The 144,179-nt window shown below is 42.0% G+C and overlaps 1 protein-coding gene across 1 annotated transcript; it reads right to left on the minus strand.

Annotated features, from left to right (window-relative positions):
- Window positions 1-13,331: 13,331 nt before the first annotated feature.
- bahd1 (bromo adjacent homology domain containing 1) lies at window positions 13,332-88,114 on the minus strand. Its single transcript, XM_060828321.1, has 7 exons — window positions 88,059-88,114; window positions 49,764-51,367; window positions 39,619-40,010; window positions 28,320-28,479; window positions 18,336-18,415; window positions 17,048-17,139; window positions 13,332-14,199 (listed from the first exon to the last, which is right to left on the minus strand). Exons 1-7 carry the CDS (start codon window positions 88,112-88,114, stop codon window positions 14,013-14,015), a joined length of 2,571 nt encoding a protein of 856 aa, XP_060684304.1. The 3' UTR covers window positions 13,332-14,012.
- Window positions 88,115-144,179: the final 56,065 nt, after the last annotated feature.

The raw sequence follows: 144,179 nt of genomic DNA on the forward strand, positions 1-144,179 counted from the left end.
CGGTGTAGAGGTCAGTGCGCCAGACTACCACTGCGCCCCCTTTATCCGCTGGCTTGATGGTGAGGTTGGGATTGGAGCAGAGGGATTGGAGGGCTGCGGGTTGTGAGGGTGAGAGGTTGGAGTGGGGGAGGGGGGTAGACAGGTTGAGGCGGTTAATGTCCCAGCAGCAGTTGGAAATGAAGAGGTCGAGGGCAGGTAATAGGCCAGCGCGGGGTGTCCAGGTGGATGCAGTGTGTTGGAGGTAGGCGAAGGGGTCCTCGGAAGGTGGGCGGAAATCCTGATTGTAAAAGTAAGCTCGGAGGCGACGGAAGAATTGTTCGACGTCACGGCGTGTACTAAATTCATTGATGCGTAGACGGAAGAGGATGAAGGTGAGTCCTTTGCTGAGGACTAATCATTCATCCTCAGTGAGGGGGAGGTCTGGGAGATGGTGAAAACTCGGCAGGGCTGGGAGCTGGGATCTGGTGTGGATGTAGAGCTGGGAATGGGGTCAGAGCCAGTAACTGGAGTGGGTGTGATGGTGGGGGGAATGGGGGTGGAGTCATGAGCAGGCGTAGTGTTCCCCTCAGGGTTTGGGGGGTGGGGATAGTGACAGTGGGGTCTGTGGGGGACGTGTCAGCAGAATGCAGGTGAGTGGCGCTGGTGGGGGCGGAAGTGGTGGCAGACACGGCAGTAGGGGTGGTGGAAGTCACTGAGCGTGTGGCATCATCGATGATGTGAGGGACGGAAGTGATGTCACGTGTGATGCATGAGCCATTGTGAGGGATGGAAGTGGTTGTGGGAGTGGCCATGATGGGGGCGGAAGTGACATCATCAATCAGCATGGAGGTGGCAGCTGCATCAACTGCATGGCTAATGGAGTCCAAGTAGTTGCAGAGGCCAGGGGAATCTTCTGGAATGTTTGAGGAGCGCTGGTTATGGAGGTAGGTAGATAAAAGTTTGTTGTACTTGCAGTTTTTGATGTTTGAGATGGAATTGAAATACTGTTTGTTGAGAGTATGAATTCTCCTGAGGATGTAGTACAGAGTGGGTCCTTTGCAATTCTGAGAGAGTGTGGCCCACAGCTGAGGCAGGGCTGACTGTAGAGAGGTTAGGTGCCGGCACATTGCTGCAAGCGTGGAGCGGAGGATCTTGAAGGAGAACTGTTGCTGGTGTTTTTGAATCTGTAGTCTGTACTGTTTGTCCTGTTCAGGTCTGAACTCTGCTGGTTTAAAAGTGGTCCGGAGTCCGTGTGGGATGAGTTGGTTACGGAGGTAGGCACTGAGGAAGCAAATGTGGCTGTGGTAGCGAGTTTGTTTCACGACATGGTTGAAGAGCTTCAGGACAGAGGAAATGACCTGGGATTTGCAGTGGGAGGGGGACTCCCTGAGATTCTTGTAGAGAGAGGAGGAAAACTTCTTCAAGGCAGGCATCCTTGCAAGAGGATTCGCAGTAGGGTTAAAATCAACGAGGTAAAAACAATGACTACAGATGCTGGAGACCAGATTCTGGATCAGTGGTGCTGGAAGAGCACAGCAGTTCAGGCAGCATCCAAGGAGCAGCGAAATCGACGTTTCGGGCAAAAGCCCTTCATAAGGAATAAGGGCAGAAAGCCTGAAGCGTGGAGAGATAAGCAAGAGGAGAGTGGGGGTGGGGAGAAAGTAGCATAGAGTACAATAGGTGAGTGGGGGGGGATGAAGGTGATAGGTCAGGGAGGAGAGGGTGGAGTGGATACACCTCCATCCGCCATGACCAGGGCCTCCAAGCCCTCCATTTTGTCCTCTCCAGACGTCCCCAACAGTACCCTTCCACCGACACTCTCATTCGTTTGGCCGAACTGTTCCTCACCCTTAACAATTTCTCCTTTGAATCCTCCCACTTCCTCCAGACCAAAGGGGTAGCCATGGGCACACGTATGGGACCCAGCTATGCCTGTCTCTTTGTCGGCTATGTAGAACAATTGATCTTCCGTAATTACACCGGCACCACTCCCCACCTCTTCCTCCGCTACATTGATGACTGCATTGGCACCACCTCGTGCTACCGCGAGGAGGTTGAGCAATTCATCAACTTCACCAACACATTCCAGCCTGACCTTAAATTTACCTGGATCATCTCTGACACCTCCCTCCCCTTCCTGGACCTCTCCATCTCCATTAATGACGACCGACTTGACACTGACATTTTTTACAAACCCACCGACTCCCACAGCTATCTGGATTACACCTCTTCCCACCCTACCTCTTGCAAAAATGCCATCCCGTATTCCCAATTCCTCCGCCTCTGCCATATCTGCTCCCAGGAGGACCAGTTCCACCATAGAACACACCAGATTGCCTCCTTCTTTAGAGACTGCAATTTCCCTTCCCACGTGGTTAAAGATGTCCTCCAACGCATCTTGTCCACATCCCGCACCTCTGCCCTCAGACCCCACCCCTCCAACCGTAACAAGGACAGAACGCCCCTGGTGCTCACCTTCCACCCTACCAACCTTCGCATAAACCAAATCATCCGCCGACATTTCCGCCACCTCCAAAAAGACCCCACCACCAGGGATATATTTCCTTCCCCACCCCTTTCCGCCTTCCGCAAAGACCGTTCCCTCTGTGACTACCTGGTCAGGTCCATGCCACCCTACAACCCACCCTCCCATCCTGGCACTTTCCCCTGCCACCACAGGAACTGTAAAACCTGTGCCCACACCTCCTCCCTCACTTCTATCCAAGGCCCTAAAGGAGCCTTCCATATCCATCAAAGTTTTACCTGCACATCCACTAATATCATTTATTGTATCTCTTGCTCCCGATGCGGTCTCCTCTACATTGGGGAGACTGGGCGCCTCCTAGCAGAGCGCTTTAGGGAACATCTCCGGGACACCCGCACCAATTAACCACACCGTCCCGTGGCCCAACATTTCAACTCCCCCTCTCACTCTGCCGAGGACATGGAGGTCCTGGGCCTCCTTCACTGCTGCTCCCTCACCACCAGACGCCTGGAGGAAGAACGCCTCATCTTCCGCCTCGGAACACTTCAACCCCAGGGCATCAATGTGGACTTCAACAGTTTCCTCATTTTCCCTTCCCCCACCTCATCCTAGTTCCAAACTTCCAGCTCAGCACTGTCCCCATGACTTGTCCGGACTTGTTCTACCTGCCTATCTCCTTTTCCACCTATCCACTCCACCCTCTCCTCTCTGACCTATCACCTTCATCCCCTCCCCCACTCACCCATTGTACTCTATGCTACTTTCTCCCCACCCCCACCCTTCTCTAGCTTATCTCTCCACGCTTCAGGCTCTCTGCCTTCATTCCGGCTGAAGGGCTTTTGCCCGAAACGTCGATTTCGCTGCTCCTTGGATGCTGCCTGAACTGCTGTGCTCTTCCAGCACCACTAATCCAGAATCTATAAACTTTAAGAGTCATTGTCACCCCAAGTGCGTGTCTTCATATAAATTGCAAAGGCAATATTCTCAATGCTGTTAATCTCAGACGAGAAAATGCAGTTTCTTCATTGCTGAGGCACTTGCATGTGGTATTTCACTCAAGATTATGCTGACCATTAACAACACCCTTAATCCAATTTAAAGCAACCTGAAAGGTGGGGTGTGGATGAACTTGTGGACCTAGACACCGAGGAAGGACACGTGCAAATTTGTAACCACTGAGTAAACATCTTCAGTAAAGATTGAAAATCTGTAGCCGGTAATGGCAAGTTATCGACACACTGTCTGCAGAAATTAGTATAAATAAAGTCTCACGCACTGAGCAGATCTCTCATGCGTGAGAGAAAAGAAAGCGAGAAAGAAGGAAGTTTCACAGTGGACTGATTCCTCCAAATTTCAGTTGCTCGTTGCAGGATGTTCACACCCAACCTCTTGGTGGCAGCAGATACCACACAGAAATAGCCGGGTTGCTGCTTTTGCGTGACCACCCGAACGGAGCGCTTTGCAGCCAATTAAATTCTCCTTGGAGTGTTGTTAATGTTGCAAATGGGGGAAATGTTTGTGCACCTTGACCAGTGGGATGTCCTCTCAGTACTGCATTGGGAGCTGCAAATTTGGGCTCTAGTTGCCACTCACTTGAATACAAGTAACAACTATTTAAAGGTAGCACTGGGTAAGTCTCGATCGTCAACGAATAAAATCATGTTGACAGAGCGTCCTTGCGTGACCTCGGGATCAAAATGCTTTGTAACCAACGGAGTACGTATGAAGCGCAGTTGCAGATAAAATGTCGGAAGTGTGACAAACAAAGAAGAGCAAGCTCAAAAGAGATTGTGATAATGATCAACTAATCGGTTTTAGTTGAGAAGAACTGCCTACTCATTTCTGGATTCATACTGCGGGTTACTACTCCCACTTCGATGTGCAAATGAAGTCTCAGCTTAACGTTATAGAATCCCTACAGTGTGGAAGCAGGCCATTCGGCCCAACGACTACACACCGACCCTCCTAAGAGCATTCCACTTTCCCCACCCCTCTATCCTATCCCTGTAACCGTGCGTTCCTCACAGCTAATTCACCTGGATACACGTCCCTGGATACCATGGGAATTTTAGCTTGGCCAATCTACCAACATGCACACCTTTGGACTGTGGACCAGAGAAATCCACACAGACACAGGGAGATTATGTAAAATCCACAGTGGAATGGGACCTGAGGCAGCAGTGTAAATCTTAGCATCCCTACAGTATGGAAACAGGCCCTTCAACCCAACAATTCCACACTGACCCGCCGAAGCCACCCACCAGACCCATTCCCCTACCCTATTACTTGACATTTTCCCCTGATTAATGTACCTAACCTACTCATCCCTGAACACTGAGCAATTTAGCATGGCCAGTTCACCTAACCTGCACATCTGTGGACTGTGGAAGGAAACCCACACAGATCTGTTAAGCACAAAGTCACTGTGCCACCCTGACCAAAAAGGCAGTGCCTCCAATAATGCAGCACTATCTCAGTGCTGCCCAAAAAGGACCAGCCTAAATTATGTGCATAATTCTCTGAAATTATTCATGAATCCATAGCCCTCTGATGCAGGGGTCAAAGGGCTACAGTTAGAGCAATTATTATCACCTTCGATCACTCTCCCACAGTTGCTTGTATGTGTTTATACCCTGACCAGTCCACTCCTCAGTCTTCATTGGACACAGACCTACGTAACGAAAGAAATTACTAGTCATTAACATTGCTATTTTGTATCATCCAGTATGTTCTAGAGGGAATGCATGTTATGGCTTACAAAATACTTGAATAGGAAAGATTTGGAGGGATATGGGCCAGGAGTAGGCAGTGGGACTAGCTTAGTTTGGGATTGTGTTTGACCTGGACTGATTGGACCTAGGTGCCTGTTTCCATGTTATATGACTCCCTGTCATCGCTGCTATACACATTTGGTTTCACTCAGTCCATCCACACAGTGAGACATCTATTCAACCACAAGCCTGAATGCATTATACATTTAGTGGCCTTACACAGGTCTTGTGATTGTTCTAATCCTGAGAGTCCATTGGACTTACTCCCAATATTCGGAATTAGTTCAAGTTTCCAAGAATTGAGGGACATTCTCCACAGCACTGTCCATAACAGCTCTGGAGTAAAAACTCAAAGGCAGAGGTTAAGCCTTTGTTTGTTTGAAAAATATTGGATGTGATTAGTGGGGAGGAAAAGCCTGGTTGTCAGTCATGATTCATCCAGTGGATAACAAAGAGCTTCCCAATTATTTATTTGTCCTGTGTATTTTGTTACAAAATACAGTAAAGTGTTGTTTGGTATTGCCACTTTCCAATGCCATCACAAAACACAGAAAAATAAACTAAAAGATAGAATATAAAGGCAGAACAAAAAAGAAATAAAGAAAGAGTGTTTCAACTTTACAGTCCTTCTTGTTAAATGACCTGGCATGGGCCACCAGTCCAGTGGCCAGGCATCAGTCCCCTTCTCAACATTACCACCATTGGAACAAAAGTCACCACTCTTTGGCACCATATCACCTCCACCAACGCCCTCGCCATTATGTGTCCTCGATGGACCTCCTCAATGCAGATGCTATTGATGCCCCTGGCATGGGTTCCACACTGGCCCAAACTCAACTCTACCGCCACCATGAGTTTGCTTCAGGCGCACCTCACCAGTGTAGCCACTACTGATGCCGTCGTAATGGACTCAAATTCACCTCTGCCGCCGCAGCAGCCCTGGAAGCAGATGCTGCTGGGAACCTAAACGCGCTTCCAATGCCACTGATACGAGTCCATGCTGCTGGGCATGCTCACTGCTGGCAATGCTGTCACCGTGACCGATCTCTCCAATAAGAGGTAAGTTTAAAAAAAAAGGGTTGAGACAAAGAAAGATAAAAACGAAAAGAAAAGCAGGCAAGCCTTACCTCAGAAGCACTACTCCACTGCCATTTTACCAGAAATGATGGAAAACAAGCAAGTGGGAGAATGGATGTGCCCGGTGACCAGTCAGAGAGTCATACAGCATAGACACAGGCCCTTCGACCCAACCATAACCACACTGACCAACAAACAGCAAACTATACTAATCCCATTTACCTGCACTGGAGTGGTGCTCACCACACAACATTCAAGCAGCCAGGACAAGGCAGTCTCTTAATGGGGCCATCCACTCCTTAAACACCCACTTTCTAAAACAGTGAGTGTGCAACACCTACAAGATACATTGCGACAACCTGCTGAGGCATCTTGGTCAGCATCTCCCAAACCCCATGGCTGTGAAAGACGAGGGCATCAAAACTGTGGCAATGCTACCACGCACAAGTTCCCTTACACTCCCATACAAGCCCAAGTCCTATATATAATGCTTTTTCTTGTCACTGGATCAAAGTTTTGCAACTCGTTGCACAACAGAGCAGCAGAAACACCTTCACCACAGACTGCAATAGTTCAAGATATTATCACTTTCTCAAGGGCATTTAAAGGACAATAATATCAGCCTTGTCAACCACACCCAAATGAGAATGGTTTTGTGAAAATCAATCACGAGCCAACTGCCATGACAATTACCTAACAGATTCACCATTAGGTTTGTCCAACATCATCAGATCCTTCCCTCTCCTCCCCATCCATCCCCTTCCCTTTCTTCAGTCTCAAACTTTTCTAACAGGAATTCATTACTGTAAAAGCAACAGTGCTGCAAAAGATACACTTCACTGTGTACAAACACCAAAACAGATTCCCCCAAATTTGTACATGTTGAATCAAAAAGACACAGCCGCCTTACATCCTGGCAAGTTTGGTTTGTTCTGTGTCTCCGCTTGCTTTGTCCCACAATTGGCATTATACTATCAGCCAGCTAGACCCAAAGCACTCAAATTTCTTCCTTAAACCTCCAGTTCAGCTTCTCCTTTAGATGCTCCTCATCCTAATCTATCATTACATGGCTCAGTGTCAATTTACTTCAGCTACTGTACAGCAGTTTGGAGCATCTTGTTTTGTCAAAGGTGCTACATAATCTGTATTCTTTGCAAGAAATGGTTTAACGCTTCAACAGGGAGTGAACTTTCAGCTTTTCTGACAAGTTTGACATTTGCAACCCACTTGTCTTCATGATACTGACCGACCCACAACAGAACTGGAACGTAATGTTCTTCCTCCGGAACTTGTGAATGAACGAAATGCTACAATTAGGGCTGCGAACTCTAGCTAATAAGTTCCAGGAGGTTGGATTGCATGATTCCTACATTAGAAGTGAAGCTACCTTTATGCCATTAAAATTAATAACTGAAAGTTGCAAGTTTAAAATAATCTTCCCATCTTGTAACAAAATGACAGAAGACACTTAAAAAGCTTGCACCTTCAAGAACAGCCAAAGAGTTCTTAAAAGGCACTGTCACAGCAATTTTCACACAGAAAGGTCCCATAAATAACAATGGGCTAATTCTTTTTGAGATATTGGTTGAGGGATAATTATTTATCAAAACATCAGGGAGAAGTCTTGTTTTGGTTCAAAATAGTGCCACAGATTTTTTTTTCAACCTGTACCTGCAAAAGCAGATGATGGCTCAATTCAAACTTGTAACCGAAGACCAGCACCTCCAATAGTGCTGAACTCACTCCATTCTGAAAAGAAGCTACACCACTACCCGAGTGCATAGACCAACAGCAATCTCTCCTGCCCTGTAAAGATCTGCTGTTCAACATCACGTGAAGCAAAACCTTAGAACAAGGAATTACCTCGAATTATTCAAATTCCAATGTGTCCATTTCAGCATCAACCTCTGAGCCAAACACACATCCTTCCATTATTCCTGGTTTGATATACATTGGGTCTTTGAATAGGAAGAGTATGAAGGCAGTTGAATCAAGGCAGATGCTGCATGATATACTACAGATGGCCTTTGACTTAAACCAATCAGTTCCTTCTGATCAGCCATTTAGTTTTGTAGAGGATCCCAGAATAAATAACCATTTGATTCCCCGTATCTTTGAACTATCCAATTAGCCCTGCTCACTTTATTTTAAAAAAAAACTTGTAGCCCAGCAACTAAACCAAAAGATTATACGATTAGCAGCAGAACTAGGCCCAGCAAGTCTGCTCCATCATTCAATCATGGCTAGTATGTTTCTTAACTCCATTCTCTGCCTTCATCCCATAAGCCTTGATCCATTTTATAATCAAGAACCTATCTATCGCTATCTTAAAACACTCAATGACTTAACCTCCACAGCCTTCTGCAGCAATGAATTCCACAGATTAACCAACCTCATCTCAGCTCTAAAGGGTCACCCCTTCACTTTGAGGCTTTGCCCTCAGGTCCTAGTCTTTCCTACTAGTGGAAATATCTTCTCCACATCCATTCTAACCAGGCCTCTCAGTAAGCTCCAATCAGATCCTCCCTCATCCTTCTAAACTCCACTAAGTTCAGACCAGAGTCCTCAATCGACCCTGGTATGTTAAGCCCATCATCGTTGGGCCCATTCTCATAAAATTCCTCTGGACCCCCTCCAATGTCAGCACATCCTTCCTTAGATCTGGGGCACGAAACTGCTCACCATATTTCACAAGTGGTCTGACCAAAGTCTTATGCATCCTCAACAATACATCTTTGCTCATAATGGTGTAGCCTTCTTGAAAGGAGTACTTACATTTCATTTGCTTACCTAACTGCCGAATTAACTTATTTCCAAGTAACCAGTACACTTTTTTTTTAAAAGCCACCATTGAATATGTTTCAGTTACTCTTTCAGACAGGACTTTTCAGATCACAATTTGATTACTTTTTTTTTCACATCACCTCTTATCAATTGCCATACATTTGTCTCCTCTGATTATTGAGCTTGAGTAATTATTCCTCAGTCTACTAAAACCATTCATAATAGACAATATCTTTAAAATCACCTCAGCCTATTCTGCTACAGAGTTGTAGTCACTCCTCATTACTAAGCATTTTAATCCCTAGCTCATTTGTCCCTATCTGCTCCAAAGCTTTGACATCTTTTCCAAGGCATGATGCCCAGAATTATTCAATATACTCCAACCTGGTGCCTAACTTAACATAAAAGGTTCAGCGTAAGTCAAGTAACTTCTAGCCCTTTTTAATATCTCTCTCAAATTACACAAGTGCCTTTAAAGATTTGTGCACACAATCCATAGGCCTCTCTGCTCATACACTTTCTTTAAAATCATAATTTGGTTTATCCTGTCCCTCCTCATTGGCGCTAGCAACAATAGAAGTTACTTCACAATTCACTTATCTGCTCAGTTTACTAGTCACTTCATTATTTGATAAAATTTTGCAATGGCACAAATTTAAGTTAAGCCATGTTATGTTCTAGCCCATAATATCAAAAAAAAAGGGTTATGGTCCAAAACCAGTCCCAGGGAACACCACTGCATTTTTGCCTCTGCTCCAAAAAAAACCTTCCACACATTTTTTTCCTGTCTTTTAACCAGTCTTGTATATACAAAGCCACAGCCCTTTTAACACATGGGCTTAAATTTTGTTAACACATTGTTATGCAGTACTTAAAATACCTTTTGGAAGTGTAGATAAACATTAACTGTGCTAACATCGCCAGCTTTTTGTTATTCCAAAGAACTCAATGAAGTTAATTGCACGATTGGCCTTATTAACGGTTTTTTTCATTACCAATTAGTTTTATCTTGGATTAATTGATCTAAGTTTCCTTTTGCTCAAGTTGACTGACGGCATCTGTCTCACAGAGGGATATAATCTTAGCAATCTCCAAATATGCAAGACCAAAGAGTTGGAAAGTCTAAGTCTGAGCCTCCACATCTTCCATACTTCCTTCCCCACCCTTTGACTGTTTTCTAAAGAAAACTGTTTTAAGTTTTGGGCTCACTTATTTCAGCCGTTCTCTAATCTAGTCTCATACTTACCTCTTTTTCAGTTCTGTCTGCATTGTGCTCAATCTGACATTTCTAATAAGCTTCCATTTCACTTTTGTCAGAAGAAGCTGCAGCTTTATCCGCTATTTCTTGCCCCCACATTAGAATGTGCCGAATATATCCCAACTTTTGCTTCTGTAAAAGGTTTCCCATTGCTCATTTACTATTTTACTTGTCAATCTTCGATTCTAGGAGAAAGTGAGGACTGCAGATGCTGGAGATCAGATTCCTGAAGAAGGGCTTATGCCCAAAACGTCAATTCTCCTGCTCCTTTGCTGCCTGACCTGCTGCGCTTTTCCAGCAATCTTTGATTCTAATCCACCTTAGGCCCACCTTTAGCTCATTGAAATTAGCTCTCCTCCAGCTCAGTATTTTCAAAATTTGATTTTTGTCCTTTTGCATAATTATTTTAATGATACTGAATAATACACAACTACCCAGTGAAAATGCTCCACTCCCTATTTCGTTCCCTAGAACCTGAGGAATATGCTGATATACTGTCAAAGTACAAGAAAATTCTTCTGTATTTCAAAAACTCCCTCTTTTCGCTCATCTATATTGGGTTAGTTTTCCATTACCTTGTATCTTTTGTCAATTTCTTCTCAAATATGCTTCTCCCCACCATCTGTTTTCCATCATGATGGTCTTTTGCACCCACCCACCTAGTAAAGGTACTTCTGTTGTTCCTTAAATCAATGGAAAATTGATATTTCCAGTAAAGGATCCCATTCAATGTTAAAATTGCTTCTTTAACGTTTTCATCCTATCCAAATTTTCTTAAATAACTTGCATCCAAAAGTACAAATTCTTCATTTATTTGAACCCCACTTATTACTACTTCATACTCCTATATGATTATTTGCACCAATCGTATTTTCACTCTCCCTGAACACATTCAAACCAGTCTTTGTCTACGTCCTACTCCTAGCCGATCCTCACCACCACCTACTTTAATCTGCTCTTTTCTTCATTACCCTCCCAATCCTGTTGTCACGTTTCAAATATTTTTTCAGGGGCCCTTTCCAAATTAATTTCAATTATACTTTAAAGAAACTGTCGTCTGCAAGGACATTGGTCCCAAGCACAGAAGTATTGCGAATTTGGAGATCTGAAATAAAGGCAGAAGTTCTAAAAAAAAAACTAAGCCGATCTGGGAGCACGTAGGGAGAGATAGTATCAAGCATGCTGTGGTGGAACCTGTCTATCTTGAATAGAACATATTCCAATGCCTAAGGAATCTAAACTCATTCCCCCCCCTACTTTATTTATCTAGCCACATACTATTCTGTTTTATTCCATTTCTATTCCCAACAGCCACATAGAACTGGGATTAATCTATAGATGAGCAAATGTGAAGTCCCGCGCTTTCATTTCCTACCAAGCTCCAGATGGTCTGATTCCAAGACCAGCACCTCTCTCTCTTTCAGACATCACTGGTTCTTCAACCCTCAAAGTGTTCTGCACCCAGTGATGCCCGATTAGTAGGGAGGCAACTTAGTGCAGCACTCAGATTGGCAGATTCAGAAACACACACTCTTACTAACAAATCCCTACAAGAACTGCCTTTTCACACTTTATTGCAAGCACACATACGCTTTCAGCCGACACCAACCTCCATCTGTCATTTGACCATTGGATGCAAACATAAGCTGCACATCTCTAGTCTGATCACTCATTATTAAAAACCTGTTAGAATGAAACACTTCCCTTGCTTCCCCCAGCTGACCGAGGGCCATTTGCTTACTAAACCTCCGTACTCTGTAGTTGAGGTTACCCTTTTTGCAACATAATATCTGGAAAATTCTCAGGCTCTCTCTATACAGCCCTTACCCAGGGTACATGCAAGTGTCCTGAAATTCTCAAATAACACAGCAGTGTAAGCAATAGATCACCTAAGTCATTCATTAAGTTATTTACTTTTTACAGGTTTAAATTACATAACACATCCCCTTCCTCCCCTCTAAATTGAAGTCACCATTCCATTTGGTATATTTCCTCCAATTGTGTTCACAATTCTCCTGTTCTAAGATTGCAAATCATACAATATTTTTCTTCCCTCCGGTGTACAGCAGCAGCATCTAGGAAGTAGAACCTGAAACCATTTCATGAAAATATTTTCAGAAAAATGACTAGGTGATATTCAGAGAGCAGACTTTAATGTGAGTGGTCAACTTTCTCTTCGTCATCCATTCCCCCTTTGTTTTGATCAGTTCCATACTAGTCTTCCGGTTCCAGCAAAGATTAACCCACCTTTCCTCTATTTTGAATTTAGTCAGGTTTTTGACCAGCGTTTTGCACGTTATTTTGAATCTTCAAATGTCAGTTCTAGTTCATTCATACTTGTCACCAAGTCGTTTTCAAGCCTCACTCCAGCCATAATCCAGAGAGTGATAGCCCAGTACACGATGAAGGGAGTGCTGCATTGTTAGATTCTCCATCTTACAGGGGAGATGCAAAGTAGAGGCTCTATCTGCACTCTCAGTTGGAAAGGAAAGATCCCCCACACTAGGAAGAGCAGCAGGGGCTGTTTTATTTGCATTTATTGCTCAACGAACAGATCATACTTGACCACCATCACATTGCAGTTGGTGACATTTTACTGTGCTGCTGTTTCCAGTATTACAGCACCAACTGAAAATTCATTGGCTGTAATATATTGAAAGATATTATATAAGTGCAGGACCTTCCCAGGTTTTCTAATATACGCTACCAATGCTAAGTTAATGTTTGGTGGTCAGAGTCTTACCTGTGATAATGACCGTTTTTGATTCATTAAAAAAAAGACTGCTGGGCTTTTCTAGTAAATCATAGACAGGATCTTGAGTTGTGGTGTTGAATAATGGGAGAAACGGCAGAAGTAAATTCCAATGGTATTGGCAGAAACATCTTTAATTCTATGTGGCCATCAGGCCTAACACTTCAAAACATTATTAAAACTTTTCAAGTGAAAACATCAGGATATCAGTAGAGAATGAACTTTGTTTTTTAAAAAACACAGTCTCTTCAAACATATCAAACTTAAATCATATATTAAATTTTCTTTCTCAAAACTCAATACAATTTTTATGAAATTTAATTCCAACAAGTAATTATCTTTGAAATAATATTAAAAACAAAAAAAAAGAGGGAAGAGAAAACGAATTTGGAATGTTATCCCAATTCAGACGTAAACATTTTAAGTGCTGGCATTGTCTGCCAAAATGGAAAATCGGGCTAGGGTTATTTAAGAAAGAGATCAGTTTGGAATACAAGTGCAATTTTTTTTTTGTTACTGTTTATAATTTTTAAAATTCGCAAAATGGGTCATCACTCGCTTGGGAGCAGGACCCGTTATTAGTGGTGATGGAGAACGAGCATGAGAAAAGTGGCTCGAGCGTCATGCTGACATTATCAAATTGATTAGTGCAGAAACCAGCGCTATTTTCCAGGAGCCAGTTTTCAGATTGGTCACTGTCCTTTGGTATGCAGTCAGTGTGATTGAACAGATCTTAAAAATTTCTCTAATTTATGTACATAAGGCAAAAGGAAGTGTGTGTCCGTTGTCCACCAGGAAAGTTGTGTGGAATCATAACTCCAGTCAATATCCATCATATGCATTCTTCTGATATCATATTGGTTCTTTTCTAAGCCTGAGTTCCCATGGAATTCGGGAAGTCCTATACTATTGCGGGTTTTTAAGAGTTCGGCCGTGGCGGAAGTCGTACACGTGTCTGCAAATAAAAACCAGATCTGGGTCCGTGTTTTCAGGGACTTTGCGGTGAGGAGGAGTGGAGTACTCTTCGGAGGGAGGGACCACTAGTCTGTGATCGGGAGCCCCCTCCTCTCGCCATTTTGCCAAGGCACAGAACCTGCAGAAGAGCATGGGAGAAACAGGAATTAAAATGAAGAAAGAAGTACATCAGATGGGCACATTTACGTTAGTATTCACTAACATCTCTCACAGATGTTCCCGATAACATTAACACTCTTCAGCACTGTCAGAGAACTAAATGTAAACCATTTCCATTCAGTCTATCTTAAGGAGGTTGGAATGCAAAGAGGGGAAGTTAAATTTCAGCAGGGCAGAGCCTTGGTCACACCCCATCCTAGGGGTTTGGGACACAAAAACGCAGGAAGGATAGTAACCTTTGAATAAGTGCTGAATTCATTCACCAAATTCATACCAGCACCTGGAAAGTTATTTAGGTCAGACTGCAATAATTTGGTTTTAGAACACAGAGGTAATCTGATTGAGATACTTAAAATGATACTTTCCCATGAAGACGCTGAGAACTAGGAGACAATTTTAAAATTAGGAACGAACCATTCACAGGCTTAAAAACCAAGCAGGACTTTTCACACAAATTGCCTGCCACAAAATATTGAATGGTAATGATGGGTAATAGATGGAATTTGAATTCAATAAAAATCTGGAATTAGGATTCTAATGATCATGCAACTGTTGTCAATTGCTGGAAAAACCCACCTGCTTCATTAATGTGGAGAAAGTGAGGACTGCAGATGCTGGAGATCAGAGCTGAAAATGTGTTGCTGGAAAAGCGCAGCAGGTCAGGCAGCATCCAAGGAGCAGGAAAATTGACATTTCGGGCATGAACCCTTCTTCAAGAATGAGGAGTGTGTGCCCAGCAGGCTAAGATAAAAGGGAGGGAGGAGGGACTTGGGGGAGGGGCGTTGGAAGTGCGGTAGGTGGAAGGAGATTAAGGTGAGGGCAATAGGCCGGAATGGAGGTGGGGGTGGAGAGGTCAGGAAAAAGATTGCAGGTTAGGGAGGTGGTGCTGAGTTCGAGGGTTGGGACTGAGACAAGGTGGGGGGAGGGGAAATGAGGAAACTGGAGAAACCGACCAAACTCTCACAGCTGCCTAGACTACACCTCCTCCCACCCTGCCCCCTGTAAAAACGCCATCCCATATTCCCAATTTCTTCGTCTCCGCCGCATCTGTTCCCAGGAGGACCAGTTCCAATACTGTACAACCCAAATGGCCTCCTTCTTCAAAGACCGCAATTCCCCCCCAGACGTAATCGACGATGCTTTCAATCGCATCTCCTCCACTTCCCGCTCCTCCGCCCCTCCAATCGCCACCAGGAAAGAACCCTACTGGTCCTCACCTACCAGCCCACCAACCTCCATATACATCGTATTATCTGTCGTCATTTCCGCCAACTCCAAAAGGACTCCACCACCAGGGATATATTTCCCTCCCCTCCCCTATCAGCATTCCGAAAAGACCACTCCCTCTGTGACTCCCTCATCAGGTCCACACCCCTCACCAACCCAACCTCCACTCCCGGCACCTTCCCCTGCAACCACAAGAAATGCAAAACTTGCGCCCACACCTCCCCCTTTACTTCCCTCCAAGGCCCCATGGGATCCTTCCATATCCACCACATATTCAACTGCTGCTTCCGCTGCACCCGATGTGGCCTCCTCTACATTGGGGAAGACAGGCCGCCTACTTGCGGAACGTTTCAGGGAATACCTCTGGGACACCCGGACCAACCAACCCAACCACCCATGTGGATCAAGACTTCAACTCCCTCTCCCACTCCGCCAAGGACATGCAGGTCCTTGGACTCCTCCATCGCCAGACCATAGCAACACGACGACTGGAGGAAGAGCGCCTCATCTCCTGCCTAGGAACCCTCCAACCACAAGGGATGAACTCAGATTTCTCCAGTTTCTTCATTTCCCCTCCCCCCACCTTGTCTCAGTCCCAACCCTCAAATCAGCACCACCTTCCTAACCTGCAATCTTCTTCCTGACCTCACCACCCACACCCCACTCCAGCCTATCACCCTCACCTTAACCTCCTTCCACCTATCGCATTTCCAACACCCTTCCCCCAAGTCCCTCCCCCCTACCTTTTATCTTAGCCTGCTGGGCACACTTTCCTCATTCCTGAAGAAGGGCTCATGTCCGAAATGTCGATTATCCTGTTCCTTGGATGCTGCCTGACCTGCTGCGCTTTTCCAGCAACACATTTTCAGCTCTGCGTCATTAATGTCCGTAAGGGAGGGAAACCTGCCATCTTTACCTGGTCTCACTGGCATGTGATTCCAGACTCTCAGCAATGCGATTGACTCCTAATGCACATAGGGCAGTTAGGGATGGGGCAATAAATGTTGACCTAGCCAGCGAAGCCCCCAATCTATGAATGAAATTTTTAAAAACTAGAGCTTTCAAGACTCAGATCGATTAGATTGGATGTTGTTGGGATTTTAGTTGAAATACAGATCAACCATGATATCACTGAATAGTGGAGCAAGCCCAAAGGCCAGAATAGATTCCGCAAGCAAAACTGTACTTAGAAACCTGTAAATAAAGTAAAATCATCAGTCTTGAGTACCCTTTGCTCATCTATTTCCAACTGCTCATCAACTTCTTACAACAGATTATTTGCATTAGTTTTCATTTGCTGTCCTTTTTATTACTTTGTTTCAGTTTTTGTTTGTACTGGTTCTTCCCTCATGTTAATTGAACATCCCCCTTCAATACATCCAAGGCCATTCATTCGTGCTGGGCAGTACCACATTCTAAGCTCTGGATAATAATTCTGAGCTCTCCTACAATCCCATTTGAATTTACTAGTGATATTCTACATACAATGCCTCTAGATTTTGACACTCATCTAGCTTCAACAGTGTCCCATTTCCATGTATTTTTCTCGCACCAGAGCCGGAAAGCCTAGAATTACTCACCGGCAGTACTCAGAGAAGGTCAAAACATAGCATTTCTCTTCAATGCAGGCTACGCTATTCTCATCCTGATGTCGAGAAGCGAAGATCTCATTCTGTAGGAGAAAAGTAGAGACAGAACTTTAAAAACCTGCACGACACAAAAGCACTAGTCTCTTTAGTCTTCTCCATCTCATTAGTACTCCAGTCCATTCAGCAGCATAGTGATTCTAAGATACCCATGCGTATGCTTAACCCTGGATCATACTAACTTGAATTGAAACAAGATGAAAATGCAGAGAGGGAGGAGACGGAGAGGTGAGTATCATTTAAAGAAAGGTAAATAAAGAAAGTCTTCCTCATGTTGACCAAAATCAGACAGTATATTTTACAGAAGGCCCTCTGATCTGAAGAATTTATCCATCATGCTTTAACTTGCATCTGTGCCTGGATTCATCAACAGCATGCAATATCCACAGCTGATAAATTCTCTCCTCCTTGGAAGCCCCAGCCTTGGTTCCAAATGACATTATCCTTTAGATCACCATATCGTAAAATGTTTTGGCAAAATGAGACTGTAACTTTCCCAAGGGAACCACCTCACACTAAGCTGCAGGCAAAGTAAAACGTATTGCTAACTTTGATAGGTAACCGTTTCTTACTCCTCCACCAAAAGCGTAAGTTCAAATAAGTGCTCTATTATTAGTGATGCCAACCTCCAAGATGGGCATGGAACTACTGCTCTATCTCCTTGCTCCGATTTAGATTCGTTGGCACCACCTTACAGCATGGTATTTTTCCTGCGCCAATGAAGATCAACATGTCAATTATTGCACTGTACTTTCTGGGGTTCAGCTCCATTCAAAAATGGTTGTTGCGTTGATCAACAAGAGTGCAAAATTCATAAGCGCGCTTTACACATTTGAATTTTCTCATTTGCATCATCAAACCAAGACTAAACATACATACTTGTGACTTCTACCCCATTGTTTCATTACAAATTTTAAAAAGTCACAATAGTTTGAAAATAAGAAACACCAATGATGACTAAAAGCCAAAACATTGCTGAATCGAGTGTATGTATATACACACAAACACACACACACATATATATATATAGATATGCACACGCAAGAAACAGGGGCTGGTGAAAGGCTAATATAGCAAGAGGCAGAGGGCAGGATGAGATAGGAGGAGCAGGAGCAGGGCAGGAGGCCAGTACAGGGCAGCAAAGGCACAGAGCAAGAGGCAGAGACAGAGGATTTAGAAGTGAACGCCTACAGACTGTGTAGGGAAGGTTGTGGATGCTCACCTCACAGTGAATGCTTGGATTTCTGCCTCCCTGGATGTGCTCAGGCCTGTAGTACCAGTAAAGGCTCATCATAAGTTCCCCTACAGGAAGAAAGCAATACTTTAATGAGTGTGGGCTCATGTGAAGGCCCTAATAACCACTCAAACTTGCAAAATGCTCTTAGCAACTTTAGTTGCCTTCAGAGAATCACTAGGTTTCTCTGTGACCAACTAGATTGGTCTGGCTGGAAACACTGATGCGTTTGTTACTAGTTTGTGTTAGTGAACTAGTGATCCAAATAACACAAGTGTTATTCCCAAGGCAACTTGAGAATTTGAATTTAGGGATTTTATTTAAAACGATTACTATCAGCAAAACTGATCATGAAATTTCAGATTACTATAAAACCCAGAATGCTAACACATCCTTTAGATTTGAAAACCTGCTAACATTACTTGCCTGGCCTGTATGTGACCTCAGATCTATATCAATTTTTAAACTTCCTTTAATGTTGCCTGACAAATCATGATTTTGTACCAAATCACTAAACTACAGAGACAGCCCAACACCACTACTTTAGGGCAACTATACAAAAGGATTAATAAATGTTGGTCTTTCCAATATGAACATTCAGGGTATAGACATAAGCAGGAAAACAAAATGCAATCCATGTCAACCAGAGGACATGCTAATCAAGGCATAAAAAGCATCCACACCATCCCTGAAACAGAATATATGAAATCTTGAAGGTATATTGAATGCTATTACATACTGCACTTGTCTGCCAGCAAATTCCAGAGACCAGCAATAAAATGGTACAATGTAAGGCTTACATGACATGGAGGGATATATGGACAGAGGTGGTGACAAGGTCACTCAGACGTTACAGAGAAACAAGGATGTCAGTGATGCTGATAGGAGGCTCACAACCACATCTGATGCAGGACGCTTGGAGACCGATAACAGCCACCTTCAGCTTAAGATCAAATTGTTAAATTTAAAAATAAAATCTGAAATACATTTAACTCGGGTGGTTTGTGTTAATCACTTCCAATTCCTAATGCTTTAACTTGGTGACCTGCTCTGCTGCTATCATTTATTCGGATTGTATGCAACTTTTATAAGCGGCTCAGTTTTCTTCCCAGTTGCAGCCCTGGAGTATCAAATTCCTGATACTCAGGACACTATTAACATAGAAACCGAAGCAAGAGTAGGCCATTCAGCCTTTAAAGCCTATGCCACCATTCAGAAAGATGCTGGCTGATCATCTTCAACATCACTTTTCTGCACTATTCCCGATTTCTTTGAAATTTTTAATATTTATACATTACTCATCTCAGTCTTGAATATACTCCATAACAGAGTCGCTACAGCCCTTAAGACAAAGCATTCCAAAGATTCACAACCATCTGAAGCAAAGAAATCCCTCCTTATCTCAACCCTAAATAGCTTGCCCTTTATTTTGAGACTGTGGGTTCCCTGATCTAGACTCTTCTCTCTCCTTCTCTCCCCCTACTGTCTGCTTTCTGTTAAGCAATTTTTAAACTCTTTCCAGTGCTCCCAATGCTTTGTGCTCAAAATTTGTTTGTTAATTTCCTGCGAGAGCGCTTATCAAAAACCTTCTGAAATCATTTAAATAGACCACATGCACTGGTTCCCCCCAACCTAATCTACTAGGTTCAAAGACTTGTTAAAACATGACTTCCCTTTCATAGATCCAGAGTGACCCCTTCAGTTTTTTTTAAAAATATATGCAAGTACCTGTTCTTGCATCCTTTATTACAAACTCTATTTTCCTGATGTGAGGCTAACAGATTGGTTTTTCTCAGTTTTCTCCCTCCCTCCTTTCTTGAAGAGTGGAGTTAAATTTGCCACTTTCCAATCTGCAGGGAGTCATTCCAGAGTCTACAGAATTTTAAAAGATGACCATCAATGCTTTGGTCATCTAAAAAGACAGTTTTTAACACTCTAGGACATGGATCAGGAAAAGGCCAAGGGTTTTCTTTACGTCCAACTAGTTTTCCTTGCAACTTTTTATTTTTGAAAAGTAGTTTTAATACATGTTTTCCAATTCCCTTTTTATGCAGTGGTCAATGGTTAGGAAGGAAGTCTGACATTGTAGGAGAATATAAACTGATTGGTCAAATGGGCAGATCAGTGGCATATGAAATTTAATCCTGAAAGAGGTGACAGGTGGAAGAAGTGACAAGTAAAATATAAGGGAGTATTCACCCAATGAATGGCAGGACATTAGGAAGCTCAAGAGGAACAGTGGGATCTTGAGGTACTTATCCACAGATCCCTGAAAGCAGCTGGACAGGTTAGTAGGGCAGTTAAGGCAGCATACGCGATACTTGCCTTTATGACTTAGAGCAAGATTATAAGAGCACGGAGATTATGTTGAAGCTGTATGGAACTTTGATTATACTACAGCTGGATATTGTGCGCAGTTCTGGTCACTGCCCTACAAGAAAGATTATGCTAGAGGGGATGCAGAGAAGATTCAGTAAGAAGTTGCCCAGGATGGAGTGGTTTAGCTATGAAGAGGGGCTGGGTAATCTAGAGTTGTTTTCTTTCAAGCAAAGACCAAGAAGTGACTTGATTGAGGTGTAAAAGATTGTGAGGGGCATGAACAGGGTTAATAGGAAGCATTGTGCCCCATAGAAGAAGAAGAATCCTTACAGTGTGGAAATAGGTCGTATGGCCTAGCAAGTCCACACCAACCCTCCGAAGAGTAACCAACCCAAACCCATTCCCTTATTCCTCTAAATTTCCCTTGATGAATGCGCCTAATACTAAGGGCAATTTAGCGTGGCCAATCCACCTGACCTGCACATGTTTGGATTGTGGGAGGAAAACGGAGCACCCTGAGGAAACCCACGCAGATACTGGGAGAAACTACGCAAACTCCACACAGATAGTCACCAGAGGCTGGAATCAAACCCGGGCCCCGAGCATTGCGAGGGTGCAGTGCTAACCACTGAGCCACTGTGTCACCCTTTTGAAACTATTTCTTAATTTTCACTGGAAACCCCATTCCCATCTTCCGGAACAATGGCGTTTTACTTCGAAGAAGAAGAATCCCTACAGTGTGGAAACAGGCCATTTGGCCCAGTAAGTCCACAGGGTCAACAGCAAGTATTGTGCCCCTTGTTGAAAGTCAACAGCAAAGGGCATTGTCTGAGTGTGAAAGGCAAATTATTTAGAGGGGTTTGGGAGGGGGGATGGGGTAATTGAGGAAAGAAACCTCACAACCTTTAAAAAGTATGACCCATTCATTCATATAGATAAGGTACACATTAGCCTCAGGATTCTTACTGAGACCAAGTTAAAGCTTGAACTCTACAATCAACCAGATTGTTTGAGAAAGGGTTTTGACCATAGAGTAAGTGCACAGTGACATCCTATCCACAAAGATATATCTCTTGCCAAGTAGACATCATGTTTGCACAAAGGGACCACTTGGAAAGCAAGTCAATCAACTATTCCCATGTAGATGGGTGCTCTTGTATAAGCTAAGCTTACAGTCAACTTAATTAAAGCTGTATTAACAACCAGCATTTGAAACAAGTTTCAAGGTCTTTCGCAGAAGTGCTGTCAAGTGGTCCTTCAGTGGCTGGTATTAAGACAGGTGACTGAAAGCTTGGTTTTAGGAGCAAATTTCAAGGATACAAGATATCCCTGGGAGGTCTAGGGAGATGACTTCAGAATTTCAGGCTGAGACAGCTAAATAAATTCAGAGATTCTGCAAGTCTTAGAAAAGGTTAAAGTAAAAGGAAAGGGTGAGATGGTGCCGAAGTTTGAACACAAGGATAAGATTTTAATTTTAGTCATTGCTGAAGCTACAGCATTGCAGACTAGACAATACAGAATGCAGTAAACCATCAACTCAACACTGCTAAGCAGCAATTAGATTTGTGGTGAATTTTAAACACAATAGATTAGAGGAAGGTGATGGGTTTAATCACTAAAGTGGCCTCAGATCACTGGCACACTTTGATGGTAACTGTGGTGAGACATGTTGAAAAGAGAAAGGGATATTACAAAGGGCAATGGCTTTTGGAAATCCAAAAGTGGTTAATTTTTTATTTTCAAGAACGCAATGTGCAATAGACACGGTTGAAACATAGCCTCTTTTTGTATAAAATGTGGGGACCGGAATGCCATTTGATAAAGTTGGAAAGTAAAAGTCCATTTGGACAGCTCAGGTCAATTATTTAGTCACAGAGCAAACATCATGTACTCAATAAAACCCATAGAAAAGGGTTACTCACTTACATGACTGTATAAAGATGCTAACACTGAATCAATGGAGATTTTGGAACGTAACAAATTATTAATTAACAAACTAAATACAAGACAAGGTTGTGATCACTCATCATTATATGGTTCATGTTAGATATCCACTCCACTACTTATAATCCAGTTCATCTTTTGAGAAACACATTCAATACATGATAGATGTCCTTGTGAAAAATATACTGAATATTTCCAATTTACTCTGTTGATTTGGACAGTAACACTAATTACATTTGCTTTGTATTAGTTCCAAAATCATGCCAGACATGTATAAATTGTTTGTACATTTCATATGGTTTAGCAAACATATCCTTTATCTTTACATCCATCTTATGTTTTGACAAATACTCAATTAACTTCAGATGCAATCCTACGATTGACTTCAGGAGCTTTTTTAGTGACATATTCAGGAGAGGCTGCAAGTAGGAACACATGCTCAAGAAAGATCAAGAGAAAATAGCTCATACAGCCGGGTGTGACACTGTTGTAAAGAAATACTCTCCTTGACCTTCATTCATCATAAACCCAAGGTATGTCTGAAAGATGGACTGGAAAGTCTCTAGAAATTTTGAAAACCTCCATCAGACCTGTTTCCAAACTTTTCTCTTTCCTGGGAGAATGGCCTTAGCTTCTTTGATCTCTCCACCTAACTGAAGTCCCTGATCCTCGGAACCAATCCAGTAAGTTTTCTCTACACCTACTCCAAAGCCTTCAGAGCTTTCCCATACTGCAGCACCCAGAATTGTACACGCTGCACTTGAGGGTGAAAGCGTTTTAGAAAAAAATTATAATAACTTTGCTTTTGTATTCTGCCTCTTTTATAAACTCCAGGCTTCAGTGTGTCTTTTCAGTCATGGAGATATTGGGTAGATCATTTAGGAATGAGATGAGGAAACATTCCTTCACTCAAAGAGTAGCGAACCTGTGGAATTCTTGGCCACAGAAAGCTGTGGAGGCCATCTCACTGAAAATATTTAAGAGAGAGATAGATTTTTAAAAACAATTTTAAAGGCATCATGGGTATGGGAAGGAAGTAGGAATATGGTATCAAGTTAGAGGATCAGTCATAATCATGTTGAATTGTGGAGCAGGTCCAAAGTTGTAGGATGCAGTTGTGCAAAGTTGTTTTTTGTGCAGGAAGAAGGTACCCCAGAGGTCAGTACTATATCCACTACTTTTGTTGATACATATTAATGAATTAAACTTATGTACACAATACAGTTCCAACATGTACACATGACAGGTCTACTCCTGCTCAGTGTTTGTTTCTAATCACTTCCACACCTGCTCTTCACCTTCATAACCTGGAGTGCAAGAGAACGGGGAGACAGAATGTAGATATAAAACAAACAGTTGTATATACTACACGATATGGTCTGAGCTCTTTTGGGGTGCACGTGTATATGCACACGCATACAAAAAACACAACTTATCTACAAAATATATCCTGACACGCTTACGTGGATTAAATTCCACCTGTAATTTGTCTTTCCAATAAACCAACCTCTCTGCCTTCGCGAAGTGTATCACTACCCTCTTCACAGTTCAAACTAATTGTAAATTGTGTCATGTGTAGATGTTGAAACTGTATTGTGTACAAAAGTTTAATTCATTAATGTCTATAAACAAAAGTAGTGGATATAGTACTGACCTCTGGGGTACCTTCTTCCTACACAAAAATAATTACGCACAACTGCATCCTGCCACCAAGCTAACTTAGCTTCCAAAAGGTTACCTTAAACAGTTAAGTTTTTAGGTTCTCTCCAGAAATGATGCCTGACCTACCGTGTAATTTTAGGATTTATTTTGCATCCATGCTATCACTCTCCCCTTTATTACGAGAGTTTCAACTTTGTGAGCAATCCTATTGCATGGCACTTTAGCTAAGCAAGCACATCAACTACATTACCCTCATCAACCCTTGTTATTCTACTAAAAACTCAAGTTGGTTAAACATGATTTGTCTGTTTGACCATTTCACAGCGCAGCATTGTCCCTCTATACTGGCATAGGGATTTTTAGCATGCATTAGGTGCTGCAGTCTCTAGAGTGAAACTTGAACCCATGACCTTCTGACTCAGAGGTAAGAATGCTATTCACAGAGCCACAGATGGCAGTGCAGTGAATTAGATTTTCCTAGCAGCAAGTTCACTCAATAGAATGAAACCTGCATATTAGGAGCTGACAACACTAATGTTCAACCAAACCAGACAAGGAAAATTAGCATTTGATGTCCGAGACCTGTGCTGAGGTGGAAGGGTGCATTAAATCACTTGCTGTTTCACCAGGTACAAGTTACAATTCCAGATAGCTAAGCAGCAAAAAACATAAAGGGCCTCGATCAACATATTTAAGTTTTGTAATGGAAAATTGTCCCTGTTGGTTCAATCTGAAAATACATGGGTGGGGTACTTAACCCTCTGCGCAAACAAGGTGCAGCAATAGAAGTGGACAAGATTTCACCCAGGGGGCTAGATTGATCCGCATTTAGCCTGCACATCAAAAGGACTTGATATTTATCATCCAGGTACTTGCCAACGAAACAGAAGTTGAAGCACAGAATAATCAGTCCACTGCACCCGCTGAAGTTAACTAATCCCATTCCCATTTGTTCTTTGCCCAGAAGCATGCAACTTTCTCCTTTCCATTTATTTATACAATGGATTTTTAAATGCTTAAGTACTTATTATAAACAAGCTTACCAAGAAACCCATAAGAGCAAAAACCTTGAGCTTTTGATAGCAATTGGGGAGGAGAAAGGGAAAAGGAAAGCTGGACAGCATGTCGGGAGAATGAAGATAGAGAGATGGTTAGGCAGTCACTGCTCCTACCGATGATAACAGCAGCATGACACATCAGGTAGTGGTGGTGGGTTAGGGTTAAGGTCAGATTTGGAGGTAAATCCCCAGCATCCTCTGACTGACAAACTTGTTGACAGCAGAGGTCAAAGCTCACCTGCTGCCACACTAAGCCAATTAAGAATATGGGATCTCATTTCTGACTACCACAGAGCTAACCAAACAAATTCCACATGTCAGGACAGGAGGTAACAAATCCATTTGAAGCAGCACTGAAGAAAGGAGTGGCCAGCTGCATCAAAGCAGCTGTTTAGATTTACAAGTGAAGGTAACTTTGGGGAGGTGGAAGAGGAGAGATGGCAAAAGACCGACCATCAGATAACGACTGGGTCCCCAAAAGGTTGAAAGTCATAGAAGTCTTTAAAATAATAAAGGCGTTTGATAGTACTGACAGAGAAGATTTTCCATCAGTAGGGAGAAAACTACATACTACAATTAATGATGATAATAAATCCAATGAAGAATTTAGGGAAACATCTTTCACCAAGGAAAGATCAAAATGTTTACTTTGCTACCACATGGAATAACTGAAGTGAATATCTAGGTGCTATAGCTACACAAGCACAAGGGGGAAAGGAACACAAAAATATGTACTAATTTAAATGGATTAGAATACTTATGTGTTGCATACACAAGTCAATTGAATGGTCTGTTCCTGTGCTGTAAACTCTATACAACTCCACCTCAGGCTGGGTCCATAGGCTTTTCCATCTACTGGATCCTGACAAAGATCTGAGTGATTTATAAGATCCTTTATAATGAATACTTAACATTACCAATTGAACAGCAGAGAGTACCACTTAACATCATAGGGGCCAGATGTGTCAAATATTTACGACTAAGCAACTGCTGATTTCTTTGCTGTTTGTGGCTCAAGGGAACTGAACTAACCTCAGCACATTAAAATCCAGAGAGATGAGAATTTTAAAAAAATAACGAGCTGTTACAACTTGGAATGCACTGCTTGAAAGGTTAATAGAAGCAGACGTGTTACAAACCTTCAGGAAAGGTTTGGTATACATGTGAAGCAAAAAAGGAAATATTTGCTGACCTACAGTAAAGAGTAGGGGAGTAGAACAGACTAAATAGCTGTTTCAAAGTGCTGGGACAGGCACAGTAGGCCTTCGGAGTCATATCATTTTATGATAACAGTTCAACACACCACCTTTAAACTGACATAACTAAAATCCTGGAATCTGGTCAACCTGCATTTCATTACTGCATATCTCCAGATGACCGATGAGAAACCGGAATCTGGATTTCAGTCATGCACACGTTGGGATTAGGCTCATAATGCCAGGTTTCTGGAATCAGAGCTGAAACTGTATTCCCATCTCTAGCTTTCAGGTGTTGGCAAAATAAAAAGAACTGGATGTTGAAGGCTTATGAGGGCACACAGTGTAAGGGAGGGGATGGACTTAAAAGAATATGGAGGAGAGACAACAAAATTGCTGATAAATGTGGTTTAATCATGCAGGAACCAAAAGCTCCACAACATGCTCGACACTGACAGCACTCAAACAAAAGGGGGGAGAAATAGGACGTGGAGGCAGAGGTGTCATTTCCTTCATGCTCTCCTTAATGCTCAAACTAGATTATCATCAATCACTGTGATACTCCACAGGCCATCTGCTTCACACAACTCCCCTGACATCTTATTACAAGTACAATAACCCTCCCAAGCAATAAACGTCACTTCACAGCCCCCAAGCCACCATTAACTGACTGAAGTATTGGAGAAACATCAATTATGGAAAGTTCTCAACTGTCCCCTCATAAGCAATACAAAAGGCCATGTCTTAGGTTTGCAATAACCAAAACTGTGGGCTATAAAAGCAGAGGCCCACTCTTACTGGCCTCTAGGCCAGATACCGAAGCAATATCTTGCAGATGGAAATGCCAAACTGATACCTAAAGATGACAACCACCTCCCTCCTCACCTCCCACCCACCCACCACTACCACAGAACAACCCCCAATGTTATTTTACATTCCCCCTCCACAAAACCATATTATTTTACAATAGCATAGGTTTCCTTTTGGTGGGGGAGAAGTCAGGAAAACCTGGAAAGTAAATGGGTTATCAGACCACAATTCCACTGTAATAAAGGAACACTTCACCCCTACATAGCAGACCACGCGCTAGTAGATTCCCACAGGCATGGCCCTTCATAAAATACAAATTTCAGAGATGCCAATTTAAGGACTTCTCAGCACAGATCCATTTCCAGTACAAGTCCATTAGTTCTAAGTAAAAAGGGAATTTAGTAGACTAGGGAAGTTTAATGGGCTTTTCATGAAATTTATACAAATGGAAACATGCGTGATAAAATGTTGCTGGTTCATCGATGAAAAAATTACCACGGGTGATTTGGTGATGGGGAAATAAACCTTCCAGTTGAGAGAGAATTTCTGAATATAAAAGAAAAGGTAAAAAAAAAGGGGAAGTTGGGCCAAGGGGAGAGCACATTGGTCAGAATATCTGCTCATTATTTTTACAGGGAGAAAATACACATACAAATAAATTTTTGCTAAGCAATGCTTTTATTTTTTTTTAAATGCTGCGTTAGCCTGAGTGTATGCTGGAACTCTTACCTTCCAGCCTCCATCCCAATGCCAAACAAACAGTTTTATAGTTTGTCTCTCCTTTGCGTTCCCCCATCCCAGCACCAATTACAGACAGGATCTCTCCCATACTAGGACTAGCAGACTAGACAGGATATTAGAAACAAATCTATTTAGCTAACATCTGGAATAGCTATGTGCTGTGTGAATTCCAACGTCTTAAAAGCAGCACTATGTATTCCTTGCAGGTCTTGTTTTGCATTTCATTGAATCAACTGGCTAACCTGATGCAGGGTCCTCCCAGAGCGCAGAAACCTTGGCAACATAAGGGATGGACTTCTTTCTGGGTCCTGACTTCAATAAAACAGTGTCCCGAACCTTGATCACTTCACCATCCCTTTCAACTGCAGGATAGCATTTACGAATCAGGAGCTCCACTTCTCCCTGAAAAGGAAAATGGATTGGAGAAGAAATGTTAAAAATAAATATGAACATAGCCAACTGAATCCTTCAAGCCTCCCTCCTCAGAATCTGATGTACTTTAAATTCCACTTCAGAATCTTGAACAAAATTTAGGATGGCTGTTCCACTTATGCTGAGAGAGTACTGTAATGCCAGCTATGCTACATTACAAATGCAACGTTAGAATGAGGTCCTATATGTCATTTTCAATACATAAAAAACTCCCATGACTTAATTCAAAAGGGCATAATTCTCTCATCCCCTAATATTTAAACTCTCATTCATCAAAATAAATCTGATCATATTTCACCATCTGTGGGATCTTGCTCTGCACATGGGCAAATTTGTTTTCAAATATTACTACCAATGTTACTACACTCAAACGTTTATTGATTTTGAAGTGCTCTGGGCCATTCTGAGGTTATGAAATGTTGTATAGAAATGCATGTAGTTTCACAATGTCTTCCTTCCATATGCACTCCAATATATTATATCATAGAACCCCTACAATGTGGAAAACAGGCTCTTCAGCCCAACGAGTACACACTGACCGTTCAAAAAGTTACGCACCCAGACCTATTCCCCTACCCCATATTTACCTCTGACTAATGCACCTGACCTACACATCCCTGAACACTCTGGGCAATTTAGCATGACCAATATACCTATCCTGCACGTCTTTGGATGGTGGGAGGAAACCAGAGCACCCAGAGGAAATCCATGCAGACACTGGGAGAATGTGCAAACTCCACACAGACAGCCACCCGAGGCTGGAATTGAACCCAGGTCCCCGCCGCTGTGAGGCTGCAGTGCTAACCACTGAACCACAATGCTGCCCATTATTGGAGTCTGAACTAATACCAATAAAATACTGCGTAATAGTTCCTCTTCTGATGGAACACAAGCTAACAAACGTAACACATGTAGAATATATCACAATGTTGATATCTCAGCAATTAAACTTTTAGGATCAGAGAGAATGGCAGAGGGTGCATGGGGTGGGGAGGGGGGTGGTGAGGGGACAGAGAGGGAACAGTGAGGGGGGAGAATGCACTCTAAGGCTAAAGGCAAACATTTGATCATGAAGACAGTGATGGCCAGACGTGAGCCCACTTAGACAAATGAGTAAAGTGGGCAAGTCGGACTTGTTACAATTTAGGAACATGGTAGCAGGATCCTAAACAAAATCCTTGCAGCTTAAGTCACTGTTTTAATTGAAAGTATTAAATGCACCTTGCTGCTAAAGTTCAGCACCAGCAGTCTGGTTGAGAGAAGTTAATGCAACATACTCCAAACTCAATTTGTGCTTGGTGGGCCATGAGTCAATACCATACTGGACAGAAGCATTAAGTCAGTCAGCTATATATATAAATTTCCAGATGGAATGGAGTAAACAGCTACAACTTCACTTTCAGACAACAACACAGACATGGGTTTCCAGACTAAGTTTTACTTGCATTTCGCTTTGAGGCTCAGTCAAGAAGAAAGTGCAATGTAAGCACTAATTAAAAAACTGGAGTCAATACAATCTCAATATTACCTACAACACATTGCAGCCAAACCAAACAGAAGGCAAACAGGGAGAAAGAACTTAAAAAACCTCTCGCAACATATCTCTCTTTTCAGTAATGTTCAAGAATAATGCTGTCAAGTGACTGTTTGAACTGAAAAATAGTTAAATTGAAAAATTGGCTGCAGAATATGATTTACTAGAGAGGTAGAAGGGATTAGTCTAAAATTCTGAATGGAATTGTATGTAGAGGTAGGCATAAAAGAATTGGCACCAATTTGAAGACAACAGCTAGAATTGCTCCGATTTTGGACTGCATCCAAATTTCCAGCATATATCCACTTAGCAATCCCACTTTAGGTTTATTTTTCAACTTTGAAGAACGACAGACATTATGATTTTTACATACCACCAAAAGGAATTTTTTTTTAGTAAAACACCTGCTGTACCTGTTGATAGTCCCAATACTTTTATTGCAATAGACAAGCTTTGAAGGCCCTGTTTATGCAGGACGGTCAGATGATATTTTCAGCATTTCTAACACTTGGCCTCAGCTCTGAAGCCACAACACAGTTTCCTTATATTCTGTTACTCCTCTCCAGGAAAATGGGCTATTCTTCATGTGGTGACATTATTTGACCACCTAATCAGGCTATGGAAGTGGAATGCAATCTTCTCTTCACCCAGCATCCACGTGCTTATGACATAACACAAAACAAGCCCATGCTGGCGGCTCTGCCTCGCACATGTCTCTTTTCCATGCCACACTCCAAACATTCCTGTTATTCATCTCATCTACTTCATGTATGGAGTTTCATATTTTCATCGCACTCAGGCTAGTTTTTCCTCAGATCCCTATTCACAGTGTTAGTGACGGTCTTGATGTGATAGAAATCAGGTAGATACAGTACAGATTACTAGGATGAGGACCTGGAGTTCCGCTTCATTTTTCTCTTGAGGGTTTTAAGGCCAAACACAACCCCACCCCGATCAGATCTGAAAATCTGTGACAAGCACAAATCTATATTGTTTGACTCTAGTTTGACTCAACTGGCAACTCTGCTTCAAGAACTGAACCACCAATAACCAAAGCCAACATTCCAAAGGTATTATGAAGGACTGTTATAGTGATGGCACAATGGTCAGCACTGCTGCCTCTCAGTGCCAGGGACCCGGGTTCGATTCCTGCCTCAGGCAATTTGTGGAGGTTGCACATTCTCCCAGTGTCTGCTTGGACTTCCTCTGGATGCTCCAGTTTCCTCCCACAATCCAAAGGTGTGCTGGTTAGGTGAACTGGCTTTGCTAAATTGCCCACAGTGTTCAGGGATGTGTAGGTTAGTTGCATTAGTCAGGGGTAAATGTAGAGGAATGAGTCTGGGTGGGTTAGTGGAGGGTTGGTGTGGATTTGTTGGGCCTAATGGCCTGTTTCCACACTGTAGGGATTCTATGATCTATGATACATTTCTTGTTGATTTTAAAGCATGGTCTTGTCTTTTTGTTGGGGAACAAGTAGAGTTCATGCCACTATTCGCAGATTAGGGCATTCTCCAGGTATCTTCGTCATTATTGTGCCATCAACAAACACCGACAGAACAGATCGATTGTTCTAGTCATTACATAATTATCTGCAGGAGCTTGCTGTATACAAATTTGCTGTTGCATTTCCTCCATTATCATTGCGACTACACTTAAAACCCTAATGTAACAATAAGGTGGAAGGAAGTTATTTTGCAATGATACTGAAGAATCTTAAACACAAGGAAGATGCAGTCACTTTTGTTGTTACACAATGAGTAATCCAAAAGTCTTACCTCATAATATGAAAACAATATATTGCAAATGATGGAAACCTGATCTACAAGGTTAACTATATCTGTCTCCACAAATGCTGCCTGGCTGAGTTTTTCCAGTATGTCCACATCATGAATGCTTGATGCAATTTGGATTAAGTTTGGTTAATTAACATCTTTTAAGGAAGGAAAGACAACATCCTTGTCCTGTCTGACCTATTCATGACTCCAATCCTACAACGTGACTGACAGTATTTAAGAGTAAATCTGAAATGAACCAGCAAACCTCTCAGTTGTACCAAATCTCTACACTCAGTAGGTGACAGCAACAGCACACTATCACTACTTCAGGAATGAGAGAGATGGGCAATGAGAACATGCTGAGAATCATCTTTGTCAAAATAAATCAGATTCCTGAGGAGCTTGGAGGCAATTTCTTGTGAGCTCTTATCAACACACGGGAATATTCAGATTTGACCACTCACAGCACACGGCATTTTATGTCATTCCAAGGAAGAAAATCTACAAGCATTAATTTAGAGCCTGTTGAAAGATAAGAAACTATTGATGATAATTACAGTCTATATATAGTATATGACACATACCAGGTAGAACAAAACAGTCATGCATAGATACACCTAGCTAATAGCTACATATTTATTAATATGTTAATTCATAGTTTGTAAAGGAATGGCAGCTATAATCAAGGTTAAAACTTTAACCTGAAGGCATCATTGGGATGCTCATCTCAAGCTTTCCAGCTCCTTTATCGTTTTCAATTCAACATGGGTGGTGAACAGCAAATATCGTACTATACTTAATGGCTACAGCCTGCAAAGCATTTTTCAAACTTCAGCAATTTTTAGCCACTTGGGTAATAAGTGTCAAATCCAGAGAGGCTCTCATTAAAAATTAAACTGGATATTGCTTCTTTGATTGGAATATATTCATATCTGTGCATGACAATTTCACTTCTTGCCTTCTCTTTCCCCCATCCAGTGGAAATCCAATCGCAACTGATTTTGCACCTCTAGTCATTCAAATACAACAAACAAATGAAACTGGTTGCTTTTTTAATGTTTAAACAAATCACTATTTGCAGAACATGGGCTTTGCTGACAAGGCTACAGTTATTAGCCAATCTTGGTGACCAAAGATGATAGGTCACTTTCTTCAACTATTACAGTCCTAGCAGCAACAGAGTCCCATGACTGTGTGAAGAGAGAGTTCCAGGCACTCTGACCTAATGGCTATGAAGAAAGGACAATACTTACTTAAGTCAAGATGGTGTAAAACCTAGTAGGTTGTTGTTTATTTTTCTTGGGTGAAATTTTTCTTCAAATGGGTACAAAATCCAGAGTTAAAGAACTTGAAAAATAAACCTGGTATATATTTCATGACTGCAGAGTTTACTGAAGTTGGTATATTAACAGCTTGCAATTCTTCTGAAACCTTTACCAATAATTCCATTCCTTTCTAGCCACCATCTTATGGTACACAAGTCTGTTTATAAACCCTTTTAACCTATTTAATCAAGAACCAAGCTCCGAATTTTGCAAGCTCAATAATACAAAGACCATATATCTCCAACTCTGGAGCACAGCCCCTCTGATCCTGATCTAGCCAATCTGCTGCCTCAACTGATTCATGATTTTCTTACCTCCAATCAAGATTACTTCAACATTTGCCTTGCTGGCTTTTTACTTTCACTGTGTAAACCGAAGATCATCTGAAACTCTGCTTTGTATATCCTAATCTATACGAAGTTGTGTTCCTCCATGACGGAGATGATCACCGTACTTCAGCCTCATGAACAGCTAATCTAGAACACCAAATTTTTAAATTCTCACCCTCATGTTGAAATTTTTCCACAGGTTCACACACACACACACAACTTCTAGCTCTAAAATCTAACTTTGCCTTGCCATTTGACCCTCCAAGACACCTGTAGCTCTCAATATCATGACACTTGCTCATCCTCTACTCCCTTTGCAGCCATCCAGATCTGAAGCTCCAAACTTCACTCCCCAAGACTCTCCACCTCATTTCTAAGATGGCCTTGAAAAGTTATCATTTAGGCCAAGATTTTAGTCACCCATCTCAATAGCTCCAAGTAATTACACTTTCAAAGTATTTCATAGCTATAAAGCACTCTATGACCTCCTAACATCATGAAAAGGTACTACAGAAATGCAAGCTTGTTATTTATTATAGGTATTCTTGCTGGCCAACAAATCTGATATTTAAGTCAGTGGTACGGATTGAATTGATTTTGTTACCAAGTTTTCCAAGACAGTTAACAAGCAAAATTTGAAACTCAAATACAGAAATATTAGCACAGGATGATTTGCCCAAACAGTTAAGTTTGATAAAGTGTCTCAAAAAAGTAAAAAAGGGATAGAGGTGAGAGAGAATTCAAAAATTTCGGTCCAAGATAGCTGGAGATTATAGCTGCCCAGTGTGTGGCAATAAAGTCAGAATCACACTTGGGACTAGAATTTGCTGAGTGCAAAGATTTTAGGATTACAGGGCTACAGGAAGCTCCAGATATAGGGAGGACTGAAGTTATAATGAGATTTGAACATGTGGATAACAACTTTAAAATGGAGGTCTTGAGGGACCCAAAACCAATACAGGTCAGCGACAAGTGATCACAGTGTCAATAGAATTTGGAAGAATTCAGGTTCTGCACCTAAAAAAGTTCAATGTCTGGAATTCTGCGGTGAGTAACTCACTTCCAGTCTCCCCCAAAGGCTGTCCACCATCCAAAAGGCACAAGTTATGAGTCTGATGGAATACTATCCATAACATCAGCTCCAAAATCACACAAGAACCTCAACACTATTCAAGACAAAGCAGACCTTTTCATCAGCACCTTCAACATTCACTTCCGCTACCACTGGCACACAGTTACAGTGTGTACCATCTACAAGACATACTCCAATAACTCAATCCAGGCTCCTTCAACAGCACCTTCCAAACTGATGAGTCCTAGCACCAAGGAAGAGAATGTTGCTGTTCCTTCACCACAGCTAAATCAAAATCCTGGAATCCATTCTATCTGCAACGTGGGTGTGCTGCACGAGGTGGGCTGCGATAGTTGAAAAATAAAACCAACTCACCACCAGGTCCTCAAGAATAGTTTAGAATGGGCAGTAAATGCAGGTCTGGCCACTGACATGCCAAATCTCATGAAAGAATTTTAAAAAGCAGTGGCAATGGCAGCATCGGAATAGTTGCAATTATTAAGGCAAAGTTTAGGTCAGAAATTCTAAAGTAAAAAAGCTAATGTGGGGCAGAGATGGGCAATATTATGGATGTAAAAGTAGGTGCTCATGGTGATAAAGTGGACATGTTGCTTGATGCTGGTGTGTTAATAAGAACAGCAAGGTTATGAACAATCTGCTTCATTCTCAGACAGTGACAAAAGGTGAGGGATGGAGTAGATTGCCTCAGAATGGATGTTATGGCATCAACTAAAGACAACTGCTTTGGTCTTTGCAACATGTAACTGAAGAAAATTTTGTCTCATCAGGACTTAATGTCAGACAAGTGCTTAATGAATCAGTGGAATGAAATGGCCGAGAGAGATGATGAGGAAGAATTAAGTGTTGTCAGTGTACAATGGAAACTTGTGCTCTGTTTTTAGATGATGGAATTGAGCAGCAATATCATATTGACAAATAGAGGAACAAGGGAATACATACTTAAGGGAGGGGAAGCAGATTCCAGAAATCAGGAAGAGAAGCCATTACGTTTAATTGTCTGTTGATAACTGACGTGGTAGGAATGGAACCAGGCAATGACCACCCAACCCAACAGGAAAATTGAGGAGAAGCACTCAAGGAGGATGTGTGGTCAACCATTAAAAGCTTTATCACTGCCACAATCCTTTGGATGTCATTCATTATGGTTTAATGCTGTGATATGGCAGAACCCAATATCAAGTTTTAAACAGGGTTAGAGTTGCAAACAAGATAAGTCACTGATTGAGGAAATGTCAACCCATTGAAGGATTTGAAGTGAAAGGAAGTTTGGCGATCAAAGTACATGAAGGATGGGTTTACTGCAGAGCAGGAATGAAGACAGCAGGAAAGCAAATGAAGAGAACAACCAATTAGAAATATCAACTAACATGGGAGCCAGAAAGTAATGTTGAATGATTAGCAGATTGATATACAAAACAACAGACAGATCTCACAAAGAAGAAGAGCTCAAAAGGGCAGAAGGAAGAAATTTGAGAAAGATGCAAGGTCATGTTAGGATAGACGTGATGTCTGGCTTGGTGCGCTAAAGGAAAAAAGTCAGTTAAGCACAGATTAGGACAGATCTTAAGGTGGGTCTTAAAGCAAGATTTAACTAGGGAATTCCAGAGCTAAGAACCAAGGAACTAAAGGCAAGATTGCTAAGGGTGAACTAATATAAAAAGACCGGGGTGGGGGTGGGGGGGGGGGGGGTGGAGAGCGTCTGCACAGGAGTCCAGAACTGAAAGAGCAGTGTAATCTCAGTAGGTTGTGGATGGTGACAGAAATCATCACACAGCAGGCAGAAGGCTGCTAGTCATTTGGGAAATGCAATGGGTCAAACTACACGTGACAATATTTAACATTATTGGACAATATTTTAACTTCATGTTCAGTATTATGCGCAGTGTTACAATAGTCTCCTACAAATATGAACAGGCTGGGGTTCTTTTCACTAGGGATGACCTGATAAGAAAGAACACCCTGTACTATACTGACCTGATCTGACAATACCAAAAAAGGGACTGTACAGTTCGCTGAACTATGTGCCTATTGAACAGGGCTGTTGTCAAAATCATTTGGATGAAGTGAGCTCAAAATCAATTTCATGGCGATGACAAACCCTGTCATACAGCATGGAAACAGACCCTTCAGTCCAACTTAACCATGTTGACCGAGTGTCCCTAAACTAGTCTCATTTGGCCCATACCCCTCTACACCTTTCCTATTCAGGTACCTGTCCAAATGGCTTTTAAATGCTGTAACTACCTGCATCTACCATTTTCTTTGCCAGTTCATTCCATACATACACCATCCTGTGTGTAAAAGTTGCCCCTCGAGCCCCTTCTAAGCTTTTCTCCTCTCATCTTATAATTATGCCTCCAGTTTTGTACTCCCCTACCCTAGGGAAAACAGCTTTGCTACTTCATTTTGTCAGTAATTCCTTTTGGAAAATGTTAGCCTCATGATTAATAGTCAAAGCTGCTTTCAAAATGGAAATGGAAGAAATGATAAAGTCTAATTGCATAACCGAATTGACTGGACGCCCAAACAAGACCAAATATCAGTTCTTAAGTTTTAGATTTGAGGATAACTAAGAAAAAATATTAAAGGTGGAAGATCCAAACCTAGGCAAACAAATCATTTAAAAAATTTAAAATGGATCACAGGGTGAAATCTTATGATTTATTTGGCTCAGTACAAGTCACGTGGAATTTGTTGGAGGGGTTTCTGCAGTGAGGCCAAGTGAGTTTACTTACTGAATCTTACCAAACGTTCCACATTAATTGCCATTCCCACTCCTTTGGCATGTATTCGTGGGATTTCCATCCTATTTTTATACATGCAGTTCCTGAAGTGACTCACTGCTTACCAGATATTCCAAAATTGACTGGTATCCTTCATGCAGATACCATTATTAAAAAGGTCAGTGTGTGCCTGGACAAACACAATCACTCTGGAGCTGCCCTGTATGGTTATTTGCCCTGGGTATGATGGTAAGTTCAAATCGACACCCGACTTTTCAGTCAGGATCCTGGAGCTCCTACTGGACAGGGTGTTGCACAGGTGGTAAAAGTGGCTTGCCTTTATTAGTCATGACACGGATTATAAAAGTTGGCAAGTCATGTTGCAACTGTAGAAGACTTCAGTTGGACCACATTTGAACAATTGTGTGCAGTTCTGGCCATCACACCATAGGAAGAATGTGGACACTTTGGAAATGGTGCAAAAGATGTTTACTACCATGTTGCCAAGATTGCAGTATATTAGCTCTATGGAGAGGTTGGACAAACTTGGATTGTTCTCGCTACAGCATCGGAGGTTGAGTGGCCACATGATACAAGAATATATAATTATGAAAGACATGGATAGGATGGATAGTCAATGTCTTTTTCCCAGGGTGGAAATGTCAAATACTAGGAGACATAGGTTTAAGGTAGAGGAGGAACATTTAAAGAAAACATGCAAGGCAATTTCTTTTTTTAAACACAGAGGTGCCTGGAAAATGCTGTCAGCCAACACTACGTTGAGATTGAATTTTAGTTCAACAGTTAATCATCAATTTTACCATACAGGGATTTGGAATCAGAAGTGACCTGCTGCTCGCGTGGGTAGGCACCTGGCTGGGGTTTTTGGGACTATGGCTGCAGGGCCTCCTACCTGGAGTAGTTCATGTTTTCATTTGGTCAACCTGCACACAGATAGGTTATCTGACTGGTAAAAGGGTCACAAAGTGTCACCTGTGGTGTACTGCATGGATAACCACAGAAGACCTACACAAAGAAAATTCAACTTACACACATTCTAAGTGCTGCAAATGGCATTCCACAACTGTGAACACTAGGCCGACCCTCCAGGTCAACAGGAGAGTGCAGTTTTTCTGAATGCTACTGGAGGTCTGTATTGTGATAAACAAGCTCTGGATCATGGTAGACATCGTTCAACCTGTCAATCCTGTTCCAATATTCAATCAGCTGATCTACCTACTTGAGACCCTTTCACACCTATGTTTTTTTTCAAAATTGTAATCAATATCTTCAATTTTTCACCCAACCCTCAAAACGTTCTTTGAAGAATTTCAGATTTCTACTACATTGTTTGACTGGTGCTAATTTGTTTCTATTTTGAGGTGATGTTGTTGGAGGGATAAGTATTGGACAGGTTAGTAGAAAAGACTGCCCCTATTCCTTCTCAAAATAATACTTCTGAATCTTCCACATCCTCCTGAGCGCGCAGCTGGAGCCTGAGTTTATGTCTCATCAAAAACACAGCAGATCAGACAATGCAGGAATTCAAGAACCACACTGGAGTTATCAGCCTAGATTTTGAACAGCAGCATGGAAACTCCATGTCCTGACCAGCATTTAGCCCTCAAATGTCACCTGAAAGCTGATCAACTGGAACTGGTGAGCACAGAATACCAAGGGCAATGATGTTATAGTGGGACTGTATACAAGATTCTGGTTAGGCCACAACTGGAGTACTGCCTGCAGTTCAGATCGCCATATTATAAAAAGGGTGTGGCCACACTGAAGGTTTGCAGAGGAGACTTACCAGGATTCTGCCTAGGTTTACAAAGTGGATTTTTAAAAAACTTTTTTAAAGTGGATTTTTATCTTGTAAAAATGTTGAGAGGGGGTTGAAGAGGAATGTTTTTACCCAGAAGGTAGTGGGAGGCTAGAACTCACTGCCTTAAAGACTGAATGAATCAGAAACTCAAAATTTAAGCAGCATGGAACAAAATTCTCTTTTGTCTGTCACAGACACCTTTAGACAAATGACCTCATTCTGCACTGTAAATGGAGTATTATCACATAGCTGCTTGCAAAAGATTGCTGGGCACAAATTACAGCTGCATTTCCTATGTTACAAATGATTAAGGTTTGAAGTAACTAACTGTAAAGGGTTTATGTATGTTGAGACAAAGACACTATAATCGCTGCACATTTTTCTTCAAGATACTATGAATGGTTATTGCAAGATGTATTTGACATTTTGAAGTACTAAGGTTACTTTTTGCTTTCAAAGAGCGATTCAAGTTTCTTGATTAGAAAAAGCATGTGCAATATTTACTTACCACAACATAGACAGGTTTGTCATAGGGCTCCCCTACAGGGAGCCAACCGTTCGTGGCTCTTCGTCTGCTGATTCTCTGTTGCTTGCTCTCCACATGTCCTGCACCCACTTTACTTTGCTGAGCTGGCGAACTGGCTGTGCTGCGGAGGTTGGATTTAGAGCTATTGGGAGGTTTGGAGCTCTGAGGACACTCCTTACTCAGTTTCAGCACAGACAAGGTTTGAGGTCGAGATGTTGTTGGTGTGTCCAAACCAGGGCGCTGCAGATGAGGAACAGGCTCAGCAGCAGGAGGGGCTGTGGGGACAGGGCAGCCTGAGACAGGATTTGCTGGAGACACTGGATGACCTGTAACTGGGATGGTTACACTGAGCGGTTTCAAGGACCTATACACATCTGGAAAGGAAAAGGGACAAAAAGGATTAACTACCGATTCTCTCCTACCCGACTTTACTTCACCTATGCAACAGCAAATGATATGACTGCTTCTGTTTGCCCATGTTTCTAATTCTATCTTCACAATAGCACTGCCTGCTAAAGAAATGTTACATACCAACCCTCAATGTTATCTGTCACACCCTATATTCATAGAACTCAATTATACCGTTTTTAAACCTGTAATCTCAAGTTAGTTGCAAAAGGCAGACAGAACATTGTTACATAAAGACTTAATACTGCATTACAATGTTTATCACCCCTGTACTGTAAGATTAATATCTGGTAGGAGAACGCAAACCTCTTGACATCAGAAAAAAAATGTAGGAAATCAAACATACAACACAGATTTCAAGAGACAAAATCGTGCTTGACCAATTTCACAATCACTTCAATAGGTAACAAAGTAGATGCTGGTAATGTATTGGATTTCCAAGTATTTCAATGAAATTCCACATACCAAGAACAGGAGAAGATACATAATGGGAAACAAAGGTGGCAGAACGCATACTGAATCCGTCTTCATAAAAAGGATGTCCTAAGCATGTTGGAGAACACAGGGTCTGGAAGGAGATGGTGGAGCTAAAGGAAATCGGTACATGTAGGGGAAATGGATGGAATTAAAGGCTGAAAAATCCCAGAACGCTTTAATGAAGTGGGCCTAGAAAAAGAAGTTGCATGGTGGTCATCTTTCAAGATTTCATAGTCTCTGGAGCTGTTCCTATAGTTAACATTAGCTACCCTGTAAATCTACTTAGTAAAGGAAGTAAACTGAAATAGGGAATTGTAGACCCTTAGCCTGACATCCATAGTCAGTAAATGTCAGACTCCAGTATAAAAGGTGGAAAAACTATACTTGGAAAACAGTGACAGGATCAGACAGAATCGGCAGGGATTTATGCAAGGAAAGTTTGCAGATGACAAAACTAGGTGGAAGTGAGGAGAATGGTGAGGATGCAGCAAAGATTCTTGAAGAAGATCAGGGGAGGATCACACGGAGCAAAATTTGATAGATGGAATGTTAACTAGAAATACAGATGTATCTATTTTGGTATCAAAATAACAAAAACATATTCCTTTTTAAAAAGGGGGACGAGAGCGAGCCAGAGAAGTTTTGAAAAGGACTTGGATGTCCTTCTTAGTGAGTCACAAAGTTAACTGTTTGCTATACCCACATGTTGGCCTTCATTTCAGGAAGATGGGAATTAGGAGTAAAGATAGTTGCAGTAAACTATATAGACTAGGCAGAAGTGGGTACTGTAGATGCTGGAAATCAAAGTCTAGATTAGAATGGTACTGGAAAAGCACAGCAGGTCAGGCAGCATCCGAGGAGCAGGAAAATCGATGTCTCGGGCAAAAGTCTTTCCTGATGAAGGGCTTTTGCCCAAGACGTCAATTTTCCTGCTCCTTGGATGCTGCCTGACCTGCTGTGCTTTTCCAGCACCACTCTAATCTAGACTGCAACTACATAGAACCTTGTTGAGACCCCATCCAAAGTAACGTGCGCAGTTTTGGACTCCTCACCTCTGGAAAAGTATACTTATCATTGAAGGAATTCAATAAAAGTTCACCAAATTAATTTCTGTGGTGCAGACATTACGCTGCAAAGAAAGATTAAACAGACTGGACTTTTATTCTCTGGAGGTTTGAAGGAAGAGTGAATGATCGCATTCAAAAAGATGCAAAATTCTTCCAGGGCTCAACTGGGTAGATGCAGGAAAGATACATCCCCTTGCAAAAGGTGTGGATTATTTGCTTCTAGAATCAGAATAAACATCTGGTTTTTTAGTTCCGAGATGAGGAATTTCTTCAGAGGTGGAAAATCTTTTGAACTGTGCCCCAGAGAGTTATAAAGACTCAAATCATGCAGTATGCTCAAGACTAAGATCAACAGATTTTCAGATGAGAAAAATGTTGTTGAAATGGACATCGGTGATCTCACTGAATGGCAGAGTAGATTTTACGTGCTGAATGGCCTATTCCTGGTCTGATGATCCTATATACCAGATAGATAACACCATTAAAGTATGCTTTGACTGAATGGGAATTAGACCGCAGAAGTTCAGTTCTGGTCACCAATTGTCAGGAGATTACATAGCGGCATCAACCAGAATGCAAATCAAACTAACAAGGATAATACTAGTACAGGAAGGGGATATCAAGCAAGAAAGGTAGAGCACATTTCTGAAGAAAAAGAAGTTAGGCACAAGGCTTAAATGAAGCCCAAAGGGTTAGACTATCACTTTTTCAGCCATGCATTCATTTGCATTATCTTTTCTATATTTAGTAGCACATAGCAGGTTTTAATCCAGAGATTACCACCTCTAGAACCCTGTTGTGCCACCAGAATGAGTTTAACAATAGGAATCAGTTTCCAGGAACCGAACTGGCTCCTCATTAGAACACAGTGGAACACAAAGTTTCAAAGACTTGCATTTATACACCATGTTTCATAACCTCAGCAAGCGACAAAGCATTGCAAAGCCAATGAAACAATTCAAATGTTGTAATGTCAGGAATTCAATGCTCATCACCACTTTCTCAAGGGCAATTAGACAGATAACAAATGCAAGCATATCCAATGACACACATCCCATTTTTTAAAAACTTGTCTCAAAAATAGTGAAGATAAATGAATAAACCCGTCTCTTTTTGGAATGTAGTTTGAGGGATTATTGTTGGCTAGGGCAGCAGAAAGAAGTAGGGGCTTTCTTCAAATGCTAAGACACTATTACATTAATCTGAACACATCTCAAATTCTCAGACAGAATCTCTGAACTAGACAACTTCCTCTTGGACAAAGGGTCAGTGGGTGTTATAAACAAGACAATGGGGGTTACAATATTGACAAAGGCATCAAACAGCGTGATAAGGAAGGATGATATCTTAAAAAGTTCTTCCAACTTGATCATATGTAAGAATCTAAACACAAAAGCACTTTGCTGAGGTATATACAGACCTCTAAACTAATAAGGCAGAAATAAAAAGCAGAGAGCAATGGCCTTACAGTATTTTCTATTAATCCAGAAACTCAGCCAATAAATGTTCAGTTGTCCCAGGTTTGAATCCTACCACAACAGATAATGGAACTGGAATTCAATTTTTTTTAAAAATCGGAATTAAGAATCTAGTGATGACCACAAAACCGACCGTCGATCGGAACAGGCTATTTGGCTCACTACTGTATTAGAATCCCTACAGTGAGAAAACAGGATATTTGGCCCAACAAGTCCACACCGACCCTCTGAAGAGTAACCCCCCCCCCAGAACCATTTCCCTACTCTATTACTCTACATTTACCCTTGACTAGTGCACATAACCTACATATCTTTGAAAACTATGGACAATTTAGTATGGCCAATTCACCTAACCTGCACATCTTTGGATTGTGGGAGGAAACGCAAGCACTCTGAGGAAACCCACGCGCACACAGTAAAAATGTGCAAACTCCACACAGACAGACAGTCACCAGAGGCTGGAATTGAACCTGGGTCCTTGGTGCTGGGAGGCAGCAGTGCTAACCACTGAGCCACCATGTACTTTCGGGAAGGGATCTTCCATCCTCAGCTGGTTTGGCCAACATAAGACTCTAGACCCACAGCAATGTGGTTGACTCTCACTGCCCTCGGAAATGGCCTAACTGGCTATAGCATTGTATCAATTGCTATGAAGTCTCAACAAAATAACAAAACTGGACAGATTACCTGACATCAACCTAGACACCAGAAACGACAACAGCAAATACAGTCCTGTCAACCCTGCCAAAACTGCGACAGCTTTCTCAAACTAGTGAAGCAACAGTCTGACACAGTCACGCTCTCAGAATCAGACTTAACAATATCTCAGACACCACCTTTGCCATCCCTGGATATGTCCTGTCCCACTGGAACAGTCAGGAGGAATTGTTCTTGGAGTCATCAACTTTGACACTTGACCCCATGAAGTCTCAGAGCTTCAAGTTAAACATGGACAATGAAACTTTTTGCTGATCATCACAAAATGCCCTCCCTAGGCTAATGAATCAGTACTGAAAATGTATTGCTGGAAAAGCGCAGCAGGTCAGGTAGCATCCAAGTAGCAGGAGAATCGACGTTTCGGGCATGAGCCCTTCTTCGGCTCAGTCCCAAACGTCGATTCTCCTGCTCCTTGGATACTGCCTGACCTGCTGCGCTTTTCCAGCAACACATTTTCAGCTCTGATCTCCAGCATCTGCAGTCCTCACTTTCTCCTAATGAATCAGTACTCTTTCATGTTGAACTATACTTGGAGGAAGCACTGAGGCTGGGAAGAAGGGTGCAAAACATACTGGGAGGGGGATTTCAACTTCTACCATCAAAAGTCTCTTGACAGCAGCACTCGGACCCAACCAGCTCTATCACAAAAGAATATTGCTACTAGACTGAGTCTGCAGGTGTTGAGGGAACCAACGAGGGAAAAAACATACTTTACCTCATCTTTACCAATCCGCCAGCTGTAGAAGATCTGTCCATGACATTATCAGTAAGAGTGACCATTGCACAGTCCTTGCGGAGCCAAAGGCATGCCTTCACATTGAGAATACCTTCCATTGTGTTGTGTGGCGCTATCACAGCGTTAAATGAGACAGACTTCAAACAGATCTAGCAACTCAACACGGGCATCCAAGAGGCGCTAGGGCAATCACAGCAGTAGATTTGAACTTCGACATAAAACTACATTGCCTGACATTTCTCCCATTCAACCACTTCCCCATCAAGCTAGGGGATCAAACCTGATTCAATAGAGAGTGCAGGTGCAGCACCAGATAAACCAAAGATGAGATGTTAAACTGGTCAAGCTCCCAAACAGGACTACATGCATGCCAATTAGCATAAGCAACAAGTGATGCAGCCAAGTCATGCCAAAAATGGATCAGATCTAAGCTCTATAGTCCTGCCATATTCGGTCGTGAATAGTGGTGGACAATTAAACAACTGGTTGGAGGAGGCGGCTCCACAAATATAGTCATCCTAAAACAGTGGAGCATCTTAATACACTAGCTCAAAAGGCAAGGCTGAAGCATTTGCAGCAGTGTCAAGTGGATGATCCATTTCTGCCTCCTCTAGTAGACCCTAGCATCACAGACACCAGTCTTTAGCTAATTCGATTCACTCCACATGATCAATGGCTGGAGGCATTGGATATTGCAAACGCAAAGGGCTCGGACAATATTCCAGCAATAGCATTGCAGACTTATGCTGCTCCCCAACCACCCTGTTACAGTATAGCTACAACACTGGCATTTTCCCCAACAATATGGAAAATTGCCCAGCTATGCCGTATATACAAGAAGCTGAACAAATCCAATAAATTACCGACCAATGACTGCCCCATCAGTCTACTCTCGATTGTAAGTGAACTGATGGAAGGTTTCATTAACAGGACTATCAAGCAGCACCTGCACAGCAATACCTTGGGTCCTGCTGGGGCCACTCAGCTCCTGACCTCATAATAACCTTGGTTCAAACAGGGTCAAAAGTGGTGAATTCCAGAGGAGGGGAGAATGACAGATCTTGACATGCAGGCCACATTCAACCGGGTATGACATCAAGGAGTCCTAGCAAAACAGGAATCAATGGGAATAGGGAGCAAACATTCTGCTGTTTGTCCTTGTACTTGGCACATAGGAGGATGGTCAAACATACTGGGGAAGACAGTCATCTAAGCTCCAGGATATCACCGCAGGAGTTCCTCAGGGTTGTATCCTATGTCCAATCATTTTAAGCTGCTTCAAATGACCTTCCCTCCATCAAAAGGTTTTCTGATGATTGCTCAAAGTTCAGTACCATGCACGATTCCTTAGATATTGAAACAGTCCATGCTCGAATGCAGCAAGATTGGACAATGCCCATGCTTGGGCTGACGAGCAGCAAGTAACATTCACACCATACAAATGACAGGCAATGACAATCAACCCTCAACATTCAAATGGTGTTTCTATCACCAAATCCCCCATTATCAACTTCCTGAGTGTTTACATTGACCAGAAGCTCACTGAACTCGCCACATCAACATAATGTCCACAATAGCAGGTCAGAGGATAGGAATACTGCAAAGTCACCTCCTGACTGCCCAAAGTCTGCCCACAATCTACAAAAGGCACAAGTCAGGAGTGTGATGGAATACTCCTCACTTGCTTGGATGGTTGCAGCTCCAACAGTCAAGAAGCTTCACACCATCCAGTACAAAGCAGCCTGCTTGATAAGCACTACATCCACAAGCATCCTCTCCCTCCATCACCAATGTTCAGTAGCAGCAGTGTGTACTATCTAGAAGATGCATGTGAAAATTCAAAGATCCTGAGACAGCACCTTCTTAAAGCATGAAGTCACTCACTATCCTTACTTGGAAATAGATTACTGCTTCTTGATTGTCACTGGGTCAAATCCTGGAATTCCATCCCAACAGCACTGTGGGTCAATCTATAGCTTGTAGACTGAAGTGATTCAAGAAGGAAACTCACCACAATCTTCAAAAATAACTGAGGATGGGCAATTAACAGAGGCCAGCCAAAAACACATATGTCCACACAACTGAACAGAAAAAAAAGATATAAGGAAATCTTAGACGTAAATTCATGCTGCAATTTAAAATAAAACATTTATGTTAAGTGTTTCTCAGGTGTTATGCAATGCCTGCTAGTAATATAGCTGGGGATTACCTCCTTGATCGGGGGTAAGTCCAGCCAAGCAGTGTGTTTAGAATATTGGATCAATGGGTATTCATTACACTCACTGAGAATGGCTGCTCATCTGTTGCCTCAATTAAGCTTATTTGAGTAAATTAAGACCTTTCATCAATAGTTCACATACTTTGCCTAATTTGGTTAGATGATTTAAACAAAGGGAGAGTAACAGGGATGGAAACATACAAAGCAGGAACAACAAAGCATAATGAGTCATATCCAATGTAAAAGTCTGACCCAAGAGTATCCTCCCTGCTAACTTGCTGTACTGGTGTACCTTTAGTCCTCAGAAGCGCTGCAAAGTCACAGCGGCAAATTGCAATATATAGCCTTTTCATTCCTCAATATAGTTAAAATCAGCTACTGCTTCAAAAGATGACCTCTGCTTTTACTGCCCACAAACATATTGGTAATACTTCAGTAACATATAAATCAGATCAAGTTAAAAACAGTAATATGTGCAGCTAAATACAACATATCATTAGAGGACACTCAGTTCCTGTAATTTTACTCAAAAATATTAGTTACCACCACGCAGTCCTTGGGCTTTCAACAAAACATCAATTGCTGAGCATAAAAATCTCAAAAGGGATACAAAATTATTCTTCTCAGTAATTTTCAAGTTGAGGCTGATAACACAATTAGCAATTATATAGTGCCTTTAATATGGGATGCTTGGTCACAGAAACATTGACAGTGAACTGAAGGAAATATAAGGACAGATCACAAAGTTTGATCATAGTTGTCTTAAAACAAGATCTTAAAAGCAGAAATGGCAGAAAGACAGGCACGATTAGGAAGGGAATTCCACAGCAGAGGTAATAGTTGGCTAATGCAGATTTCTTTGAGGTTTGTAAGACTGGAAGAGGCTACAGAGAGGGAGGAACAATATCACGAAGTGGTCTGAACACCAGCATGACAATTTTAAAATTCAATGCATTAGTTGACCAAAGTGCCAATATCATGTGAGTGACTAATTGTCAGGTTCAGTTTGAGACAGTGGTTAGGACCAGGAGAAATCATGGATTGTTAGGATATTGGCAACACAAACACAATGCATTTAGTCTTCAAAGCAGCTGAGGAAATTGAGGCTCATCTCAATGACAATAAGCAACCTAAAGCACGAGTGAGGGCTGGTGGAGAGATGGAGGTGGATGCTGTCAGAATACATGTAGAACCTTACTTCACATCGTCATAGCTTTATTTCCAAATCATTATAATTTTTAGTGCTAATCATATACACTGATCCATCACCATAAACTTCCATAATCTATTACAATATATCATGCAATATATTAGCATTGCACTCCAAATAATTTTGAAACTAATGGTCAAAATAAATTAACTGCAGACATATATAATACAATTAGTATTGCCCTAGTTTTACAGACAATCTGTATTTTATACAAGCTATGACTCAGTGGCTTTTACCAAGAGACCAAATATTGTGTTTGAGCCCCACTCCAGAGGCAGAGCACAAAATCTAGTTTAACATGCTGTTGCAAAGCTCATGAAGTCCTGAACTGACAGAGGTACTGCCTTTCAGATGAGATGTAAAATTGAGATCCTACTTACCCAAGATATCATGGTTCAAGTTGATTAACAGCAGTCTATATGAAACTTAAGTTTCACCCCAGTGTCCCAACCAACAATAAGCACTGAATGAGCCATCATTTAAACAGATTATGTTATTTATCACATTGCTACTTGTGGGATTGCTGTGCACAAATTGGCTGCCATATTCCTTATATCACAACAGTGACTATACTTCAAAAGCATATGACCATAAAGCATCTTCTGATAATAGGTTGCGAAAGGTGCGACATATACAAATCTTTTCTTTAAGATGGTGATGCTCACTAAAATAATTGAGGGGACCAATGTGATATTAGAAAATGTTTTGAATTAGAGGCCAGCAGAATTTAAGATACTTACAGATTCATTGAGAGTTATTTTTTTTTAAATGCTCTTTTGGCCCGTAAAACAGGGATTAAATTCAGGATTAACTGTAGCAGTACAGCAATCATATAGCTAAAGTGTTTTAGTGAATTATTCAGTCTGTCTACTTATTGCCCACTCACCTTCTCCCTCATGCTTGCTGTTTCCCTCTCCTGAAGTCTTGTTCCAAGGGATGGACAGGAGGCCAGAGTGGGGCACAAGCAGGAAAAATAACTGAAAAGGTCCCAGACTACCACTGCTTTAAACAGTGAAAAATTCAAACAAATATTTCCATCACCCTGTCAGCCTAATGAACTATAGTTGCACAAAATATGTTCTTTTCCACATTTTGTTAAGTTACCCCTTCCTCCTGGTACAGAATGCTTGCTAGTAGCAGGGAACTGAGCACATGAAGTGATGCTCCATCCCTGCACCACTTTACCTTTATGGTTTCCTTCCAATCCCAGACTGAGGAGGACACTGTACAAGATTTTTCTCCAGAATTAAATAAAACTTGCAGTACAGAAACAGGCCATTCAGATCAACCAGCCAATAGCAGTACTTAGGCTTCGCTCAAGCTTCCTCACCTTCTCATTCTCATGATCACACCCACACAAAAATCCAGCAACAGCTTTAAACAACATCAGGGAAGTTTTCTTTCAAACATGTAGTACGTTATTAGGATCTAAAGCAGACAGCCAAATGTGCACTACGTAGATTCAATTATGACTTTCAAAAAAAGGAATTGCGTCATTTAAATTTCATTAATTGCACATAGGACACACTGGGACTGGCAGGAGTTGTTCTTGCAGAGTGTCAGTCGTAACACAACAGATCCAATGATCTTGTGCTTAAACTGTTCTACAGTTCTTACCTAGCTTCCTCTTGAACATATCCAGACTATTCTTCTCCATTACTCATTGGATAACAAGTTTTTAGTTCTCACTATTCACTGGCCATGTAACCTCTCAATTTTATAAACTCTCTCATGTTTAGGGCCCTAGTTTTAGTGTGCCTATATTAAACTCAGTCATTACTGAAGGCTAGTCTTATCTACATTCTTACCCACTTACCTGCTTTTGCCCCCAGTTCGTGGAGACAGCTTGTCTGGTCAGAGATTGAAGTCCGCCTGACCACATCCCTGTTTAAGGATGGATGGAGCACTCTGCAAAGATCATAGCCATTCATGCCCATACAGTGCACGGTTGTTGTATTCCCCATGCAAAGGCTGGCCGCACAAGGAGCATGCGAATACAGCATACCCGACGGCGGAGCACTCTGCGAAATGAGCAGATTTCCTTCATCATCAGGTGGCGTGCAGCAGGAGAAAGCAGTTGAGCACATGGGACAGCCATGTGTAGAACTACAGCCAATGGGCACCAGGTCACTTCGATCGTAGTGTAGATAGAGGTCATCCACTGGAGAATCAAGGCAGACTTCAGGAGGCAGAAATTCATAGTGGTCCGGATCAGATGCAAAGTTGTCCAATGTTAATGAAGTGTGCGATTGAAATGGAGCCACTGGTTGTGTAAATTCAGCACCAGAAGCACTGTTCTCCTCCAGAGTCTGGTACTTGGGCCGAATCATGGCTTGGCTTCCCATGAGCATTGATAACCGATGGAAATATCCATTGGTCTTGTCCACATAAGGGCAGGGAACATCTGCATTAACAGGCAATATAGAATGCTGCCCAATGTTGGCTGACTCCTCTTTGTGCTGCCCTTCATTACCCCCTGAGTCAGTGCCAGAGCCAAGTTTGGCCGCAGTATCACTCCTGAAGTCCTTCCTTTTGGCTCGTGGACAGCGGCGCCCAGCCAGTGGGTGCGAGCAGGTTGGTCGTGTCCTACCCATTACCTTGCCTGGTTTATTCTCTCCATCTGTACGGCTGCGCCGCCCAGCTGAAACGTCCCTGGTGTTGCTCAACTTGAGGAATGCAGCAGCGTTGAGACTGGCCATGCGCTTCTTGCCTGGTAGCTCAGCAAGCCCACTCTCCCATTCACCCATGGCAGGTGTTGGCTCACTCTCTGCACAGGTGAAAACATCACCATCGAACGAACCACTTGAGCTACCTATCCGTCTTTTTGCTGGGTAGCCAGTCCTACAGTCTCCCCGGTTTTCAGTGCACTCCATGCCACAACTGGGACCTTTTCGGCACCGTCTGTTGGATGACGGGCAGTCTTCGCGCTCCAGCAGCAGATTGTTAACTGCCTCAGCATTCAGACTAGCCAGCCTTCGTGGGCGTGACTCAGCAGTATGTGAGGCCACAGAATCCATCTTGGCATTCTCTTTGCCAGTATCTTCATTCCTCTCTGCCTGGAGTGTCTCCCCTTGAAGTGGGTCCTGGTCACTCTGGTAATCCCATTGCTCAACAATAGCTTGTGCAGAGCTCACCCCATCAACTGGTGTTTCTTCTATCTGCTGAACAACCCCTGGGGAAGAGTAATTGCCTGGCTGCGCATGCATGCGCTTCCGGAGCGGGTACATCTTGCGATGCTTGGGATGGTACTCCTGTTTGCTCTCAGCATCGGCCACTCTTTCTTCATAGTCCCTGCTGCCTCTGACACCATTGTGTCCCAGCATCATCTTACCCATAGTTGTGCTGTTTAACCTGGTTATGTTACAATCAGTGCAGTTCATTTCATACGATATCAAGAGGCAGGACATTTCATAATTGCACCTGTAAAAACAAAAGCAAAATGGAAGCTTTACTCACTTGACAAGACTCATTTTTTAAAAAATCAAATATAGCACCACCCCAAACAACAGCAATGCAAAATGGATAGGTTGTATTATTTCCCCAAATTTATGACGTGCCACCAAGAATTCGATGCGATGGCCTTCTCACATAATTCTAAGGTTTGCATCCCTTCCCCTAAAAGTATTTGCTCCATTTTTGGAGTTCAAATGATTAGGCCAGGCATTCTCCCAAATAAAGAGGGAATCAGGCTAACGAGTTCTTGAAATGGCTCCCTCATGGCTGTCACTGGCAACGATAAAGAGTTTCTTTTTTAAAATATACTCAAATAATGTTCATGAAGTCAAGTGCTGCTACCAGTAATGGAGAGCATCAACAACACCTCATGCCTATTATTGCCTGTGAAATACATCACACACTACCCCACCTGACCACTGCCCTCAAAATGATCTAAGGCGGCACTGTGACTCAGTGGTTAGCACAGCTGCCTCACAGCACCAGGGACCCAGTTTTGATTCCAGCATCGGGCTACTGTCTGTGTGGAGTTTGCACATTCTCACAGTGTCTGCGTAGATTTCCTCTGGGTCCTCTGGTTTCCTCCCACAATCCAAACATGTGCAGATTAGGTGAATTGGCCATGCTAAATTGTTCAGGAATGTGTAGGTTAGGTATATTATTCAGGGGCAATGTAGAGTAATAAGGTAGGGGAATGGGTCTGGGTGGGACAGTCTTTGGAGGGTTGGTGTGGACTTGTTGGGCCCAATTGCCCATTTCCAAACAGTAGCGATTCGATGAAATACTGTTTCTCTGCACAGTGGTTTTACCATACATCATGAGAAGATAACGCAATCAGGTTTGCCTCCACAACCTTGATCAAAAGCAACTGCTCTCCTGCCATTACCAGAATGTGCAAAGTTCTGAGCATCAGGAAAGCCACAGGAGATCTAAACCTCATTAAAGCAGTCAGGAGCAGTTGACTGCAGGATATATTCTGATGGAACATGAAAATATGACCTGTTAAAAATAATTACTCTTAGAAAAATTTACACACCTTCCCGAATCTTCTTAAATTCAACACATTGCCACAATCCCCATAGTATTCAAACAGAAGAGGGTGATTCAATTTTTTATTAAAGTCATTTCCTGGATATAGGTATTACCGATAATGGCTACATTTATTCCTCCTAACTATTGGCATGTTGCAATGATTTAATTGAACTGAATGGCTAGTTCAGTCTAAGAGGGCAGTCAAGAGTAAATCAGAACAGCTATGGGACTGAAGTCATGTACTTCAGACCATGTAAGGGTGACAGGGTTCTTTCCTTAAAGTCTATTACTACATGGGACAGGAGTTTCATGACAATCCACGAGCTTCATGGTCAATTTTATGCTACACTATCGAGCAATTAAGCTTGCAATGGGCCAGGGAGACTGCTGTAGAAAGCAATAAGAAAACCAAAATTATATCACTCTCTGGTGGTGGTAGTGAGCAGGGAGGGAAGGGAAAACAAGAGCAAGCTTTAACTTCATGGTACCAAAGACAGACCGGCAGAATCTTTCTCCTGAGAAACGTTAAGCTAAACTAGACACTTCTAGGATTTATTTAAAATAATATAGTGAGGTCGAATAAATCACCACCACAACACTCAATAGGTTCTTCCCATAACATGTATGGCGTTTTTTTTGAGCCACAGGTGAATTTTTAAGCAGACATAAGCAATGGCAACAATTAGAAATCAACTGGAGTCATTATAAACATATTGGTACAAAACAGCAAAGATTTGGATATGCTTTGTAGAAAGGAAATACACTGAAGTGCTGTGAGACAGTATTAAATACCTGCATTGACACATCGACTGATCATGAGCTGTATTGCATTCTACCTCTAATTCTCTTGTGGTATAGTGCAGTGGTACGAGCCAGGAGAACCTGGATTCAAGTCCACCTGCTCCAGGGATGTGTAATAATATCTGTACAGATTGATTTTAAAATACTTTAAAATTATGCATCTGGTTTGTCATCAGTTCTTGGGACAGTTTTAATTCTTGGCGCAGTCACCAGCTGAGGGGTTTACACGTCACATGCAAACCAACCTGGGAACTGGTAAGGTCTGCATGCAGAGGATGGATGTGCTTTGTGTTGGATTGGGTGGAGAGAACAAAATGTATACAGACTAAATGTAATCGCAGTGGTCTTATCACAGTCAGATTGCAAGAATACCACTGGAAAATCTATGCAATATTTAGAAATAATTTCATTTGCTCGGACAGAATTTGGGGGTAAAAGCAGCAATGAGCAGGCAGATGTCGAACAATGCCAGATTAACAAAAATCAAAACTGTGGTTCTGTTATTGCAAAGTTTATCTAATGCAGTCTATTAAAAAACCTTCATGATTTTGAACAGGATTAATTTTATTTGTGAACCTTCTTTCTTCTATCAATCATAACTCAATTAGACTCTTCACAAAACCAAAATCCTCCACTGCTGCTATCAATTTGGGAAATCCTGCAACACCGTACAATCATGAGTAGGCCATTTTGTCACTCAAGCCTCTTCCACCAAATGGTCTTAACGCCACAAACTCACATTTGCCTCACATGCCTTAATACTTATAGGTTTTAAAAATCCTCAGTTTTTATATTAATATGTCCCAGGGGCTGGAAAATAAAATTACACTCAACATTCAAAGTGTAACCCAAAGATCTATCCAGTATAGCTAAAACTTAGTTTTATCACATCTCCCCACCACCCCCCTCACCCCCCACCATGAATTCCCGAGATAAAGGAGGCCAGCATTCAATTAACCTTTTTGATCATTCACTTTACTTGACGACATTTTAGATAATCCATGTATCTGGCCCCCAGGTTTCTCATTTTTGACCGTACGAAAACAATTTTGATCTGTCCTTTTTAAGCCCAATATAAAAGGCCTCACATTTGGCTGCAATGAAATCCATTCACTATAATTTTTTCCATTCACTTATTCTACTAACATCTCGAATCCAGTAGAGAGATAATCAGTGTTTTTTAGAGGCCTTGTTTGCTGCTGGTTTCACCAAGTCTGAGATAGTTCAGAATTGTATGGAGACAAAATGCACATCTCAGCAGGCCAACATTCTAATTTTGATGATCCATACAGTTTCAGATCTTGTGAAATTCAGAGTTCTATAACAGAAAAAAGCTCACATAAAAATATCTCCAATCTGCAAATAATATAAGTAGAATAACAAAGTTCTAAAAAACAAGGAAATAATCAATACTCTCAATTAATTCATACTGTTCAAGTTCCACTCCAAAGGCTTCAGTCAAAGAATCCAGAATCTTTCAGACAAAAATTTAAATATCCTGGAGAAAGAGTAAGAGAGTTCTCCCAGCTGTCCATGCTAATATTTAACTCTCAAAATCATCATAAAAGCATCATCACACAGCTTATTTAGTCAGTATCACATCACAGGGAGTGAGTGATATGATAGAATAGTGGCATACAAATCAGTTTGTACAAACTCACTGCAAGATCAATTCATCAAGCCCCGCTCTCCTACCCTTTTATCACTCTTCAAATTCTCTTCAGGTGCCAACCAGTATTTACCCTGGACTAGTCAAATTTGCAGGTTTCTATGAGATCGCCCCTCATTCTTCTAAACTCCAGTGAATATAGTTCTAACCGACTCAGTTTCTCTTCCTACATTAGTTCTAATTACTGGGAAAGCAGTCTAGTAAATGTTTATTGCATTCTCTCCCAGCAAGGGATAAGGAGAGCAAAACTACCCACAATATTCCAAGGCCCTGAATAATTGCAGAAAAACATCCTTGCTCCAATACTCGAATCCTCTTGTAATGAAGATCAACGTACCATTCATCGTCTTCACTGACTGCTGCACCAGCGTGCTTACTTTCAAATGAGTGGTGTACAAGGACACCCAGGTCTTGATGCGCCTCCCACTTTGCAAACTCAAAGCACAATTCAGATAAAAATCTGTCTTAGCTACTAAAGTGGATACCCTGAGTTATCCAAATAATACTTCATCTGCCAAGCATTTGCCCACTCACTCAACTTGACCAAATCACACTGAAGCATCTCTGCTCAAAGTTCTTCCTACTCAGATTTAGAGATATTTAATTTAGTTCCCTCATCTAAATCATCAATATATACATTGTGAATCAAAGACGTCCTGTAGTACCCTAGTCAGTGCTAACACTGGGAAAATGACCAGTTTATTCTTACTTTACTTTGCCAACCAGTGGTCTATCTATATAAATACAGGGAACCTCGATTATCCAAATACCAATTATCTGAAAATCGGATTATCTGAAGATGATCTCGAGGTCCCGATAGAAACATTACAAAGACATGCTTCCAACAGTGATCGCGTCTTTTGTTAGTGATTAAACAGGCACCGTCTCCCGCCCTCTCTCCACACTTTTCCTGGAGTTCTACACAGGGGGGTACCCTAAACCCCCCCACTCCCCAGATAATCTCTCCAACATTATCCTGTACAAGGCAAACGTGGAACCTGTCAAAAAATTTGCAGTAAGAAGTTATACATGTGGCTGTGTCTGTGTGCTTTTCGGAAACTTACACCATAAAGGTAGCAGCAGCAGTCTTGTTGTCGGTGTGCAGTCTGGGTGCCCCAGATGGTGGGGGGGGGGGGAGAGAGAGAAGAGAGAGAGAGAGAAGAAGCTGTGTTGGGGGCGGGGGCTCACACGCTTTATGCTGGGTGGCAAGGGAGAGGTTGGACTAGAGGTGGTGTCTCGCACGCTAGTCTCCTGAACAGACAGCAGACTTTAAAACTTTGAGCCCCAGAGGAAAGGCATTTAAATCAATTTTCCGAATAATCGATTATCCGAACGAAATAGTGCCCGGTCACCTCGTTCGGATAATCGAGTTTCCACTGTACACTGCCCCCAATCCCATGCACTTGACTTTTATATGTTAATTTAAGAGCATTTTGCAGCATCCGTCTCTGCTTTGGTGCACCATGAAGTTTATCACCATGCAATGACATGAAAGTAGTGGTAACGACAAATGGCTCCACCACTGACCCATTCCCTGTTCAGGCTATCTTCATCCAACACTTCTCTACCTACCTCGCTGCAATGCCTCACCTCACCACACCACTAACAAGCTCCCCAACAGAGTGGAGCTAACTTACAGAACCAGCAGTAAATTATTCAACCTCCATGGTCTTCAAATCAAAACCAAAATGTCACCCCAACCAGTGTCAGCGTCATTGAGCTGCAGAATGCAGATGATGCTTGCACATGTGTAATCTCAGATGTACTCCAGACCATCATCAGCATCTTTACAGAGGCAAATAACAGCCTGGGTCTCACAATGAGCATCCACAACATGAAGGCCCTCCACCAATCTGGCCTGGTATTGTGGAATGAAGTCCTAATCACCAAGATCCACAGGGAGGACTCCGAACATTGACCACTTCCAATACCTCGAGTGTGTCCTGTTGACCAAAGCAACTATTGCTGAAGAGATCGACTACCACCTCCAGTGTGCCTTAGGGTAAAGGTGTCCGAGAACAACAACATCAGATCAGACACCAAGCTCATCGTTGACAGAGCTTTAGTGGTTTCTAGCCTCCTTTACGGCTCTGACATGTGGAATGTCTACAGCAGATACCTCAAGGCACCGATAAAAGTCCACCAACACTGCATACAAAAGATCCTGCAAATTTACTGAGAAGAAAGGCACATCAAAACCAGGCCAACATCAAGGCACTGATTACCCATGATCGGCTGTGATAGGCTATACACATAATCCACATGACTGACATGCAACTCTCCAATTAAGTGCTCTACTCCAAGTTCCGAAACGGCAGGTAAGTGCTTCAGTGATACCCTTAAGGCCTCACTGGTGAAGTGCAGCATCCCCACAGACAACTGGGAATCATTGGCCAAGACACATCCAAAATGGAGGACTACCACTTGGTAAGGCATCGAGCACCTCAAGACTTGATGTCAGGAAAAAGCAGAAGCCAGAGGAAAACAGCATTACGAGCACATTGCCACAACAACACCCCATCCACCTCTTCCCATGACCACATTCTGCCCCAAGGGTAAAGAGCCTCCGGAAGCCACATCTGTCTGTACAGCCACCTATAGACTCAGCCTGAGTGAGGAAGAGAGTCATCCTCAACTGTGAAAGACAGCCAATGAACAAACGTTAATCTAGCTTACTCTTGAACTTCCTTGAGTTACTCTATCTAGAAATATTACATTCCAAACAGAGTAAAAAAGTTTATCCTGAATTTTGCCTTCAATTTATATCTCTCAATATTTAAAAAAAGCCAAAGTATTTGAATATAGCACACATTTTACCAAGAATAAAAAGCTAAAGAGCAAGAATATTTCTCTGAAAAGAAATACGTCTGCATGGATTAAAGGAACAAAGGGATCAGCAATATAAATACACAGATCATAAAAAGTAGTGAAACAAGTTGACTAAAAAGAATGAACAAACATAAGAAAATAACTGTGTTCCTTTCTAGAAGGATAGAACTGAGTAAGACTAAGTCATGTTCAACCTGTATAGCAGATTGGTTAGAAACTACTTGAACAGTGCAAACAGTTCCCTTTCTATAATGATGATGCAAAGGTACTGAAGAGAATATAAAAATGATCTTAGAAAGATAGCAGAATCCAGCAGTTATACCAAGAATTATTTCACAGGCTAGGATTTTTTCCCTCCTATAAAAGCGGGGGGCTGAGATCTTGATGATAGTTAAAGGTTTTGACAAGATGGCCACAACGATGGCAGATGAAACCCAAATAAAAAGCAATAATTAAAATTTAGTTAGTTGTACAAACACAAAATTAAAGTTAAATTTATCCAGAGATCAATGAGAAGAATAGGGAATTCACTCCCAAAAGGAGGAAGGGAGGTAAAGTAGACAAGCTTTTGACGAAGAAAGCAATATGATCAAGGAAGTTAGAAAAAAGGTAGTTTGTATGAAGCATAACCACCAGTACAGAAGCTGAGCTAAATAGTGTCACCTTGTATTCGTAAATTGTCAACTCACATCATTATTGACACCATAAACTCTATAGTTACACAGGAAATACATATTACCTGTTGAAACAGTAATTGCATTAAGTCTCACAAGTAACCTTTACCTTGCTGATTAAATAAATAATGCTGTACCACTAAGCAATGGCTCAATCAACTCTTATCCTGAATAAATCAGACAGCTGGACAGCAGTGCCACATTCTGTAGCAGTCATTTTTATTTATCCAAAACGGAATCAGAAAACCAATTAGCTGTATTCAGAACTTGACAATGACCAAATTAAAATTGTCAATATGCAAATCCAGCAGGTTTACACAATGAGGTTCTCCAGAGATCCAGATTCTTACTTGGAGCACAGGGGAAGACAGCAATAGAGCTCAACACTAAACCTTCATTGCATCTATGCTTCACTGTTGGTCAAATCAAGGTGGCTCACAAGAGAACAGCAGCTATCACCACCTCTTTTTCAAAATCAGAGTCAAGATGAACAATAACTTGAATTTACAGTGCAGTAGCAAAACATCTCCATTAGCACCACAACAGTATTAACAACATTCAATAGTGAACTGTTTAGAGAGATATTAGAACAGGACAGTCAAACTAAAAGACTTGGTCAAAGAGCTAAGTTTTAAGGAAATCTTAAAAAAAGACAAGAGAAGAAAGATGTGAAGAGGTTTAACAAGATAATTCTAGAGCTTTGGATCAAGACAAACAAAGGCACAATTGTCAATGGCACAAGAAAATCAGGGGTGCACAAGAGGTTAAAAGTTTAGAGACAATTAGGTGACAGGGCCATTGATGATTTCAACAAATGGTCCCAATGCAGGTCAGCAGGCACAAGAGTGACAGATGAACAGGACATGGTGCAAGTTAGGATATGGGCCAAGTCTTGAATCCCTGCAGTTGATAACCAAAATTGGCAATTCACATTATACCACAGAAATGAATAATGCCTGCATGGATAATCAATGATGACTGCAGCACTGTGAGTATAATGTTTTGAAAAAACAAAGAAGGGGAAGAGTTCTTGAGATATGTTCAGGAGTATTGTCTTGATGTTTCCAAAGTCAAAGCAAGTAAGCTTTGCTGACTCTGGGTTCTGGAGTTGAAAAATGTGGTGCTGGAAAAACACAGCAGGCCAGGCATCATCCGAGGAGCAGGAGTATCAACATTTCGGACGTAAGCCCTTCTCCAGGAATGAAGGCTTATGCCCGAAACGTCGATTCTCCTGCTCCTCGGATGCTGCCTGGCCTGCTAGGTTTTTCCAGCACCACATTTTTCAACTCTGGTACTCCAGCATCTGCAGTCCTCACTTTCTCCTACCTGACTTTGGGTTCTGGGCATGGATTTGCCAAATTGATCAAGTGTCAGTATGGGGAAGTTTAGGGAATAATGATCGTTGAATCAGAAGGTTTAGGTTACCTATGGAAAAGGATAGGGAGCAATATAGAGTACAAATACTTAATTGGAGGACATTCATTTTCATATGGTGAGAACTGAGCTGTCTGATTAACTGAAATCACGCATGATGTTCAGGTCTGCCACCCTGGTAGTGAAACTGTTCCTTTCTTTGAACGGAAAGTTGATCTTCAATCCCCACCCCCATAAAACTAATAAAATGGGTTGCCTTTCTGGAGATGATTCAGTGTGGGGGGGGGGGGAAATTTGGGTGTCTCGGTACATATAGCAAAACTTAGTCTGCAGGTGTAGAAATGAATTAGGACGATAAATGAAACGTTGATATTTGTTGCAAAGGGAATCAAATATAAACCTATGGCAGTATTTCTTCACTAGTAAAAGGCCCAAGTTCAACCACATTAGGAGTCCTGACTGCAGTGCTGGTCTCCTTACTTAAATTCAGAGCAGGTTCACTTGTCTGATTTCTAGGGTGAAAGGTTTATTTTGGGAGGAAACATCGTAAGCATGACCTGCTCAGCCACTGGGGTTTAAAGTACAAAAACTGATAGGGGAAGTAATGGCCTAGTGGTATTACTGCTAAACTACTAATTCAGAAACTCAGCTAATGACAAAAACAGTTGTGGTGAATGGTTGCTTTCTGAACCAAAAAGGTATATTAATAGGAATTACCTGGATTGGCAATACAACCAATTAAGGGGACTATAACTGCTCATAGTGTTTCAACTATGATCTGAATTGTGACTTTCTAATTTTAGAAAAAAAAAACTTTCCTATTTTTATATTACCTGCCTTTTGAAATACAGACCTATTTGACTTTCTGACTTTACCTGCTGAGTTTGTATGGTAGCTATTTGGAGATTTATGGACCAAAAGTGGCTTCTATTAGCTAATGGTATAAAGACATGGGGACAATGTGCATGCACACATGAGAATGAGCACACGCGTGTATATATATTACACATGTAGGAGTGGCAATAACCTAGAGCTTGCCGCCTACAGGGGTGTGAAAGTGGGGACAGTCAATAATTTTAAAAGAAATTCAGTAGTACTCAAAGGCAACAGAATATAATAAGGGAAAGGGACTGTGCCATTATGATTCTTTGACCATATACAAGTGTGGCCGTTAAATCCAACAGAAGTTGAAAACCAAAAAAAAGGCGTAGTTTGCTTTCCTCTGACAGTTGTACCTTATATAAGTACTGTCAAAATGCAATTATGGTTTTGCATTTCTGAGGGAATCCGAAGTGGAATCTTCTCAAATGTGGAGCTTCGTTCTTTCATGAAATGGAGGAGCCAGTGTTAGACCGGGGTGGACACCAAGTTAAAAATCACACAACACCAGGTTATAGTCCAACAGGCTTATTTGGAAGCACTAACTTTCTGAGCGCTGCTCCTTCATCATCTTACACTCCATAGCCACCTGGTGAAGCCCCGAAAGCTAGTGCTTTCAAATAAACCTGTTAGACTATAACCTTGTGTTGAGATTTTTAACTTCTTTCATAAAGAAAGGGCAGAGTGGTCGTCTGCATGGAACTGCCTGGAAAATATAGCCCAATGAACTGACACACTGACTTAGTTCAATTCCCATAACAAAGGTATAATAACAGATCATCTGTCACATCAGCCTTCCTCTTTTCACACGTAAGAACAATCTAGGTTAGATTAGAGAATTACATTATAATATCATGACATCTAATATTATGAATTTCATTCAACTAGTTTCATATATTTGCACACTGAAAAGAACAGTTCTCTGACCACTGCAGCAATGGACGCATACAAGAAATGTAAATGTTTCTTTCATGAGCACAGGAAGGCATAAAGCACATCATAATAAACTAAATAATTTTGGGGAATGACTACTCCAATGTAAAAAAAAATGTGGCAAGACACTCTCCAAAACAGCAATGCAAATAACAACCAGCTAATAGTTTTGTGAACTTGATTGAAGATTACATGTAGATGACAGCTATTCATATCTCACCTGCAGGTAGACAAAACTCAAGTTTAACAATCCAAAGGCTGCAGCTCAGCACCGTGATCCTGCAGTGGTACAAAGCAATATTGCTGGTCTGAATTAAATGCCTCTAGAGTGGAACGTCAACACTGGAGTTCCTAACTAGATGAAGGGATTGTTTGCATTGCATGGTGACAGCAAGGCAGCAAAAACTGAAATACAGAACTAGTGTTTGGAGGTTGGGACTGCATGGTCAAAAGGAAAACCACTCCTTAAGAAAGGATTTTGAATTCTTTCCAATTGTTCTTTTGAAAAAGCGAATCAGAAAGAACACATTATTAAAAGGGTATTGGGAACAAGAACACAAAGGTTCTGAAAAATTCTAGTCTGAAATTTAGCTATAGCCCATTTGTATCATAATATCCCGCAGAAGTATCCATGTCCCAACACTGAATCATTGTATTCCATACATTATTTAAAATAGATCTAGGAACAGGCCATTCAACGCTTCAAGTATGCTCTGCCATTAAAAATAATCATGGCTAAGTCCCTTTCTCAAGATCATATTTCCACCTTTTTCCCTTAAAGGCTTCTTAAATGCCTTTGAAATTTAAGATTTGGAGATGCCGGTGTTGGACTGGGGTGTACAAAGTTAAAAATCACACAACACCAAGTTACAGTCCAACAGGTTTAATTAGAAGCACTAGCTTTCGGAGCGACGCTCCTTCATCAGGTGATAGTGGAGGGCTCGATCGTAACACAGAATTTATAGCAAAAATTGATGTAACTGAAATTATACATTGAAAAATTGATTCTCTGTTAAGCCTTTCATCTGTTAGAATACAGTGATAGTTTTACTTCTTTCATGTATAAATCACAAAACCCTTCTTTTTAAAAGTTGCATTCTCAAGTTAGCTGTTAACAATGATGATAGCTAGACAATATGTTGAAGGTGTTAGCCCTCTGTGTTCTCTGTCTATGAACTGATGTTTAGATTGATTCTAATCTAAAAAGTGAGATAACAGAGTTTTATATAAATTTATGCAGTTTTTTAGCTCAGAGCTCGACATGAATGTCTGCAGTTTTTGAGCAAAGTGCAATGTAACTCTGCAAGTACAAATTCACCCCACAAAATATGTACGTGCATGTGCGTGCGCACACTGCAATGGTGATCACCTGTAGATATATTTTTGCTATAAATTTGCTTCCAATTAAACCTGTTGGACTATAACCTGGTGTTGTGTGATTTTTAACTTTAAAATTGCATCTCTCTTGCTTGAGTATATTCAGTGTCTGGGCTGCTGCAAACTTTTGAGACAGATAATTCCACTATCTGTGGAGTGAAGAATCAGTCACAAAGGATCTACCCTGTCTCCAGATTTGTGGCCCTTGATTCTACACTCCCCAACCAGGGAAATCATCCTCCTGGCATCTAGTTTGTTCAGTCCTGTTAGAATTTTATATATTGCAATTAGATCCCCTCTTATCCTTCTAAACTTCATTGAATACAGGTCCAGTCAAATCAATCTCGCCCCCTCAGACAGTATTGTGATCTCCGGTATCAGCCTCGTGAACCTGCAATGTGCTGCCTCGATGCCAATATATCCTTTCTTAGGCAGGGATACCAAAACTGCACACAATACTCCAGGCGCGGTCTCACCAAGGCATTACATAACTACACTAAAACATTCCTATTTCTGAACTCAAAACTTTTTACAATGAAGGTCGACTGTTTGATGCACCTGTCTGCATTTCATTGACTGGAGTACCTAGACACTCATCCCACAATGGGCTCTACGCATCAAATGAACAATTAGAAACACAGCTGATAAAATGGTAGTGGTAATGGGTGAAAATTGCCACAGGTTATTTACTGGTGGGAAAAGGAATGTGGCTGTGAAATATAGCATTTCCAGATAGAACAAGAGCAAAAGACACCCAAGATCCCTTTCAGTATCCACACTTCTCAATTTATCACCACTGAAATAATACTCTCCCTTTCTATTTTTGTGCCAAAATGAAGGACAAGATATTTATCCACATTTCACTAACATCTGTTAAGTATTTGCCCACTCATTCAACTGGTCTAAATCACCTCAAAGCCTCCCTGCATCCTCATCTCTGCCCAGTTTTATATCATTATTATGGGCATGTCAAACTAAATACCAATTTGAAAATTTACACATTTGCAGCAACTTTCAATGCAAAGCACTGATATTCATCTATTAATTTATTTAGTGATAGCATGAATGGAAAGAAATAGGCTTTGTTTGAAGTCTCTGGTCTCATTTGATGATACTTGAAGTAGAAAGTTGTGGATTCAATCCAATTCCAGAGAAGTGAACATAAAATCTAGATTCATATTCCAGTGTAGGACTGAGGGCATGTTGCACTTTTGGAGGTGCTGTCTCTTGGAGGAGATATTTTCTCATTGCAATATTAAATGAAGCCTCACCAGCCCTCCAATGAAATAGTCCATGGTAAAATATGAAGACAATCAAGCAAGTTTCCCCCAAGTATTCATCCTTCAACCAACATAATTTAAAGAATTTGACTGATCATCTTCATATTCCTGTGTGTGGAAATTTGCTGCACACAAATTAGCTGCTCTGTTCCTAACAATACAGAGGTTATTACTTCAAAAGTACCTTACTAGCTGTAAAGAGCTTTGAAACATCCTGAAGTTGTATTAAATAAAAGGTGTACTTTTCACAAGAACTTTTAACTTCAAATGAATATGCAATGAAGCTTCCACTTAGCATTCCATGAGGGGTAGCACCTAACAACAGCATTTTCTCAGAACTGCCCTGAACTGCTGCTCATGTTCAAATTCTGAAGTATAACTTGATCACAACCTTCCAACACTCTGCAGAGCATGCAACCAAATAAAAATACCATTTCAAACAAAATGCTTTTAATCACCAACTTTAAATCATTGTGTCCTCCCCATGATCTTCCTTATACTTACAGCAACAACTGAAGGCCATGCATGCAGCTATAAATACACTCCAGAAGAGTCATTCCTCCAAAACCCCAATGCTTCATTGCATTTTTAAATGATCTGCTTTATCACTTAATTGAAAGTAGCTTATTCAAATAGTAATCTATTCTGGGAGTTAACCAGAAGCCCCAAACCTATTTCATATATTCTTGATATTTTACAGAAGGTTACTTTTTAAACAGACATCATTCAGCACTGTAGAGATGGAAGATGTTATCTTTATTCACAGTTATGATCCCTTCTATTGCTGTACTCTTTTCTCAAACAGTGACTAGAATGCAGTACAGGTTTCCACATTGTCAGCCCTGTGTACTGCAACTTGGTGTATACTCACAACATAGTTCTATCAAGGTCATATTGAACAAAACTCCATTAGTTTCTTAATTACTTCACAGCCTAGACAATTGAAAGTAATCACTGCAATTTTCTCAGGCCTCTAAAGCTATGCTGATTCTGTTCTATTTAGTGAATACTGTACTTAACACTCACATCACTCCTTCCTTAAGGTAAAAAATGAGGTCTGCAGATGCTGGAGATCACAGCTGAAAATGTGTTGCTGGTTAAAGCACAGCAGGTTAGGCAGCATCCAAGGAATAGGAAATTCGACATTTCGGGCATAAGCCCTTCATCAGGAATGAGGAGAGTGTGCCAAGCAGGCTAAGATAAAAGGTAGGGAGGAGGGACTTGGAGGAGGGGCGATGGAGATGTGATAGGTGGAAGGAGGTCAAGGTGAGGGTGATAGGCCGGAGTGGGGTGGGGGCGGAGAGGTCAGGAAGAAGATTGCAGGTTTAGGAGGGTGGTGCTGAGTTGAGGGAACCGACTGAGACAAGGTGGGGGGGAGGGGAAATGAGGAAACTGGAGAAATCCGAGTTCATCCCTTGTGGTTGGAGGGTTCCCAGGCGGAAGATGAGGCGCTCCTCCTCCAGCCGTCGTGTTGTTATGTTCTGCCGGTGGAGGAGTCCAAGGACCTGCATGTCCTCGGTGGAGTGGGAGGGAGAGTTAAAGTGTTGAGCCACGAGGTGGTTGAGTTGGTTGGTCTGGGCATCCCAGAGGTGTTCTCTGAAGCATTCCGCAAGTAAGCGGCCCATCTCCCCAATATAGAGGAGGCCACATCGGGTGCAGCGGATGCAATAGATGATGTGTGTGGAGGTACAGGTGAGCTTGTGGCGGATATGGAAGGTTCCCTTGCGGCCTTGGAGGGAAGTGAGGGAGGAGGTGTGGGCGCAAGTTTTACATTTCCTGCGGTTGCAGGGGAAGGTGCTGGGAGTGGAGGTTGGGTTGGTGGGGGGTGTGGACCTGACGAGGGAGTCACGAAGGGAGTGGTCTTTGCGGAACGCTGATAGGGGAGGGGAGGAAAATATATCCCTGGTGGTGGGGTCCGTTTGGAGGTGGCGGAAATGACGGCGGATGATACGTTGTATATGGAGGTTGGTGGGGTGGTAGGTGAGAAGCAGTGGGGTTCTGTCTTGGTGGCGGTTGGAGGAGCGGGGCTCAAGGGCGGAGGAGCGGGAAGTGGAGGAGATGCGGTGGAGGGCATCGTTGATCACGTCTGGGGGGAATCTGCGGTCCTTGAAGAAGGAGGCCATCTGGGCTGTGCGGTGTTGGAACTGATCCTCCTGGGAGCAGATGCGGCGGAGACGAAGGAATTGGGAATATGGGATGGAGTTTTTACAGGGGGCAGGGTGGGAGGAGGTGTAGTCCAGGTAGCTGTGGGAGTCAGTCAGTTGAGTCACTCCTTCCTTAGTGTGACACCCACCCCTTTTCCCAATAAAATACACTATTAAGAACGAACGAACGTGCAATTATACAAAAGATGCTTTCACAAAATCTTGTGATACTAAAGCAGTTCACAGCCAATTAAATACTTTGAGTGTAAATTGTTCTAGTGCAAGAAGTGCAACAGCTAAATTACACAGCAAGGTTCCAGAAACAATGATCAGTTTCAGATCTGGATGCTAACATTTTCAAATCGTTGACCTCTCAGTTACTGCTAAATTTCACGGGGAGTTATCAAAAGAACAGGTCAACTTAACAGTTAAACAGGGTAAAAACAATGACTGCAGATGCTGGAAACCAGATTCTGGATTAGTGGTGCTGGAAGAGCACAGCAGTTCAGGCAGCATCCAAGGAAGAACGAAATTGCAAAGCTTGAGAGTGGAGGGATAAATATTGGCGACAACACTAGTGAGAGCTCTTCTGTTCACTGGGTAGTACATTTGTCCGAAGGCCATGAGGAACTATAGTATAAAATCTCACGTGAATCTAGGCATCGGACATACTTCAGTACTGCACTGGAGTATCAGTTGCCCTTTTAACTATGTTAAAGTTGACACTTCACATTGCTTATTTTTAAATCTTCTGTTTGGTCACTTGTCTGTCCCAATTTACAGACAGAAGCCTTTATCTGCATCCTTGACTCCCTGGGCTTACATTTTACTTTTATATTCATTAACTATGGGTATCATTTGATAGTTCTTGTAGGTAGCCATAAGATTATAAAACGTAGGAGAAGTTTTGGATTCAGCCCATCTAACTGGGGTGACTCTCTGCTCAAAAATCATGTCCTCTGGTTTTAGACTCTCCACAGGGAAAACCACTTCTCTGCATCAAGTCCCTTAAAATCTTGTAGGATTCAAAAAGGTCACCTTTCATTTACTGATATTCCAATAAGTACAGGCCCAATCTACTTAAGCTCTCCCCATAAAAACAGTCCTTCCGAACTCAGTATCAGCTGAGTGAACTTTCTCTGGACTGTCTCCAATGCCAGCATATCTTCCCTTAAATAAGGACCCAAAACACTTCACAACATGCCAGCTATGGTCTAACTAGTGCCTCGTATAGTTTTAGTAAACCCTCCCTCCTTTTATACGCCATTCCCTTTAGAATAAAAGCCAACATTTGATTTGCTTTCCGTCACTGAACTTGGATGCTAGTTTTTTTAAGATTCACAGGTGAGGACTCCCAAACAGAGTCATAAGAGATGTACAGCTCAGAAACAGACCCATAGGTCTAACCTATCCACGCTGACCAGATATCCCAACCCAATCTAGTCCCACCTGCCAACAGCCTGCCCATATCCCTCCATACCCTTTGTAGTATTCCTCTCCATGTGAACTCTTAACACTATAGCAGACCCGGTCTATGTTTGGAAAGTTAAAATCTCCTACCACAACCATCCTATTATTTTTACAGATAACTGAGAATGCCTGACAAATTTGTTTCTCAATTTCCCTCCAACTATTAGGGGGTCTGCAATACAATCCCAATAAGGCGATCGTCTCTTTCTTATTTCTCAGTTCAACCCAAATAACTTTCCTGGATGTATTTCTGGGAATATCTTCCCTCAGTACAGCTGTAATGATCCCTTATCAAAAAAATGCAACCCTCCCTTGCTGTTCTGTAGCTTTCTGCAGTCTTTTTCCATTTGAGGAAGATCCAGCTCCTAAGTTGACTTTCCTAGAAAATGGTTAAGACAATGAAATGTAAACCTAGTTCATATTTAAAATAACTGCTTAAATATCATGTGGAATCTTGGTAACCATAACTTCAAAGCTGAAAATGTGTTGCTGGAAAAGCGCAGCAGGTCAGGCAGCATCCAAAGAACAGGAGAATCGACGTTTCAGGCATGAGCCCTTCTTCAGGAATCCTGAAGAAGGGCTCATGCCCGAAAAGTCGATTCTCCTGCTCTTTGGATGCTGCCTGACCTGCTGCGCTTTTCCAGCAACACATTTTCAGCTCTGATCTCTAGCATCTACAGTCCTCACTTCCTCCTCCAACCATAACTTCAAAGTCAGTTCAAAATATTAGCCTCCAGATCAGAAAGAAGAGTTAAATGCCTTGCTTATATTGTTCAGCTACAAGAAACTGCAACACTGGAGCTAAAAATGTAACCTTCATGCAACTATTTGTTGTTTAAGGAACGTAGAGGTATCACCTATTGCCTTGATCCCTTTTCAAAACATGACAAAAATGTCTAACATTTAAAATTGGACTTTTTAAGTCAGTCGCACAATTTAGGTTTTTTCTGAAGGTTTGAGTCTCATTCTCGACCTTAAACTCAATCCTGACTGTGGTGAAGGAGTGCTCCACTGTCACAGGTGCCATCTGCTGGTTGACAAACTATGCTGGAACTCAGACTGTCCTCTTGCATAGCAGAGTAGCCCGTCACAAAACCTTGACCAATATTTATCTCTTACTGAAGGACAATTTTTTTTCAAAACCCACTGCTTTCAATGGATAAATTGGCTCCAGGGCTTCCTACATTAACATTGTGAAGTGCTACTGAAGCATGGTCAAACTAAGTCACTTTGGGTTGTCCCAGATTTGACAAAAGCAATACAGCAGAACAAGCCATTTCTTGACAGAAACTATGAAATTTTTCTTGTGGCTCAGTGGTTGGCAATGCTGCCTCACAGCGCCAGAGACCCAAGTTCGATTCCAGCCTGAGGCAACTGTCTGTGTGGAGTTTTCACATTCTGTCAGTGTCTGTGTGGGTTTCCTCCAGGTGCTCCGGTTTCCTCCCACAATCCAAAGATGTGCAAGTTAGGTGAATTGACCACGTTAAATTGTCCATAGTGTTAGATACTTTAGTCAGGGGTAAATGTAGGGGGAATAGGTCTAGGTGGGCTGCTCTCCGGCAGATCAATGTGGACTTGTGGCCCAAGGGCCTGTTTCTACACAGTAGGGAACCTAATCTAAAATCTAATCTAGACAAAATCATTTCCCACACTAAAGTATATAACTCTTTATGGCATGTACATCTTCAAGCGGTCTTAAAAAGTTTTAGCTGTATGCATTATGCTGGTCAGTCATCCAAATTGGATGTATCAATGCAGGAAAAGCTTTCCAAACAAGAAGAAATTGGGCAGCATTGTGACAGCAATAAATATCACCAATCACCAGTTGTTGACACCATGTTACACTCAATCACCTTGACAGATATTGATCAAATTTCAGTAGCAGCCCACAAAACCACCCTCATGTGCAGTGTCAAGGTTTCAGTTCAAATTGGTAATGCTGCATTTAAAGTCCATTCCAGAAAACATTGAGCCTTTAATGTGCAGTTCAGGTAAATTGCATGACAGATCATCTAACCAAACAATGCACAGTACCCAGAAGAGATAAAAAGCTTGCTAATGCCTCTAGCCCACCTGACCCTTTGTCATTCGGTTTCCTTACTAGATTGACACAGATATGCTTTAGAAACTTTTTTTTAAGTGTTAATCAATACTCTTCTTTGCCAATACTGTCAACTCAGCTCTTCAAATATGCATTGGTTACAGGTCCACAACCTCTATTTCAGCTGTGGGTGGCACAGTGCTAATACTACTGGACTAGCAATCCAGAAATCTCGACGAAAGCTCTGTGGACATGTTCAAAGTTCACCATGGTACTGGAGGAATTTAATTTGACTAATGCTATTAGGGAAGGCAATCTGCCATCCTTAACTCATCTGGTACACATGTAACTCCAGACAGACAGCAGTGTGGTTTATTCTCAACTGCCCTTTGAAACATCCTAACAAGCACTCAGTTTAAAGGCAATTAGGGATTCACAACTAATGTTGGCTTTCCTGAAATAAACTAAATATCTGAGAGTTATATTGGTCAAGAATACTTCTGTCAAGTCTACAAAATTGCAGCTCTTCACAGTACTTCTCCATCTCTCTACTTCCCTTGTTTAAAAAGCACAAAACCAACCTTTTCAATTGCATTTTTGATCATCTACACTAATTTCTCACTTTAGTGGCTTGGTGTCAAATGCTGCATTATAAATGCACTTGCAAAGCTCACAGATGGTGTATTATATTTAAAGCACTACATAAATACAAGCAGTTATAGAGGATTGCCCTCATCATTCATGTAAGCAGATAAACCCAGGATTCCTCTTTACTGATATTGTATCATTATCCTCACAATTTGAAAGTAATCCTTCAGACTAGGACAGTTTTGCACCTTAAGACATATAGGTAAAGGTGTCTGAGTAGAATAGTATTTCTCACACTAGGACATACAAGTTATATATGAAGAGTTGTATGCTACATGCTGGGAAACATGGCTAAGGACTTTCCTGTCAAAGCAGGAACCCTCAAACTCTCCATTTATGGAACTGATCTGTATTTCATTAGCTTACCCTGCATCATATGAATTCATATTCAGGGATTGTGATTTAATGTGGCTAGTAAACCTCGCCCACATCCCCTAGCAGAGACCACCTTACATCAGGATATGTAGACCACACACAAACTAGAAAACTGTCATTCCGAACTGAGAAACTTTCACAATAAAAATGTTAAGTCTGCACAGAAGCAATTTTCTATTCACTTTGTACCAGAGGTCACAATGTGATTGACAATCATCACAGGCTGGATCTGTGTTATCAATAATCTCATTTTATGATTTATAAATTAATAAGCACTGAACTCATGTCTCTAAAAGTGTGACAGCGTTCCGATATTCCCAAACAAATTTAAGACTGAACAAAACTTGACAAATGCAGCCCATGGCCGTTTGTACAGCCCAAGTCTGAAGTCTCCACAAATACACTCGCCATTACAAAGAACTCCAGAAAGAAACCCGATCCTTTGAATTTGTCACATTACTGAAGAAGGAGCAAGTAAGCATGAAAACAAAATAATTACATTTATATACCGTCTTTCATAACCTCAGTATGTCCCAAAGCACTTTATTTCAGTAATTATATTGCATTTAATTGGATGCGATGTAAAAAAATGTAGTAGCAAATTTGCATACACCAAGGTCCCAAACAGCAACGCGCTGATGATCAAATCTAAACTACGGACAAACAGGTTTTCTGACAATAGGTCATTAACCTGAATGGTTATCTTTGCATTTTTCTCCTCAGCTGAGTATTTCTAGTATTTATCATCAATTCTACTGATGTCCATTGAGGATAAATATTGGCCAGCATATTAGATGTTCTCCTTTGCCATTCTATAAATAGTGCCATACGATCTTTAACAATGATCCAAGGAATGAGCCAGAATGTCAGTAAACACTTCATTTGAAACACTGATTAAATGATTAAAACTTTGATTTGGCATTGTCATTTCTTTTGCCTCCTGATGAAATGCTCACAGAAGCCAGCATTGCAATGATGTCCCTAAGCAACAGATAACCGACTCACGGTTACAGTATTTCCACCAAGATCCTGATCACAACAGAGCTGCTGAGATGCTACTTTCGGCAACTCTCAATAACTAATGCCAAAGCACTGTTGAAGAAAGTCTAGGAACAGGCTAAACATCTACCCTGTTTACAGCTAGGGATAGTAATAACATAATTGATGGTCTCTTGTAGATAAGGATGACTGATCGGAATGACGCTAAGTAGACAAAGAAGAAAATGTCTAGATGAGCAAAAAAAAAAATTCAGCTTTATTCCATTCAAACCAAACTGCCTACTAGTTGATTTTACCTAGGGATAGGTAGTCACCACAATCCCAGAGGATTACTGGGTTGCTCTCTCATGAGAGAATGAGAAAGAAGACCGGTAATGGTTCAACCCAAGGGTCACTGCAGTTCAGGCAAGGGTAGATGTTGAGAAGGAGAGCTCTTCATGGTAACCTCAACCAGTGCGGGAACTGAATGCTGTTGATATCACAGTGCATCACAGACCAGCCAATTGATCTAACCCACCCCTTCAAATTAGCAAGGTCTTTGCCAATGTTTCTAGCACACCAGGGTATTGCTGTACTTTGGTGCTGAACTGATCTCACCCAAACCATAAATGTAGGTACACAAATGTCAACACACTTATCCTGGCTGAACTGAGTACTTCTCAAAGATAAACCATACTTCGGTCCAACTCACCCAGGTCGACCAGATATTCAACATAAATATAATCTGATTTGCCAGCATTTGGCCGACATCCCTCTGAACCCTATCTATTCACATATCCATCCAGATGCCTTTTAAGTGTTATAATCATACTAGCCTTCACCACTTCCTCTGGCAGTTCATTCCACACTCGCACCACCCTCTGCATGAAGATGTTGCTCCTTCAGTCCCTTTTATATCTTCTGTTTTCACCGTAAACCTATGCGTCTAGTTTTAGATTTGTCCTACCCCAGGGAAAAGACTTTGCCTATTTACCCTATCCATACTCAACATGATTTTATAAACCTCTAAAGTCACCCCTCAGCCTTCAACACTCCAGGGAAACTAACTCCAGCCTATTCAGCCTCTCCCTATAGCTCAAACCTTCCAAACCCAGCAACTTCCTTGTTGAGCTTTTCTGAACCCTTTTAAGTTTCACAATATCCTTCTAATATTTCAAAAGGTGGCCTAACCAATAGCTTGTACAGCCATAACTTGACCTTCCAACTCCTATACTCAATGCAAAGACCAATAAGGGAAACAGACCAAAAGCCTTCTTCACCACCTGATCTACCTGTGATTCCATTTTCAAGGAACTATGAACCTGCACTCCAAGAACTCTTTGTTCAGAACATTCCCCAGGACCTTACCAGTTAGTATAAAGGTGCTGTCCTGATTTATCTTCCCAAAACACAACACCTCATTATCTAAATACAAGTCCATCTACCACTCCTCGCCATATTGGCCCATTTGATCAAGATCCCATTGTACTGAGGGAAACTTCTTCACTGTCCACGACACCTCCAATTTTAGTGACACCTGAAAACTTACTAATTATACCTATGTTTCCATCCAAATCATTTACACAAATGACAACAATCTGTGGACCCACCACCGATCCTCGTGACTTCTGTTACAAAGAGTTTTGTGACCCAGCTCTGCCGAACCTTGGTGACACAGGGATTTCAGGCCAAATCCCTATACTGCTCAGTCAAAAGTCCATGATTTGGCCCATTAAAAAAAAAAGGGAATAAAACGGTAAAAACATTTGCTGATATAATAAGATCTCACATGAAGAAATAGAATATTTGGCATTTGGAAACAAGTTGACTGTCTCAGCCACTCAATTGATATCATTTCCTCCAGACTGTTCCTGGACTGATAGCAGCTTATTCACGAACCAATGGTTTCAGCTATTACCATTTTCACCAGAGTCAGAGTCAGAGTTATTGGTCTAACAGAGTTGCTAGGTTTCCTTTGTTACATTGACGGTTCAATAGGTGGTCATCCTGAAGATGTAGGAAGATCCTTTAGAAATGCACATATTTCTTTACCGACAGCAGCTCAATCAAGATGGAAACCTCAGTTCTGTTGAAGGTTACTCAACATATCTGTCAGGTGTTTATAACTGAATTCATGCACTAAATTTGCTTCAGGACATCAGCAGAATACAAACAAATCCCAGGTGGCATGAAGAAGGTCTCTAATACTACTTCGAGTCATCAACTGGCAACTGTTGCAGTCGTTGTAAAAAGTTTCACTAAGATTGAGTAACTCAAGAATTTCAAACTGCAAGTGCCATTCACACAAAATAGGTCATGGCACTGCGAATTGTGTATTAACATGAACAGAGATTTAGTTAAACACTGAAGAGTTAGAATTAATGCATTTTTTTCAGGTTGAAAAGTTGTAACTGGAGTGTCACAGGATCAGTCCTCGGGCCTCAATTATTTACTTTCTACATTAATGACTCGAAGGAGTGTGTAATGTATCCAAATTGGTATACGAAAATAGGTGGAGGGGATGTTGTGATGAGAACATAAGGAATGTTGAAAGGGGAAATGGATAGATTGGGCAAGTGGGCAAAAACTTGGCCAACAAAATTTATTGTAGGGAAGTGTGAGGTCAAGCACTTTGGCAGGAAGAATCAAAAGATAGAATTATTTAAAGAGAGGCTACAAAGGAGTGCACCACAGATTTCAGAGCTCATGTGTGGAACCAAGTTAGAATGCACATGCTACAATTAAGGCAATTGCAATTTGGCCTTTGTTGCCAAAAAGTTCAAAAATAGACAAGTCTCAGGAGAACTGCATTGGGTGTTGGGAAGGCCATCAACTGTATACTGTGTTAGTCCCTGTATTTAAAAAGAATTTAACAGCATTCGAGGCAGCTCAGAAGGCATTCACTAATCCGATTACTGGGTTAAGGGTTGGTTCATCAAAAATGGCTAAACAGGTTAGGCCTTTATTCTTCTAAACTCCATTGAATGAGGGACATTCTTATTGAAACAATCAAGATTCTGAAGGGAGCCTCAGAGGGTAGATGTTGAGAAGATGTTACCACAATTGGAAAAATCTCAAACTAGGGTACATTGCCCTGTTATGCTGAAACTCTTATTTAAAAAAGAACCTCAAAAGGATTTTTTTTTCTCCCAGAGGGAAGTGGATGCTTGAAATTCTCTCTCCCAGAGATTTGTCGAGGCTAAATCACAAAGTACTTACAGAGAAGGTAGGTGAGTTTTAAAATGTTGGGGAGATGAGGTATGAGCTCACACAAAAGGTCTGAGATAGATATGACTTGGAGGAGCCAGTGTTGGGCTGGGGTGGACACAGTTTAAAAAACAAAATCACACAACACCAGGTTATAGTTCAACAGGTTTACTTGGAAGGACTCGCTTTCGAAGCACTCTGAAAGCTGGTGCTTCCAAACAAACCTGTTGGACTATAACCCGGTGACGTGTGATTTTTAATTGAGACAGATATGTCATTATCTTGTTGAATGACAGAACAATTTTGAGGGACTGAATGACTTATTCCTATTCTTAATTTCTTATGTTCCTATGTCTTTTACATTCAACTAGGCCTCAGCAATATCCCTTGTAACCATTTTGCAGTGACTGAGGCAACAGTGACCAAGATCCTAACAACTTTACAATGCATAGAAGCATACACACTTCAGCACCAAAGCATAAGAGGATTCCAATGAACCATACATTCCTGCAGACTCAAGAGGGTGGTGCTGCACTAACATAAACAACACAAAAACCACTGAAGAAATTCACCTCAACGAATTTGCAAATTCCTGCCTACCTGCCAGAATCAAATCAACTTAGCACAAATCAGACACTGAAATCATGCTCCTTAAAACCACCTCAAACTGCAGGGACCCAACACTACTTCAGTAAGATAATGTCAGCACCTGCTTTTAAACAATAGGTCAACCAAGGCGTGCATAACCACAGGGAGTGGCTATATCACTAGCAGTTAAGCCAGAAGAGGATGTTCCATGCATACTCAATAACATAAGCACATCATAGCTTTTAAAACAGTAAATATTACATCAGCTATGACCTAAGAACACATCGAAGTTTCTGTATTCACGTCAAAAGGTTTCTTCGTTGCCTTCTTTCCCAAGGTGTACATCATAGCTACCAAGAGAACTCCTAACATCTTAGTCTAAATAGCGTTTCTTCCCGAGAGTCTGAGTAATACAGTACATGCTTCACAACTCAAAACTTTAGAATTCAGATTCAGCAAATAAACTGTTGTTTCAGTCACACAAAACATGGATTAATTCAACACTTTTGGACCAAAGAAACATTTTCTGTAGACTATTCAATAGCAGAGTTCAAAGTATTTGAGGCCAGTCCAAACCCTGACCTGTGACATTCAACAAGCTCATTGCACACATCAAAAGATTTTGCTCATCCACCATTCCTACCCCAGTGTCATGTGTCAATAATACCTTGGAGGCCAGTTGAAATTTGCTAACTCAGCAAAGAGCAGGGATAAAATCTTGAACCAGTCTTGTAAGGCTCAGTGCCACATCTGATGTGGCACATTTGCTCAAAGCTAAGCAAAAGAACAAAATGAAACTTGTTAAGTATGTGCTTGCCACTGACTGAGCTCAATCACCTGAGTCACAAGGTTCTGTGTTGAAGTACCACTCCAGTACATCAGCACAAAAATCAAAGCTGACATTTCAACACTTCAACTGAGGGAGTGCTACAATTTAAAAGCTGCTGCTATTTTGGACAAGAGGTTAAACTGAGGATTCTAACTGCCCTCTCAGGTAAATGCACCAATATTGTATGGCATGGGAGTTATCCTCTGTGTCCTGGCCAATATTTATCCTTCAAAAACTTCATAAAATGGAATATATAGTCTATGTCACACTACTGCACATAAAGAAACAGCTGCATTTCATCCACTCCAAAAAGGAGATGACATTTCCAAAAATAGCAATTAACTGGTCGTAAAGTTCTTTGTAACAGGCATAAAAGGCACCATACAAATGCATGTTCCTTACAAATTTGCTTTGTATATCTCATCACATCCTCAGATATTCCAATCCATTTCTCAAGCAATTATCTTTGAAGTACAGTTATTATAAATGTAAAGATTAAGAGACACTAGCTCAGAGCAAAATATTTATCCTCAATCCTTCATTAGAAAGTTTGTCAGCATCTACCCATACTGTAATTCGAAATACTACAGTTTAACCTCTCTCAACCTGCTATAGTCTAATAGCACCATTCCAGCTTCTCCACAGATTTAGAACAAAAGGTGAAAAATAGAAAGTTAAAAATCACACAACACCAGGTTATAGTCCAACAGATTTAATTGGAAGTGCACTAGCTTTCGGAGCGACGCTCCTTCATCAGGTGATATCACCTGAAGGAGCGTCACTCCGAAAGCTAGTGTGCTTCCAATTAAACCTGTTGGACTATAACCTGGTGTTGTGTGATTTTTAACTTTGTACACCCCAGTCCAACACCAGCATCTCCAAATCATGAAAAATAGAAGACTGTGAAAGTGTGAAGTACACAACCAGAATTAGTGGTTGAAAAGTGAACCCAATATTTACAAATTAAAAGTGGCTTAAGCAAAGGGTGGACAAAGGATTAGGGTTACTGCTCACATGAAGATGAGCACTTGTTTCACACTGCAATTTCTATGTAATAAGTGATAACAGCAATAGATTGTTAGTTGACATGATTTGCATCCCTTTCCCAAAAAGCCAGTTCACTGTTTGTAACAAATATGATGTCGCACCTTCATGCTCCAAGCTACATTTTCAAAAATAAAGTCCTTCTTTTGATCTTCTCTCTGTATTTTTCCCCAGCAGCATGTACAAACACATTCATTCGCTATGAAATAGCACTGATTAACACAAAGCTAATTACAGACAATGTTAAGCACTTACCCTAAGGCATCTCTGCTAAATTGTTGTTAGAACATTCTAATTTGCAAGTCTCCCTCAAAAGTGATTTTAACTGATCACAGACTCGCAAAGTTGAGAATTTTTTTTCCTCAGAAGGAAATAAGTCACCAATTTTCTGTTGCATTCTCCATAGGAGGAACATTGCAAACCAACAGCCCATTAACCAATCCATACAATGAATTACCCATACAGATATGGTTAACAATATATGATTAACAATCCCACATGCCAGCCCTGTTCCATAGGCTGACAGAGCATTGGAAAGGAGTAGTGTCCACCACAAAGCATGTTGTACTATACATGACAAAGCCTATGATGTATTCAGATAAACCAGCATTATAACACCCACATCAAATGAAGACACATGAAGTCAGTATAGCAACTGCAAGGTTTGAAATGAATTAGCAAAAATGAATTACCCCATATTTCAAAATTTTTTAAATGGCAAATACATATCACATGGAACTAATAAGCAAAAAAGATTAACTAACAGTAATTCTGATTTATTTCACCCTTCCCTTATCTGCCCTCATGACTTCAAATGTGACCAGTGTAACTGATCTTTAAATTATCCCACCCCCTCACTTATCTTCACCTGATTACTAACTCTTACAGTTCATCACTGGCTTCTGCAAGAGATGTATTCTTGACATCATCAACAGTGTACAACTCTCATCAAGTTTGTGCACAGATATTTTCTCCATGAAGTCAATCAAAATATTACAAATGGCCTCTGTGCCACTGCTTTACAAAGAGCAAAATGATCAATATTCCTGCTATTGATTGTGATCAAGTGGAACAACTTTGCTTCCGTAACCCACCCACCCAAAGTACACAATACCTGCGTGTGGCTGTCAGTCAGTGAAGACAGGAACTGGTGAAGCTGTCGTGTTCCCCTCCTTACCAGATTTACCAGTATGACAACATTTGTTGTTAAAGATGTGTGACTTTCAGTGGTCACAACTAATGCCAGAAACCCCAAAACAAGAGATGGGCAGAAGTATCAGCACGATAATAAAAAGTCACAGTACAGGTTTCCAAATTGAGAAATGTAATTTAACATACATACACAGTCATCGAAATGTACAGCACGGAAACAGACCCTTCGGTGCAACTCGTCCATGCCGACCAGATATCCTAACCCAATCTAGTCCCACTTGCCAGTGCCCGGCCCTTATCCCTCCAAGCCCTTCCTATTCATACACGCAATCCAGGTGCTTTTCAAATATTGCAATCGTACTAGCCTCCACCACTTCCTCTGGCAGATCATTCCATACATGTACCACCACCTGCATGAAAAAGTTGCCCCTTAAGTCTCTTTGTTATCTTTCCCCTCTCACCCTAACTTTAGCCCTCTAGTTCTGGACTCTCCCACCCCATGAAAAAGACCTTGTCTATTTATCTTATCCATGCCCCTTCTGATTTTATAAACCTCTATAAAGGTCACCCTCAGCCTCTGAAACTCCAGGTAACACAGCCCCTGCCTATTCAAACTCTCCTTATAGCTCAAATCCTCCAACCCTGGCAACATCCTTGAAAATCTTTTCTGAACCCTTTCAGTTTCACAATCCTTTCAGGAAGGAGACCAGAATTGCATGCAATATTGCAAAAGTGGCTGAACCAACGTACTGTACAGCTGCAACATTATCTTCTAAAGCCTGTACTCAAAACTCTGAGCAATAAAGGAAAGCATACCAAATGCCTTCTTCACTATTCTATCTACCTGCAACTCTACTTTCAAGGAGCTATGAACCTGCACTCAGAGATCCCTTTGTTCAGCAACACTCCCTACGACGTCACTATTAAGTGTACAAGTTCTGCGAAGATCTGCTTTCTCAAAATGCAACACCTCATATTTATAGAAGTTAAACTCCATCAACCATTCCTCAGCCCACTGGGGCATCTGATCAAGATCCCATTGTATTCGGAGTTAACTTCTTTGCTGTCTAACTTTGGTGTCATTGGCAAATTTACTAACTATACTTCTTATGCTCACATCCAAATAATTTATATAAATGACAAATAGTGGACCCAGCACCAAATCTTATGGCACTCTACTGGTCACAGGCCTCCAGTCTGAAAAACAACCCTCCACCACCACCCTCTGTCTTCTACCTTCAAGCCAGTTCTGTATTCAAATGGCTAGTTCTCCCTGTATTCCATGAGATCAAACCTTGTTAATCAGTCTTCCATGGGGAACCTCATCGGACGCCTAAATGAAGTGCATATAGATCACGTCCACCACTCTGCCCTCATCAATCCACTTTGTCACTTCTTCAAAAAGAAAACAACTCAATCAAGTTTGTGAGACATGATTTCCCACACACAAAGCCATGTTGACTATCCCTAACCAGTCCTTGCCTTTCCAAATACATGCACATCCTGTCCCTCAGGATTCCCTCCAACAACTTGCCCACCACTAACGTCAGGTTCACCAGTCTGGTGTTCTCTGGCTTGTCCTTACCAGCTTTCTTAAATAGTGGCACCACGTTAGCCAACTTCCAGTTTTCCAGCACCTCACCTGTGACTATCAATGATACAATTATCCCAGTAAGGGGCCCAACAATCACTTCCCTAGCTTCCCACAGAGTTCTAGGGTACACCCGATCAGGTCCTGCAGATTTATCCACTTTTATGTGTTTTAAGACATCCAGCATGATCCATTTTCCAAACACCCTTTTCCTTCAAACTTGTAAACTCTGGTTCATTTTAATTTCCCCAAAAATGTCATCACTTCTACACATGTTGCCCTTCAAAAACACCTTTGTACCCACTTATTTTAAGTACGCATTCAATCAATAGAACACTCACTAGCAAAAAGTACAACCAACCAGATTTAGGTATCAGGAAAATACAAATGTGCATTCAGTTGTCACTGTATGAATCAGTGTAGCACAACAACTCATTCCAAAAAAGGAGATACAAGTCTTTGTTCTATCTTTTTCAAGTTACTTTACACAATTCCAGTTGTTTTCCTCTCCAACATAAATTCACTTTAATCCCAGGGGGCCAAACTAGTGTGGAACTCGAAAGCATCGAAATCAGTTTCGCCTTTCAACCTCATAATTCACCTTGACCCACTTTAAAATGCATCACAAACTCCTTCATCTACAACATTTCTGCTTCTATACATTTTCACCTCTACTGGTTTTCTCTCATTCTGTCTCATACCCTTTCTTTCCACTTCTACCATTCTTTTCCACAAATACGATCCACTCTGTGGAGTCACTATGCTATCACCATCTTGCTTCATACTCTTCTATCTCCACAGATTTCTCAAAGTAGTAAAGGACATATCTGACTTTTCCCTATTTATTACCTTGATTATCACTTTTCATTTTCTTCCCAAAAACCTTGTTATTTAAGTTGAAGACAAGTGGAGGTTGGAGCAGTAAAGGGTAAAGCAAAATACTAGCAAATCTTCATACAAATTAGTAAAGATAAAACAGTTCCATGTCAAATGTGTCAGTCAGGAAGAAGTGTAAAAAAAAAGCTGTTCTTTCCCTACTTGACAATTGCACTCTCCCCTCACCTCACTTTTATGACTTATTTTCACTCTTCCACTGAAGCTAGATACTTAAAAGAAACACAAACACCTTGCCAATTCCTCACGATAAAGCCCCGCTTAAAACTCAGCAACAATACTTTGAGCTTTTCTGCCCCATCCTCCAATCTTTTGTTCCTGTTCTCAATGCTGAATTAACACAGAGTTGCCTGGTCCACCAACATAAAGCCCCCCACCACCACCACCCACACACACACACTCACACACACACACACAATTAAACTACTGTGATTGTAGCTAGACTCATCTTCATATCCCATCTTAGCTTAGCATCATTATCTTCTCATTGGAGGTCTTCAAAGTCCTCACCTCCACACCATTTCAGGAACTTTCTTCCCAGAAATCTTTCAATATGCTCAGTTAACCTTCCACTAAGCAGTGGTTCATCCTCATTAACACTACCCTGCATTCCCACAGTCATAATTCTAAATATCTACCCACTATCTTCCTAATGAGCACATCTCTTACCTCAGCATCATGCCATTTCCTACCATCCAAATGTTTCACCTGAGCAATTAGTCTCTAAACCCATCTTTAACCCAGCATACTCATGCTTCAGCAGATCTTACCCTAACAAACTCCTGTTGTGGTACTCAACTCAGTCACAAAACTGCCCTCTATCCAGTTTCTGCATTCATTACCCTCAGCTCTATTAGATCACAATCTCCTATCTACCTCATTGTGCTGGTATAATAACCATTTCCATGCCTTTAAATCAAAAGCTTCACCAGCTTTAGCATATGACTAGTCTGTTTACTCACCATCAGACACAGCTCCACCACCTCAAATAACATTAACCACTTTGATGCACGTTCCTATTATGGCAAAAACTAGGAGAATAAAAATGATCATTTTCTCTCTTCACTTCTGCCCTGCATCCAATTCTCCATCTTCATCTAATTATACAAAGTAAAAAGCATATTGTTCTTGTTGTAAACAAATCACAATGTTCTTCACCTTACCATCAACACATTGTATGATTCCTTCTCCACATTACTGTGGCCTCCTATACTGTATTATCTTTATTCTCCTTTCCCCATCAAACACAGCCCTTCATTCTCTCTGCCACAAACGAGTGTCCCCACCCCCATTTCTATCACACGTTCCCACCTTCCAAATCTCTCATTCACGCATTTCCAAATACTACACTTGTACACATACCCATCTCTAACTCCCTCACTTCAGCTCTCTATCCAGCTATGGGCGTTCCTTCTCCATAATTTAAAGTAATTTACCAGATTCCCCTATTCAATACAACTACCAAATGCTTCTAACAAACAACATTCCAGATTGCTTTGCAGGCTACAAAACTCAATACTGTGCTGACTTTTCTCAAACTCAGACATGTGACATAATTATTAGCTTGCTTCTGCACTTCTTCCAGTATTCTTTCCTCCTTGGTATCATTTCATCTTTGTATCTTTTGTATATTTCCAGTATTCCTTTTCTCACTTTATTCCTGTCCCCCTCGCATTCACCACTCACCACTAATTTTTACCTCTTCTTCAACTCTCCTCTCCATTAAACCCATTCTCTCTCACTTCCATCTCCTTTCCTTAATCCATTCCCTCATCAACTCTCCTCCTCTCTTATTTCTCTATTGGTCATATATTCAACAATTTCTCTTTCCCTTCTATATTCATATTACCCATTCCCCCCCCTCCCTACCCACTTCAAGTATCTGTCCTTCTTCATCCATTTTTCCCTCCAATCTACTTTCCTCTTCCATGCCTTTGCTCTGCACGGACTCTCTCCTAATGTTTAATTTCCTCTCAACTCGACATGACCCATTGAATCCATTTCCATCTTTATCCCCAATATCACGGTGGCTCAATGGTTAGCACTGCTGCCTCACAGTGCCAGGGACCTGGGTTCAATTCAAACCTTGGGTGACTGTCTATGTGGAGTTTGCACATTTGCCCAGTGTCTGTGTGGGTTTCCTCCAGGGTGTTCTGGTTTCCTCCCATAATCCAAAGATGTGCAGGTTAAGTGAATTGGCCGTGCTAAATTGCCCACAGTGTAGGGTAGGTACATCAGGGATAAATATGGGTAGAGGAATGGGTCTGCATGGGTTACTCTTCAGAGGATCAGTGTGAACTTGGGGGTGAAGGGGCCTGTTTCCACACTGTAGGAATTCTATGATCACCTCATAACTTCTCCTTCTTCACTTTTCTTTCCTCTACCATTTTCCATGAATTTATATTCCTCTTTCTTTATTCATGTTCCTTTCTGTATGAAGTCTCCTTTTCCATTCTTCATACACCTCCATCATTCATTTACCAATTCTTCTCTCCCTTGGTTTTATTTGTTGCCCACTTTCTGAATTCTTCTCTGCCTGCCCTTCTTTCACACTTATCACATCCTCTTGCTTTTCTACTATACCTCCTCCTATTTTACTCACTCATTCTCTTTCCACTGTACCTATTCTTCTTTTCCCATCTTTCATGGGTTTCCTCATCCTGACCTTCCAATTTCTCGTTTTGTGTCAATTCTCTTCACACCTCTTGTATCTGCCGTTTTCCTTTTACTTTGTAGCATACTGTTTTCCCTTGACTTTTTGAAACTACTCATTCAGGCAACCTCCTCCTCAAAGTCTCCTCCTCTCCAAATCCTCTCAATTTTCCTCTTCAACCTCTACCAGTATTCTACTTTGGGGCTATACGGTGGCTCAGTGGTTAGCACTACTGCCTCACAGTGCCAGGTACCCAGGTTTAATTCCAACTTTGGGCAACTGTGCAAACTCCGCACAGACATTCTCCCCATATCTATGTGATTTTCCTCCAGATGCTCTGGTTTCCTCCCACAATCCAAAGATGTGCAGGTTAGGCCACGCAAATTTGCCCATAGTGTTCCGAGATAGAAATCACAACACCAGGCTATAGTCCAACAGGTTTAATTGAAAGCACACTAGCTTTCAGAGCGACGCTCCTTCATCAGATGATGTTCTGAGATGTGTAGATCAAGGGTACATATAAGATAACAGGGTAGGGGAATGGGTCTGGGTAGAATATTCTTCACAGGGTCAGTGCAGACTTGTATTGATTCTATGATTTTATCTTTTTCTCCCCTCATTATCCCCTTTATCCCTCACTTATTTGTGCTTTTACCACCTTGTTTCTCTCCTCTTCCACATCCATTCCCCTTACCCTCTTGCTGCATTTCTTTCCATTCCATCCCTATCCTTCCCTTCCCTTTCTCTTGGCTCACTGTCTTCACACCCTTTTCTCCTCCATTTCCTTGTTTTTAATTTGCACTTTTCCTTTGCCCTTTCAACCACCTCCTCCGGTGTTTGTCCACTCTACTCAATCCACTTTCACAGTCGCTCACTTCCCCCTTACTACACTTTTGTCACTTCCCCAGCACCCCGTCCCACAATCTTTTTAAAACAAAACAGGATGGCTCTCCCACTTGGTTTATTTTCCCAGTCTGCAGTGGTGGTGGTATCTCCCTCACCTCCTTCCATCCATCTGAAACCATATAACACACAAACTCATTACACTTCCTCCATCCTATGGCACCTCCTTCCTCCAACCCTTCAAGCTTTTTTCTAAAAAAAACCTCTCATCCTTCCTAACACCCATGACAGTTCTTGTCACCACCCTCAACCAACCCCCTCCAAAAATTGGGCTGCGAGGGGTGATCATCGAAGCCCGTCTTCCACAAAAGTTGGGGGTGGGTCGAGTGCCAGAGGCGGGCCTGCGGGCTCTTGAGCCTCTCCGCCGGTGGTGCTCGGATAGGATAGTCCAACTTCCCCCGCCTCTGCCCTCGAATCTCCCGGGAGGCGGGCGGGCGGTCAGCAACGGGCCGATGGTGGATGGAGATAAGAGAAGGAGATGAACCCCTCCCGGCGGACGGTTGAAGAGCCAGGGGCTCGCGGGTCGGCGCGAGGGGCGAGGTGGAGGCGGCGGCGGCAGCAGCAGGCACCGCGCGCGCCGCGGCCACCCAGTGTCAATCACTTCCCCCAGCCCCAGCCCGTCCTTGAACCACACCGGCCATCATTTTGTGTAGGCGTCTGCGCGTTCTTCGAGAGAGAGAAAAAACACACACATACACAAACAAAATCGCATCCTTCCTCTTTGGAAGAAAACTACGCGATCCGCTGCATCGTGCCCGCTAGGGAGACGGTGCATCCTTGCCCTTTCTCTCTCTCTTTCTAACCGATGCAGCTGCAACAGCAGCAGCAACAACAACAACCCGTGGCACAGCACCGTCCGGCCAGCGCCGCGCGCGCGCCGAGCCCAGATCCCCGGGACCCGCTGATTGACAGGAGGACAACTTACCTGGGGGGTTGTGCAGACCACACATCAAAGCAGCGGGGCTAACGCACAACCTCAAAACACCCACACTTTCTATTTTATTTTTTTCCGCTTCTTTCCCCCCCCCCCCCTTTCGCCGAGGTGGTTCTTCTCCGAAAAGCAAAAATAGGTTGCGGGAGGAGGAGGTGGGGGGGGTGAAGGTTGTTGTTGGTGTGAAAGCAGCAACTTTTCAGCTCAGCACTCTACCCCGCGCCATGTTGTTTTTTTTTGGAGGGTGGTGGGTAATATTACGTGCGCCAGAGAGACAGGGGTGTGTGTGTGTGTGTGTGTGTGTGGGGGGGGGGGGGGGGGTTGGTTGAAATTAAATTTGCATAACAAAAGTAAAAGTAACGGTTGCCATATGGGCCGAGGTAATGGATAAATAATGACGGAGGCGGAGACAGAGTGGGCAAAAGGGAGTGGATTTGCGAAAAGTACAACATTCACCACACCCCCCTTCCTTCCCACCACCCTCTTCAAAACAAAATGAGTGTCCGGGGGTGGGGGAAGGCAAGAGGATTCCGCCGTGGTTTGTCAGGATCGGACAAACTTTTTGACACCTCCTGTGAAAAGATCCCCTTTCCCCGGAATAAAAACAAACCACGAAATGCAGGAGCCGGGGCTGAGTGGGATTACTGTACTTCCCCGTGTGCCCCCATAACCGATCGATTCCGAGAATAGACTTTCCATCCCGCACTCCAGAGATGAGGAGACGACATTTCTCTCTCTCTCTCTCTCTCTCACCGTTTTTGTTTTGCTGGGTTTTGAGAGGGCCGAGCGTGTGTACACTTGCTCCGCACTTGAGTGGGGTGGGGGGGGGAAAGTTGGATCGAAGACGATGGGGGGGGGGAAGCGACAAGATGACTCCTGATTTTGTGTGTGTCGGGTCATTTTTTTTTTACAACTGGCATCTTCCTAAAGGGGTGTTTGTGTGTGTTTTGCAAACGAGGGGGGAAGGGATTCCCAGCTGCGGGGCGCGGTACCTGGTGCCGGGAAAGGTCACCGCCGCCATCGCCATCAGCGGCGAGGCCGGCTCCTTCAGACCTGGGGACAACATCCTCCCTCCGCTCAACTCTCCCGGGGACACCCCCCTATCGAGAGAGCCTCTCGACCCCCTCCCCCCTCAAGTCCTCGAAAAACAAAAATGAGAGAGAGAGAGAGAGGGAGGGAGGGGGGGGGGGGGGTGAAAGAGAGAGAAAAAAAACATGTCATCCTACTCCGCTTCCGGGAACGTGACTTCTCCGGCAGCTGGAATGTCACATTCAGCAGAAGAAAAAAACACACAACAAACAACAAAAAAATTCGCTCGGATGCAATAATAATAATAAAAAATCCCCGATCGCGGCAACGGCGAAGGATCTGCAGACTCCGAGGGGGTGGTGGGACGCGACTGAAGTGTGTGTGTTGGGGGGAGGGAGACGGGGGGGGGGGGGGGAGAAGAAAGAATGCAACCATGAGAGAAAATAAAGTGCTAACGAGGGCTCGTCGGGGGAAATGCAACTCTTATGTTTCCATCCACCCCCACCCTTTCCTTGCTCCGATTATAAGGAAGAAGGGGGGGGGGGGGGGAAGGGGGAGTCCGGTTACCTGGAAAAATATCTGGACAAAGCACGGCCACGGTCCTAGAGCAGCATGCCCACTCTTTTCCTCTCTCTCTCTCTCTGTGCTTGTGAAACCAGGCTGTCAACATATACACACACACAAAAAAACCAGTCTCCACCTGCTCGATCCAGTGCGGCCAGCCCCTGCTCCTTTCTCGATCGACGGCGGTCTTAACCAACGACACTTTCTTCTTTTTTGGGGGGGGGGGTGGTGTGGGGAGTTGTTGAGAAATAAATAAACAGAAACAAAAGCGGGCAGGCAGCGAGGGACGGGGTGGTCAACTCCAACTGCAAGGACAGAGCGGATGCCTGGCCGCTCCGGCTCTCTCCTCCGGAGCGCACCGCGTGTGGCAACACATTGTCGTCCTGGTGGGTCACTCGCACATCAACCCGTGATACAAAACAAAAAGTGACTCACGACGAAGGAGCCGGCGCAAATAATAATAAAAAAAACAACATGCGCACAATCACAAGCAAATAAATGCTGAGATATGAAAACCCTAGCGACCCCGTCCCCACCGCCACATATTCACCTCCAGGCAATTCAGGAATTGTCTAGACTGATAGAATTCCCCATCCCTGTAGCAACTCTATTAGCTGCTGTATATGTGTGTGTGTGTGTTTATGTATCTTTTAAAACAGAAGCAAAGTACTGCGGCCGCTGCAGATCAGAAATGAAATTTAAAAAACATAAAGTGCTTGAGAAACTCAGTAGGTCTGGCAGCATATATTGACAGAGAAATACAACTTACATAACGTGTCCACTGCGACTTTTCGATGTTGACTCATATCTCCTCCTCGCCTCCATTCCCCCACCCCCTCCTCGTTATGAGCTATGACTGCCTGAAGTTGAACCAGAGTCCATTGCCTTGGCTCTCCCTTAAACTGAGCTTCCGACCCTCTATCCTCTTCTTTGCTTAAACCTTATTACTTCTACGTTCACTTTATCGCCCATGTTCACTTCTTTCCATGATCTTTCCCTATCTCTTCCAAACTTACAATCTTTCTGAATTATCCTGTTTCCAACATTGGACTCACTTCTGTCACGTCTATTAATTAGCACTTTCGCCTCCTTGCGTGCGTTCCAAGTTCAGGACATGAGCTCAAAAATCTAGATGCTTCAAGGACGCCCAGGGCTGCATTGCCAGGAGTGTCCTCTTTCAGATGAGCCATTAAACTTTTCTACCCTCTGAAAATTTTTGTGACTAAATGTGACACTATTTCAAAGAACAGCAGGGGATTATCCCCAATGTGTTGGCCAATATTCATCGCTCAACCAACAGCACAAAATCACTGACTGATCATCATCCATTTTACTATTTGTGGGAGTTGCCATGAACAAATTGGGGGAGGTGACAGCCTGGGGGTGGCATTATCGCTGGACCATTTCAAGAGAGACCCAGGTAACTCTGCGTATTGAGAACATAATGATGATCATGAATCCATTCTTGATTGTTCAGAAAATTCTATCTAGTTCACGAATGTCCCTAAGGGAACGAGACTGCCATCCTTATCTGGCGTGGCTGACGAGGCAAAGTGGCTCAGTGGGTAGCACTGCTACCTCACAGTGCTAGGCACCTAGGTTTGATTCCAGCCTCAGACACTGTGTGCAATTTGCAATTCTCCCACAGTTCAAAGAATGTTCGGTTTAGGTTTATTAGCCATGGGAAATGCAAGGTTACTGGAATAGGTGGGTGGGTTGCTATTTGGTAGGTCAGTGTGCAGTTGATGGACCAAATGGCCTGCTTCCAAACTATAGGGATTTTATGATGCACGTGAATCCAGACCCACAGCAATGTGGTTGGTTCTTAATTGCCCTCTGGGCAATAAATGCTGGCCTAGCCAGTGGTACCCTGAGGAAAACTATTATGTTCTCTGTTTTCCGCACTGCAACAGTGACTATACTTCAAATGTGAAGTGCTTTAGGATCTCCTTAGGTCATGAAAGATTGCTAATGTAAGGGTGCTAATTGCCATGCAAGTAAACTAGTTTCTGGAATTTGTTCAATAAACTTCTCCAACTATCTCTCTTTAAGACTTTCCTTATCACCCATTTCTTTGACTAACCTCTTGGTCACCTGTCCTGATATTTCTCTCTGCTCCTGGTAGGCTATATTTCCTACTCAACAACAATAATTGCATTTTAATCTGTCTTCACCGTTTGAAAAATATTTGGGCATCTTAATTGTAGAATCACAGAAGCATAAGGTCATGAAAAGATTTTTAAAAAAATAATATCTGCATCCATGATGCTTCCATCACAAGACCTCAACACTATATGACACATCACAATCCAAAGATCATATGCATCTAAGATTAGTCCCTTTAACCTTTAACCCCATTCTAAAGTTATTTATGAAGCTCTTTAAAGAGGTTAAACAATGGGAATTTTATTTCACTACTCATTGTGATAAAAGCCTGTAATCTCTGGAATTCCCTTGGACTTATTGACATTTAAGTTGTGGCCTTTAGTCCTGCATCTACAGTTCAAATTACACCCAGATTGACCATTATTGCTCCCTTTTGTCAACAAAGACTTGTCCTGCTCTGTAAGTCTCACCTTAAAATTTTGCTGCCTTCTTGGAACCATCTCTATTCAAAGTAGAACAACATTCTGATGGTCGCCTAATTTTTATGCATTAGATGATCAAGTAGTCTGTTTCTGCTTTTAACCAATACCGATTAACAACCTTAGACTGACCAATACTGATTCACTCCAACTAAACACCTTATTTAAGTTACACATTGCAATGTCTCTTCCAATTGAATTGCTTCAGCAAGCAACAGGGAAGCGGGATTCCACATGATTCCACCAAAAATGGGTGCTGCACTGACTGACCCCTTATTACCCATCATTCAATGCAAACTTCCCTCAGTGGACACCAACTGAGTCTTGCAGCTCTAAGTACATTTTCCTCTCCTGGTTGTACATGTAGGCATTTCTAGGGGATTTGTGTGTAAATATGATTCATAAAATTGGGCGTACATGGCTGGAATTGACTTGTGACTGGATTGGCTCACATTTTATTTTTCACAGAGTATTTTGAGCTGCTTGGCAATGTCATTTATACATCTGACACATCTAAACTTTATTCCTAACAAATGACAATGGGGAGGGCATCTCGATAGTATAGATACTTCTGGAGTTTATTCATGTGTCAAAGAAATAGATATTTTGTTTTTAAAGAGTTATTGACTTTTGAGGAAATTAAGAAAGGAGTTGAGATTAATTTTAATCTACTAAAACATGCGACTTTGGGTCAGGTGGGAAACAAGTTAAAACATTTGAAACAAAATTGAATCCACTTATTTCTGATCATAGTGGAGGGAGAACTATGCTGGTGTGCAAAGGTGGAGCTTTTTACAGTAGGCACCCAACACATTCTCAGAAAGCATAGTACTCATTTCAATATTTAATAACGCTGTGTGTTTTATGGTTTTATTTCTGTTCAAGCTAACCAGGTGGCTAGGATTTCCCTTGCATTAGGAAACTCAATAGCTAAAGTGAGGGGAGCACAGTTGCATGAAACAATAATTTTCCAACACTACTTGTGGGCAAAGAGGAGAAGGAATATTTCCTCACTTTCTCAGTCAATCAAGCTACCTTATTAATGCCCCAAACAATCGGACCAAGTTCTAATTCTGAATCTTGAAATCTGATGCCCTCTTAAGATCTTGCACAGCCTGTGATTTCCTACCCCCTCTTATTTCCTTCTATGTGACCTCTTGTAATCTCCCCATGATATACTCAACTAGCCCTCTTCAATCTTCTCCCCTCTTCTGATCTCATCAATGGGCATCATTAAAAAACAATATTACGGATTCTGTACATACTTACAATCTCAGAAATCTAATTTAGCACTTTCCAAATTTAAGGTGTGCTAGGTATTTGGTGTCATAACTGCTCTCTGCAATATATCACAAACTGATCATTTTCAAAACATCTCCTGTTTCTCTCATATGGCCCTTCCCGATCAATCATTTCTATCTCCCTCCTCTCTGCTGCCTGGCCACAGCCTAGTGCTACAGATTACTCATCTGCCTGCCAGCAATTCAATCTGACAAAATAGAAATCAGGGTCTGGATAAATAGATTTTCCTCCAACCAAACAATTCTTCACCTCCCTCCCTGCTTCCACAAAAATATTAAAGCTAATGCATGTTTGAGAGACAATGACAATGAGGAATAGAATGAGGACTGAGATCACAGAGAAAGAGAAACATCCGGAGTGGAAAAAAAATCAAAAGAAAGAGGTTGGATGAAGGTAAAAATAGACAGACAAAGATAAAGATAAAAAGATATTCATAACAAGGTAACAATAGTCGAAGATGAAGCAGAAAGCTGGATTAAACACCAGAGGAAGCTAGATGGAGATAATTCAAGAGAATTGATGAAAGAAAGTAGAATGTGTGTGGTAAAGCTGAGTTGAAAACACTTATCTTTAGTAGTAGGCAGTAAACTTTTGGTACTAACTTAATCTAATACTAGCTCTCCCAGCTACTTCCCCATCTTCCTCCATTCCAGTCCCTCCACTTTTTCCTATTTTTCACGAAGTTGAAAATGATCAATTTGTGATCTATTGCAGAGAGCAGTTATGACACCCAATTCGTAGCACACCTTAAAAATAATATATTTTGAAAGTGCTAAATTCAGGCATGCTAGATTTCTGAGATAGTAAGTATGAACAGAATCTGTAATATTTATTTTCTAATGATGCAGGGAATAAAGCCAGGCTTCTGTCTCAAGAGGCATATTGGGCTGATAACAACATTTCTTCTGGTGATGATTTTTAATAATAACTCACTGTAGAGGATTTACTTTTGACTTCAAGCTGAAACATAGCTTGAGCTAAAAGCTATCATATTGATGTTTCATGTGTGATAGGATACTTGTTAAAATAATTTTCCACTGGAGGGTGTGGATCTGAACAAAGAGACCCTTGGACTGAAGAGACATTAAACTGAGGTAACGTCTTACCATGGCAATAATTTGAAGAAGAGTTATCCCAAACATCTTAGCCAACATGTATACCTGGACCAAAATCTTGAAAACTAATTTGATGGTTAAATAAATGTTATGAGATCTTGCTGCATTTCAACAGTGTATTAAGGGACACATAACACATTGTAAAGTACTTGAATACAAGTCTAAATTTAATGAATTAGCGTGATATTGTAAACCACTCCATCCAAGAATGTCTTAGGTGTGAACACCATTTTTGAGTTACTGATTCACAGTTTATCTATGAGGGTTCTACACACAGGATTGACTTTGATGAAATCAGGCTGTGGAAAAGACCATCTGGGGTTTCCAATTCCAATCTTTGATTCCAGCTGCAAGTACACAAATATTAGACAAGAGCAGCAGTACTGGGTGTAGGTTTGCTTGCGGAGCTAGAAGGTTCAGTTTCAGATGTTTCATCACCATACTAGGTAACATCATCAGTGAGCTCACTAGTATGGTGACAAAATATCTGAAACTGAACCTTCCAGCTCAGTGAACAAATCTACATCCAGAACCTCAACCTGAGCTACAAATCTTCTCAAAACTCGCTAGCAGCAGTACTCTTCTGAGGTCCAACATGCCATTTGGCTATAGTTACATCCTGATGAAGGGCTTCTGCCCGAAACGTCGAATTTCCTGTTCCTCGGATGCTGCCTGACCTGCTGCGCTTTTCCAGCAACACATTTTCAGCTATAGTTACATACTCCACAGTTTGGAGCTTGAGGAACCCCTGAGGTTCCACTTACCAGGCCAAAGAATAACAGAATTAGCAGTGTACAATGAAAAGAATTGAAGCTTTATTAGGAAATTTCAAAGACAGGATGGTCCAGAGAATAATTTACACTTCTGCAACAAATACAATAAACTTCACAAGCAGTCCTCAAGGAGAAAGGGAACATAGTCTTTTCCACAGAGACCTTAATGAGGCTTCTTTCAAACTTAATTAATTTCTGCAAAACATTCTCGGCTCTGTGCACTAATCAAGCATAAAAAACAACAATTAACCAGTTACCTAATGTGTGATAATCAGAAGATTGCCAAAAGGTGAGGAAATGACACTGAAAGCCACAAACAATCTATAATGCTGTTTTTCTTTCTTTTCCTGAGAGCTCATCTCTTTTCCCACCTTGACTTTGCGGCCTCACAGAGTCTTACAGCACTGGGTGACAATTCAGCTCATCATACCCATGCTGACTCAGTGTAAGCTATCCAATTAGTCTCATCACTCTCCCCTCCCTACCGATAAATACTTGTTGAGTATTTATATTATTCTATTTTGAAAGTTACTGATTAATGAGCTTCCAGGTAGTGCATTCCAGGTTACAATAAATTGCCATAAAAGTTTAGGAATAAGAATACATCTTTTGACAGATACATTTTGAATGTCTTTATTAAGCCATCCCCTTAATTTTCTCAGCTCAAAGAAAATTATTCCAGCTTCTCTTCTCTCTCCACGAAACTGAAGTTCCTCAAATATACAAATCCTGATATATACAAACACAAATTAGGAGCAGAAGTAAATCATTTTGCTCAGTCAATTAGAAATTATTAGTTGATTTTAAAAGATTACTCTCTAGTTCTGGGCTGACCCACAAGAAGAAACATCCTCTCTATGTCGATTTGTCAAGAGCTTTCAGGATCTTATACACTTCTCACTCTTCTAAACTCGACTGAAAACAGACACAGCATTAAATCCATCCTCAAAAGACAACCCAATCATTCCAGGTATCAGGTAAACTTTCTTTGAACCACCTTCAATGAAGTTACATCCTTCCTTAAATGAGGAGACCAACATCATTCTAATAATCTGCTCTACACCTTTTCTTGACACTGTTCTTGAAAGTGGTGTTCAGAATTAGAGTCAAGGATACAACTGCGGCTAATCGCTGATTTCAAAAGCATTAGAGTAACTTCCTCACTGTACTCTTGCACTTTCCCTAAATCTGCATCCCTATCACCAAGACTCCTGCCAGCAGACAGGTTCTTTTTATTGGTACTGTCAGAACTCAACAACAATAGATGTGGTGATAGTAGCCAGCTAGCAAAAAGAAATGAATGGAATTTCAGAAGAGCTATGGCTGTGAAAGTAATTGGAAATGAAGAGTAGGATTATATTGGACATAGGCAGCCATTGAAAGACATCAAAGACAGCAATTGTAGGGACTGTGAGCAGCAGAGTTTCAGACTAATTGGAGAAAGACAAAGAAGGTGTTGATGTGGCCAAACCTGGAGGAGGGTTTTAGCATCACTGAAGTAAACACAAAGGCAAGTAGCCCTTATCAGGTTGCATTTTACCATTTCAAGATTATTTCAAGAAAGTTAGTCCTTCAAAATTATACACATATTAAGCAGAGTACCCATAGTTATCTTGCCCTTTGCTCCTGCTTAAAAAAGAGAAGTAAATAAATTAATAATTGTTATGCATTCACATTTGAGCATTGTTGGCTTCACAGCATTTACTGCCCATTCCTAGATGGCCTTGAGAAGCTGATGGTAATCACTTGAACCACTGCAGTCAATGTGATGTAGGTATACATCAATGTTGTTAGGAAGGGAGTTCAGGATTCTGACCCAGCGACAGGGAGGGAGTCAGGATGATGTGTAGCTCACAGAGAAACATGCAGCTAGTGGTGTTCCAATTATCTGATGCCTTTGACCTTCTAAATGTAGAGGTCACAAGTTTGGAAGGTACTAGCAAAGGTGTCTTGGTGAATTACTGCAGTCATCTTGTAGTTTGTTCACACTGTTGCCATTATGCATCGGGGGTAGAGGGAGTAAATGTTGAAGGTGGTAGATGGGGTGCCAATCAAGCAGACTGCCTTTTTTTGGTAGGCATTAAACTTCTTGAATGTTACTGGAGCTATACCATTCCAAGCAAATAGAGAGTCGTCTATGATCCTTCTGACTTGTGCCTTGTAAATAGATAAACACAAGTCTTACATTGTGAGCCTTCAGGCAATAAGGAAAGGTTTGTGTGCATCAATCATATATCCTTTATTATTCCTAGCTTCTCTCTCTTCTTTCTGATTACCTTATGTACACTGATTGGAGTTATTTGATTCTCTTCCTAAAGACACAGTTGAACTATTAGTGATCTCCTAAAGAAGCAGTTGACTTTGTCCCTTGAATGTAGTAGATTAATTGATCCATTGTTAGACAATGTAATAAACTGGGAGAAGAGAGATACCTACCTGATGACACCTTTTGGAACAGCTAAGGTCAAAATGCCAATCACTTTAGTTTACAGGAAGTAAATTGCCGAAATTTCAACAGCTCCCAATTATGACCCTGGCTAAGATAGTACTCATGAAGTTATAATACAATGGATGAAAGAGTATGATGGGGTAAATAAGAATTTAAGAAGTAGAAGCAAGAGTAGACTGTATGACCTGTTAAATCTACTCCATCATTCAATATGATCATGGTTGATTTCTGCTTCACTCCTTGTTCCCACTCCTCGTATCTCTTGATTCCCTGAGAGACCAAATATCTGTTTACCCTAACCTTAAGCGTATTCAGTAATGGAATACCCAGAATGCTCTGGTGCAGACAATTCCAAAGATTCACAACCCTCTGAGAAAAGGAACATCTCATTCTCTTAATCTTAATTGATTGGCATCTTCCCCTGAGATTGTATCCCTCTGTTCTAAATTCCCAAGCCAAGAAAAACAACCACTCAGTTGTCTACCATGTCCAAATCCTCTCCTTTAATTTTTCTAAAATAAAATATTACCCCAACTTGATCTCTTTTAACACAGAGACCAAAGTAGTAAACCCTCATTGTATTACCTCCAAAGCAAATATAATCTGCCTAAATGAGCAGACCAGAAACTGAATTGGACTAGCCATATAAAGATGTGCTTTAGCTAAGCAAGGTTAGTTCTTCACTGAAGTGAGTATTATGTTGCTCTTTGCTGGGTTAAATATTGTTGTTTTCTAACTGTGTGAACAATCTCAGATGCTAAAGGAATAGATATTTGCAACTGAGGTGCCAAGCTAAAGTGAGCAACATTTGGGAAGGCATAAATCAGCATGGAATGTTTAGTAACTTAGGTTTTATCAGTCTGTGTTTTGATCACAGCTATTAAACCGTTGTCTGAAGTTCCATGACTGAAAAAAAAACATGTTGAGAAGTATAATCACTTCAATTACTGTTGGTGGTAAAAGCTGGGAGCTCCACATGAATTCTGGAGACTGTAAATTTATTATTACATTGATGCAGATTGTTGAGCTAAAATATACAAGTATTAATGGTGAATGATTGTTACATTTCACAGAGGATAGGAAAAATTACATACCTACACTCAAAGATGCAGACACACACATACACATATACAGACACAAACATGCATATGCAGCCATCTTAGTGAGAAGCAGAGTCAATTTAGAACAGTCAGTGAGGAACACAGTACGACTCACCTTCCGTCAGGAAGAACACAGTCCGACTAACCTCAACTTAATAAGGAACATGGTTGATTCATTATTATTCAGTGAGGAATGCAGTCTATCTCACTTCCACTGAATGAGTATTAGAGATGGATTGCGAGTTTTAAAACAATTTTCCATATTTTTCACCATCAGTCCACAGGGGATTGTGATTTCACTTTTCCTCCTTTTGAAACACTTGTTCCTCATTTCCCCATTCCTTCTGTATGTTGACTCTGATTTAATAAGGACCACAGCAATTGTTGTAAAGTTATACCAAAAGTAAGTTTATGTCATAGTCTGAGTCTGAGTCTGAGTCCAGCCTTCAGTGAGAGATTCCAAATTCATTATCTCTGTCATTTTAAATTTTCCTGACTCCTGTTTAGCTGAGTGTTTCTTTGTTGATAGGTTTAAAATCATTTTCTGTCCTTTGCAGTCTTCCTCAATGCTCATCAGCCTCCCCCTCTCCCCTACCCTCCTTGCAGCTTCACTCTCTTCACCCACACCTCTTATAGCTTCTTTCTGCCCCCAGCAAATGCATAGGGAAACAAAACCATTCTTTACCTGCAAGTAAAGTGATTACCTGGAGCTACACATAGGACCACATAAATCTATGTTAATGTCAGAAGCAATATGTTACAGATAGTGCCTTCCATCCAGCGTTTGCACTGTAGCAACACTTAAAGGCTCCTTTGACAGCAATTCCCAAATCTGTGACTTCTACCATCGAGAAGAACAAGAACAATAAGTTAATGGGAACATAGCCAGCTCCAAATTGTTCTCCAACTCTCACACCATTCTTTCATTGCAGTTAGATTAAAAGTGCTGCAATTTGGGAGTATCTTCTCCACATAGACTGCAGTCATTTAGGGAGGTGGTTAACCACTACCTCCTCAGAGGCAACTAGGAATGAATAATGAATTCTGGTCTTGACAGACATCTTGTGAAAGATGGGTAAATACATAAATAAATGCAAGCAAAAGTACAAAGCCTCAGTTTCCTGCTCATTTCAGGTCTGGATTTCACAGACCACATCCTCTCAGCACCGCTGATTTATGCCTCCCCAAAAGTTGCTCACTTTAGCTTGGTACCTCAGTTGCAAATATCTGCTCATTTAGATCTGAGATTGTTTACTACAGTCAGGGAACAGTAATATTTAACCCACCAAAAAGCAAAATAATACTCACTTCAGTGAGGAACTAACTCTGTTTATGAATATGAAAGATTTAAAAACATATGGATCAACAAAGGCAAATCTGACTAGTTCAGTTGAGGATATCTGGTCAGCATGGGTGAGTTGAACCAAAGGGTCTCTTTTCATACTGTATGACTCTATGATACAGCTTTATATGGCTTGTCCAATTTGATTTCTGGTCAATAGTGTATGTTCCCGAAAAAGGGCTTATGCCCGAAACATTGACTCTCCTGCTCCTCAGATGCTGCCTGACTTACTGTGCTTTTCCAGTGCCACATGTTTTGACCCTGACTCTCCACTATCTGCAGTCCTCACTTTCTGTCAATAGTATACTCCAGAATGTTGTTAGCGGGTGATTCAGCGATGGTAATGCCATTAAATGTCAGGTTCGCTGATTAGATTTCTTCTTGTTTGAGATGGTCATTGCCTGCCACTTGTGTAGTACAAAAATTGCTTTCCATTTATTGGTCCTAGACTGGATGTTTTCTAGGCACTGCTGTATTTAGACAGGGACTGCTTCAGTATCTGATGAGTTGCAAATGGTGAACATTGTGCAATCCAGTGTACACCAGCACTTCTGACCTTACAATGGTCATTGCTAAAGCAGCTTGGAATGGTTGAGCCTGGGCCACACTGCTGCAGATCTCCTGCAATGATGGACCAGGACCGAGATGAATGAACTTCAACTATCACAACCATCTACCTTTGTGCTAGATATGACTCCAAACAACAGAGAACATTTCCCCTGATTCCCGTTGACTCCAGTTTCACTAGAGGTCCTTGAAGGCACTTGGTCAAATGTTGACTTGATGCCAAAGGCAATCATTCTCTCCTCCCCTGTGGAATTCATCTCATTTCTCCTTCATTGGATCAAGTAATGTATTTGACTGTACTTTAGCTATGCTTAAACTATTACTTTGAACAATTTCCTGAAACCAAAATCAAAATCTGGATATTCTGGAGTCACATTTCAATTTTCTTCTGCTAATTTAGACAAGCCAATTCCACAGAGTCCAATATTGCCCCAGCATTGGGGGAAAAAAACAATGCAAAAGACATTTTGCTTGACAAAAGACCAGAATAAATATAACTGGTCCAAGCAGCTTTTAATACTTTTATATTGTAAAAGAGCATGTACTTTGAAGGAAATCACCAATCCCCCAGTGATCAATACTTTATTTCAATCATTCAGTTGGATGGGAGAGAAAAGATTCAATTCTCTACAGCTGTTAGAGATCAAACAGATCCATACATATGGATCCTTATGTTCCATAATTATTTAAAAGTATTTGCCATTCTCTTGTGCAATGGGGCCTTTAGATTGCCATTGGGATCTTCATGTATGGAAAGGTAAGCACTAGTCAAGGAAGCAAGGCAGCACAATGGCTTACCAGTTAGCATTGTTGCCTCACAGCACCAGGGACCTGGGTTTGATTCCACCCTCGGGTGACTGTCTGTTGGAGTTCGCACATTCTCCCCAAGTCTGCATGGGTTTCCTCTGGGTGCTCCAATTTCCTCCCACAGAGATGTGCAAGTTAGATGGGTTGGTCTTGCTAAATTACCTATTATATCCAGGGGTGTGCAGGCCAGGTGGATTAGCAATGGAAATGCAGGGTTACAGGGAGTTGGCCCTGAGTGGGGTATGCTCTTTGAGGTAGGTGTGGACCCGATCAGCCGAATGGCCTGCTTCCACAACGTAGGGATTCTATGATTGAATAAATGCAAGGGGTTCCATTAAACTGAGCAAGAAGAAAACAATTAAAATGATCTGTGATGTAACATTGAACTAACCACATTTAATTACGACACAATAACAGTTAAGTATCCACGATAAATACTTAAAAATCTTAAGTACATTGTGAACTTGTCAAGGCATTTTTCATCACAGCCTGAAAACTCTGGAAAGTGTCGAGCTAATCATGACTAATTGCGAATATCAAAGAGTAGCAACTGTCTGGGACTCTGATAAGAAGAACTGTATTGGTTACATCGTGTGTAAATGAACTGAGACACACTGACAATACAATTCAATGTTCCAAACTGTGATGTTGGTACAGAACTCACAGTTACACAATGTGCAGCTGCACTGTGACACACTTACAGGACAAAGGCAATGCATTACCACTGCTGGTTTTTGAACGGTCATTCGAATCAATGATGCAGTAGGCAGACTACCATCAAATATTAATAGCGAACAATTCCTAATTTAGTTTATGGTAAAACAATTATTTTAGCATCATACATTTTAAGGGAGGAATTTTCCCTTGCAGCATGTATAATGGCAAGAAATAGAGTGACAATAAACAAAGTCAGATACTTGATGTCAAGAAATACTTTCCAATCAAGTATTAAATGGCGAATTCAAAATCTCGCCATTGAGCAGTAACTACCATATTTCCATGCATTTGCAGCTCATCAAAATCTTCAGTCATCCTATTTATATCCCACCTCCAACTCTCTTCTCCTCCACTGAGAAACTAAAAGTTGAAAATTCCTGACAGGTAAATCAGAGCAGGTACCTGGCAACTGCAGCTCATCCTGGACACCATCCAACAGCTTCTTCAGAACAATGTTTTGTTGTGCTCCATGGAATCAATCCTCCCGACCCTTCCTTGGCAAACGACCAGCCTCTCGAACTCATTGTACCTGTTCTCGGACCAACTTACATACCATTTCACCTTTTGTCAAATCATAATGAGAACAGGGCACTAGAAACACAATCTGAAGTTTGAATCATAGAATCCCTATATTGCAGAAATAGACCATTCAGCCCATCAAGTCTGCACCAGCCCCCCAAACAGCATCCCACGTAGACGCAGCTCTGTATATAGCATCATAGCTGCTAGATTAGGCACTGCAAAGACACTAAAAAGGGTGTATAATGCAGTAAGGTGTATTTTTTATTGCTGGGATTATTGTGATGGTGTACTGGGGTGTGGTATTACCACCTGGCATAATTCTATTCCCGCTATAGTATGGAAACTTTGGTTGTGCAACCTACACCGGGATAAGGTCAGATATCTCAGAGCTCTTAATGGTGGTAGGACATTCATCTCTTTGAGAAGCCCCTTGCCACATTGTGTGTGGGCATAACATGAAGCTTCATTGTGACGGATGCGAGGTTTCAAGAGTTCCTTCAATATAATTGCATTTCCATTGTGACAATCCCCGCAGATTATTTACTCATGGATCTCAGATGGACAACCCTGTCACTGGAGTCTTTGTTTCTAAAGACAATGTCAAAGGAGACAGCAATCATAACTTTGTCAGCAAGCTCAGCAAACACAGCAACCTGTCACAGGGACAGGGAGGTGTATCAGGTGAGCATTTACCAAGAAAGAACAATGAGATCCCAGATTCACAGGCCACATTGTCATTTTTCTCAACTATCTGAAAGGCAGTACAGGTATTGATTAAGGATGTCTCACGCTATCCTTTCTGAATGGCTTCATTTGTGAAAAAATAACATGCTCAGAAGGACTGGATGGTAATCCCTCCCGGTGGCTGTCAAGATAAGTCTTCTCTAAATTTTTATACAAATGGATCACTTCAAGGAGTAGCTGTGCATTACCTCCCAATCCTTGACCCATAAATACATTCGGGATGTCACTAACATTTTTGTCACAGCAAAGCTCTTCGCATCATACCCCCATGATGAGAAGACTCAAGCGGATTGGATAGTGGGATTCTCCATTACTCTTGGCTTCCCCAAATATAAAGGCTACCAACTGCATCCACATTGTTTTGCAAGCACCCTCTCTCAAAATCTGAGGAGTTAGTCAATAGACAAGGCTTTCACTCCCCAAATTTTCAAATTGTATGTGACCATTGATTCTGCACCAGATATCCCAGGAGCTGTCCTGATGTGCACATAGTGAAAACCCATAAGCTCCTGCCTGAGGTCCATAGCCTCATAAAGAACGCAAGCTGGGAAATAAAGATACATCCCTCCAAATGTAGGTCATAATGCCTAAACAAAAACCTACAACTGATACAGAATGGAGACACAATGCTATTCACACTTCCAGGGCCATGCTGGGACAAACTATAGGCCTCCTGAACATGATGTTTTGATACCGGTACTACTCATGTAGTGCTTTCAAGTATCAACCAGGAAGAGGTCCCTCATTATTGTGACATTATGTGCCCTTCACAACTAGCACAGACAAAGTGGGGGGGGGGGGGGGGGGGCGGGGAGGGATGCAGACATCGGGGGCGTGACAGCAACTTTCTGTGGATGAAGGTCTGATGTTCCTGTCCCTGTCTCTGTATTTGATTAAATCATTTATTGCTGAGGAAGGGACTTTCCTTCTGCCTGGGGCCTGAATTGGTGTTCGGTTTCTGACAGTCCTCTGCCTGTCAAAGACATGGGTGTTTCTTGACCGAGATGTATCGGAGATGTGCTCACCAAATTGTACCGTGAGTCTAGGCTGGAAAGTGGACCCACCAAATTCACAGCATGAGCTGGTGGAGGGTGGCAATGAAAGCCTTGCCCATACATTCTTTGACATTAGGGTGGTTGCTACAGGATGAGGGATACCCACTTCAAACTTGACTAACATCACCCATCGAATCCTGACAAATGAAGCTCAAGAGGATCCCAGCAAATGGCAATAACCTCCAGATAAATGTACACGCCAGAGGCACACTGAAGATGCCTAGACAGTTAGAAGGTGTTGTTCTGTGTGCATTAGCTAGAGTGGCCATTATGTGTTGCACCCTATACTGTGGTGCAGAACACTCAGGTCTGGATTTGTAGGAATTACAACACCCAGAGCACAGAATGTCTGCAGTAATTCTGAGGAGTAGGTGGAAGAGCTGAAGGAGGAAAGTGAGAACGGGAATGTGTCATGAGCTGGGCCGTTCCATCACCATTGAAAGAAGACAATAGGTCAGCGATTTGCAGGAGCTGCTGCTCTCCAGTTCTGAACTGAAAAATCAACGTAAAATCACTTCGGGCTCTCTCTGTGCTCCGCATGTTCTGCATTCCTAATCCAGTATTGCTTTTAACTCAAACTCTTCCAAAATCCATAGTTCGATTAGCCCTTCACTGATGCGGAAATACCATTTTGAGGCTCCCCATTCCGCCTGCTGTGACCCCATTGATAGCAGACCCAGATGTAATGATAATAAGTTGAGTTCATTAATATGTACTGACAAACAGGCTGAAATTTCCCAGGGGGTATAGTTACCCCCACCCCATCCCAATGCAGCTCGCATACACAGAGTTTATCTCCCTCGGCATAAAACAAGGAACCCATGTGCGTTTTTAAAAAGTCACTTTTATGAGTGTAAAACAAACAACAGAGTGGGTCTTTGAGCTCCTATCAGTCACCTCAAACAAAAGCCTCAAATCCAGCTCTGACTGACTAACTTAGTTCGACCCACATAAAACCTACTGAATGCACTCAATTTCTCCAAAGTCAACTGTTCACATCACCAAGATATTTCGCCTCTGCTTCATTTGACCTTCGAAAAAAATCCAACTCTTAAAATGTGGTGGGGAACCTCAAGAATTGGCATCAAAGGATGACAAAATATCTTTTTTTCTCCAGAGCTAAACAGCGAATCAAAGCGTTGGTTCAGAAATAAGGACGGGCGCACAGTCCTTCAAATCTCCCTGCTCAGGAAATGCCCTTTTGTACAAAACTCCCATTAATTTACCTCGGACTACCCCCCTCAAAACCAGCTCCATAATGTTAGGTCACGAAACATTTGCGTGAAGACACCGAGGTATAATCCAGGACAATGGAATTCCCCCGAAGTACGGGAGGAGGAAATATTCCAGTGAAATCATAGCCAGCACTGAACTAGAGAGCAGTTAACCCTTGGGGTACAGAGCTTTCAGACTCTCAATCATTTCAACGGTTTAAAATTGAACAAAACAGATGTGTAGAAGAAGTAGATACTTTAAAACAACCACAAGAAATACATTTGTGACGGCTCTTTGGTCAATTAATATCGCTGCCCGCTACGACTCTGCGTGAAGTTGGGTGAGGCATTGGCGTAGAAACAACATCATTCTGTAGGCCCAGACTAATGCTTTGGATCACATCCATCTTAAAATTCTCATTCTGGTGTTTTAATACCCTGCGGCCTTTTACCCTCCCTTTCTCTGTAAACTCATGTGACTGTACATGTTAGATCACTGAGTTCTTTCGGATTTTGCCCTCTCCTTTCTCTGCCAACAGCAGCCTATCTTGTTGACTCGACCTCCTTCCCTAAGCCTCTCTGCTTCCCATCTCTCTCTCCTCCTTCAGACCATCCTTAAAGCATTTCTTTTCTTGTGCGAGTTCTTTTTGCCACCCATTCCTCCATCATCGTTGAATAATTTGGTGTCAGATTGCATCCACTTGACCACATTAAAGGTGCTGTACAAATGTAATTTGTTGTTGGCGCGGAGAGAGAGAGAGCGAGAGTCAGAGGCAGGAAGAAAAGCAAATCTTGGATAGGAGTATCTGAAAGCAGAAAAAGCTGGAGGAAGAGAACATGAATTATTTAAACATCAACAACTGCCCTGATTTAATGAGCTACTATGACTGGTGACTCAAGTTTTAGTTGTGTAGGGATTTTAGTTGAGGCTTAGAGGTAGCACTCTGAGTCAGAAGATCAGATCACGTCCCAGAACTTAAGGCTCCAGTACATTGAGGGGCTGCACTGTCATAAGTGTCAACTTTCTGAGTTAAACTTAGGGTCACTCTCAGGCACTGTCCTTAACCAATATCCTCAGGGTCCTCGCGGCACATTTCCAACCCGCTTCTAGGACACTTCAGTGCTGCACCTCACTGTAACTCTCATGGTGATGCTGCAGCAAGGACACTGTGTGCTCAGGGACACACACACCCAGCTCATAGATTAGTCCAGGCCGGATTCCAGGCTCCTCACTCACTCTGAGACCGCCTCGCCTTGTCTTTTTTGTGCATTGACCCTCAGACGGAGAGAGCTGGCTGCTTATGCCGGAAACGTTGATTCTCCTGCTCCTCGGAGGCCGCCTGACCTGCTGGGTCTTTTCCAGCGCCACACTTTTCGACTCATATTACACCAGTCTTGCCTTGTCCGTCAGCGTTGGCACAAAGCCAAGACTTTTGTCACGGATGTCAGCATTCATGAGTCAAGACAGGCTTGGTTCAGGGAGTCCCAGCGCAGTGAAGCCAAGGACAGCCTCTGATACCAGTCCTGGAGCTTGGACAAGGTCAATTAGACAAAATTCCTGACGAAGGGCTTTTGACCGAAACGTCGATTTTCCTGCTCCTCGGATACTACCTGAACTGCTGTGCCTTTCCAGCACCACTCTAACCTGAACTCTGGTTTCCAGCATCTGCAGTCATTGTTTTTACCAAGGTCAATCAGACAGTCACAATCAGGATCCTCTCCATGTAAAGGGTCAGGAACTGAATGTTGGGCAGGACATCACCTTACTCATTCTGCCCTCTTGAGGGCTGCTTTCTTCCTGGGATTGGACAGGCATTTATTAATACCTGTGAAATTAGGTGGCACAGTTGAGTGCTGGTGAAGGGGTGGGGGAGGTATCCCAAGTGAGTGAATAGGCAGCATGAAGACTAAGTGCTGTTGAGTTTGCAGTGGGTGACATAAGTGAGGGACGATGTTGCAAGCAATAAATGAGAATGGTAGCTCTAACCTTGGTGGCAACCTTGGATAAGGCCGGCATGGCCTGGTGTCATAGTCTCCGCTTCTGGTACCAGGGTGGAGAAAGTTTCATCTATGCATCACCAACCGCTCCCCCCCCCAACCTTCCACCACCCCCACCCCACCCGAACCCACACCTCTCCAACAGGAGCTCCACTCCCTGTCCACATACCAGGACACCAAATTCTCCTGCTTGAGGTAAATGTCGGCAAGCAAGCAGAGCAACTCCAGGCTTTCAGGGCTCATTTGGGTGCACATTCATGGGCATTGGAGGAAAATTCCAGAATATCTCAGCAGTGCCAAGTTGTTCCAGCAATGACGTGTAGTAAGATGGGACTAGAATTGGATAAGAGAGTTTCCATAGGTGTGGGGCGTTTGGTAAGATTCAGCATCAAAACTCATTTGTCTTCATTGGAAAACTGCTACTGAAAACTTGATGCAACCCACAGTTAGTCAAGAGAATGCAAGATTTAGCCGTGTATATGTATTACATGAGGAAGGCTGGGAGGGCTCTGGGGGAGAGTGTAATTGCTTGTATGGATCTTGTTGAGTCAAATGCACAGTCACCGTGCCGCATAATCCATTTAATCTGAAATTCCAAATAATTCTTTCTCTCAAGTATCCTGGGATGATTAACATCCTACGTACCTAAATAGGTAAAAAGCAAAATCCTATTGCCTGCTAGGAATTGAACTTTGTGTAAATACAGAGCCAGACAGAATATGTGATCTGTAGAGGACTTCAAAGTAGTCAAGGGTCCTAGCAGGGTCACGTGAGAGGTTGAGTCCATTAGTTTACGAGCTTGAAACTAAGCTAATCACAAATAAGAAGAATTTGATGGGAAATTAGGAAAAATTCCTGTACACAAAAAGTCACTCGAATATACAACTGACTGTCACATACTGTATTGATGCAGAGTCCGTTACCAATTCCTTTCAAAGAAAATTAACAATTGCTACAACAAGAGAATTTAAAAAGGTTCCGTGTGCAGGCTGAGACTTCACATTTCAATTAGAGAAAGTAAAGTTGTTGAACTGAATCATCTGCATGTCCCTTTTGCTGTTACTTTCTGTAATTCACCAGCCAAGTGAAGAAGTCCTCACTTTCTCTCCTGCCACAATGATGCTGCCAATATGACCCAGTCTGCCATTTTGAATTCTGAATTGTCAAATAATCAAAACTACTGTGGCTGAGGGAGATGTTGAAAGATAGAAGGAGAAACTGAAAGACTGCCGAAGTTGCATATAATCTACTTCGAAATATCTAAATGTTGGGACAAAAAAGGGGATGCATCAGAAATGGCCTGCAGTTTATATTGTGCATAAAGAGTAGTCATCAAACTATTTTGCTGGCTGATTAGGACCCTCATGATAACCTATATGTCATTACAGATCAATGGCTTACAGTGCATTTCAAAGGCCTTCTCCAATGGTTTTAGTCCATTTGCATTGAACCATTCATTTAAACCACCGTTCCCATTTATTCTTATGCAAAACATGCTGAAATCTATCAAGGGAAGGCCAGCTAACCCCATAGTGAGGCCTGTCTTTGCAGGCCTCATTTTCTCTTTCTCTCTCTTTTAAGAAGGATTCTGGAACAGTGCCATAAAGTCTGCCTCTGAAGGTCCCATTTATTTTTCTTCAGTTCCTTTCTTTCTCTGACAAACAAGCTGGAGTGGTGTCAGTCTGTGGTGAGGCTATGTCTAGCAGTTTCTATGGCTTTTTGCAAAGCTGGAGTGATGCCAATGAGGCCTGTTTCCACAGGTCCAATTCACTTTCCTCTTTCGTATATCCGTGTCTGCCTGTCCCTTTACAAATAAATTAGCCAAACAGCAGCCATTAGTAAGGCATTTGGTATATCTTAGAGGAGACCACTTACCCTCTACCTGACCTTAATTTATACAACTGAGATGAAAGTCTCACCCATGCTTTTGTTACCTGCAGAGTCCTAACTATACTAATGGTCTCTTGGCCAGTCCTTTCATTCTCTACAAACTATAGTTCACCCAAAACTTTATACTTTGACTCCCATTGAGTCCTTGTGCTTGCTGACTTGCATAGGTCCCGTTCAACAACTTTTCAATTTTAAATGTTTTGCCTTGTGTTTAAAAACTCCATGGTCTCACCTCTCCCTATCTCTGTCACCCCCTCTATCCCTGTAACCCTCTGTATTTGTCTAATCCCAGCTTGCCTTTCCTTTCCCAATTCCTTTGCCTCCCCTTTGATGAACATGCTGTAAGCAGTCTAGGTGTGGAATTCCCTCCCTATACCTCTGCATCCTTTCCCATCCATCTCCTCAATTTAAACACTCCTTAATATTTACATTTTTGATGAAGGTTCTTGTCCACCCATCCCATTATCTCTTTCTTGAGTTCAGCATCAATTTTCTTTCACCGACTGACTGCTGTTTTGAGTTTGCTTACAAGTAAAAAGTGTCACGGAAATATAAGTTGTTGTTGAAATGATTTCAAATGGTGTTTTACAACCAGTAGACAGAGGTAACATTTAAATCCACTGGCCTGAAGTTACAATAATTCAGAGTCGAGAGTGTGGTGCTGGAAAAGCGCAGCCGGTCAGGCAGCGTCCAATGAGCAGCAGAATCGACATTTCTGGCATAAGCCCTTCATCAGGAGGACTTTCTGATGAAGGGCTTATGCCTGAAACAGCAATTCACCTGCTCCTCGGACGCTACCTGACCGGCTGTGTTTTTCCAGCACCACACTCTTCACTCTGATCTCCACTATCTGCAGTTGTCACTTTCTCCTAGTTACAATAATTCAAATTGATAACTGATCTTTTTAATTGCTATCACATTTTACAGAGCACTTTCTGTACTGTTTGATGGGGACGCTTTCGAGGGGATTGTGCTTTCCATTTACTTCTTGCTTTAAAATTAAAGAGAAGGAAATGAAAGTCACAAAATCTCTAGGGTTCCCTCTCTTGGCTCATCTGTTGTTGGCTGGTATCTCTAATCTTGAAGGGTCCCCTTATTTCCTAAACCCCTTCATATGGCCTTTGTCAGACTGGAATCTGATTGTGGATCTCCACAAGTACCCCAGAGTCTCCCAGAATTCAAGTGTAACTGAAAGGACACTCCTGGGAGCCAATATTGTCAGGGGCATTAAAAAATAAACTACAGGCAACATTTGACTGGTCACAGGAATTTCTGCTACCATACCTAAATATTTGGCAGGAATGTCACCACTGCACTATATGGATGCTCATCTGAGGACCCATGAATTAGTTGGAGATGGGTTTCCACCCCTAGCATCACACCCTCCCTCACCCCACCTGTGCTAAGGTCTGCCTCTCATAGCTGCAAGCCATTATATTGGCCAGTTGGTCTCTGTTCCGAGCAATGTCATTGGGAGTGGTCACCAGGGCAAACAGATATACAGGAGTCAGGAGCTGGACACAGAAAAGTACTGGATGAAATTGTGCCCTGTGTGGGGCCAGGACTGCGTGAGTTGGGACGGTTGGGGCCTGGGGAGGCAAATGGTGAGTTATGTAACAGGGCATAAAGGGGAAGTGGTGAGAGTGTCTCGATCCCACAATCTTTTTTCCCAGGCTGGGGGAGTGCAAAACTAGAGGGTGTAGGTTTAAGGTGAGAGGAGGAAGATTTAAAAGAGACCTAAGGGGCAACATTTTCTACAAGGAAAGGGGTGCATGTATGGAATGAGATGCCAGAGGAAGTGGTGAAAGTTGGTGCATTTACAACATTCAAAAGGCAACTGGATGGGTATATGAATAGGAAGGGATATGGGCTAAATGCTGGCAAATGGGACTATATTATTTTGGGAGGTTTGATATGGATGAGTTGGACCAAAGGATCTGTTTCCATGCTGTATGACTTTATTACAAAAACGAGGCTACAAAGTAGGCAGCTCGCCTGGCATCTCTGACCTTCTCCTATTGGCCACAGAGTAGCGAGCAGTGCAATGAGTGTCCAATGGGATTTCAACTAGGGCAAGTGAGGGTTGGGCACCCTAGGCCATATCAGCTGTCTGTAAAATCCCAGCAAGGGTGGAAGCAGGTGGATAAATGGTGGGAAACTCACCTGTGGATGAGGGGGTACAAATCTACCAGATATTTTTAAAGACACTTTCCTCAACACTTTGATAAGTAATTATAAAAAGCATCTGAATAACGAAGAAGACAAAAAATTAAAATGAAATAAAGGACTACAGATGTTGGTGATCTGAAACAAAAACTGAAAATGCTGGAGAAACTCAGTAGGTCAGGCAACATCTGTGGAGAGAGAAATAGAGTCAACGTTTCAACTCTCAGCGACCATTCCTCAGAATTGAAAGCAGCTGGGAAATGGTGGTATTTATTCTGTTGACAGTTAGGTTTAGGGGTTGCAGTGGGAAGCAGAGAAGGATTGAGTTGAATAGTTGGAAATGGTGCTCTGAGACTGATGGAGTGAGAGAGAGAGAGAGAACAGAATCAGACAAAAGGATCGTTGACAGTAAGTTGGGACTCAAGTAAGCACTGATTGGGTGCTCAAGGGGAAGTGTGAATAGTTGAAACTGGGTTGGCGATGCGAAAAGGATTGTTGTTTTTCACATGCTGATAAACACATTGGAGGTTCATCCAAAATTGAGGCATTGACACTGTGATCACACCAAATTATACTGGTGAAAGTTGGTTTCTCAACACATGCTGTACAACTTTGTAAGAAAAGAAAAACCTGAAACAATTATAAAATGTAATTTTAGATTTTAAATTTAAATCAAATATCTACAGATTAACCATAAAAGAATCACTGTTGCCCACACCAATAATACAGCTCACTTACTGCATCTCCCCCCACCCGCCCCCCTGTATTTTAGAACATAGAATTTTACTGATCAGTGTAACTTTGCTGAGGATTTGCTTATTAGTGTTTAACACACACAGAATTATAATGTTGGGGTATAAAATGCAAATTACTGCTACTAATTTTGGGTTGGGCTTATGCAAAGAATCAGTTGGGCGTATTTTCAGGTTGAATCTGGCTACACTGCAACGCAGTCATATAAAGATCCATGGTTAACCTCAAGGAGGCCCAAACTGTGTGGTAATACTGTAATCCACCGACAGTAACCAACCCTTTTTTGGTCATTCACAGATATAGGCACAACAGAGAGAACACAGTATTCATCCTGACACTCAAGCATTTGGCCAGCCATGTTTTCATTTTCACACTTACATTAGCTGATTGAATGGTTAATCCCCCAACTATCCCATTCTCTCCCTCGAGAGAGATGACTGGCGGTGGTTTAACTTGAGGGTCACCGTACCTCAGGCAAAGGCAAGAAGATGAGACCCTCATCTTGACCTCAGCTGGTGCAGGAATTGAGTCCATACTATTGTTGTCAGCCTGTATCACGAACCAGCCATCCACCCAACTGAGCTAACCATCCCTCAGGAGTTACTAAACTGCAGAAAAAGGCAGTAGTTACTTTCTGCAGTTTAATGGTTATGCACCCTTTGTCCTTTCACTATGTCCATTGCAGTGGTTTCCCTAGAACCATTTAGCCCATTGTGCCTGGCCAGCTATCTAATGTGGCCCACTCCTCCCTCACTTTCCCATTCCTACCCCTTCCAATATAAATTCATTTCCATTTTGAAGTATCCTCTCAAATTTGTTTCCACCATCATTTCAGGCAGGGCATTCCAGGTCACACCAGCTCATTATGGAAAAATAATTTATATTTCCTCTTTGGTTCCTTTCCCAATCATCTTAAAACAGTACTCATTGATTCTCCCAATGGTTGGTGGAAACAGCTTTTTCTTGATTTGCTTAATCAAAACCCTTCACCATTTTGAACCACTTTCAAATTTTAGTCCAAAATTGATAATATAGGCTGGGTCATTTGGTTTAAATCAGACTTAGACTAAAGAAGGTTCAGTGGATTTGAAATATTAACTCTGCTTTCTCTCCATGGTTTCTGCCAGACATGCTGAATTTCTCCAGTGCTTTCTGTTTTTGTTTCAGACTGATGACTGGCTCAGTAGCATTCAGTCTACACAACTATCAATCAATCACAATCTTCAACAAGAAAAATATAACAATCTGCCCATAACATTCAACTATATTCCTTCATCAAAGGTCCATCACCAACATCCTTGAATCACTGTTGATCAGATACTCAACTAGACCAGCCCACATAAATACGGCCATCACTACAGCAGGTCAGAGGCTCAGGAATTCTGTGATCAATGTCTCACTTACCATCTCCCCTAAGCCTCTCTGCCATACACAATGCACTTGTCAGAATCCCACTCGTATTGATAGGGATGCCTGCAAGAATGATTAAGAGATTGATACCGTTCAGAAGAAAGAGGTCAGTTTGATCAATATCTCAGTGAGTCTAATAGATTTGGAGAGTCATGGAATAGTTAGAGCACAGAAGGAGGCCATTTCGCCTGTTGGGTCTATGCTGGCTGTCTGCAAGAGCAATTGAACTAGTCCCACTCACCTCCCATTTGTCTGAGGCCTTATAAATGTATTTCTTTTCAGGCCTTTATCCAATTCCCTTCAGAAGCTTCAAGTGAATCTACCTCCACCACACTCTCAGGCAGTGCATTCCAGATCCTACCCACTCACTCCATAAAAAATGATTTTCCTCTAGCTGCGTCAGGTTCTTTTGCCAATCATCTTTGCCACTAATTGGTATCCCCTGGTTCTTGTCCTGTCAATGGAAGCAATTTCTCTCTCTCCACTCTATCCTGATCCCTCATGATTTTGAACACATCTATTGAAACTTCTCTCAATTTATCAGTGCAACTAAAATTCCTCATTGGAACCATGCTTGCAAATATTTTCTATACCTGTCTTCAATTTCATTCACAGATGTAAACATCGCTGTTAAGCCAGCATTTATTGCCCATCTATAATTGTCCAGAGCAGTAAAAAGCCAATCACATTGTTGTAGGTCTGGAGTCTCATTAGTTTCTTTCTCCACAGGTGAACCAGATGGGCATTTTCCTCTACAGTCTAATGACAAATTTAGACTCTTAATTCCATTTCCTTTTAGACATTGCATTCAAATTGCTATCTGCCATGGTGGAGATTCAAACTCAGTCCCCAGAACATCACCTTGGTCTCTAGTGGTGGTAATCTAGTGGTAATATACCATCAGGCCATCACCTCCCTCTCTCATGTCTCTGTCATTCTTCTTAAATCGTTTGTCCAGAATTGGACATAAGACTTTATTTCAGGCCAAAAAAGTGTTTAAAAGAGGTTAATATTAACTCTTTATGTTCGGACCCTATGCTCTATTTACAAAACACAGGATCTCCAATGCCTTCTTCTCCACTTTCTCAGCCTACTCTGTCAACTTCAATGATTTAAATACATAGGTCTCTCTATCTGCATATACATTAGAATTATATCTTCCTATCACAATACACATCTCTGTATTAAATTTCATCTGCCAAGTTTGTATAATATATCAGGCTGTCTATGTCCAGTTGAAGTCTGTCACTATCCTCTTCACAGTTCACAATACTTCCAGGTACATAATGGTGTTGCTATGCCCTGAACAATCAAGACTGAATCATTAAATCAATCAAAGAAAGCAGCAGTCCTGCTTCTGATCCTTGGGGATCCCTATTAGATACCTCCCTGTAATGTACCATGACAGCAGTGTGTGCAATCCAATGGAGGCTAATAAATGGCACACTCTCACACTTGGAAGGATGGGAACATCATCTACTCCCAATTGTCCTTCAAGTCACACATCTTGAGAAAAGTCCTTCACTGCTATTGGATCCAAATTCTGGAACGGGCTAACAGCACTATTCTGGAAACCACTACTAAACGGGCTGCAGCAGTTCAACAAGGTGGCTTACCACTACCTTCTCACCAATGCCAAGAATAAATCTAGAAAGAGATTCTGATGGCCATCTGTGCATTTTTTTTCAGCTTCCACCAGAAACGGAGATATCCTTGACTATAAATAAAGGTGAGGCTGATGGAGGGGCATACCTAGCAGAAAGAGGGTCAATGCTGGGCTCTTGTTCTTTTCCATACAGCTATGAGATACATCATGTTCTGATTCTGGAGGGGTCTTTTACCTAGAAGCTGGAATAAGATGTTGATGAACAAAGCTGATCAGGTTCCAGAGCATTAGCTCTGAAAAGCCTTTGGGAAATTATCAGCAACAGTTTTAACTCACCTTGGAATGGTGCAAAGCGAAGTGGACACAAGGAGTACCAGATGACATTGCACCACCTACTACCTATCCCTTCCAATATTTTAACTAGCCTGAAATCAGGAACAGAAAAGGCTCCCATCCCATTGCGAAAAGACCATGTCACATCCCAGTGACATTCCAGCCCCACTGGGAAAAGGACAGCAGCTTTTCTTAGTTATAATTTGTACTTGTGATTTGTAATGGTTTATGCACAAGGACTTCAAATCTCTTCTCCTCCAAAGTATTTAGTATGGCTAATTTTCCATGAAATTCACTTTATGCTATTCACCTCATGAGGTAGTAAATTCCTACCTTATTCTTATTTTAACCACTCATTGAACAGACTTGATGGGTTGAATGGCCTGCATCTGCTCTTATGTCTTATGGATAAAGGTATTTCCTCAGTCTTCCTTATTGGATTTATTTGTGATTATTTCAAACATATGGCTTTCCTCAAGGCTACCTGACCAAACTACTTCATGATATGAAAAAAAAATCTTTTCTTCAACCTTCTGTTCCCAGGAGAAAAAGGCACCCAGTCTGCTCTGATAGGTATAACATTTGGGTTCAGGTCTCGTCTATAGATCTTCTCTTCAACCTCTCCAGTGCCTTCTTTTTGCAATAGCAAGACCAGAACTGTACACTACACTACACGTGTGGACTAGCCAAAGTTCAATGTATCTCCTTAGGTTTTCCATTGTGTTCATCTAGAAATGAATACCAGTGTTTTGATGGCATGTTTTAAAATGAAGTTAAAGGACTTGCCCTCCAAATGAAGAAAACTTGAATAGGAAATGAAATGATCCTTGCAAGTAATGTCCTAAATGCAACCAGCAGAGAGAGCATAGTGCAGTGGGAGCTGCCCTTTACACAATGACTTTCATGTGCAGGAATTTAAGCACAGAATCCTTACAGTGCAGAAGGAGGCCATTCAGCCCATTAAGTCCATTCCCTCGACATCATTCCCTGTAATTGTGCATTTTCCATGGCTAACCCACCTAGCCTGGACATGTTTGGACGGTGGGAGGAATCCAGAGCACCCAAAGGAAACTCATGCAGACACAGGGAGAACATGCAAACTCCACACAGACAGTCACCCAAGGATCCCTAGTGCTGTTAGTCAGCAGTGCTAACCACAGAGCCACTTTGTCAACCTTTACTGTCATTTGCTTTCAGAAGAAGTAAAATTATAAGATGCCATCTTCCTACATTTGAAATTGGGTAAATTCACAGAAGATGGGAAAGAAAGACACAAGAAAAAAAAAGAATATGCATTTATATAGTGTCTTTCATGGTCTTGGATCACCCCTTAATGATTCACATCATTGACTAAAATAGAAAGTACTTCAACCAATCTGTGTAAATCTAAGCTCCCACTATGGTTTTGACAAGACGATCTGTCTTAACAATTTCACTTCTGGAGTCAAACATCTACTTCAAAATTGCATTGTGCAACCTTTTGCATCCACTTGAGAGGTGTGTCAGAAACATTTTTACTTAAGATTCTGAATATAACGCACCAAATTATTGTGAAACATGCAATGCTGAATATGAAATGACAATGAATCTGGACCCATCGACCCAGTACTGGAAACTTGTGGGCCCTGGTGCTCAGATGTCTGTGCTCTACCTTTCCTCAACCTCAGCTGGCACTCTTTGCAGTGCCTCTGAACCAGACCTCATAGGTTCAAATTCCACTTCAGAAACTTGAACAGAGAATCCATGCTGTCTTTGAGATGAAATGTTAAACTGGATGTTGGATGTAAGAGATGATGTGACCCTGTGAAGGAAAAGCAGGGAAATTCACCTTGCCATCCTCGTTAGTATTTATACTTCAAATAACTCTGCTAAAAATCAACTATCTGGTCCTTATCCAGGAGTCCGCCAAAGGATATAGATAGGTTAAGGGACTGGACAAAAATTTGATCTATTGCAGGAAAATGTGAATTTGTCCATTTTGCCAGGAAGACTGAGAAAAAAAGCCCATCCCATTCAAATGAAGGGACATTGCAGAACTCTGTGATATCTAGGAATCCGAAAACTCTGGTCCATGAATCACAAAATGTTAATCTGCAGGTACAGCAAGTGATTAGGAAGCTAAATGTAATGCAGTAATTTATTGTAGGTGATGGCCTATAAAACAAAGAGCCTTTAAAGAGTCATACAGCACGGAAACATTAGCTAAGCATCTGGAAATCAGAAGTCCCTTACCAGCATGCTCCTGCTGTACATCACTGTTCCCGATGACCAAGATCAAGCCAGGGCCATGAGACAATACAGATCGATTCTTATTAATTAGCAGCCACCTCTCAATTAAGGCAGATATGTTCAAACTGCCAGCCCAGCCTTTCACAGTCCGAGTAACAGATTTCAGACCTAACAATGTGACGACAATCAGGAGAGTACAGTTTGTTGTACCTCCTCAAGTGGGGTAAAAGGAGATGTTGAGAAATCAATGAGGTCTCTTCATTGAGGTCTCTATCAGGTGACCTGCACTTCCTTGAAGAGTAAAGCTTTTATATGAGATCTAGAACTGATGGCGCGCATGCCCACACGCCAGTGAAAGGATGAGTTGACTCTTTATGTCAAGACTCACATGATGGCAAATGGTAAAAATTGAGTTTAATAAAATCTGGAATAAGAAGCTGGCTTGATGATGTTTGTAAGGGGAAGTCTTCCCTGCCCAAGCACACCTCCTAACCTCCCCTCACCAACTGGTTGCCTCCCAGATGCCTGCATCCACAAAGTTGGCAGCCCCACTGAATGACCCTCAGTGGGCCATTAATCAGCATTACTGATTGAGCTCAAGGACATAGCTGCTAGAGTGAGTCTACGGCAAATGCTGAGGAAACCAACAAGAGGGAAAAACATACTCTTCCTTATTAATCTCTTGGCGGCAGTTGCATCTGTCTGTGAGAGTATCAATGAGAGTGACCATCTCACAGTCCTTGTGGGGACAAAGTCCTATCTCCACATTGAGAATACCCTCTATCAGTGTTGTGCGGCTCTATCACTGTGCAAGATGGGACAGACTTTGAACAAATCTAATAATTCAAGTCTGGGCATCCATGATGGGCTGTGGGACATCAACAGCAGCAGAATTGTTTTCCAATACAATCTGCAACCTCATGAAGGGCTTTTGCTTGAAACGTCAGTTTTACTGCTCCTCGGATGCTGCCTGAACTGCTGTGCTCTTCCAGCACCATTAATCCAGAATCTGGTTTCCAGCATCTGCAATCATTGTTTTTACCTACAACCTTATAGGCACTCAACCATTACCATCAAGTCAGAGGGATCAACACTAGTTCAATACAAAGTGAGGAGGCCATGCAAGAAGCCGTACCAAGCATACCTGCAAATGAGCTGTATCCTGGTGAAGTTGCCAAACGGGACCTCTTGCAAGCCCAGCAGCATAAGCAGCAAGTGATAGACAGAGGTAAATGATCTCACAAACAATGGATCAGATCAAAACTCTGTAGTCCTACCACATCCAGTCATAAATAGTGGCGGACAATTAAACAACTCACTGAAAGAGGAAGTGCCACAAATATCCCCATCCTCAATGATGAACGAGACCAACACATTGGTGCAAAAGATAAGGCTGAAGTATTTACAGCAATCTTTAGCCAGAAGTGCTGAGCGGATGATCCATCTCAGCCTTCTCCGGAAATCTCCAGCATCACAAATACCAGTCTTCAGCCAATTTGATTTGTTCCATGTGATATCAAGAATCGGTTGGAGGCACTGGACACTGCAAAGGTTATGGGCCTGGACAATATTCCTGTAATAGTACTGAAGACCTGCGCTCCAGAATTTCCTCACCCAGCTGTTTCAGTACATGTGACTCCAGACCAGCTTCAACAGCAATGTAGTTTATTCTTAAGTGATCTCTGAAATCACCCAGCAAGCCATTGGCCAATAACCACTGGACCAGCGAGCAACACCCACATGCATGATTGAGTCTGTACCCAGAACATACAAGAATGAGAGGCAATCATATTGAACAATACCAGAGTCTTAGGGGACTTAACAGAAATGGGTAGATGCAGAAATGCTATTTTCACTCATGGGACAAATTAGGACCGGAGAACATCATCTCAGACTAAGGAGTTGCATATTTAAGAGTCAGGTGAGAAAGGACTTCTTCTCTCAGAGAGGAGTGAATCTATAGAATTTGTTTCTGCAGAGGGCCGTATGGCTAGACAGTTAATTATACTCAGTGAAGGAGCCAAGGGTTATGGGGATAAGGCAGGCAAGTGGAGTTGAGAATGATCAGATCAGCCCTGATATCACTGAATGGCAGAGCAGCCTTGATAGGCTGAATGGCCTGCTTCTGCTCCTATACCTATACTTCCCACACACCTCCAAGAGAAAACTTCTCATCTACTATGCTAGTTTGGGAAATGCCTAAATCTCCTACGCACTATACCCCTCACAACATGGTTAAGCCTCTGTCCTCCACCCACCCGCCCCCACAGACCATTAGGCCCACATTGTGGTAAATATTAACATTTAGGATTTGCCTTTAAAGCAAGGAAGTTTAAATTAACTGAAAGTACCTTGTGGATTGTTACACCATGACTGACTGCAGGAATGGTCAATTTCAGGATGAAGTAATTTGAGATCCAATTAAAGATGAGGCGTTGCACACTGAATCATTTGCTAACAGTGGGAGAAAATAGTTCCTTCTGCAGAGGAAAACATCTAGGCATGTATCATCATTTTTAATTGGTTAGAATGATACAAACCAAATACAGACTTATAATTAAAGGTTTCATTTCATAGAACAGTAATTATATATAACAAGGGAGGAACTATTGATAAGATAACGAGTGAATTACACAGGAATTACAGCACAAGAGTTAGCCATTTAGTCAAGCAGGTCCCTGCTAGTATTTATTTTCCACACAAGCATTTCCCCTCCCCTTTTCACCTCCCTCCTGTCAGTACATCCTTCTCTTCCTTACTTCCTGATGTGTCTATATTGCTTCCCATTGAATACATCCAGACTTTTCACCTCAATGACTTCACAGAGACTGAGCTCGATGGAAATAGCCTATTCAGCTAAGAAAACTCAAATATTGCTAAAAAGATCTGAGCTTTTCTGCTAGTCTAAATGAGGGCAAGATAAATAGCATCTCTTTTTAGCAATGTTTATGTCTGTCCTGCAAGCAACTATTTGTAAATCTGAACTTATCATTAAGAGATAAGCCAATTAAAGGCTCCTTTTATGGAATTGTATTTGATCTGTTACAGAATAATGTCATCCAGAATTGTGGCGGGAATAAGAGAAATACGTGAAAATTGATCCCGTTTGGATTAGCGATCTCGTGGTGCAGTGTGTAGCATCCTGCCTATCAGTCTCAAACTCTGGTTTCATGTCTCACTCCAGGGCTGGCTAGCCAAGGAAAGTGTATCCATGTTGAACAACCTGGAATTCCTCCCATCACAAATTAACAGGAGCAGAGATTGTGATGGAAAGAAAAGTGGAGGCCCTACTATCACTATCCAGGTCTACAACCTGCAAGAGTGTATGTTGCCACAGCAATTCAGACTCCCAAGAGGCCAGCTGCCTGGACAGCCAACACAGATCTAATTGGTGACAACAACAGCTTGCAGTTTGACTCCTCATTCCAGTTAGAATGTAATGGGACCTATTTACTTGACATCATAGTTCTGGGAGTTGCACTTGTCTTTAGGTGGAGAACTAAGGGAGAAGATTTGGATATTTACTGAGCTAAGAACAGCAACGTTCAGATTTCCAACCACCTATCATCAATTGGAGCTAAAACACCTAGATTTTAAAATTCTCATCTTTGTGTTCAATTATTTCCATTGCCTTCCCATTGCCAATTTTACAACCCTCTGCGACCTCTGAACTCTACCAATTCCTACCTCTTGTGAATTGCTAATTTTCATCGCTCCAACACTGTTGATTGAGCATTCCAGAAATCTGACCACCTTTCTCCTCACCTAGCAGAGAGCCTCCGAAAATCCCTTCTCTCTGACCAAGTTTTAAAATGGTTTAGTATTTCCTTATAAGTCTTGGTGACTGATTTTAGCTGATAAAACCAACTTTTCCACTTTTGGTTACTTTTGGCTGAAGGCATTATTTAAATTCAAGTTGTTCATGATGAACCAAGTGATCTGCTTTGTCCTGGATTCTGATGAGTTTCTTGAGAGTTGTTGGAGTTTCCCTCATCCAAAGACATATTCTACTCTACCCCTGATGAGGCAAATGCTTTGTGGAGTCAGATGGTGATCTTGTCTTAAATTGCTTGCAAATTAGACTGAACACACAATGATCACCTGTGAGCATCCCCACTTGTGACCCTTGTAGTGGTGGAAAGGTCTTTGATGAGACAATTACTTGACCCGAGGACACTGCCTTGAAGAACTCTGGCAATGATGTCCTGGGACTGAGATGATGAGCCTCCATCAACCCACATAGACCTCCTTATACAGCTCTCTGTCAAACATGATCAGATTACATCTTGTAAAGCACCTAGGATATTTGAATGCATTAAAAGTGCTGTACAAATGAAAGTTGTTGATGCTGTTGCTCCATAGCCATATATCCACAAATATCAAACCTGTCCATTAGCGTTTTGCCAGGTATTGGTTGAAAGTACAGGCTTTAGAGAGTCCACTTTTGGGGTGTGGGTATATATGATAAGGGTAGTATTTGTAGCCCATCTGCCTGGTGAGCCTTCTGTTCAAACTGTTGCAAAGTAGTAGACTAATTGGCTTGGAAGATGATTTGAGAAGGCAGTAAAGAGTCTCCCACTTTGTTGTGTCAGCGAAATCACATGTAGGCTAGGCCAGATAATACCTGTCATTTATTTACAGCTATTTGTCATAAAATTAGAACTCATGCCCTGGATTATTCACAATCAAATAACATAATTGCTGCATAACCACACTTTTGTCTTGTTTTGATGCACTGGTGTCAAGCTAAATTTAGTATGTGCATAGAATGTAGCATTGTTTCATAAGGATCATGTTGAAGATGACAGATAGTCTGGACATTTTTTAGCTCTTGTGACTTTAGCTGCCCCATGCCTATCTTAAAGCTGCTTTGTGATCTGGCAGAACTGCTCTCTGAAGTGAATTCAGAGTATTCTGGAAAAGGAAGTAACACACCCCTGTCCTATTTCAAACATTGCACAGTTGCACGTCCAGCACTTTGTGTCCTAATTTAAGATCGTTTTTTTAACAGTAAATATCCTTTCCAGAGAAAAAAAAAGACTCCTTGATTCTCAGAAGGAAAGTTCATATTTCTCAGATTTAAGAATGAGGCTGAATTTGAAAAGATCTGATCTCTCCAGTGTTCTTGTCGACACTTACCCCTCAACCATCCTGTAAATGAAATTATCCAGTTGATTCCCAGATGTATAGTGTAACAGATAACCTTACCTCATAGAGTGACCAGACCTCCTACACATATATTGAACTGTCTACTCAGAATGCTCTCAAGAGTTACACTGTACTTAACATATAATCAGATCATATTTGTGTGGGACTGAGTACGAAAATATTGCTCTCTGGCGCAAGCCAAACTTGACCCTAATGTAGCCCATTGCAATTGTGATCTCACTCAGCATAAGAGCTCACTGGAAATGTTGCTGTAGGAGGTTAGTGCTGAAACTTGGCAGGGAAAGTTCAGGAATTGCCAATTCAGGACTTTAATCTTTTGAGCACTATGCCTGAGTCCTTTTGATCAGAGATAGGGCCGAGAATTAAACAAAAGAGACAAAGATCTGGACCTTTTTTGACTGGTTGAGTAAGGATTTGCTTTTGTACAAATATTCATTTAATCAGTTATTCATTCACATGGAATTGGACCAAAACGTTAATTAAGTACCCAGACTGTGGCTGTCGAACAGGCTATGTAACTGTGGCACAATGATGAGTCTCACAGTGGTGAGACCGTAAGCAATGAGAATAAGTCATTGCACCAAGTTACCAAGCTCAACAATGAATTATTCATTGCAGAAAGAACCCGTTTCTTTTAACCAGAGGTACTTAATGATGAGCTCGAAAGCAAACCCTGGGCACAACAAAACAAAATAAATGGAATAGGCTTTAAAGTGAATATCTCCATAAGAATGGCACTGCATTTGGAAACTTTGTGAGATGAACGGATGACAACCTGTGAAACGAGGAACAAACAGTTTTTGAGAATTGTGATAGACCAGAAGAAGGTTTCTTAATAAAATATAAATAATGGGCTTGTGCATAACACAAAAAGGAATTAGAGGCTAAACTGAAATGTAGAGAAACAGCAAGAAACATTACGGCTACAGTACAGGCTCAAGGCCATACAATTCCCACTAAAGTGCCACCAACAAGCCCCCAACCCAAAACAACCAACTCAATGTCATCCATATATGTTATTGTCCAACCACAGGTATGGCCCTCTCTGAACCACCTGCATTGGTCTTAGCAACAAAAGCCTCACAAGCATTCAAACAAATTGGTAAATGTACTTTTGCATAGGTCAGGCTTTGAGGAGTCAGGTGGTGCAGTATTCATTGCCTCTTGCAGCCACTGTATTCAAATGGCAAATCCAGTTTAGTTTCCATCAACATCAACATCCCTTGACCAGCAAACAAACGGAACCATTGGCACAATGGTAGTGTCCCTACTTCTGGTCAGAAGTTCCAGGTCCAAGTTCCTCCTGTGCCAAATGTTCGTCATTATATTTTTGGACAGGCTGATAAAAAGTAGATATCAATGGTGTGCAACTTGAAAGGGTTCAGAAAAGATTTACAAGGATGTTGCCAGGGTTGGAGGGTTTGAGCTATTGGGAGAGGTTGAATAAGTTGGGGCTGTTTTCCTTGGAGTGTCGGAGGCTGAGGGGTGACCTTATAGAAGTTTACAAAATCATGAGGGACATGGATAAGGTAAATAGACAAGGTCTTTTCCCTGGGGTGGGGAATTCCAGAACTAGAGGGCATAGGTTTGGGATAAGAGGGGAAAGACATAAAAGGGACCTAAGGGGCAAATTTTTCATGCAGAGGGTGATACATGTATGGAATGAGCTACCAGAGGAAATAGTGGAAGCTGGTACAATTGCAGCATTTAAAGGGAATCTGGATGGGTATATGAATAGGAAGGGTCTGGAGGGATATGGGCTGGGTGCTGGCAGGTGGGACTAGATTGGGTTGGATATGTGTTCGACATGGACGAGTTGGACTGAAGGGTCTGTTTCCATGCTGTACATCTCTATGACTCTACTAATACAGCTACATGGTAAAACAATCACTTAAACGTTTTTTTTTAAAAGATATTTTTATTAGAAATTTAATATTTTGACAGATTTACAAAAATAAACAGAACTTTCAAGCACAAACATTAATATAAAAATAGATCTTAAATATATAATCATCAAAATTCAAAGGAATGATACTAAAGAAGAAAGAAAAACAATGAAACTCAGTTAACTACTAATCTAATCCACAATTATCCAGAGTGTATAGTTGAGTCACTTACATCCTTCAAACAAGAGAAAATGTTCTCTAATACACTCATAACAGTATAATAAAAAGGAAACTATTTCCAAACAATAAGAACAAAAAAAAACATGTTTGAATGGAGATCCTCCCCCTTATTCTCAGGGGGCCTTACTTCCTTTCTAAAGGTCCACCATATCCTCTCCCAAACAGTGTCCCACCCTTGACCCGGGCGCTCCTTAATAGGATTTAGATATAATACCGAGCTAGAGTTAACAGTGAGCGCCCCACCCCCACCCCTCCCCACCCATACTTGAGTATATCTGATAGCATCAATGCCACGTACAAACACACATAACTATAAAATTACAACTCCAACAAATTACAGTTAAGTATAATAACATAAAATAGCAAGGGAAGACAACCCTGCTCCCAGAAGCAAAAGTAAAGTAGAGTAAAGTATCCATTTCTCCCCACGGAGTGTGGAAGAGGCAAGCCAACATAAATTGTCTCTTACGATTTATTTAAACGAGTCTAAAAGTTCCTTAGCCTCTTCTGGTGATCTAAAATTATACTCGGATCCTTCGTGGTTAAAGCATAACGTCGCTGGGTAGCGTAAGGTGTATTGAATATTCAAGTTCCTTAGACATTTCTTCACCTCATCAAACGCCTTCCTCCTTCGTGCCAAAGCCGGGGAGAAGTCCTGAAATAACATAATCTTGGATCCTTCATGAATCATAGCTTTAGGATCCTTTCCAAGCTTTCTGGAGGCATCCAGGAGTATCTGCCTCTCCCTATAACTCTGCAGCCGGAACAGGACCGGGCGTGGGCGCTGGTTTGGGCCAGATCCGCGTACAGCGACCCGGTAGGCCCACTCCACCCTTACCCGGTCAGTTTCTGCCCCCAGGTTTAAAAGCTGGGGCAACCATCGCTCCAGAAATACTACTAACTGTCCCTTCTCTTCTTGTTCAGGGAGGCCCAGAAGACGGATATTCTTTCTCCGATTTCTATTATCCAGGTCATCCATGTAGATTTCAAAGGCCCGGACTCTCTGCTCCAGAGCTCACACCTGTTCTGCAGCTGTTTGAGCTGCAGCCTCGGAGGTCGTGGCCTTTAGCTCCGCCCCCTCCACTCGGCCCTGTAATTCCTCGAGAGCCTGGCTGTACTTTTGTAGCTTTTCTTCGAATGCATTCCATCCCTGTCTGGATTCTGCGATGAAATTGACGAGTGTCGTTTCCAGCCTGGCAATCATCTCTTCAAGGCCTGTTTTTACATCAGCTGCAGCCGGAGGAGGAGAGGAGGGTGGGGAGGGGTCTTTGTTTTCTGAGAGCTGCAGGATCCCTTTGGTTTACTCATTATCCACTTAATATTAAACTGCTTAAATATAATAGTAAACAGCTAATTAAGGTTAGAAATTTTTTTTGGGTGGTTTGGTAAGTGTGGTGGGGGTGAGTAACTCACTTTACCCAGGTTTTGGGAAGAGCACTGTAAACTCAGACTTGCTGAGTCGCTGCCATCTTGGATCTCCCACTTAAACGTTTGAGTAGGTCATCTCAGAAATGATTTATTGGGCAGTATCTTAGCTTCTTACGGTAACAAATTGATCTGCATCTTGGATATGTTCCTCCAAAGGTACATTGGTACAGAGGGGAGCTTTCATTTATGATTGAGAAGCGATAGGATTCACGTTGCTAGCTTCTCCATTTTTGTTTCATTAACTGGGCTTAATGTAGATAAACGTACTATGTTACTCCATAAATATTCCTAAATTGCATGTCTCTTTAACGCCAGGAAAATGAAGCCGATGTCAGGTAAGAGCTAGGACACACCATGTTCCTGGTCATCGTTTTCCAGATACAAACTGTAGACAGCAGTTAGAACAGACACAATCTGGTAGGCTCAAGGGAAGTGGTCAGAGCGTCGGGGGATTGCTGTGCAGGGCTAGTAACAAGCTTTCCATTGGTGACAAACTGACAATATTAATGAGTTGTTAGCTATGTGAGCACAGGTGCACACGTACAGTTGAAAATGTTGCAAAACTGTGCGTCCAAAGGGAGCATAAAATGAAGGCAGATTTTACTGAAGTTATTAGCCAGCTCGGGGTTAGCATTGTTGAAAGTTTTCATGAGCCACAAGATGGCATTAGACGGCGAAGGTAATACGTAGTTGTCAGGAGACTAACTGTTGCAGGTGGAATTATGCCACTAGAGAATTGGTTAAAAGTTAAGAAGGAGACTTTAATTATTTGAAGCAACGAGGGACAGAGTTAGCGATTAGAAGTTGTAAGGGAGTGCAACTTTGTAGCTGATTTAACAGTAAGGATAACGAAAGCGAGAGAAGGAGGAAGAGAGAGAGAGAGATTATCTCAGCTGCAGATGCAAAACAGCGAGGTCTCTGCAGTTAAGGTAGGCTAGGAGCTGCAGCAATTAAGGTAGACTGGGAAATTAAAATCGAAATTGCAGGACTGTTTATGTGGGTATGTTATTTAAGTTCATTTAAGTCAAGGCACTAAAGTAAACCTAAAGGGGATACTAGATTCGAGAAGTCCGGAGTCCCACGGAAGAGTTAGATCTCCATGTTGTTGAACTTCTGTGTCATCTCATAACCTGAAGAGAGTGGAGCTGGGTCATTGTTTTTAAGACAGAGATGGACAGGTTCTTGTTAGACAGGGATATCAAAAGTGATCAGGGAAAGATGGGAATGTGGAATTTGAAACATAAACAGATTAGCTATGATGTCATTGAATGGCTAAGCAGGCTCCTATTTGATGAAAGATAATAGAATCCCCACAGTGTGGAAGCAGGCTATTTGGTGCATTGAGTGCACACTGACCCCCCTGAAGAGTTATCCAACCCAGATACAGCCCCCCCCCCCTCCCACCCCCAGCCCCCCTTCATCACAGTAAACCTGTATTTCCCCTGGCTAATCCACCTAACCTGCACATCTTTGGACTGTGGGGAGAAACCCATGCAGACATAGGGAGAATGCGCAAACTTAGTTGCCCAAGGGTGGAATCAAACCTGGGTCCCTGGTGATATGAGGCAGCAGTGCTAACCTCTGAACTGCCACACAATGAATGTGCACACACGCCCATGTTTATCGGTTTATTCGAACCTTGACTGGTTAAATGTTAAGACAAATTGCATTTGTTACTCAATAAGATTTTTCTGTGTACCCTTTGTTATTCCTAACAAGAATTTCAGACTTTGGGATTTTATAGATAGCCCAAAATTAAATAACACCAAACAGGTGTTAGATTGGATATAAGCCTAACAAAGTACCTGACACTATTCAAACAAAAGAAACCAGTGTCTCCTTTCTCTCAAGGGACTTGAAACACACAAGTCGTAATGTAATTGCAGCATGGTGGCTCAGTGGTTAGCACTGCTGCCTCACAGTATAAGGGACTTGAGTTTGATTCTGGCTTTGGGTGATTGTCTGTGTGGAATTCTGTGGTTTTGTCCCACAATACAAAGATGTGCGGGTTAGGTGGATTGACTGTGATAAGTTGCCGAGAGTGTGTTGCTGGGAAAGCATAGCAGGTCAGGCAGCATCCGAGGAGCAGGAAAATCGACATTTCAGGCATAAGCCCTTCAACAGGAATGTGATAAATTGCCCCAGAGTTTCTAGGGATATGCGGGTTAGGTAGATTAGCCATAGGGAATTTAGGATTATGGGGATAAGGTAGGGGACTGAGTCTAGGTAGGATGCTCTTTGAATGGTCAGTGTAGGCTGAAAGGCCTGTTTCCATAGTAGGGATTTTAATGCTTCAATTGTACGGAGTTTGGGTCAGTATCCATCTACATTCAGTTTTGCCTACATCTCAGGGAAGACAAATTGGTCTTGAATATTCACAAGAATAATTCCAGGACTTTGAGGCTAAATGACGAGGATCTGCACTTACTCCCAGTTAAGCAACAGCTTAATTCTGAATTCTGATTCAGTCTTCCCCATCTCTGTAATCTCCATAGGTTTGTGATCCTCTGAGACATCCTGCCTCCTCTAGTTCTAACTGCTTGTGTTCCCCTCCATCTGATTATTCTAGTGTTTGTCTCATGCCCCCAAACCTCCTTCACTCTCTATAGCTCTTTCCATCAATAAAACGTTCCTTAAAACTGACTTCCTCAATCAAGCCTGTGGCCACTGGCTCACATATCTCCTTACGTGGCACCACATAAATATGTTTCTGGTGCGTTTCTGGTTGGGGAATGCAGAGGAGAACAACTTTAAAATGAATCTAGGTAGACTAGAAGTGAAATCAGGAAGCAGTTTTTAACACAAGGGGAATGGAAATGCGGAACTCTGTCGCCCATACGTTTGCCAATGCTGGTTTAACTGAAATGTTCAAGATTGACAAAAACAGAATTTTGCTGAGTCTAGGTGTTGAGATCCAGATGACATGTGAGTATAGTAGTGCAATGATTATGTTAATCCAGGAGAGTGGACAAAAGATTCAGTTCCCATGGCAGCTTGAGGAATTTAAATTCAGTTAATCAAATAAAATCTGGAATTACAAGCTAATTTCAAAAATAATGACCATAAAACTACATGATTGTTGCCAACTAAAAAAAAGGTGACCGGGTACAGTGACACCGTCTAAGGAGTGAAATCTGAGATTACCTCAACTGGCCTACATGTGACTTCAGACAAAGAGCAATATCGTTCACCCTTAACTGCCCCTCTGAAACGGCCTACAAAATATTCAACAGTATCTCAAAGGCAATTAGAGATGGGAACTTGGCTTGCAAATCCAAGTTAAATCCTGAGGATGAGCCAAAAATACAATTAGAATGGTAGAAACTGCTTAAGGGGCTGAGCAATCGATTCTTGTTCCTATTTCTCATCCCCAGCACATCACTGTTACGAATTAGATACTGGTTCCATTTCTGTTTATAATATATTGCTAGTACAAAGGAGTTTCCATGTTGCTGTCACATCCACATAATGGGTGTGTCCTCAGAAGGCCTATGAACAACGAATTTGTATATCCTTGTAACGTAGCCCCTTTTAATTTTCAACTTTTCAATGTAAAACTAGTCAGCAGCACAATTGCATGCTTCAAGCAATATAAAAGATTAGTTTATTACATAATAGTTAGTGAAAGTCATTTAGGTAACACTAGTAAAGTTCAGGCTAACAAATACATATGCAAAGATTTAAAGTAAGTAAGAATAAAGGCTATTTGTGAGGTTTAAAATGAGGTCAGCCTCTAATCAAGGGAGCAACCTGTGTGAGAATAGGATATTGGAAGGATGTTGAATGAATACTTCTCTTTGGTCATTGCTCTGGAAAAGGAGAACGGAGGTATGTAATTTAGGAAAAGGGATGGTGAGTAACTTGTACAGTTTTATATAGGAAATGGAGGCTTCAGTGGGCTTACAAAAAAGACAAATCCTCTGGTCCCGGTTAATTACATCCCCGGTTTCTGTGAGAGATGAGGCAGGAAATTGTAAGGGCTGTGACCCAAATTTTTAATTCCTCTCTGGATACAGGGGAAATGCCAGAGGACTGGAGGATGTCTAATGTGTTCCACTTTTTAAGAGAGGTGGTAGGAATGAATCAGGAAATTACAGACTGGTGAGTCTCATGTCAGTGATAGGGAAACTATTGGAGAAAACTCTGAAGGAGTGAGTTAACACCCACTTGGAAATATATAGGTTAGTTATGGATAGTCAGCATGGCTTTGTCAGAGGGAGGTGAGGCCTAACAAACAAATATATTAGAATTATTTGAAAATGTGATCAAGTGTGCAGATAAGGGAAGTTCAATTGATGTAGCTTATATGTATTTTAGCACAGCTTTTGACAATCCACATGGGAGATTGATTGAGATGGTTAAAGTACATGGAATTAAGGGAAAGTTGGCGAGGTGGATCAGAAACTAATTAGTAATAGGACACAAAGGGTAGTGGTAGAAGGCTGTTTGAGTGACGAGAGGCCAGTGTCCAGCTGCATACCACAAGGATCGATATTTGGACCCTTATTGATCGTTTTATATATATAAATGATTGAGATGAAAATGTGGGAGGGAACTTCTCTTTCTAAAGGGAAGCAAGGTTAAATTTGAAGTCAAATAGTTGAAGGTTGTTCACAAATGTGAACTGAGCACAACAGTCCTTTCGAGTGAGTGAAGGCTTCTTCATTTTACTTCGACAGCAATGTTTGTCTCTGCCTCCCACTGTCTCCCTGTTGAGAAGCAGTTTCAGTTTCAAGATGCCTTGCTCATGGCGTTCAGATGGTTCCCCTCAGATGGCTGTCCTCAGCCAGCTTTTATCAAATTTAAATAAAATGGCTGCAAATGATAGCTTTGATGAATCATTGCTCCACAAAATGAAGGCTGGAACTTATTGAGATGTCCTTTTGCTTGTCTCCTGTTCAATACTACAGAAGTTTCAAACTTTCAACACACAGTCCTAGAATCCTTGGATTATTCTCTGTAGATTGACTCTTAAGAGAACACAGCCTGATTTTCTGCTCTCCATGTGCAAACTTTAGAGAAATCAAGTATTTTTGGGAGCCATTTTACAATACTCCTTGTGTCTACTTTAGAAAAGACATTACAGTTTTTTTTAACAAAATGTGCTATACCTATATGTTGGTGAATTTGCACACATGCACTGTTAATGTACCTCAAAAGCACTTTAATTCTAAGAGACATTTCATGTTGAGAAAGACTGTTTTTATGTGCAGTTTTGAATGCTATATTTTCAGGAGGGATATCAATGTGTTGGAGTGAGTTCAGAGATGAGTAGATTCCAATGTCAATGGGACATGAGGCAAGGGGTGGCCTGATGGCTCAGTGGTTAGCACTGCTGTCTCACAGAACCAGGGACGTACATTCGATTCCACCCTCCAGCAACTGTGTGTAGAGTTTGCTCATTCTCCTTATGTCTGTGTTTCCTCCAGGTGCTTTGGTTTCTTGCCATACTCCAAAGATGTGCAAGTTAGGTGGACTGGCCATGCTAAATTGCCCATAGTGTCCACAGATGTGCAGGCTAGTGGGTTAGTCATGGGAAATGCAAGGTTAATGGATAGGGTGGGGAATGAGTCTGGGTGGGATGCACTTTGGAAGGTCAATTTGGACTCGATGGACCAAATGGCCTGTTTCTATACTGTAGGGATCCTATGAAATTGCTTTGATGAAAGACCTGCAGGGAACTGGCACCATTGGCCCTTCTACGCACATGTGCAGGATTTGTGAGGAACTTGCTCTGTTGGAGGAGGCTATGGAGAGAGTTCCCACAGGGATTATACCCCAATGTGCCACACGACTAAGTTGTTTTCACTGGAAGCAAGACTGACAGGGATTCAGAATTCATCTCTTTGCAAATGCTCCGAGCTATGTTTAATGTCGGGAAGCAAGTTATTTAACATAGAGAGCACAGAACTAAACCAACTGCCTTGAGGAAAATTCAAGGTTAGAATGTTTTCCTTTCCTCCAGAGTGGAGTGGAAATGTGGAATTGGCTTGGAGGAAAAGCAGCTGAAGTTTTACCAATTAACCTCTTTTAAGAAAAGGTGCTGGGAAAATATTGATAGATGTGAACAGAAAATTAACCAGTCTCAAGATGTGTCAGAATTCATTCACGTCTCAAGCTGTGGCCGTGGGGAACACAATCCAAATAACTGTTCTTTAAATTGTACTAACTGATGATTCCCAGGGGGTTCTGATGAAAGGCCATTGACCTAAACATCACAGGCGGGACTTCTTTTGGTCGAAGATGTGATGAGAAGAAGGTGGGTGTGTGAGAGACAAAACAAAATCAGATTCTCACTGTGCAGTTACATTATATGCATTAGGTACACTCCCCTACACTGGGAGGGGTTTTCAACCCTCTCAACAGCGGGTACTAAGAAGCCTATCTGTGTGCCATAACATCTCATGAAACACGCTCCCACTGGAATTAAAACAGCCTTCATCACTAAGTTCAACGTGATTGAGAAACTCAGCATTTCCAATACATGACCACATCTAGAGTGCAGATGTCTGTACCTTGGGCCCCCAACCTCTCCCAGGACTTTGGCTGCTCTGTCCCTGACATTCCATGTTTCCTTGTTCTGTAAAGTCTACGAGCACAGACGACACATCTAAAACCAGGCTGGGGTATCTTACAAACATGACTGGCAAATGACAAAAGAGAGCTGCTGGTGGCTGAGGGGCAGGGTATTAAGCAAATGACAAGTGGATGGAAAGCATGGAAACCATGAAAGCAGAAAAGGGGATGAAAGGTAAATGGGCATCAATCAGGGGCATAGATGGTGTAGGCTTTCTTTTGGGTATATCCATGCTGCAAGGTAGCTCATGTCTGGGAAGGGTGTTGTGCAGGGTAAGGAAGGGGCACAATAAGAGAGGGCAGTTGGATGTGGTTTTGTGGTAGTTGGAAACTGAGGGAAGAATCATATGCCCTGGTGAGGGACTGGGGGAAATGAAATATCTTCATAAGGAAAGATGGGGCATAGATGGTGGGCTCATTCGGGGTGGTGATCAACAGGAACATTTGGCCTTGGACGGTGAGGGTGATGTTAAGGGGCTCAGCAGAAACAGGAGGAGGTTGGAAAGTCAACAGGTAACAGAAAGTGAGCTGGTGAGGGGCATAACAATCAAAGCGCTCTCTCAGCAACCAGCAGTGTTTATCAATAGGAAAGGCTTCCACTCCAGGAAAGTGTGGACCACCTGTGGTCATGGCAATCTGACACCACAGATCTGCAGCCCAGGGCTATCCAGGGAACTGTCACAACCCCTACATTCTAGCACATCCTGGCAGAGGCAGGGCTGATTGGTCACTCAGGAGGGCTCCCCTCTTCAAAGCTGGCTGATGACCCATGTCAAGAGTTCACGAACGAAAACTGAGGAGAGGTAAAACATTGCACATATTTTGATGCAGTACACCCTGAACAGAATGTCCTATATTATGGTGGATTCCGGCAGCCTCCAGGGCCTCACTTGACAAAGCAGGAATGGCATTAGAACTTCAAAACTAGGAGCAGGAGTAGACAGTTCCACCCTTTGAGCCTGCTCTCCCATTCAATATGATCATGGCTGATCTCAAATCAGCTTCAACTCCACTTTCCTGTCTACAATCTGTAGCTGTTTAACCCATTATGAATTTAAAATCTGCTATCTCCTCTGCTATCTCCTCTTTAAATGTTGATCTCCTCCTTTGACTCAAGTTTAGTTTGACGATTCTCCTATGAAGTATTTTGGATGTTTTACTGCTGTGTGACTGGCCATTCACATGCCTCCAGTCGAGCCTGTTGGAATTGGCATTTTAAGGAACTCCCAGCCTCTGATGTGGACCCAACCACTCCTCAACCTCAGAGACTCTGAGCTTGTGCTTGTGCAACTGTAGGCACTCTTCACACACATAGACAGCAGAGCAACTACATGAAACAAGTCTCAAATAACCTATCGCAATTACATACATATACATTTAATGTTGCTCTCCTCTAAGTATTAATTAAAATTTTATTCCCTTAGATTTTATTAATTGTTTTTATTTAATTCCTTATTCATTATTGCTCCTTTGTTTCAAGTATTTAGTATGTCATAGAAACAGAGAAAATAGAGACAGGGGTAAGCCTCCATTCATAGCTGATCACCCAATTCCCGATTGTGTTCCTGCTTTCTTCCCACACTGTTTGATTCCTTTAGCCCATCAGAATGATATCTGACTCCTTCTCGAATACATTCAATGTTTTTGCCTCAATTGGTTTCTATGGCAGAGAATTCCACGGATTCACAACTCTCTGGGTGAGGAGATTTCTCCTTATCTCAGTCCTAAATGGTTTATCCCGTATCCTTAGATTGCGACCCCAGGTCCTGGCCTCCCTGGTTTCTTTCTGGTCCCCTCCCTACCTCAACGAATTTCAACATTCACCAAATTTTTTTGTCGCCACTGTTTAAGAGATTCCCACAGTACCGATTAATATTAATAGTTAAACATTAATTTTTACTCATAGCACTTAGTATTGTTACATTAGAGTTTATATTGATAGATTGGAATCAGTATTGATACACTGGAGATTATACTCAGATTGGAATTGGTGTTGATATATTGAGTTTATGTTAATAAATTAGAATCAGTAGAACTATATATTGATTGATTTGGAATCATAGAGTCATAGTCATAGAAATGTACACCATGGAAACAGACCCTTTGGTCCAACCCGTCAAGATATCCCAACCCAATCTAGTCCCACCTGCCAGCACACGGCCCATATCCCTCCAAACCCTTCCTATTCATATACCCATCCAAATGCCTTTTAAATGCTGTAATTGTACCAGCCTCCATCACTTCCTCTGGCAGCTCATTTCATACCCGTACTTCCCTCTGTGTGAAAAAAATTGCCCCTTAGGTCTCTTTTATATCTTTCCCCTCTCACCCTAAACCTATGCCCTCTAGTTCTGGACTCCCCCACCCCAGGGAAAAGACTTTGCCTATTTATCCTAGCCATGCCCCTCATAATTTTGTAAACCTCTATAAGGTCAGCCCTCAGCCTCCAATGCTCCATATTGATGCACTGGAGATTGTACTGATAGATTATATTTTTTTGTTGATATAGTAGTTATTTGTCTCCTTCTTCAAGGGGCCCAAGAGTTTTTTTTGACGCACAAATATCACACAGAATTAAGAGTCTGTTGACTGAGGTTGAGAGGCCCATTGTGAACCGTTTGTTTTGAAATGTAACTATTTACTATTGCTATAATCTGTACACATTCCAGCAGAAAGAATTTGAACAGGATTGTTGAAACCTGGATAACCCACTGCATAGAAGGAGGCTATTTGAACCATCTAGTCAGTGGCATGATTTATCCATGCCAGTTTTATGAAGCATTTGACAGAAACTACAAATCAAATGCAGCAACATTTGAAGGCTCCAATACCGGTGCTAAGTAACCATCCTTCATGGCGCTTTACTGTCAGAATATAACTAATTTGCATTTACATTGTGCCTTTCATGGAACAAAATATTTGAAGGTACTTCAGAGTCATGTTATTGAAGAATGTAGTTCCTGAGGCCACATAAAGAATTATCAGGAAAGGTGGCCAAGAGCTCAGTCATGAGGTATGTATTCAGGCCCATCTTAAAAGCAGAGACGTGGAGAGGTTTAGGAAGGGCTGAGGCAACTGAAGACATGCCCAATAATGGTAGGATGCATGTTACAGGTAAAGTTCAAGCATAACTTTCAAAAGGGAATTGGATAAATACTTGAACTGAAAACTGTACTCTGTTAAAGAGAAAGAGAAAGGAGGTGTGGCTCATTGGATAGTCCCTTCAAAGGGATGGTACAAGCAAGATGGATTTAATGGCCTTTTCTGTGCTCCATCATTCTGTGAACAATGCCATGTCTCCAGTGCCAACTTACTTCTAATATTGAGGCTCCAGAACAAACATTAAACAGCAACAGCAATTGATCAAGTCACACGTTAAAGAAAAATGTGCAGCCCCTCCTCCCAGCACTGTCCTCACCCACCTTTCAAACACAATTGGTGCAGCATGCACTCAGACTCACCCCTGGGATTAAGGACCCTTTGGGTGCTGACTCCTGCAGCCACTGGCCATCAGATCTCCTTGGTCATTTAGGTGGCTTCTTCTGGCCAATGATCGAATCTCCCTTGCTCTGTAACCTCCAAATGGATGTCCATTTATTATGTCGCTAAAATCATTGACCATTTTCAAATTAGGGGAGGCAATGGCTTCGTGGTATTAATCGCTAGACTATTAATCTAGTAGACCCAGGGAACCGGGTTTCAAATTTGGTCATGGCAGATGTTGCCATTTGAATTCAATAAAAACTTGGAATTAACAGTCAGAAACCATCGTCATTTGCTGTGGGGGAAAAAAACTTGTCTGATTCACTAAAACCCTTTGGGGAAGGAAACTGCTGTCTTTACCTGGTCATAGAGTCATAGCGATGTACAGCATGGAAACAGACCCTTCGGTCCAACCCGTCCAGGCCGACCAGATATCCCAACCCAATCCAGTCCCACCTGCCAGCACCCGGCCCTAATCTGTCCAAATCCTTCCTATTCATTTACCCATCCAAATGCCTCTTAAATGTTGCAATTGTACCAGCCTCCACCACATCCTCTGGCAGCTCATTCCATACACATACCACCCTCTGCGTGAAAATGTTGCCCCTTAGGTCTCTTTTATATCTTTCCCCTCTCACCCTAAACCTATGCCCTCTAGTTCTGGACTCCCCAACCCCAGGGAAAAGATTTTATCTATTTACCCTATCCATGCCCCTCATAATTTTGTAAACCTCTATAAGGTCACCCCTCAGCCTCTGACACTCCAGGGAAAATAGCCCCAGCCTGTTCAGCCTCTCCCTATAGCTCAGATCCGACATTTCGGGCATGAGCCCTTCTTCAGGATTCCTGAAGAAGGGCTCATGCCCGAAACGTCGATTCTCTTTCTCCTTGGATGCTGCCTGACCTGCTGCGCTTTTTCAGCAACACATTTTCAGCTCTGATCTCCAGCATCTGCAGTCCTCACTTTCTCCTATAGCTCAGATCCTCCAACCCTGGCAACACCCTTGTAAATCTTTTCTGAACCCTTTCAAGTTTCACAACATCTTTCTGATAGGAAGGAGACCAGAATTGCACGCAATATTCCAACAGTGGCCTAACCAATGTCCTGTACAGCCGCAACATGACCTCCCAACTCCTGTACACAGTACTCTGACCAATAAAGGAAAGCATACCAAAAGCCTTCTTCACTATCCTATCTACCTGTGACTCCATTTTCAAGGAGCTAGGAACCTGCACTCCAAGGTCTCTTAGTTCAGCAACACTCCCTAGGACCTTACCGTTAAGTGTATAAGTCCTGCTAAGATTTGCTTTCCCAAAATGCAGCACCTCGCATTTATCTGAATTAAACTCCATCTGCCACTTCTCAGCCAATTGGCCCATCTGGTCCAGATCCTGTTGTAATCTGAGGTAACCCTCTTCGCTGTCCACTACACCTCCAATTTTGGTGGGTTTTTTTCCTGGTGTGGCTTTCATGTGACTCAAGACTCACAGCAATGTAGTTGAATCTTAATTCTTTTCTGGGCAATTAATGCTGGCCTGGCCAGTGATGCAAACATCCCATAAAGGAATTTAGTGAACATTCAGGCCCAACCTGAAAGGTGTATGTTGGTTCTGAATGGAGTGCTCATGATGGGGAGGAAGACTTTATTTGAAACAATATCAAGCCTCTCTCCTCTCCTCCCACATCCAAAGGAGCTTTCAGTGTTTTTTTTAAAATTAATTTATTGTGCAAACCCAGTTGTCCTTGAGAAAGTGGTGGTGAGCTGCCTTCTTGAACCACTGCACTCCTTTTTGGTGTAGGATGGCCCACAATGTCCCCAGGGACGGAATTGCAGAAATTTGACCCAACCACACTGAAGAAAAGGTGAGATATTTCCAAGTCAGGGTAGAAGGCGTGTTGGAGGAACTTTGGTGAGTTGTTGTACAACCACTTGTAGACAGAACACACAACTGCAACTGAGCATTGGCGGTGCTGAAAGTGAATGTTTGTAGATGTAGTGCTAATCAAGCATGCTTCCTGATGGTGTCAAGCATCTTGACTGCACTCATTGAGGCAAACAGAAAGTATTCCATCACACTCCTGACTTGTGCCTTGCAAATGGTGGGCAGTTGTTGGGGAATCAGGAATGAATTACTTGCTGTAGGATTCCTAGCCCCTGACCTATACTTCTCGACAAATAGCAGTTCAGTTATAATTCCAGTTTATAGTTCAAATATCTTTTATTTTGAGAGTTGATATGGGCACCTCTGAAAGGTGGTGCCTGTAACCAGCAACCATGTCTGGAGGTCTGCAGGACTTCTCTGCCCAGCACACGATCAACTAACCCCTGCCTCTCCCATAGTTTCTGTTAATTGCTCACTAACATCCTGCCCCAGCAATAGGTGATTTGGCCAATGTTTTCCTATTATTTCTAGTTGAGGCATGACCTGTGATTTTTTAAAAAATGATACTCCTTCTGGGAAGATCCTGGCATAGCTGTAAAGTCATTGGACTAGTAATCCAAGCCTAATGCAGTCATAGGGATATGGGTGCAAACCCCACAATGGCAGCTCAGTGAATAAACTCTGAAATATAAAGCTAATCTCAGTAATGGTGACCAGAAAGTTATTGTTGTTAAAAATCCATCTGGTTTACTAGTGTTTCTTAGGGAAGGAAATCTGCTGACCTTACCTTGTCTGGCCTACATGTGCTTCCAAATCCACGACAAAGTGTTTGCCTGGCCCAGCAACGGCATTCATTTCAAAGGTTAAGAGTGGTGAGCTACTAATGCTGGCCTTACCAGCAATGCCTTCATCCACTGTTGAGGGTAAAAGGCAGATGCATGGTACTTTCTTTCCCAGAGAAAGGTCCTGGCCTCAGAGGGAGAATGGGCTTCCCAGAGGGAGAAGTTTTGTGGGAGAGGTCCTTACTGCAGCCTCCAACTGTGGTTGGATCTGTTCCTGGAGGTGTCATTATTTGACTGTCTCCATTTATCTGCCCCCACACTCTCACAATTGATTACCTGACATGGCTCAAGGTCGAGGGAATTAACTGTCTGCCCCAGTTGATTTTGTAATTCCTTGCAGCCAGTCCTGCAGCCTTTTATTCTCCAGTCTCCAATTTTTACTTTATTTCCAGGGCACTCATAAACTAACCCTATAGCCCTGGCTTCAAACGTTCTTCATCAAACATGCTTCCTCAGGGCTGAAGTGGTGAAGAGGTTAATCTTTCCATCTGCACTCAGGGTTTACTCCTGCACTCTCTGTCCCCACTCCACCACACCCCTCTTCCATTCACAGCTGCCAGTGATCTAACAGAGGCATGACAGAATAGCTGCGTCAAGTCAAGTGGAAGGCTAGGCACAGTAGACCCTGTTGTCATTCAGTCCAACTTGGCCTGGTTCCAACCAGTGCCTCGGATATCAGCACGGCACGGACACCTGCCACGCACCACAAGATGACACAGTGTGTCCACTCACCCCTCTTAACAAGAAGATAGCATCAAGCATTCCAGAGAGACTGAGAAAGCATCTCCCTGTTTATTGCACAGGTTCAAAACTAATCTCTCAGGCCGGGGGGGTGTGTGTGTGTGTGTGTGGGGGGGAGGTTGGTGTGTGGGTGGGGGGAAGGAGCGGATGAAGCTATACTGACAAATGAAATAGGCTGGAAAACACAGTTGGAGCTTGGAGAAAATCTGCTGGGGGAGGCAAAAGGTTGGGGCGGCTGACTCCAATTGCATTTATTCCTGGAGGTTATTTCATGTAATTCCTTCCAAGCTCACATTTCTACAAGTTTTATAAAGTATTTAAAAGAAATGAGGGAAAAGAACTCATTGTAAATGGGATTTTTCTTAATTGCTTGCATATGTCTAGCGGGTTAAACTTTTATTCCTGGAGACTTAAGACCAATCCTAATCTTTCGTAAACTGAATCCCTCAATTAGATTCCAGTCTGTAACACACTCCTGAGTATCTGTTATTCTATATGTAGACCATCTGAATCCCTCAATTAGATTCCAGTTTGTATCTCACTCCTGGGTATACATTTTTTTTATATGTGTGTACATAAACCACCTGAACTCCTTGATTAGATTCCAGTCTGTACCTCACTCCCTGGTATTCATTGTTCAATATATAAACCATTGGAGCCCCTAAATTAGATTCCAGTTTGTAACTCACTCTATTATTCGATATACAAACTATGTGAACTCCTTGATTAGATTCCAATCTGGAACTTATTCCTGGGTATCTATCATCTATCTATGAAGCATTGTGTTAGAACTTTCAGTATTGTCTGCACTTGTTTTTAGTTCCAGACTTTCTAGTTTTGAGAGTCTTGCTTTGATTAATTCCTTCGAATAGATTCTTTAAGTTATGCAATTAATCACAATGTTGATTTCCAGTAGGAGGCTGGCATGACCTATTGAAAGTGTTTACCTGCTTGGCGCAAACCTGAGATCGTGCAGCTATGTAACACCTCACTGTGAGTCATCATTCATCTTTACATTCCTTGGCCTTATCGTCAATGCCTTTTAAAATGTTGATTTGCTCTTTGAACCTTAATGACATATATTTCAAAGGCGGTGTTGCAAGTTCTGAATATTACTTCTGTCACTATTACAAGCTACATATTGGCATGAGGTTTCCATAAATGTGAATGAGGTTTCCTGAAAAATCAGTGATTATTTTCATAGTTTCAATTTTGTTTTATTTCTCATCTCCTTCGTCCTTCCTGTTTCTCACCTTCCCACCCTCATCGCTGTCTGTTAATCCGTCTTTCAGTCTCTCTCTCTCTCCCATTACTCCTCTCTTCTTCTTTATTTCTGTACCTCCCCACCCACTCCACCCCACCCCATCTCTTACTTTGAGAATAATTTTAAATGTTTGGCCCTGTGATGATTGGGTTTTCGGTTGGGATAATTGTAATGAAGGGAGGCACTTGCACACTTCTTTCGCAGTCTGAGCTACAATTGTAAAGGCTGCGTTTGATGCCACCACAACTGCTGGGTATGGCACCATCACCCCACAGCCAGTTGCTGTGATGTCCCTGCCAGTAACTCCAGTGGTAACTCTCTGCATCACTGCTTCAGTCATTGTCAATGCGCTGAGCTGGGCATGGAAGGGAGAAACACACAAAGCAGAGAGCAAGGTGCAGGGAAGGGGCATACAGGGGGCAGTGAGAGGTTAGTGGGTAGTTTGGGGTGAGAGGTCAGAATCTGGACCTGACAATGCGGAGCTGCCCATTGTCAAGGTTATGCTGCTGTTTCTTACCCACTTAGCTGGACTTTGATGGTAGGGGATTGGCAGAGGTCAGAATGTGCCTTTGTGTTTCCCAAATAAACCAATTATTTCAGCATTAAAATTGATCTTCAGACTTCCTTCACCTATTTGTCTCCCTCTCTCCAACATCCTCAAACCTTATTCAATTCCTGTCTCTAGCATTATCTTCTCTGTCCGATCCTCCCTTTGCATCTTTTTCCTATTTTCCTTTTTCTCTTTCTCACTTCTCCTTCCATTCTGTATCTCTTCCTGTCTCTCATTCCTTTTTTTCGCCCTTTTCCCTCTCTCTCTACCTACATCTCTTTGTCTCTCACTCCTAGTATCTCTGTCCTGCTTTTCCTCTTCCCTTCCTATGTCTACATTACTTCAGGAACTCCACCGAAATATTTTGAAGTACAGTATTTGAGGTGGAGGTGCCAAGTCACAATCGAGACCAATCATGCCAACTTTCCAAGGAAATGATGGTGATTCCTATTGGGAATTGGAGTACTGAGGGAATGTACCATTCCCTAAGTCTCACATTCACCAACCTCACTGGGAATTACTAGCTAATTCAACACAGAATTAAGAATGGTCACAGAACTGCCTGGTCCCCAATAGAAGTAATGAGTTCAAGCAATAGAGGAAGAGCTGCATTGTCAGAAGTTTGGTCTTTCCAATGAGACATTAACCAAAGGTTCTGACTGGTCTCTCAGGTGGATGTAAACAGCTTCTGGCACAATTGAAAGATACGGGGAAGTTTACTCCAGTGCCATGATTAATATTTTTCTTCAACCAACAACATTAGAAGACAGAAGATCCAGTTATTAGCTCATTGCTGTTAGTGGGAACTTGCTGGGTGTAATCTATGTAAACATTTATCACATTGCAGTTGTGACTACATTGCAAAGGTTTTTGGCTATAAAAAGCTTTGGGACTTAGTGCTTTTGTGAAAGATATTTGATAAATGCCAATCTTTATGTGACTGAATGAATGATCTCATTGTCACATGTATTTTATAGTGAGAAAAACAGTAAAATACAGTGAAAAGCTTTTCCACTGTCACCACGATCCAGCACCAATTTGAACAGTTTTAAGAATAAGAAAGAAAAAGATATTGTTTAAAAAGAGTCCATCAGCCCCGAGCCAGCTCATCATCAACGCCTATGCTGCTATCTGTCCTTGACTGCCTCTACACCAGACCCAAACAATGCTGAAGTTGTCACTCTTCACGCACCATCTTTCACTGCTAGGCCAATTCGCCTCCACTACTGCCTGAGCCGACCATCAACGTCAGAGTCACATCTCTCACCATTGGGCCTACCTCGTCGATGTTGCAGTGATGACTTTCTGCCATCACTTTGCTGCCGCTAGCACCAGATCCAACCAATGATGAAGTCACTGATCATCAGGAGCCATCTTACACTGCTGGGTCCACCTCACTGACGTCACCTTCGCCAATGTAGCGGCTACCGATTCTGGAAAAGTTATTAGAGCCTCAGTCACTACTGGGCTCACTCGAGTCTGTGCTGGAATTCCTCCGATTGCCATCTGAGCTCAGGACAAGGGATAAGTGAAGAAGAATGGTAGGGTCCTGGGGAATGTTGCCAAACAAAACGACCTTAGAGTGCAGGTTCATAGTTCCTTGAAAGTGAAGTCGCAGGTAGATAGTGTAATGAAGAAGGTGTTTGGTACGCTTGCTTTTACTGGTCAGTGCATAGAGTTGTGACATTATGTTACAGCTAGACAGGATATTGGTTAGACCCCTTTTAGAATACTGCATTCAATTCTGATCACACTGCTATAGGAAGGATGTTGTTAAACGTTCAGAAAAAAATTACAAATGTGTTGCTGGGGTTGGAGGGTTTGAACTTTAGGAAGAGGTTGAATAAGCTGGGGCTGTTTTCCCTGGAGTGTCAGAGGCTGAGGGGGTGACCTCTAGACATTTACAAAATCATGAGGGATATGGATAGGGTGAAAGACAAAGTCTTTTTTTCCCCAAGCTAGTGGAGTCCAAAACTAGAGGGCATAGGTTTAAGGTGAGAGGAAAAAAAATTTAAAAGGAACTACGGGGGAACTTTTTCATACAGAGGGTGATGCGTGTATGGAATGAGCTGCCAGAGGAAGTGGTGAGGCTTACAACATTTAAAAGGCATCTGGATGGATACATGAATAGGAAGGGTTTACAGGTATATGGGCCAACTGCTGGCAAATGGGACTAGATTAATATAGGATAACTGATCGGCATGGATGAGTTGGACTGAAGAGTCTGTTTCCATGCCGTACATCTCAATGACTCCATGAGAAGAAAAAAATCAAGTTAAGAGGAAAATAGAAAAGAAAAACAGTTGGTGCAGATGCTTCTTGTGACTTGCTGGTGTCTTGGCTGGGGGAACAAAATAAATCAGTTTTCTATTGCCTCCAGTCAAAGTGTGAGTTGCTCTGTTAGCCACTGCCAGTCAATAATGACCACTGCTTTTTTTTTCAGTACAATGTGATGTTTCACTTGGACCTGGTGCACTTGCTCACCACCTTTGTTCCCTCTGGCACAGTGTTCTTGGCCAGCTCCCCACACAGCAGCAGGCGTTCAGTGGCCTGGATTTCCTGGAAGCTGATAGCACTGTGCTTGTTGTAATGGGTTGGTGGGAAGCTTCCTCACAATGCACTCGAAAATATTGTTGATGAGAGAGTTCATGATACTCGTGGCTTTGGAGGAGATGCCAGTACCATGGTGAACCTGCTGCATTACATTGTAGATGTGAATGATGTAACTTTCTTTCATGGACTTTTGCCTCTTCTTTCCGCATTTCTCTGATGTCCTCTGCACTGCTTTCCTAGTGGCCGTCTTGGCAGCTTGTCCTTTATCTCAACAGCGGTGACAATCCATTTCAGGCACAGTTGCTGAACTCTGTTTGTTTCAATTTGTATTGTGGCTCCTGCCACCTGCTGGTGAAGCACAGTATCAATCACCAATATACTGTAAGAGACTCAACTATGCTGCTTGTGTAAAACTGATTAAATGTTCAGCAGTAAAATCGTTGTTTATATATTCATCTCCAACATGTTTTGAAAGGTCTAATGCAAGAATAACTAGACAACCATGACGCGGAGGTGCTGGTGTTGGACTGGATTGTCCACCTGATGAAGGAGCAGCGCTCCGAAAGCTAATGCTTTCAAATAAACCTGTTGGAGTATAACCTGGTGTTGTGTGATTTTTAACACAATCATGGACTCCAAGCTGGGGAATGAGATATTAGGAATGTTGACTGATAGCTTGGTCAAGTTGTTTCTTTTTTAGGGAAGATAAAACTTTAAAAGATGAGAAAGGTGCAGAGAGGGAGAGGGAGAGAGAGAGAGAGAGAGAGAGAGAGAGAGAGAGCAGGAGGTTAGGGAAGAAATAGAAAAACAAGGGAGTTAGATAGCTCAAGGAACATGTGCAAATGTTGGGCAATACACAAGAGGATAGTCCTTGAATGTAGTTGGGTTGGAAATAGAGGGGCAAAGCCACGAATAAAGGAATATTTGCATTGTGTGCCACCTTTCACAGCCTCAGCTTGTTCCAAATTTTTTTATCGACCATAAAGTACTCTGAAATGATGTCACTGTTAATAGTATACTACTCGAGGTCAAAATTGACTTGCTTCCACTCTGGTTTAATAGGTTCTGAGATGGCTGGTAAGTTACAGACTCTGCCACAGGTGGAACACGAGTTGCTGCTTTTCTTCGCATTGGTTAAGTGGATCTTGTGAAGGCATCACTAGTGGCACTTTCTCAGGTCTTTGCGATACCAGTTGTAGGTTATCCAAGTCTACAAACCCAGGAGTAGATCACTACTGCCTGGTAAAACACAGCAGCACACATGCAAGTTCCCCAAAACAGCAATGATTAGATAATCCAATGTTCAAGTGACCTTTGCATAAAGTTAAACATTGGCTTGTACACTTGTGAGAACTCCCCTTAAGGAATTTAATGGTGAAGCATAAACTGAAATTGCTGGTGAAACTAAGCTGGTCAAGCAGGGAAGAAAGCACAGTTAATGTTTTAAGTAGAGTGACTCTTCATCACAACTGATAGCAGCTAGGAAAAAGTAATATTTATGCTGACGATTAGTTGGGAGGTTTGTGAGGAGTGGTGAGCAAAAAGCTGGAGATGAAGCCTAGAGGAAGAGTGATATAAAAGGGTTGGTAGATGAGGG

Source organism: Hemiscyllium ocellatum, chromosome 8 (genome assembly GCF_020745735.1).
Source record: "Hemiscyllium ocellatum isolate sHemOce1 chromosome 8, sHemOce1.pat.X.cur, whole genome shotgun sequence".
Lineage (NCBI taxonomy): Eukaryota > Metazoa > Chordata > Chondrichthyes > Orectolobiformes > Hemiscylliidae > Hemiscyllium > Hemiscyllium ocellatum.

What these genes read in the sequence shown, in the direction of transcription:
- bahd1 (XM_060828321.1), bottom strand. Translation starts at nt 88,114, where the DNA reads ATGGAGGCGAGGAGGAGATATGAGTCAACATCGAAAAGTCGCAGTGGA. An exon ending in AGTCGCAGTGGACACGTTAT is followed by an intron (nt 51,368 to 88,058) that starts GTAAGTTGTATT and finishes TTGTTTTTACAG; the next exon opens with GTGCAATTATGAAATGTCCT. An exon ending in ATCCAAGCATTCACTGTGAG is followed by an intron (nt 17,140 to 18,335) that starts GTGAGCATCCAC and finishes TTTCTCCTACAG; the next exon opens with AATGAGATCTTCGCTTCTCG.